At 42.8% G+C, this 107,073-nt stretch overlaps 6 protein-coding genes across 9 annotated transcripts; 3 read left to right on the top strand and 3 right to left on the bottom strand.

Annotated features, from left to right (window-relative positions):
* Positions 1-3,404: 3,404 nt before the first annotated feature.
* Positions 3,405-27,759, bottom strand: prkcha (protein kinase C, eta, a). Its single transcript, XM_030392327.1, has 14 exons — positions 27,368-27,759; positions 21,791-21,854; positions 20,056-20,209; positions 19,936-19,970; positions 19,763-19,845; positions 18,870-18,999; positions 18,649-18,782; positions 18,409-18,540; positions 16,580-16,753; positions 14,448-14,602; positions 10,197-10,335; positions 8,245-8,433; positions 4,338-4,484; positions 3,405-4,247 (listed from the first exon to the last, which is right to left on the bottom strand). Exons 1-14 carry the CDS (start codon positions 27,716-27,718, stop codon positions 4,098-4,100), a joined length of 2,037 nt encoding a protein of 678 aa, XP_030248187.1. The 5' UTR covers positions 27,719-27,759; the 3' UTR covers positions 3,405-4,097.
* Positions 27,760-34,921: 7,162 nt separating this feature from the next.
* Positions 34,922-48,800, bottom strand: slc38a6 (solute carrier family 38 member 6). The gene is made up of 16 exons (XM_030391403.1): positions 48,507-48,800; positions 46,289-46,419; positions 46,107-46,180; positions 44,173-44,225; positions 44,035-44,074; positions 41,958-42,036; positions 39,134-39,219; positions 38,992-39,050; positions 38,829-38,900; positions 38,354-38,410; positions 37,801-37,880; positions 37,585-37,685; positions 37,365-37,489; positions 36,371-36,515; positions 35,927-36,021; positions 34,922-35,779 (listed from the first exon to the last, which is right to left on the bottom strand). The coding sequence occupies exons 1-16, from the start codon at positions 48,597-48,599 to the stop codon at positions 35,696-35,698; spliced, it is 1,374 nt and encodes a 457-aa protein (XP_030247263.1). The 5' UTR covers positions 48,600-48,800; the 3' UTR covers positions 34,922-35,695.
* Positions 48,801-48,844: 44 nt separating this feature from the next.
* trmt5 (tRNA methyltransferase 5) lies at positions 48,845-52,467 on the top strand. 4 transcript variants are annotated; one of them, XM_030391399.1, is made up of 5 exons: positions 48,845-48,929; positions 49,075-49,667; positions 50,661-50,785; positions 50,960-51,599; positions 52,211-52,467. In XM_030391399.1, the coding sequence occupies exons 1-5, from the start codon at positions 48,922-48,924 to the stop codon at positions 52,270-52,272; spliced, it is 1,428 nt and encodes a 475-aa protein (XP_030247259.1). In that variant the 5' UTR covers positions 48,845-48,921; the 3' UTR covers positions 52,273-52,467. The 4 variants fall into 4 exon arrangements, with proteins under 4 accessions (XP_030247259.1, XP_030247262.1, XP_030247261.1 ...); XM_030391402.1 differs by having other exon boundaries at positions 48,857-48,929; positions 49,056-49,667; XM_030391401.1 differs by having other exon boundaries at positions 48,866-48,954; positions 49,056-49,667.
* Positions 52,468-52,555: 88 nt separating this feature from the next.
* On the bottom strand, positions 52,556-86,910 carry mnat1 (MNAT1 component of CDK activating kinase). Its single transcript, XM_030391404.1, has 8 exons — positions 86,695-86,910; positions 79,716-79,868; positions 79,256-79,329; positions 78,149-78,252; positions 77,876-78,016; positions 76,450-76,581; positions 65,300-65,421; positions 52,556-52,869 (listed from the first exon to the last, which is right to left on the bottom strand). Exons 1-8 carry the CDS (start codon positions 86,781-86,783, stop codon positions 52,755-52,757), a joined length of 930 nt encoding a protein of 309 aa, XP_030247264.1. The 5' UTR covers positions 86,784-86,910; the 3' UTR covers positions 52,556-52,754.
* Positions 86,911-88,240: 1,330 nt separating this feature from the next.
* six4a (SIX homeobox 4a) lies at positions 88,241-94,868 on the top strand. The gene is made up of 3 exons (XM_030391397.1): positions 88,241-89,134; positions 90,797-91,497; positions 92,582-94,868. Exons 1-3 carry the CDS (start codon positions 88,401-88,403, stop codon positions 93,181-93,183), a joined length of 2,037 nt encoding a protein of 678 aa, XP_030247257.1. The 5' UTR covers positions 88,241-88,400; the 3' UTR covers positions 93,184-94,868.
* Positions 94,869-100,977: 6,109 nt separating this feature from the next.
* Positions 100,978-103,313, top strand: LOC115597324 (homeobox protein six1b). The gene is made up of 2 exons (XM_030443154.1): positions 100,978-101,842; positions 102,688-103,313. The coding sequence occupies exons 1-2, from the start codon at positions 101,283-101,285 to the stop codon at positions 102,980-102,982; spliced, it is 855 nt and encodes a 284-aa protein (XP_030299014.1). The 5' UTR covers positions 100,978-101,282; the 3' UTR covers positions 102,983-103,313.
* Positions 103,314-107,073: the final 3,760 nt, after the last annotated feature.

Raw genomic sequence — 107,073 nt, 5'->3', positions numbered from 1 at the left:
GATTTGTGTTATGATGTTTTGCTACTAAAAGCCTTGTTTTGAAGTGTGCGAGTCTCTGGTTGTAGAAGTTTTTAGATCTTGTTGAGGTTAAAGTAGCAGCACCACAGTGTAAAATACAATGATGGAATGTAACTAAGTATATTCACTCGAGTACTGTACTTGAGTATTTTCATTTTCTGCTACTTTCTACCTCCACTGCTCTACATTTTAGAGGCAGATATTGTAATGTTTACTCACTACAGGTATTTGATTACTTCAGTGACTATTTTGCAGATTACGTGCTGCATCAGAGCCATTTTTTTCATTTTATAATGTTTGTACATGTTAAATATATTGCCAATCAGATAAGAAAAAGAAAATTTAAAGTAGAGTAAAGGTACTTTACATTTCAGCACTACTCCCGGGGTACATAAGGGCGCAGGGGACAACCAGTACTGCCCGTATACCTTGTGTGCAAATTAGTGTGGCAAAACCCAAACTTATTTTTAACAAAACTTTAGAACATGACACTCATGGATTAGATTAATGTCTGTTTTTGAGTGATTTCAGCTGGAATCCTTCTCGCACTAACTGGAATCCTCCTCACACTAAATGGCGTATAAGTTTTAATTATTTTTTCCTGGGTTGGTTTTCAGATTTCTGTCCAGTCTCCTCATGTTTGGCAGCCATTCGTGCGGCCTATGATTCAGCTCTTACTTTGGAAAAGAAAAATTAAAAGGAAAATTATTTCTCAGCGGCCCTTTACGGTCACAACAAAGCTCACTTTCCATCAGATGTACAATCCCTCATTCTCTCACGTAATGGTTGTTACATCTGGCCACGGCAACCAAGCAAAGGTTTGGTTCCCAGAACTGAAGCCTGGGTGGCACAACATGTCTGTGTAAGTGAAGGAGCTGAAGACTTAACTGATGAGAGGACAAATAATTACATGACCAGGCAGGTCTTGTGTTGTGCTGATAGACTGTGAATTTAATTCAGTGTGAGAGCTGAGAAATTATGCATTACAGGATTTTGTAATGTTTACTCTGTCGTAGATGCTGTTGACCTCTTTAGTCATTCTGATTGACTTTATGATTGTCTGGAAATGAGTTTAATGTGCTAGCCACACCCTTTTCTGTGTTTCGATTGCATGGTGCCACCTCAGACATTGTAATATTCCAAACCCTGCCAGTCACCTCTGTGGCCACAAACTGTGTGAGAATATTATTTGAATATGTATATAGTATGCAAAAATATGAACTTCTGCTGGCACTCTCTTGTGCCAACACCTGTTTCTTATTTCTCAGAAGTTCAATTCAAATGCCCTGAAGCAACTCGGCTGTGCGGTAATACTATTAACACAGCTTTGAAAGGGAATTGTTGAAATGTACGAGAAAGATTGCACTATTATTGTAATAAAGGCCTTCCTCTGATTGGAGTCTATGTCAAAAAGCATAAGCTCACTGATAAGCTCACAATAAGCTGATTGATGAATTTTCGTAGTCCATGAAATATTTCTTCACAGCACAGTTCCTCCTAAATAACTAAAGTAGATTAGGACTTATTTTAAAATGTATTAAAAAAATAATAAAAGACAACTGCATCTCTGGCTTCCAGAGTTTTGGATTATGCTGGACAAGCTGTATGGAGCCAAATTATATTGTGTTTGTTCCTCTTCAGTTGTTTTTAAAAGGTTTCTACATGAGTTTTTTAGGAGAATGCTGCAATACTGTTTTGCTGTGAAGCTCCAGAAATGTTAAGTGGACTACAGAACTTTTCCATCGGCATGATTTCCGATGGCGGTTTGTTTTTGTTATTTTGGATGAACTTTTCCTTTAATTCTTGCAGCCCATTCCTGGACAGAATAAGAGCCATGATCATCTGAGGGGACAACTACAGGCTGAGGTACTGAGCATGTATGTAAACTCACAGAACGTATTTCGTGTGAGAACAATTAGGATTCCCACAGAGCATTTCTTCTGTCATGTCCTTGTAGTGTCTTTTACATTATCTGTTGCTACGGGAAGGACGGCAGGGTCAAAACACTGATTCGATCAAGCAGCGCAGAGACATTGCTGGCAGCCATCAGTACCTCAAAGTAATGAAAGCGGAGACAAGGCTCCTAAATCTTTCCTCTCATTCAGACATCACCTGAGGAAAGTTGCCAAAGGGGGGGCCACATAAATCGAGAAACAAAAGGTCATTTAATCCAATGTCCCATTCTTTGTATAGGGCACATCGACCATCTTTGCCGGTATATCTTAAAGTAGATTAGTGGGCTGCTCGAGGTAATGTTTAAGGAGAATCCGTGACTTAACAGGATAAGCACATTGGAATAGCTTGCCAGCAGTTTTAGCTGACATCAGCTCATTTTTTTTTTGTAGCAGCACTGTTTCTCTGTTCAGTTTCATTTTATACACAGGCATATTTGTATCTGGGACCACCAATTTACAGCATTTAGCTGCACAATCCTCCACAGGATGGGGGGCTGAGGAGATAAACAGATGTGAGCCTTTAGACTTCCTCCCTCAAACTAACAGGAAGAGTCTATCTCCATTTTGTGGAGGACAGGGCTGTTGGTGTCTGTGCAGGTTTGGCATGGGGGCACATGGAGTTCCTCTTATTTGAGTCAATCCCCCCCCCCCTCCACCTTTGTTGTTGTTTTAACAGTTTCAATTCCTTGAACCAACAGCATGCACTGTACTCAGGCTGTATTCATGCTGTATTCATGCTTTTCAGAGTGTCTCAAAAGCTTGATTTCCTTCTCATGTCTTCCTGCTTCTATCAAAGGCGACAGTAATGACGCTGTGTGGTTTCCTGTTTATTCTCTACTGGTTTGCAATGACAAGAGGAAGTGCTGATGGCGGCCTAACATGTCGGTGAACAGCAGGGTTAAAGTAAAAGTTCTCTCTCTCTCTCTCTCTCTCTCTCTCTCTCTTTCTACCGCCTCCTTGTTTCCATTTTACATTCTCACAGTGAGCCTGGTTGAAGTGTTCAGCAGGGAGAATACTCAATAACTTATCGGATTTCCATGTTTGCAAATGCCCCCACATGAGTTCCCATTACCCAGGCAGTCTGCCCACAGACCAGGGAGGTTTCAAAGGCCCCGTGTCTGTTGAAAGAGAAGCAGTGTGTGTAAGAAGAGAGCAGCACCCTGAGTGATTACTATTACTCTCGACCGATGCCGCTTGATTTTGGAAAATGCCAAACACCACATTCATTATAAGTCTTCTGACAAGGACAACCGTGTGGTGAAATCTCCAAACTTTTACAGATTTCTTAGTCGACATGAATCACCACGGTGCTTTCATCTCCAATGAAATCTTGCATCATCCTGAACATGCCTGGCTGATCAAATTACACAGGGTTACTGTGATGGATGCCAAGTTTTTGCTACACATCACCTAAGATCTAAGCAAGACAAATCATCCTTTCAATGTTTAATGTGACATTCTTTTTAAAGTTAAGGACATACTGCTGTTTCTCAAGCCTCATTTAAGTTTTATCCCCGCATTTCAAAAGTGGAGGGATTCAGCTCTCATTTAGCCAGAGTGGGAGGGTCTGAGCGTATTTGTTTTTTTCAAGCAGGAACACATCATTGAGAAACTATTTCACCCGCTCACTCAGTCCTTCCAGGATCTTAACTGGCAGCTTGACTTTTCTGGGAATCTCTGGCAGGCTGGTTAAAACTGACTCTTGTGCCGGAGCAAAAATCAAACACAGACCATGTCCTTATACTCCAAAAAGTGCTTTTTTTTTTACATTTGAATGAACTGGGGAAAAAAAAACATCCATCTTCAGGACAGCAGTAAAAATGTACAGTAAAAATTCTGTCATTGTCAACACATCAACAAGTCATATACAACATTTCCAAACAGACACGTAAAAGAATGTGTCAAAATCAGGCCGCAAAAGTCATTTTTACGGAATCACAGGAGTGCTTGAGCGTTTATCTGCCCCACTTCTTGTCGAGCATGTGTTTGGTTGACTCCTCGGCACTTTGCACCTTCATGTCTCTGGGGAATGTGACAGCCTCATTCTGTGCGTACCACTGGGTACCATCTTAGACAGAACCATAGACACTGCGAAGAGTGACTGGTGGATCGATGAGGAGACTCTTAGCCTTCCAGTAGTTCAGGAGAGGTGAAGGAGAAGTTACAAAACTCCTCCTGGTTGATGGATGGGATCAGCGGGTCATCAATGGGCGTGAGGTTCGGCTCTTCCTGCGTGAAATCTGGGTCGAAGTTGTTGACGTCCTCTGGCGCTTTCTGGAGGGGGATAATGAAGAACTGTTGAGCATCTGTATCATCAATTCTTCACACACTATCGTGCCATCAATGTCATGTCACGTGACTTACGATCCTTGGCTTGAACGGTGGCTCAATTTCTCTACGATTCAGCTTCTCCCAGTCGATGCCGGTGAAGAAGGCGTGGCTGGTCACGGCGCTCTCTCCGCCCTCTGAGGCCACACAGCCCAACCGCCGGGCCGGGTTTTTGGTCAAGAACTGTAAAAGACAAACAATGGATGGATTTGTAGACATGTAATACCACATAATGAATCAGTTAAACTTCATTTATATAACCGCTTTCAAATAAATCTAAAATTCAAATCCAAATGCTTTACAAGGGACTGAAAAAAAACATGGGCGAGTGAGAAACCAAAAATTGATTTTGAGACAACAATAAAATATGGGTAGTTAAAAAAATTTATACTATGAATAAAAGATTGTACAAATAATAGAAATAACAATAATAATGCAATTGTAAAAAAAAAAAGGTAAATACTGGAACCATAAAATTATAAAACACCACATAAAAGCGAAAAAGATGGGTTTTTAGTTTATGTTTGAAAATATCAATATTTCCAGCTTCTCTCAGATCCGCCCAAAAGCTGTTCTGACAGTTTGGAGCGTATTGGCTGAAAGCAGCTTGTTTTCTGCTCTCACAGCTAGTAGAGAGGAGCCGATGTTTTGTTCTGCTTTGTGGAACAGCTAAAAGATAACAGCCGGAGCATCTGAGCGGCCCTCTCTGTGAGATGTAGTCTGGTGAATAGGCCATGTGGTGCCTTATAAACCAATAAAAGACTTTTAAAATCAATACGAAAACTGTAGGAATCATAAATGTAGTTGTAAAGCAGGCACAAAAGGCTTTTGAAGCAGTCTTTTTTTTTTTAATCCAGTGAAAGAAAGTTAAATTAAAGGTTGTACCACACATCAAGATGGAGTACGTGCTCTTTGAAAAGAAAGTTTTATTCGAACCACATGACTTTAAAACATATTAGGACTTCTTTGTTTAAATAGGTGGAATAATTGGGAATTGGCATCAGCTATCAGCCAAATTGTTTTGTTAAACATTGTGTAAGCTCAGAATTCCTCCCTCATAAATTATGGATACAATTGTAAGATAACACAAGATAGGATGATTTTTTTCTGACCTGCACAAAGTGGAGGAAATGTGGTGCATGTTTATAAACTAGATCAGACCAGATATTTTTTGGAGTAATGCCAGGACCACATCCAGTCAATCCCCGCCTCCAAACTCATAAAAGAACACACCCCAGATTGTGTCTAGCACCTCCCATGATGTTTCAGTCGGTAAGAGTTCAGCCAAGTTCAGTAAAAGTGCAACTGAGGTGTCTCCACTTCCTGCTTGCTGTTCACAATAAAACAATAGAGCAGTGGATCACCTGATGACCTCCAAGTGTGTCTCTGCCACAAAAGTAGTGGAAGGTGACAGAGGCCAGAGGGAGAGGCCCAAACTAAACAAACTTTAAATTGAAAAGCTTTGTTTTAAACTTGCCTCTGGGAGTAAACTGAAAAAAACAGATGTGTTTTGGACAGCTTTGTCTTGGCTGTGGAGTTTGTTCACACTTCAGGGCCAGCAGTGACATTCAGACCAGGCCTCAACAAAACTAACAAGCCTCAGTGTCCACCGTGACGGTGTCCAGATTTACCCGAGGACTTTCGAAAGATGAATATGTCTTACCATAAGAGCTCCGCACAAAATGAACAACCAGAGGCCTAAACAACACTCAAGTCCTCAGAAAAAGCAAAAGTATATTAGAAAGACAGACAAAGCACTAAAGGGGAGATGAACAAAAGCTCTGCTTTTGGTTTTGCATAGTTCAGTCATTTAACCTACATATCACACATGCCTCACGCACTGTTGAGCAATAGTCCTGAAAAACTTGCTGAAACTTGAATCCAGCTTGACGTCAGTATTGCTGTAAACATCAAGACAGGGCAAAACGTTTCATGCACTACAGTTTAATGCTTATGCAGTTTACTCGCAGGGATTTGCGGCTGCGTGCATGACTTTGATGACGTGATTTCTAACTAATGGGAGGAAGCTTATTAAAAAAAAACACACCAGTACACCAGTACGGTCCTTGAAGTGGAAATAACTGCGAGTTAGACAGACCGAAGGGGGTCAATCAGTTCATGAGCTTACAGAGCAGAAACCTTAGGAGAAACTATTCCACTGAAGTTGATGCCATCTTTCCATGGCTGCAACTAAGCTGTGCCCTCCTCAGCACCAGACCTGCCATGTCAGCATCAATGCTCCAAGAAGCCGCTCTCCACAACACCAGCAGAAAGATATAAAGCTATCAGAGAGAAATACAAACTTTGCTCTTTCCCTTTTTCTTATTTTTTTTATCAGTGCAATCATTATTTCTGCATGTATACGTCCAGTAAAACAATAGAAGGTGGCTGAGATTTATTTTATCTACAAGTTCTTTTCTGCCTCACTTTTGTTGAACTTTGGTGGTGGAAGAAATGTATGGAAAAGGGAAAGGGAAAATGTTGAAATGTTTAAAAAGGTGCATTACATATGAATTTGAGTTTAAATCATTCAAAAAATGAAGCAAAATAATTAACAGAATGTGAAAAAAATATAATTTTGAGGCTGTATCAAAAGACATCAACGTAGTGTGTTGTAGAGATGTCTACTAACTTACTTAGCATACTAACCAGCTAGCCCTTACCCATCCTTCTTTATAATACTCTGAGCTACCAGTCTGGACAGCTAGCATCATGGCTAACTGAGCTCACAAACTAGCCTTCATCTGTCCTTCATTAAAATAGATCATATAGATATTTTTTTAAATAAAGGGGAAGGAATACTACTGCTGAAACCTTTTGTTGATTCATTGCATCGATCAATTAAAGATTCACCTACATAACTATACCACATATTTGCTGGTTTACGCTTCTGCAAGGTTACGGTTTAATTGTTTACATCAATCTAAATTGAACATCTTTGGGTTTTGGAGTGTCTGTTGGGCAAAATTAGGAGGTCACCTAGGGCACTGAGAGACGTTATGTACATTTTCCTGATACTTTATTGATTAAATTATCAAATCGATTAATCGCAAATCGACAATAAAAAAAAAAGTAAGATTGTTTCGGCCCTAATGAAAAGCTTCATTTCATTATCACTATCAACCTGTCTGAGGAGTGTATATTTTCAAAATCCCAACTGACCCTCAGTTATAATTTTGTGATATGTAATTAATAATCATTCTTAACAAACCCAACACTGATCTCAACTCTATAGGTTAAACCTACACAGAACCCAGAACAACATGACCACAGAACACAGTGAACATGCTCACAACAACAAGGAGATCCTTGCAGCGGATCAACCTTCAGTATAAATAGTGCAGTCGCATTCAAATCCACTCACACTGACATGCCTCTTTACATAACATCTGACACAGACCACGAGGGGGGAGATTGGTCCAGTGCTTCCTCAAGCATGTTGGCATAATAACAAGGATAAGAGGAGGTGCGCAGGGTTCAGAGAGTGGAGGAACGGAGGGAGGAGTTGTCGTTGTATTTATAGCGCGTGTGCTATGGCTGGGCAGTAGACCATGCCTTAATATAGTTATGCAAGAGGCCAAACAGCTGGTTTGCAGAGCTCCAGAGGGTTGCCAGTCACTCTGCAGTCAGAAAGTGTCAGTCAGCCTGAAGGACAACAAATAACAAACCCTGATCATGGAAATCCAGAGCAAAGGGGTACTGCCTTTGGCCCGTTAATATATCACACTGCAGACGCATGGCATGCTGTCCAGGAATGCAGGGAATTGGTCTTATTGGATTTTCCCCCACACTGGTCACAGATCCAGGAAGAAATTGGTTTCCTCTATCACTGTTTAAATATTGATTCAGAGCCATTTCCTCCAATTGTTGAATGTGACAGAGAAAATCTTCTTTACAGTTGATGAATAATTTAATGTAAAAAACACAAAATTGATATACTCACAGCTTTGAGTATGTTCACAGCCTCTGTGCTGAGCCAAGACGCATAAACAATCTCTTCATTGAGGATGGACTCGAAGAGGTCATCTTCATTTTCGGCCTCAAAGGGGGCGTGTCCCGACAGCATCTCGTACAACAGCACCCCGAGAGCCCACCAATCAACAGAGGGCCCATACAGCATCTCCTGCAGGATCTGTGGAAACATGTCAAAGGCAGCATACCATTGAAAGAGCAGCACAGACAGCATTAGAGAGTAGCAACGGCAAACTGTGTTGGATTAGTGAAGCTACACTGAGGAGCAAGTGTTGAGGACAGCAAAGAAGTCTTTCATAGATCTAGACACACAGTCTTGGTCAGAGAGAAAAAAAACTCTTTCAAACATGAGGAAACATCTTAATCCCTCATTATGAAACCCCAGCACGCCTGTAAAGGGATGAGGGGATCAAGGCTTGACAAGTCAACAGCACCATTCAGAAGCTGACCTCACAGGTACGCTGCCTTCCAGTTAGTCAGGAGGGAGTTTGGAGTGACGGGCAGTGACCGCAGTGTGTGTTTTTAGTGAGGTGGTGTGATGGAAAGGGGATGGGACTGGAAACTGCATCATATGAACTCAGTAGACCTGGGCTGCTGGAAGCTAAATACGGATGAATTCATGCTTTTTCAGTAATATAAAAAACTTAAATATATAAAAACAGCACATTTAGTTTTTCCCACATTCCCCCAGCTACTCTCACAAAATACAACTTCCTAGGTCCCATTCTTTTCTCTATACACACACATTTCTCTCCTGTGAAATAATACATTTCCTTCCATGGTTGCACTGATGACACACAGCTTTATCTCACCCTAAAACCAAACAACCAGTCCAGTCCAGTCTAGTCAGTTTCACAGACTGCCTTGAGGACAGAAATTGTTGGACAACAGCTGAATAAAGGCAAATCTGAAGTTGTCCTATTTTGCCCCCCCTGACTCATCAAAGCGATTATTGATGAGTCATGGCAACCAGTCCACACATGTCAAACCCCATGGCAGAAACCTTGGTGTGATGTTTGATTCCGCCTTATGTTTAATAAGTAAATTCATGTAGCAGGAAAAGCTATTTTTCCCCAATGTCATACCATTGCCAAAAGCAGGCTGTTTCTCTTTTTCAAAGGTGATAATAAAGTCATCCTCACCTTTATATCCGGCCACCTGGACTGCTGCAATTCCCTTCACTAATTTACAGGAATTAGTTATACCCCTTTCAAGCTGGCCCAAAAACGCACAAACACCCGATTATATCCAAATAATCCTGCAGTAGTAACAGGTATTTATCGCCTAATTTACTCTCCTCTTCAGGTGTGATGCTATGACGTGTGTTGAAGCTAAAGCTGCGGGCTTGTTAATATCTTTAAATCCGTCTATGTCAGGGGTCAGAGCTCAGAGAAAAAGAAAATCTTTCAGTCATGAGGAAGCATCGTAATTCCTCTTTATGAAAACCTAGCACGCCTGTAAAGGGATGAGGGGATCAGGGTTGGACAAGTCAACAGCATCATTCAAAAGCTGACCTCACAGGCACGCTTGGCCTTCCATGGTTCAGTCGGTGCTGAAGTTAAAGATATTTAAAAAGGTAAGAACTGTTTCGGTGTGGTGTGAGCCTTATCAGCTGTCTGACTGGTACTGCGCATGTGCCAATCTCAACAGAGATCATAAAGAAGGTAGATGTCTCACTCCTTAACAACTTCTGTTATCCGCTCCAGAAAAAAAACAACAATGTGTCACATACAGATTATCATTGATTAAGACTTTTATCAACAAGTTTACTGTCATCTGGAAATAAATAATATAAATTTTACTTGACTTGTGAAAATATCTTCTTCACGGGTGTAGAGGATACAGGATCCAAATGTGTGTCATTATTAAAAGTCATGATTCTTAAACTGTATGGTTTTTTTTGCCACAAGTGGAGAAACTGACCTCTGGAGCAATGTAATCCGGGGTTCCACAGAAAGTTCCTGTGGCTCCGCCTTCAAATATGCCCTCTTTGCACATGCCAAAGTCTGCTAGCTTACAGTGACCGTCTTTGTCAAGAAGAACGTTGTCCAATTTCAGATCCCTGAAGGGAAGACAAACAGAGAAAGAAACGGAAAATGAGATAAATGAAAAAGAGTAAATGGCTGGAATTCAATCAGCCACCAAAACCAAATTGTAGCCAACAGTTCCTGCTAAAATGACAAGTTCAGTCTTCCGTCACGCCCTGTTGGTGTTGTTTCTCCTTAAAACTGACAGAGGTAGAAATTTGTGGGGAGAAAAAAAGCGAAAGGTCCTCTGAGGACAGACAACTTTCTGACCATTAAATGGCAGCCAGGAAAAGTCAGACACCAGACATTTCAGGCCACTTCAGTTGCCAAGAGGAAAAAAGTGCCCTGATGTCAATATTTATTTGGCTCCAAGGAGAACCAGAACTTGAGCTATTGTGTGTGTTGTGTAGCACATTCATACAGCACAGTGAATCGGATCTGAATAAGATGTACAGATAAGAACTATTTTTTTTTTCTATCAAGCTACAAGCTGAAAAGCATGCATTTTTGCTCATGGACAAGATGCTGATTGTCACAACTGAGCAGGAAAGAAATGTCAACGGTATCTTCTTCGGCTGAGCTGTAATGTTAGCTACCCTCTCGTCCATGAGTAGATGCAGACATTCATCTGCATGGAGATGTGGCTGCCGGCTGTAGTTCAATAGACACAAAATAGTTCTGACATTAAACTGCTCACAACAAGGTCTGTGGATTATCTCGAGTAACCGGTCGTGTGCCATCCAGTTCAATGTATTCGAATGGCAGACATCTTTTCAGCAGATACCTCCAAAAATTGGCGACTTGACACCAGAACAATTTAGATGGATAAACTGCACGACAGGCATGGGGAAAACACTGCGATTTTGGGCTGAACTGTCCCTCTAATAAGATAAAATAAAATGCCTCATCCATACAGCAAAGCAACTGATTTTTCTCTCAAGAAATAAAATAGAAAAAGGATGTTCAGCGATTTCCTCCAACAGGATGACAAATACAGGAACACAGAAATTTTGATAGTGAATGAGGAAGACCGACTGCTGGTAAGGCAACACTGGTTTGGTTGGATTTATCTTGTTTGCTCTTTTCTACCATAAGCTGACTGTGCAACAGTGACTCAGACGCCCATGGTGACTGTCGCTCGAAGCCGAGCAAGCAGGCCAAAAGACACGCATAGAGACCACTGAGCCGTACAGTACACAGTTTAGTGCATGTAAGGGCTTAGTGAACAGTTAAAAGGAGGCCTCTATACATTTTGGTATCACTGTGTCCAGTCAGAAATGAATTCCTATCCCTGGCCTTTTTACTACCGTGCTCTCATCAATGAGCTACACAGGACCAACCATCGCTATGCAAATAACCAACTGCAACCGGTGCCCCTGTGCTCCCTCATCCACCCACATCACCATGCTGGAAAAAAGAGTCTGACTTAGTCTCTGAATCGCTTCCTATGGGAAGTGGGTCAGTCGGGCAGAGAGGTCTCCGTAGTGACAGCGAACGCACCTGGAACTATGACAACATCTAGATACTGAACTTTATCACACTGTTAATACAAGTAGTTGGCTCAGAGACAGGGTTTTAGTAACATGAAAATTTCCAAAGAAGAGAAGAGGAAGTGCTGACAAACACTATGACGCACTGACTACATTTTTTTTTTCTCTTTGTGGTTAGTGTCAGCGCACATCTGGACAAACGGCCTTCTGACATTCAAAGAAACAAAGAGACTCAAGTTTATAAAATAATGACCAAAGGTTATAAAAGACTATCAAAGCACTCAAATTATGCTATTACATTTTGAAAATAGATTCTTATTTAATATTTTGATCCCTCCTAAAATGGTTTGTTCTGTAATGAGGGCAGAAATTAGACAATAATCTCTATAAGCCTCTCAAAGGAAGTGTTGATTGCACCCTGCAGACTTGTTTAATTGACTCTCCACATTAAAATTGTGAAAGTCAGCGATTATTTCTTCAAGCTGTTTGAAATGAAGTCATCAAATGTCAGTAGAGCTGCAATGATCAGTTGATTAATTAAATTAAATTAAATCAAACTAATCAAAAGAAAATTACAATAAATTAATTGTGTCAGTAAATTTTCATGCAGAAATGTGTGCAGTTTGTCTTTGTCATCTCTGACAGTAAATGAACAGTCTTTGGTTTTTGGACTGTTGGCTGGAAAAAAGCAGCAAGACGTCAATTGGGATTCTGGAAATTTTGATGAGCCTTTTTCAAAAACATTTTTTGACATATTTATAGACTCAATGATTAAATGCCCAGTGTGTGGAATTTAGGGGAAACTAAACGTTGTTGTGTTTTTGATACCTTAGAATGAGCCTTTCATACCTATAGAGGGAGTGGGTCCTCTTCCATGAAGTCAGTCATGTTAGACTGCCATGGATCAACAGAACAGACAAACTAAACTCTAGAGAGGGCCTTTCCCATCTTTAGCAGCCACCATACGGAAGGGTACAAGGTGGGGTATTCAGTTGGTTGCAATCTGCAGCCTCACCAATAGATGCCCCTAAATCCTACACACCGGACCTTTCATCTATCATTTGAAAGTAACCAGCAGATTTGACGTTAATGGAAACATCATTAGGTGCAGCCCTGAATGTAAATACCTTTATCACAAAACTAGATGTACTGTACTTGAAGTCATAAAAAACTGCAGCATCAAAACCAAACATCTTTAAACTTCAGGAAACATGATGGCATAAACCGAGATGCTGGAAAGCACGACTTTGCCTAAGGCTAATAGGGCCACACAGAGATAACTAGTCAAGTCACAAGGAGACACACATATTACACAACACATCTATTGAGGCTATAATCTTATTTTTGAGGAGGCAGCACGAGCTCTGCTCTTATAACACTGGCCTGATGTGCGAGCTGCAATTAGACTTGCTATTCTAGTGTTAGCATGCAAACTGCATGTGGCCTCTTAAGCTAGCAGTCATGCTATGTGGTGCAGGCTGACGAGGAACACACAGACCACTAAATATAACTTCAGGATTTAGTTCACATGATGCCCCCCTCCTTATCATAATGTACTGGCAGGGAGACACTGTTCTTCCTGCAGGTAGCCAACAGCATCCTAAAATGGCCTTAAAGATTAGACCTACATATTTCATGCTGGAAAAGAAGCATTGATGTGGTTACAGTATACAATTGTTATTATTAAAAGTTAGTTCACACAAGATGAAAATTGTACCCATGCTGTTGTAGCATGCACTCTATGGTAATCTGCTATTGCACTGTGCTCACTATGATATGTTTTGACATGAGCGATCAAAATACAAATATAGCTAAAAATGAGCCTCAAAATGAACATTTGTATGCACAGCGCAGGTGTTTGGCTGCAACACACTGTGCTACAAAGGTTTCTTGGGATCTTCTTGTAGAATTTAATTCGCATTGGATGAAACATCTTAAATATTATGCCAGAAAAGTTAGACGATCTGCACAAGACAGATTAGGGAAATTTAGTGCCAAGGGGTAATGGATCCAAAAATGATGGATACTAAAATATCCATAATGCAACTTCATAGTGTCCTTTTAGTCAGACTGTCCTAGTTTGTCATGCCACACATTTGGAGGTCAAAAATTGCAATAAATCTGCAGTCCGCACGCCCAAACCAATATAACCTGGACTATATCATGTGGGGTTTATTTGTTATACAAAGAAAATATTATACATTTATTTCGGCCATGTCTTATAAACTGAGATTAATGATGCGTGTGGAGTGGTGTTTTCATTCAACAAGCAATCCATCATGACATTCATCCATCACAACATATTTTTCTTAAAACAGTTCAACCATTTGGGTGATATAGTTCCATATTACCCTGTACAGATCATGATGTCTCAATAACACAATATCTAGTTAAGATGGAGACTGTTACTAGTCTATTACTTAATATTTTAAATTGTCAGAATTGGTTACCATTGGGGAGTAGGTGTTTTGTCAGTGTGTTTGTTCTTAGAACTCTCCTGAAATTGTTTTATAGGATTGTTCTGTTTTTATCCATCATAATGGTGGATTTATTATTCTTTTAGCCTATGCACTTTTATATAATGCTTTGAAGACATTTATGTGCAAAAGTATGTTCTCCTCTAATTGCAGGTTGCCTTGTTAATTGTGTTTCCTGACCTGTAAAGGATGCCTTTGCCATGCAGGAACATGAGCGCGGAGGTGATCTCTGCTGTGTAGAAACGTGCCCTCGGCTCTTCGAATTTTCTTGACTTCTGGATGTGGAACATGAGATCGCCACCGTTCACAAACTCCATCACAAAGAACAGACGGTCCTGCAGAAGGAAGCGAGGAGATGACATTTACACATGTGCACAGAAACCACACCAGCCCTCACAGCGACCACCCCGCGCGCATTATTAAACAGTCCAAGAACCCATGACTATGAAGATTGCTCCAAGGATGAACATGTCTGCTTCTCATAAATTTCACATGTCTGCTTGATGGATTCCTGTGCAAATAACCGCAGTTGAATGTCAGTGGGGCAAAAAAAATACTGATCAAACCCATAAATCTTTCTTTCTCATCATAGGCTATGGCTGATATGTGAAGAAGAAAATGAAGGCCTGGAGGGAGAAAAAACACTGGAGGAGAATGTGAAGTAGAGATCTGCCCATCTTCCTGAAGGGATAAGTACATTCTGCCACAGCTGACTCTGTTTAACTGCTCTGTGGTTTGGAGTGCTCTGATATTTACCCTGAGATTACAGGTATGATGGCCAATAATAATGTGCTCGGAGCAGCAAGGACTCTGTGTGTGGTCTAAGCTGTGGGAATCTTTAAATCCACACTCAAACAGTGTCATGGTCCTGCATTTCTATTGATTTCTATTGAGTTATACATCTTAAAATGCTAGTCATGTTGCTATATAAGCTCCAAGGTGCCATTACCATTTTCATCTCAAGATGTTCACTGTGGTGAATTTGGTCCTTCTTAACATGAAAGTAATCACAAATGTCATTTCCCAGAGGAGTCCTTTTAAATTCCATGCCAATGAACAGTTTTCTGTTCTCCAAAGTTAAGCTCTCCTAATTATTCTGAAAGAGTCTCTCCAAACCACCGTAAAATTGATGAGCAAGATGTCTGGTGATGCAAGATTAGATTTAATTTGAATGTTTAAAGACAAGCAGCTGATGATAAATTGCTGTGTTGAAGGACAATTTATCTACACCACATCATTTAGCTAAAAGAAAAAATGTGTGCCCACTCCACCGCACCACAGGCGCATCACTTTCCACCCTACTCATCCCCTCTTCCTCTCTTTATACTCACATTTTTCAAAAATCACACTGGACTGAAGCTCAAATGGATGCAAAATTACATTAAAAATAGTCAACATGTCATAACTCAAACACTTGCAATAGAATTATGATAATATTTGGACAATTTCTTAAAAATGTGTCCAGGTGCATTCACAAGATAAATAACAAGTCATTTACAGAAACTACCTACTCAGGAAAAGGGCGACAAGACACATATAAAAGTGAGGAGGAACTGTGGTGGAACAGAGCGGTTTGGTGTGGGTTTGAATGGTCAGGGGGAGAAGTGTCATTTAGTTAATTTTTCACATCGCGCTGCTCTATTTTGACCCGAGGTGAAGTAGGGCAACAGAGGTTCAAACAACAAAAGCAGATTAGAAGTGTCCTGTCTATGCCAGGAGCCCTGCCAGACAAGTTCCCCCTTCCGCCCTCTCAAACACAAGATGTGGAAACTGCTGCCACCTGCTGATTCATGTACGCATTACAATGCTGTGTCTTGACTGTGTCTAGACTGTGTAACCAAGACATCTAACTGTACCATTTTTGTGATAAATACAAAAAGGTAAAGGACATTTATCATTTTGTGTAATAACAGGAGACTATATCAATACAATGGCAATTTTGGAACCACTAGAACAAAGTTTTCCACAGAAATAATACTCCTTTGTCAGTTTTGTTAAGGCTGCCCCTACTCTATCTGCTCTTATTTTTAATTTTTTTGCAGTTGTAATACCTCTATTACCTTTGTGCATCATACTGTGGATCATTAGTGTACATCAACAGCAGTGGACTTCTACGAAAGCCCGCTCTACCACCTGAGCTAATGGCTGGCCCTGTTTATGCCACAACTTGATCTGGAAATTTTCCTCAGTAAGGCATGGGAGAAGGTTGTTTTTATAAAACTGTGCCTCATTACCTCTGGCACAGATTACACCCACAATAAAAGCATACTGAACTATGACACAATGGCATGCGGGCGTATATCTGTACTGACCGGCGTCTGGAAGCAGCAATGCAGCTGTGTCAGATAAGGGTGACAGCGGGCGAGCGACAGCACCCTCTTCTCTGTCATGGTGCACTCCACGTCATCGTCCTGCAGAATGATGTCCTTTTTCAGTACCTTGACCGCGAAAACCCGATCATTGCTGTTTAGTTTCGCCAGCATCACCTAAAGATATAGCAAGCAGAGAATATGATAGATGAGAATTCACAGGTGTAACACTGTGATTGTGATAACAATCAGATCAGAATTGATAGGTCTATTTATTTAAGCAAATCATTTTGTTATTAGAAAAGCTCTATCATATGTTTCATGTTACAAAATAATTTCAAAATACAAACTCCAATTCCAATGAAGTTGGGGCATTGTTTAAAATGTAAATATAAGCAGAATACAATGATTTGCAAATCCTTTTCAATTTGCATTTAATTGAATACACTACAAAGACAAGATATTTAATGTTCAATGTTGGTTTTTTTGCAAATTTTCACTCATTTTGAATCTGATGCCTGCAACACGTTCCAAAAGAGCAGGGACAGGGGCATGTTTACCACTGTGTTACATCACCTTTCCTTTTAACAACACTCAATAAGCATTTGGGAACTGAGGACACTAATTGTTGAAGTGTTGTAGGTGGAATTCTTTCCCATTCTTGCTTGATATACGACTTAAGTTGCTCAACAGTCGTATTTTACACTTCATAATGCGCCACACAGTTTCAATAGAAGAACAGGTCTGGACTGCAGGCAGGCCAGTCTAGTACCCACACTCTTTTACTACAGAGCCACGCTGTTGTAACACGTGCTGAATGTGGCTTGGCATTGTCTTGCTGACATAAGCAGGGACGTCCCTGAAAAAGACGTTGCTTGGATGTTGCTCCGAAACCTGTATGTTCCAGCATTTATGGTGCCTTCACAGATGAGCAAGTTACCCATGCCACGGGCACTAACACACCCCCATAACATCACAGATGCTGGCTTTTGCGCCAGAACAATCTGGATGGTCCTTTTCCTCTTTGGACCGGAAGACACGACTTCCATGATTTCCAAAAACAATTTGAAATGTAGACTCGTCAGACCACAGAACACCTTTCCACTTTACATCAGTCCATCTCAGATGAGCTTGGGCCCAAAGAAGCCGGCAACATTTCTGGATGTTGTTAATAAAGGGCTTTCGCTTTGTATTGTAGAGTTTTAACTTGCACTTGTAGATGTTGGTTTTCGGCCTTGCTGCTTACATGCAGAGATTTCTCCAGATTTTCTGAATCTTTTGATGTTATTATGGACTGTAGATGATGAAATCCTTAAATTTCTTGCAATGTACATTGATAAACATTCTTAAACTGTTAGACTATTTGCTCACGCAGTTGTTCACTAAGTGGTGAACCTCGCCCCATCCTTGCTTCTGAACAACTGAGCCTTTCGGGGATGTTCCTTTTATACCCAATCATGGCACTCACCGGTCTCCAATTATCCTGTTCACCTGTGGAATGTTCCATACAGGTGTTTTTTAACTATTCCTCAACTTTCCCAGTCTTTTGTTGCCCCTGTCCCAACTATTTTGGATGCAGGCATCTAATTAAAAATGAGTGAATATCTGCACAAAATCATATTAACGCTTTACACAACATCCCAACTTCATTGGAATTGGGGTTTGTAGTTTATATTTAATAAATTTTAATATTTCAGAATTACACTCCTCTTAAATGACGTCCTCTAATACAAAAAAAATATTCCCACATTCTGCAGTCTTCCTCATTTTTCACCCTGTTCATCATTTCATTACACAGAGAATTTCTCCTTTCCCTCTCTCATCATTCCCACCTTGCCAAAGCTGCCCTTGCCAAGGACCTGAAGGAACGTGAAGTCCGAGATGCCGAGCCGAGGGCTCTGCTGCTGACCTTCTGTATCCTCCCTCCTTTCAGATGGCGCTCTAATCTGACTTGCATTTCTGGCCTATCAGAGCACACAAAAAATGAAGAAAAAAACACCACTTAGATCAGCTTGATTTAAGGCCACACCTAAGTAAAATTAGAACTTGTTCTGGAAACTCAGCCTTTGTACCAATGAGTTGCGTTTAGAGACTTCTCCAGCCTGCAGGCCCATCTCTGCAAGCTTATTGGCCAGTTCCACGCTGTTGACCCCACAGTTGGGAGCAACATTGCCTCTGCAGCGGATGTGAACATTCATTTTACAGACTGAAGAGAGAAACAACACAGACAGGAAGACAAATTAGGACCTCTGAGATGATGATTTTGAGCGACAACTGTTGACACGGGTCTTACTTTTACAGTGTAGCCCCTGCTTGACTATCCCCCACAGCAGGGAGCCACAGTGGTCACAGAAGGTAGGCGACTTGTAGTTGTGGATGTTGAACTTGTGAGGGATGTTGATGCTGAAGCCTTGGGTTACAGGCTGCGGAGAAAATACATACAGTAAACAAACCACTGCGTGGTGAAATGGTGTGTTCAACCATGCATGGACCAATTCTAAAACAACCCTGAATTGTCACATGGTGTGTGCTGTGAGAAAAGTTTAGTTCCTGGTTTTTGTCACAGTGGGACCTGGTCTCAGTTTATTGCTGCATTTGCTTCTCTCTAAATTTCCCCAAGGAAGAGAAACTTGTAATGCTCAGCAAAGTGTAATAAATAAGGCCAAAAATGGCACGTTTCAATGCTAAAACAAGCACATATGTATTTATGGGAACATGAAAATGCTGCAAGCATGTGTGGAAAAACAGATCATAGTACAGTGTTCTGGCTCAGTGACCAGAACTCAAAAACAGGAACATGTACAGCCCGCTGATCACTGCAGGTGTGTGTGTGTGTGTGTGTGTGTGTGTGTGTGTGTGTGTGTGTGTGTGTGTGTGTGTGTGTGTGTGCGTGCGTGGGAGGGGACTGTCACACATGTCTGCTATCTATCTGCACATCCTGTATAACTTCAAGAAAAATAATGCTAGAATGTAGATCAATAAATAGAAATGAAAATGAGGTGCCCTGCAAACTGCCGGGTAAAACTAGCACTATCACAAGTCTACAGCGACTATGCACAGACATTTGATAGCGAAGCACCCAGGGCATGTAACACTGATCACTTTCTTATTGATCTGATGGTTTGTTGAGACAGAGAAACCTGATGGTATTGTTGTCTAACAGAGATTGTTGTCGCGTGGTCTTACTTGTTCTTTTGTTGACTTCTTCATACGCGGACACACAGTGACGACGTGCTGGTGGCATCGTTTGTGAACCACACAGGTACAGACTGAGAAAACAAACAGTCAATGTCAAATTTGTGTCCCTATGTTTAAGGAAATGTGTGAAATGGCAGAAAGAGAAAACAAAGTCTCCTCACCTTGGCACTGGTAACCCTGTTTTCCAAAAACACCCCTATAAACAGATAGAGACAGAATCAGATACAGTTTACAGACCACACAGATACATGTGGGCAGGAGTGATCCCACATCTCTCTCACCAGATGAACTCTTTGCAGTGAAAACAGAAGGTGGGTTGACGGAGGAAAGTGGACATGAACTTGTGCCCGTTGACCTGGTGGATTCTCCGCTTGACAGCCCCCTGCCGCTTCCTCGTAAACTGCTTATAGGTCTTCTCTTTCACAATGGCGTCATCTGACAGAAAGAAATCAGAGATAAAAGTTTATGTTCAAATATCAGGAGTGGAACAAGAGCTGCAGAAATAAGTTAATTCTCAGACCCAATAGCATACGAACTTTGGTTTGCAAAGTGATCCCTGTTATCATACCATGGGACTTTAAAGCAGCTATAAGTAATATTCCTATATTAGAAATGGGTCACATCACCACCCGTATGTGAAAAGGGTCACTTGCAATGACAAATCCAGAAAGAATCATCTCTCAGCTCATTGGTTTTATAGCAGCATCATTTTGGTTTTGTGACTCACAACTTTACTGTTTTGGTTCACTCTTTCTCTCAGTGTTCTGGTATTTTGGCAGCTGTTTTTAGCTCAAAGGCACCCAATAAAAACCCGCTCTACATCACCTGCCCAGCACCAATCAGTAGACAGACAAGTCAGAGACTAACTGTTGAATAGAGTGGAAAATTACGCAGCGCTAGAGCCAGATATTGGCTAGGGGTGTTGGTACTGACCTCCAAATAAATGCTACCAATTTTTCCATATTCACTGAATATGAGAATAATAAGATTTTGGCTAAGAAGTTTGGCTTGTCGATTTGAAAGGTGATAATGTGTCAGTGCTCAGAAGTTCACTGCTTGCTAAACATTTTCAGGTTTTAATATTGTGAATCAAGAAAAATAATCAGTGTTGTTGTGTAAATTAGAAACTGATGGTTTTCTAAACCAAGTATGAGTAAACAATGAAAAATAACAATGTCCCATAACTCAAGTCACATGTAACTAACTGCCATCAGATTAACGTATCATTTGATAAATTATTTTACATACCTAATCAAACTGTGTTACCATTATCAGATGAATATTATCAATTCATTTATAAAATAATTTTAGCTTTGTGCGTATTTGTGAGGTTTGGGTTTGCTCTATGTGCTCTAGGTCTAGGTGTAACGAGTTACATGTGAGGTGAAAACCACACATGCATTATGGAAACCTGTGCGCTGAGCCCCCACCATCCCCCTGCAAACAACACGAATGCGTGTTTGTGGTAGAAGTGTGAAAAGGGGGCTTTACATTAGAACTTAGGTCACATAAGATCTTATGCAGAAGTACTCAGTGAAAGTTCACTCGACTAATGCATCAGTTTATAGGGTCGCACCACATATTTTCCCCAACCAGAAAGATGTCAGTTCAGTTTTCTTCAAATGTTTTCATGAAAATAAAGCTTGAACTTAACAGAAGGCAACTAGCCACCAGCTGACAGGACTTCTGCTTCTAAAGAGCTCATCAGAAGACCTCATTTTTCTCTCATCGTAATCAAAATGCTCCGTCTCGCTGGTTACGACACCATGTACATGTACTATACAGACGTCCCCGACAATGACGTGCTCTGACGTCTTAAGAAAGCAAACGAGCATACATGGAACATACCAGACTGCTTAGGTCACACAGAAACATGTGTGCACACCTGTTCTCAGAGCCTCTTATTACATGGCTCCACATGGATTAGTGTTCCTTATCATTTAAAAAGTTTTTTCAGATTAAGAGAAAAAAGACAGGGACAAACTCAGCCGTAGCAGCAATCTTTCGCAGCCTTACCATCAGTGAAGGATCCAGTGAGGGCAACATGGATGTAAACCTTGCCCTCTGGTTCCAAGTCCATCTGTAGACAAACAAAACGCAATATTATATATCTGCATACTTACAACAGCTAAGTAGACAGATATTAAGACTCACCAGATTACAAAAGTATCAAATAAACATATTTAGCCCAAACTAATATATATTAAACAACATGGAATTCAGGAGAATGGCACATTTGATGCTTTTGAAACTATACTTTAAATGTAGGAAGAGTTGTTAGTGCCTCAGTTAAAATAACTGGGTTAATAAAAAGGCATGTGAGAAAAAGGTATCTGACATTTTAGCCCCTGTCCTTCTGCTCTGGTATAGGTACTTAACCGCATATTTTGGGCATTCCTCAGTGTGTATGTAACACTGGAGGAATTTGAACTATGTGACGGAAGGACAACACATCAGGTCTGGCAGGTTGGGCTTGTTGCAGAGGCTGCTGTGATGCTCAGCTGTTAGTGATGACTAACTAAATGTCCAATCACATACGGGAGACGTACAGAAGCACAGCAGACAGAGCAAGACACTTCCTGCAGCACCCACTGAATGGAAACTTAGGTCACTCTATGCTGAAATAAAGATCTATTTATGTTTTACACACACGCCAGCTGGAAAATACTGACTGCCCACAAAACAGTGACACATTTGGTGTCAACTCTGACCACTCAGTTGGTACATTTAGTGCGAAGATTTCATTTCAAGAAGGGGTTCATTTCGCTTCAGCTAAAACATCTGCACTTTTGTTTTCGGTCACCTGCTCATATCCTGTGTCTATCTACAGTCTAGACAGCAGGTTTGACTTGTCCACCGTGAAGACTTCCTCAGTGCGTTTGTTATCTTTGAAACACGTTTTACTTTGGTCAAGCTTTACAGAAGAGCTGAAAGGAGACAGGCCTTAAAACAATATTTATATGTACATATGCAGGTAGAAAGAATTACTGCAGATCTTTGTGTGACTTTCCTTCTGCTGAAGCTCAGCAAAGAAAGACAGTCAGAAAACAGAGAGGATAATTCTTTGCTAAAAAGACTGTAATCTCGCTGATAATCACAAGAAGCGCTGGGCAGTATAAAGAGATTATATCGCTGACGTGATATCGGACAATATATATGGTGTGGTGGTCTGGTATTGTTGTATTGTGATATGACATAATTGTTGCCATTTCCTTGTTTTAAAGGGCTGTATTTCAGGAAAGTGATTTCGTTTTTTTGAACTAAGCAACCTGTTCTACTTGTTCTAATACTTGGCTTCACCCACTTGTCAACCACTTGTCATTGCTTTTCTGAAGTGTTATTGAATAGAAGCAGAACAAGAAGCGACTTTTGGAGACGATATCTTTTAATGACCCTGACAGTGACCAATATACGCTCTTTTTTTGCAATGACGCCTTGGTTAAGTTTTAGTTTTGGCCCCCCGAGGGGAAAAGTTTGGGTGTCTTTAGAATCAGTTTCATCACAGAAAGGGGCTGTGTTTTTTTTTTCCTCCACCATTTACATTTCTACTTACTATGTAAAGACAAAGGAGAAACAATTACACAACCAACTTCATAGTGCATACAGGCATGTGAGCATTATTGTAGGGCAGACTTGAAAAAAATGGGAAACTACAGAACAGATCTCACCTAAAATAGATGTGGGTGATGGCGGCATGATCGTCAAGTTTAAAAGCAGAACGTTTTAATGCTGTATCACAGAGATAGGAGGAAGTTTGTCTTTTTTTTTAGACATAGGCGATGGGGCCCGTTTCACTCTAGCACGCTGTACACTTGACTGGAAAATGTCGAGGGGCCATATTTAACCCACTTTCAGTTTCAGTGCCCCTAGGCAGTCTTGATGGCTTCAAGGCTGAGAAACAAGTCAAACGCCCCAGATGCATGAGCAGTGATTACTGGAATCTTATTGTGCAATTAAAAAACTCAAATAAACGAGTAATAAGTCAAAGATGTCATTGCGTTGTGCCATGTGATGTTAACAAGTGGGAGGCAGAGGAAACTGGCCTTTTGTCTAAATGTGCTGTCTGAGGCAGATAAAGTCAGTCCTGATGAATACTTGAGTTGAGTCACTAAGAAATTCTGCGAAAGTTGAGCTTGAACCTTCAGCTTTTTGTCAGCTGTAAGAGCATCAAACTGGACAGCGTGCACAAGAGTCAAGCGAACGCATTGAAAAAGGGTAAGTGAGAGGAAGTGGAGCACCTGGACAAGAGCCAACAGAGTGAGCATGTTAACAGTGAGCCCTCAAGCACCGATCCGATGGTGGGAACGCTGTGATCAACAGCAGTGTGGGCGTGTGGAGGCTTGTGTCTCGGCGTGAATGTGTGAAACAAACCAGCCCAGCATTTCTTCAACGCAACAAAGCACAAAAAGAAACCATGCACTGATCTGGCGGATAACAACTTCAAGCATGTACCTCGAAGTGAGAAAGGCAACTTATTACTTCTTCTAAATCTGCCGGCAGGGCTCCACTTTCGTACCCACTTCCCCCAACGTGTGGGGTCTTGGTGAAGGTGTGGGCACTCATCCTGCTCAATACTAACTTTTCACACACACAGACACATATATATATATATATATATAAATATTTAAATCTTAATTTCAGTCAGTGCTGGTTTGAGGTAACTTTTGCTATCGTTTCTAATTAAGTGTATTTCTTTAAGATGTATTTGCGCTATTCAGGCATGCGACAACATTTTATTCAAACTCACTTTATCCTTGCATTTAGTAAGGAAACAATTTTTTTTATTGTATCACAGATAGGACGCACTTCTTTTTAAAAAGAAATACAATCAAAGAATATATGAATAAATCTTTTGATAATTGATTATTCAATCATTTTGCAAGCAAACTGGCTGCTGGTTCCAGCTTCTTAAATGTAAGAATTTGCTGCTTTTCTTTGTCATTTATGACAGGAAGTGAAGAATCTTTGGGCTTTGGAATGTTTGGTGGACAAAAGAAGCAATTTGCAGACGTCGCTTTGGGCTCTGGAAAATAGCAAATAGCCTTTTCGAAAAAAATGTGATGTTGTTTAAGTCTGAACAAAAAATTGTTACTCTTGTTGCAGGCCTAAATGCTTAACTTCTCAAACACCATCCCACCTACATCTAAACGAATGTGAGGCATTTGTCTTCAATGTAAAATGCCGTACAAGTTTGTCTTATCTGTTTTACGTTCTGTTACTGCTACTGTAGTATCTTTGTTGTGTGCTTTGTGGTGACGTGATGCTCAGACCACCAAATTTACTGACTTGTTAAACACAAAATCTGATTTAGAAAACATCCTTCCATTGTTTAAATAAAGCGTTCTGCAGCAGGATCCCGCCGCTGCTGAACCACTGGATGATTTAATCAACACAAGGTCAACACGTTGACACAGAAAAATGTGCTTTACTGACAAAAGTCTGTCTGTGGAAGAGAGACGGCTCTGTTGTGGTACGTAGTCGATACCGCCTCAGACGGCTCCAGGCCCGGACAGGTTCAGGTTACATTCATCGACACCTGCAGAGGCTTACAGTCCAAGAAGGATGAAAGTTAGTCAGAGGAGGGAAACTCCGGTTAGAAGGGGCAGTTTTCTGTTTGTGTCTGGCAAACACTAAGACGAATGTGATACTAAACATGAGACATTGGATCTGAGCTTTGACGACGTCCATTTTCTCCCTGTACTGTAGCCTGTACTGTAGCGTGCGCCAGACACTCAGCACCCTTACACCTCAGTCAACTGCGTATGGTTAACTTCTCACCCATGACAACTTGACGAAGTGTCGGGGGTTTAATCAACACACATTTGTTTGCACAGGCAGGTCAAACGCTTTGCAAGATCAAGAAATTAGAGAGCGTTTGTGCACACTGCAAGCAGAGTTAACACCTCACCACAGCAGCGGTATCTGTGGTTTTAGACAACATTTGAGCTGATGATCATAGCAAATCTTCTGGGTCGATCAGCGCAAGACGTTAAACGGCTCAGGTCAAGCACTTTGCTGTCCACGCAAAGACATGGACAAGTGAATATGTGAGGAGCTGGTTGGAAAAACAGGCAGTCACTCACGACACGTGTAGCGACCAATCGCCCCAAGCTATATTGCACAGTTTGTTTTTCCTTGCTCTCAAATCCTGAGCAGCATGTGTCAAATTCATAAACAATATACGATATTTCATAGGAATGCTCTTTATGCTGACATTTCCTGACGCATTTGTTTTCTAGGTAATCTTTTCTACTGTAATGTTCTAGAAGTAAATGGGGAAGTACTATTAGCCTACTAATGGATGAACTTTGAGTCAATAGATCCCTGTACCTGATAATAACCAAAATGAAAAATTTCATAAAAATTACATCACCTACATCACAATGAAAATACACAAGCAAAGTCTTGGCAACTCATAGATGGCTCTAATCTTCAGGACTGGATTACCATCAAGGAAAAGCCACTGATGAAGCCACTGTTTAGGGCCCCTCGATCCACAAGGGCCTCAAAAACCCCAAGGTACAATTCCATATCATGTGTAGATTGTGTTGTTGCAAATTTACCCCAATGAAATACGATATCAACAAAGATGACCCCGTCTTTCCCCTCCTTTATAGATGTTGATCTCGTGTGTATGAATGGGACAGATTCATCGAAAAAGTTTTTTTTTTTTTAATTCTACTAAACATAACTTAAATGACTTGCAGAATACCTGCTCTAGCATATAAGTAATGGTTGGTGTCTCTGGCGCTGGTAAGGATGGGCAGATTACTAATCAGTGCATCAACCGATATGGCTGATATCGACCTCTCACAGACGTATCTCAATGTTGTCTGAAATGCATTGATACAAAAGGCTTTTTTTAATACATTATAATGCAGAGAAAGATGCTTGGGGTGATTTATAATTACTAAAATTCCAATGAGATTCACTGTTTCAGTGCAGTGATGTCATTTCAGATAACAAAGTATGCTTTTAAACTGTAAAATATCCCACCTCTGTTACATTACATCCTTGTGAGAAGTGTTTGATAAAATTATTTGAGGGATAATTGCAAAAAAAGGTGTGCAGATCAGCCGATATGTCAGGATTTATGACTGCAACTCAACTCAATGACTCGGGATCAAGATCAGAAATATGCATTTTGTTTTTATGTTATCTGTGTGTTGTTTTGAGTATTTAAAATGAGCAGTCACCTCATTAGGTCAACTATTTCTCAACATGAACACACAGCGATGAATCAGAGATGGCCTGAAACACATGCTTGGAGGAGGTCTGGTTTGATGTCTTGTGTTTTAATGCACTACATTCAGATCATGAGTCATGGCTCACTGCTTTCCAGTGAAGTGTGAATACACTGGCTGCTTTTAAGCATGTATGGGAACTATCAGCATTAATAACTGTAGTACTGCAATTACTCAACACTGGATCGAAACCAAATGTTGTGGTATCACCCACCCCTTCTCTCTGGGTCTGTCCCAGGACACCCCAATAGGTTAATCCGCCCATGTAGTTGAGGGGGGGAATGACGATTGGACATGGATACATATTTGTTTTCCAGTTTATGCTTCTTCTTCTTGTTTTTTTACTCACCCATCCCTCGAACGTCTCTCCTGTGTTGGAGGTTTTGATGAGGTCTTCAAACTGCATGATGCAGTTGGCCACAAAGTCATCATATCCGATTGGAGTGTCGTGGAAAACTGCCATCTCGATCTGCTTCCCGTTGCTCACGTTCAGGCAGAACTCCTCATTGTACGTCGGCGCGTTGGTTTTCTGCTTGGTGTGAGTTTGTCCAATCTTGTAGTCGTCCACCTTCACCACGATGTACGGGTCCAGAGCCGGCGGGGCTTTGTTGAAGATGACAGAGTGGCGGAGGGAGAAGGTGGTCGGCTTCAGGTCCACCGCCTCGCCGATCCGGAGCTTCAGGTAACCGTTAAACTTCATTTTTTAAAAACCTTTTTTTTCCACCAAGGTAGAGGCGTAAAAAAAAAAAAAAAAAAAAAAAAAGCAAGAAGCGACAAAAAAATAAAACAGAACGTGTTAAAAAAGCATTCGCACTCACTTCACATCAGCACTGACCATCAACAGTGCTGCAATGAACTCACAGTGACAATAACAAACAGTCATCCTGACTGAAGTTCTGGCTGCACACCTTCCGCCTCACCGCTCACTGTCAGTGTCGGAGTGAAGCTGCTTCAACAACTTTCAGTAAGTACGAAGCCACAACACACACACACGCCGAGGAGGAGGAACAAGTTCCGCATAGCTCGTCACGAACTGTACATTCACACACAAACACACACGAACATACAGCACGTACCCCTTCAACCTGTCACTGAAGGTTTGGTGTGTCACATGGTGGAATTTGTAGTTCTCGTTTCAGGAAGAGGCGCCTGGTACTATAACAACCGTGATGCATCAGTCTGTTCACTTCACTGACGGTGTTGCGAAGGCTCACCTGTTCTGAGCAGGGTAATGTCTCCCTCTAGTGGACATTATACTGAACACCATGGCGTGACCACGACGGGGTTTTCTCTTTCTTTTCTTTGAATGTGACCTAAAACTTTAACAACAATGTTCTACAGCGAAGAAAGAAAGAAAGAAAGAAAGAAAGAAAGAAAGAAAGAAAGAACCGAGATGAACCAAGTTGCTCATGGTGGGTTTAAAGTGTTGTTATTTTTTTTAATAATATGATACATAATATAATATAATATAATATAATATAATGTTGTGGTGTTTCTCACCTCTAAATAATTTATTAGAATTAATTTTCAACAGAATATCTTATAAGATTGCATCATTACCAAAGTGAAGGCGGAGGAGTTTTCACAACCTGGCAACCCAAAAAGCTTATTGGTGGGCTGCGAAGCCCTGATAAATGTTTTATTTACCACTGATTAAAGCTTTGAAATTACAGCCCTTTATTATGGGTGCCTTTTTAGAGAGTGGTACCAGATTTTCCCAAAACAGCTCAGAAATGCCTGTTTGTTTACTATCGTGCACATTCATCTCTCTGTCATCACCCCAGTGGTGTAACAGGAAATCAAATATCTGTCAGTGCAAGCTGTGCTAAAGCGCTAAATCTAAATGAATACGCCAGCGATCTAGTTTCCTTCCATAATGGTGGGTGACTTAAAAAAGACAGACGTAAGAATAAATGGTTCAGGGTTTTTATTATTCTTTATTGAAAAAGTGAACAATTTACAGAGCATTTAGGTAAACAGAACAGTAGGGCATACAAAACAAACGTAAGCGAAAATAAAGCTACATAAAGGAAATGAAATAAGGATAGTACAAATAGATATGAATAAAACGTCAAATAAAGTGAAGTGATGCAAAGAAACAACCTTTTATGCTTAGATTTGCGCAGACATGGTGATTCAAATTAATCAATTAGTCATCAGAAAACCATTGTTTAAGTCATTTATCAAGCAAAAATGCTTAACATTAGTTAGTTCCAGCCTCTCAGATGTCAGGATTTCTGAGTTTTTGGGGTTGTAAAGTCAAAACTATTATCTTGTTTGGTTCTGGGGTCTTGTGAGGGGCATTTTCCATGTTTTTCCAACACTTAATAGACCAATTAAAAAACAATATAGAAAAAGAAAATTCCACTTGCTAATAAAAAGTGAATCCTGAAGTGAAAGCAAACATTTGAAGTTAATGCCCCTCTTTCTTTTCTTCTCCTTTCTTTTTTCTTCTTTAAATGCCATTCTCTCTCTCTCGCTCTCTCTCTTGCTCTCTCGCACACTCTCTCTCCCGGTGAGGGTGCTGTGCCTGCTCCATCCATAAATGCCACGATCAAAGTCTCCACTTTATTGGTGTTAGACTTGACCTCTCACCCCACTCTGCCGAATGTCAGCGCTCCACATCTCTCTGCTCCAGCTGTTATAAATAAAGAGCCGGGGTCCCCTCATCTTACACATCCCTGGGATACAGACTGTCTTGTAAACAACATCTCAGACATGACCTTACCGAGCAGAGAAGGTCGTAATGATGAGGCACGCAGATAGCGGAGAAACTCACAGATATCAGCAGCAACCGCTTGAGGTACTTTTAAATTTATGTTGCGGAGACAATCGGATTGACCAAAAAAGAGTAAGCATGCTTGAATTTGTAACACTATAGAGTCAAAGTATTTTAATGTTGTTTTTGTGATGAGGGGTCACACGCTGTGAGGAGTTAGTGCGCTTAATGAAAGTATTAAGAGATATTTTATTAAAATTGTCCAGCAGAGGGCAGAATAAGACTGCTACAGTAATATTTTTTCTCCTCACCTCCCCCCTCCTCTTCCTCGGATTGACTCTCTCTTATGAAGAAGCAGCTTTAAAAATCTGTGTGTTTTACTTCCTCTTAGCCCGGAGCCGGAGTTGGCATCTTTACGGTCCGAGATGATTTGTTTTGTTTCTTTGTTCTACCTGGGTCCGCCTCTCTTTTTCTCCCTCGGTCCGTCAAACTCTGTGGCTCTTTGCCCTGCATCCCATCCTCCTCATTCCAGCCTATAACTTTCTCCCTGTAAGTGGCTGTCAGGGCAAAATCCTGAATTATGCACCCATGGGAGAAGTGTGCAACTTCACATGACTTTGAGACACCTAACTGAGAACACAGACTTGTGGGCCCTGTGTGTACATGTACACACACAGACACGTGCACACACACACATTAATTACTTCTGATGTATCTCCTCAATGTGCCAACATTTTATTGCACAAAAGGCCGGCTACCAAAAGCCTCCCATATTTCAGAGCAGACTGATTCTCTGTATCGACTTAATTTCAGCCACCTGTAGAGTTTCCACATTCACTTCACAGTCTGCGCTCCAATTTATGTCCGTGTAACCCAGGACAGCTCAATCCTCTGGCTCCATGCCCAGGTACACCCTATAGCTGCAGCTAATGAACCATAGCATTAGTGGCAAACAGGGCAGCAGGGGGAAGGAGCGTATGGCCGGGTTATGGCGAAGCTCGTTCCCAACTCTTTTGACCCCAGTGAGGGAAATCCTGCGGGGCCAGTATACACCCCCAACACGCCTCCACAGAGCTCAACCCCCATCCTACAGTCACAACCTCTCCTCAGGTATAGAGACCTACACATAGTCAACACACACTCATACGTGCATACATACACACACATCCCCAGGGCTCTCCTGTGTGGAAGCAGGGGCACTCCATAAATCACACCTGTAAAAGCTGATTTGGTACTAAATGTGCTTTATTCACAAGTGGTGTTTACTGCCAGTGCTCCACCACAGGAAAACATGACTTACGATGGCATTATGCAGCAGAATTCTACCAGCAGTGGTCATGTTTCGAATCAACTGATCATTCAAATTCTCCTTGCTGTCATTTTTAGCCTATAGTGGGAAATGAGGGGCGAGAGAGAGAGAGAGAGAGAGAGGACAGGGGGCACTGTGATTACATTGTTGAAGGATATGTTCATCCAAAAATTTTAGTTCAGTTTTCAGTCATCTTCTAACCCCCACGTAGAAGGAAAGTCAGGTGAAGTTTGTAGATGGGGACTTGTTTTAAATGTAATCCTAATCTCCAGAAACCCTGAGAATTCAAATAGATTAGAATTAGAATTAGAATTAGAATAGAAGACCCTATTTTTACCCCTTTTTCAGCCTGAGGGGCCGTGTACACGACAGTGAACTTTTTTGTGTGGTTTTGGCTGTACACCAGACACACTGTATAAGTAAGTTCCCAGGTACTTTATTTGTTTAGGAAGTACTATGAAACTTCACCTGACTTTCCACCCACGTGTATAACAGCTGAATTCTTGTCTATTTTTTAATTATCCTTATCCTTTAATGTCATAAATCTTTAAGTCACAACCACAACAAGTTGGTTAAAACTCAATAAAGAGGATGTGTTTGTTGTAAGGCAGGGCCGAAAAGACGACATAAATAAAGAGGGGTGTTTTGAAAAGTGGTGGAATGTAACTGTGAGAGTGGTCGGAGCTGTGTTGGACAGCGGAGCACAGCATAGAGGGTGGTGGTGGGGGGCTCTGTCACAGCTCCTCCAGGGTAATTGGCTCCAGATGTGCGGCAGCGTGGCCCCTGCGCCAGCAAGGCGTCAGGGCCGCATTAAGAGCTCAGCCCAGGGCTGATGGGATCGCACAGACAAGCTCACCCCTGCTCCCCACCCCAAAAATACAGACTGAACCTCATACTGCGCTGCTGACCACTGGTCCTCCACGAGTAGCCCTCCCACCTCTCAACCCTGCACATCATCTGCCAAAACAACAGAGCACTGCAATAAAACATTGTCAACCAAAGAGTTATTACACTTTTGAACTTGATTTCTGCACTGACAATATAAAATCTCTCCACGGATTATTATGTCTTGGTGACTGTGGTGACAGCAATTTTGGAGTCAAGTCTATTTTATGTCATTGTGTTTCTGCTTTTGTATTGGCCCTGAGTGCCCAGCAGTTCTTCCTCTGACAGGCTGTGTAAGGAGTGTATCTTTGGTAAAAGACAGCTTTGTGCGGCCTGTGGTCCTCTTAACATCCACAATAGAAGGACATCACCTGTCTATACACGTGTAGCATGGAGCATCAGACACATTGGATAAACAGCAGAAGCAGATCTCAATGTTAAAATACATGATGTCTCACATCAAGACCACTGAGGATGGTTATATGAGATAAAGCTCCTTCCTTCCTGTTACAAACAATGACCTTATGCTTCGCTATCTGATAGTTCCCTAACAGGAAGTAGGCCTTTAATCTATGGTTTCACTAAAAGCATGAAAGAAATTTGAGTGTAAAAAGAGTAAATTTGACTTTGGCCAGAACATCTGCTGTCTCAAAAGAGTCCTCAGAGCCAGGAATGTTCTCCCTGTGACATAAAGAGCATGTTTTCTGATAGAGCGTGGAAATTGATTCAAAGCAGAAAAGCAGCGGGGAGTGATGGAGGGAACGGAGGGACTGGAAGGACAGAGGGAAAAATTAGGTGGAGAGCACTTCATCAGTGATGACACTTGCGTATCGATGGCCCTTGCTGAGTTGCAGTCCGCCACCATGACTAAAAAGCAAAACCACTCATCATGCCAACCAGCATTAAACGGCTTATGTGAAAAGACCCTTGAAGCACCTTTCAGCCAGGAATGCCTGTTGAACAAGATTATGCGGGTAAACAGAAAGCAGATGTGCGTGTTCTCAGTTCTGCAGCACTTTCTGACGTCCACTACCTGCGAAGGCACGCTGATAATGTTGTGGAAACGCAAACATGAAGAGGAAGTAGAAATACCGCGTTGGCTCTGCTTTCTGCCAGTAGTGAATTGGAGAGGGATGAAATGACCTCACCGCAAAGTCGAACTGAACACTTTAGACTGCTGGGGGCTTTCTGCAGATGATCTACTCAACGTCTGTTTGTTTTCAAGTTTTCAAGTAAGCCTAAGCAAAACTAGTAAAAAGATCCATAACGCGTTTGTAATACTATGGCTGTTTATTTTCAGCCTTTATGAATATATAGATTTTATATATGTTTAATTGACTTGGTTGATTTTAATTTTGTTAAGTTGTAAATCTTGGCCACTGCAGTAGTACCTATAGGGTTCATGTACCCCTAGTTGGCAATCACAGATCTAATCCATGAGGGCTGCTTTATCAAACAATAAGATGTCCAGCTGTGTCAAAGGTCAAGGGTAGCAACACTGAGATTAGACCCAGCTGTTATCCAAAAAAACCCTAATCTTTAACAACAAAAAATAATTTTCAAAGAACACAGCCGACACCTCTTGAAATAATACGAGAGCAGAGGTTGCCAACAGGGGATTAATTTCAGCCCACCATCGTTCCTCCGCCTCATTCCATCCTTTAACCCTGGGAGATGGTGTTGTCATACTGCTGGACATGGGCCCAGGGTGTGAGTGAGTTTAACTAAACAAAAACACTCCCACCCCGGGCTGAGGATACATACCCCAGTCAGACCTCTATAAAAACAGCTCTGCTCTGTGTTAACGTGTGTGTTTCCAACACACGATAAAACTGGGGGAAAATTGGAGCATCTGGTTATCTCTTGCTAGTTAGGCTTTCATAAACCAGGACAGGAATGTCAATGAAATGAGGAGGGACTGGGGCTGCTGTGAGCGCAGTCTGACACTAGGTGGTAATCTTGTGTTGAAAATGGTTTCAGTTCACATAGGAACCCATGTTTAGGAGTCAGGTCGTTTAAATTCCTCGAAGAGCTTGTGTTTAAACAAATATGGTGACAGGCGGCTGATGATGGTCAGTGGAAGTGCTAAACAACTAAGTCACACTGACCCTTCTGAGTAACTGCAGTACATTCACTCAAGAAGTACTTTTCATTTCATGTGTGACGTGATCCCGCAGTCACCCTCGCAAGTGTAAGGCCTTGCTCGTGCTGATGAAAATCTTTTTTCATCTTTTGTAACTCGGGCACACGTGTTCGTGGACAATGTCATGTTTTTAATTTTCATTCACGTCAATAATAGTCTTGTTTGTTGGCTTCCCTATCCCGGAAGTAACAACAACCAACCGAATTAAACTCACCGTTACCTTGAATAAACGTGTAGATTTCTCTGGGTTTGAATATCGTTGGAAACTCTGGGAATAATGTAAGTACACAACTCAACAAAGGTCTAGATGTTTTTTACGATGTCTTGATGTATGAATCTTACATATCATATCTTTAAGTTAATTATTTGAGTACTTCCTCCACCACTGCCTTCTAGATATACAGTTTCTCCAGTGTTGTGTGGTAGTAGTAGTTGTGGTGCACTTTCATTATGGGAGTTTCTGTCAGAGTGGAGGATGGAGGTCAGGGATATTTCCTGCACTGGGGAACCTCCCTTGAGGGGGCGTGAAGAGCGGGCAGCCACTGCTCTCTGCAGGGACGACAGGGCTGGTCTGCCTAATTCCTTCGATTAAAAGCAGCAGTCGGGTGCCTGTAGGTTCCAGAGGCAGCATGAAGACAATCTAAACAGCATCATGATTAGAAACGTACCGAGCATGTGGCTTTCATTAGCTACAGGCTGAACTCACAGCACAACACTGAGGAGCAGGTCTCAGTGTCAATACTGGGCCTGCCAATCAAACATACAGCCATGAATGTGACATGTTGGACTGATGGGCTTTCCACAACACTGATAAAGACATGTGAGTGGTTAAATGAGCAAACTGAAATGTCAGTACATAAACAATTTCCCTTTTATTAAATGCCAGTCATATGAAGAATAAAATGATATTATTTTACATTATAACCACATGGAGTACATAGAAATTAAAGGGTCCAAACAAAAAATAATCAGTTTAAAAATATGGACCCAGCTGTATTTGTCACATTCATTAAAGCTAAAGAATACAAGTAGCAGCAGAAACGCCTGAGGTTTGGACTGTGGTAAATCAATACATAAATTAAACAATAAAAATAAGCCTAAAAAAAAAACAACGAAGTGTGCCAAAACGTCCCAAAAAAGCCATAAACAAAATCTGAGAAAGCAGTAGACGTGACACATCTACGGTTCAGACATGGTCCATGGCATTTTCAAATGCAGATTTACATAAGGTGCATAATCATCCACAGAGGAAAATACAAAAGCTTGTAAAAGTAAACATTAAAAAAAAATAAAGTACATAAAATAAACTTAGAGGAAAAGGTGCCTCGCCTATCTTTTCTTCCAGGCAGATTAAAAAAATAAATAATCACAGGAATGACGGTGTTTAAAAGAAATGTGAACATAAAAAAGTACTTTAGACCACATGTTTGATCTATATTTGTAGCTGAGAAAGAACAGGAAAGAAAAGCACAAGCTGAGTGTTTAGAACAACTTTACCATATATAATCTGCCTGAGGTGATGCTGATTAGCATCCGTCTGATACAGTATTCAGCTTCTTTGGCACGCTTTTCCCTTTCTTTGCTGTTGTGCTTGATTTGAAAGAGGGGAACGTGGAGAGGGTTAGGAGCTCTGTACCCATTCGATGATAATGAGAGAGAGGCTGCTGAGTCCCATAATTATACCAAACACCGTCAGGAATATAGCCTAGAGACACAGAGCATAAACAACACAGTTAGCATCATTATTAGGAAAAAATCTAATAAAATACATGTAAGCACTGTTGTAGTAAAGTGGGCTCAAAATGTTTTTGTTGCTTGGATTTAACAGTGTTTCATATATTTGTGTATTTACCCCCATGGAGTCAAAGGATTTCAGAGGTTCACTGCTGATCTTGAGGTAGAAAATCCCAGGGAAAACAAACAAGAGGGAGCTGGATGTTGTGGATCCTGCGACAGAGACAAAAAAAAAATCACTTGAATTGCACAGACAACAAATTGCATGCCTGATAATAGCAGCTTCATAAACTGTTTTCGGCAGGACTGCATCATTATTTATGTATAAGCAGATGCTGTGATTCTAGCCCCCACGATCAATAATTGTGGATTATTGACATCTTGGCTGCTTTTATGTCTGCTGTTGTTGAAAATGGATCATTATATTCAGAGGTCAACGTTAAGCAGAACTGAGTACATAAAATGAAAAATAGGATAATCAGATAATTAACAAAGGCAATAACATTTAACGAGACAAAAAGCTTTTTTTTCCCCAGCGTCTCAAAAAAAAAAAAACACATACCGATGACTCCAAAGACATTGCTGATATCCGGCACAAAGATGGCCATCATCAGCACCACACCCAGGATTGTTAGAGTTACAATGATGTGGATCAGCCAGGAGAAGGGCCGTCCTTCACGCAGCAGCAACATCGCAGACTTACGGGCCTGCAGCACAGAAGATGTACCTTGTTAATGACTCTGAGCTGATGTCTCAAAAGAGAAAGATGAAACTTGAGTGCTGGTGTTTGGACTTGAAGGAAGAACATATCATTTCAACAGTAGCAGTACTGAAAGAGGTTTGTTTTTTTTGTTGCTCAGAGGAACTGAGCAGATGAACTGACATGCATTTAAAGCGCCTGTTAGCAAGCAAGTTGATTTATGAGTCCCATTCTCAATTCCTCAAATACTGATGCTTTGGGTTTCCTCATTTCATCAAGTGTCAGCTGATGTTTTAGAATGTCGGTCGATGGGACCTACAATCCCTTGGGGTCAGTATTACTATTTTACTAACAGGAGCATTAATATGAAATCCAGGATTATAAAGAAAAGTAATCACCCTCTATTGAAATTAAAATTACAAATGTTATAAAGCCTCTAGATTGGCATTATGGCAGCCACAATCTTGTTTTCTTAAAGCCAGAAGTGACCATATTTGGACGAAAGGGTGCACCTGTGGAGGATATCTTCATCGGATCTGACTGAAAACCAGAGGAGACGCACACCTGTGCTTTATCAATTATTTAAAGAAGACGACGACTTCAAACTAGCGTTGGAGACCAGACACTCATCAAGAGTGTTTACTGAGGTAATAAATCAAGGGAGAAGTAGGGTAATTTTCTCATAAGCTTACATACAATCAGACTTCTTTTTGAAACCAGAGGAGTTCCCCCCCCCTGCTGGCCTTTAGAAATGATGCAAGTTTAAAGTACTTTACTTTTCAATCCCAGAAAGCTCCATTTGCTATTTACACTGTCCCTAATGGTTAAAATAAAATCCTTAGGTCCTTCTACTCACAGGGAACTGAATGAGCGGTACAGTCAGCAACACCGACACCAGGATAGCCAGTCGAACCGTCATCACCATGATGTCCCGAGGCAAGTACGTGTCGTAACCAAGCAGCAGCTCAGAGTCCACATGAGCTATGAGCAGGAGACACAGATTTAGGATGCAGTCATAATAGACAGAACACGGTTTGGAGACGCAGTTTGAGTAAAATGTGTGACTGCAGGCTTACCATAAAAAGTGAGGTAACCAAAAAGCGCAGATATGACGTAAAGCAGGAAGCTGAGGCCAATACTGACATTCGTAACGTTCTGCATCCTTTTCTTACTAGGTCTGAAAAATACAAAGACACATTTCACGGAGAGTAATGTTTATATAGCTGATAAACAAAAGATTCAATGACTTAAATTTCCCAGTTAAAGTAAAGCTGAGAGGCTGCAAGACTCACCGGTCCAGTTCACAGTAGATCGGCAGGATAGCCGTGTGGCACAGAAAGGAGAAGGCCATGGTGGGGATGGCGAAGGCACTCTGCAACACACATCAGTCAGAGCGCAGCTGTCATTAACAAATTATCAGCTTACACGGTTACACAGGAGTGAAAGGGCAGGTGGGTCAAGGTATGGTTTGTGTAGCAATAATTTCCATCTGGACTGCAGATTGGGACGATGCAAAGTTCAGGCGTGAATAGACATTATTAAATTCTCTATAAGAGAATCTACACACAAAACGTTGTCAAGCTGTGTTAGAACAACTGGACCAAACATGTGCTACGTGTAATTCCGCATGCCACATGTGCATATGGCCTTTAAGTGTGACATACATGTGAGTGGCAGCCGCACAGGGCACTCAAGTTCCTTACGAACACAGCCAAACCTTCATAGGTACAGAGTGTGACTTGTCACCAGAGTCACACACTACTTTCAACAGCTTCTCACTTGCCACCTCACACATTTTGCACGTACAGCACAGAGGAGAAAAAGGCTGGTTTCATATACACGTACCTTCCTGGAGATGACAAAGAGTTTGGCTGTACATTCTGAGTCAGAGGAATTTGATATCTGGAGAAACAAGGAGGGAAAAGAGAGGTGTGTTATTCCTGAGGGATGGCTTCTGCAGTGCTGCTGAAAACTGGACAAACAAAAAAGCTGGATTTCATTGGCTGGCTTTAGAGCTGAACGGAAAAACAGCCATCTAAGTAAACCATGCCAGGTCTGAAGCTATACTACAGTTTGTTTAATTCCAAAAGGCCAGAGGTCACTTCCAGACTGATGCAAGGTCATCTGAACTTCCTTCCCCTCAGGACTGGCACCAGTCATCAGCTCCCTGCAGCCTTCTCTGGTCCTCATCAGCCAGAGCCGCCACAATCAGTCAACCCTTATGGGTTTCCCTCATAATCCTGCAGCCATGACCACCTGGTTAGACTACCTACGCCAGACTCATGGTATCTTATGTATAGAAGGAAATTGGGGTTGTTACCTGAACGGCAGTGGAAAATGTTGTCACATTGAGAGGCAGTGGGCAGGGGATCGACCACTTCTTGACCACAACCTGGAGAGGAGAAACAAAAAATGTCAACAACAGAAAATATAAATAAAAAAAACGAAGAAATTTTTTTTTGAAGGGGTATAGGAAAACTCACCACAACTACAAAGTACACCACGAAGAGAGAGGCAATACTACTGGTGTAGCCCAGGAAGCCTGTAAAGGGTCAGAGACAGGTGAAAGACACCTCAAAGCAGTCAGGGCAGCCAATCAAGATGCAACTTGAATCACGTACTTACCAATTTTAGGCAACATGGACAGAGGTAGAACAACACCAACTGTGACTATGATCAGGAGCAACCTGCCATCTTCATACCAGGCATTTCTGCAAAAAGAAGCAGAGATGAATTATTATAAGACCAAAGATGAATCAAGACACATATCCTGTTACGGTCTCCCTGTCAAATATGGCTGAGATGAATCTTCAGTGCCTTAAAAGTGAGCCGGCTCTAGAAATTTGTCTCCATTTCGTGCTCAAATACGGAGCGACAGATTCATCATGTGGTACAAATTAAGGGCTTTAGCTCTTGCAAACCATAACAATTATGTAATTCACATGCAAACGTTGTGTCGCTCTGTCATTTGAGACCACATTTCATTTGCCGGATTTTTGGAGAGGGGGAATAATATTTTCCTTTGCTGAGGGACAGCCTTGGCGGTTTATTCGGGATTGGGGAGCTACAGCCGGAGGAGGACTTGGAGGTGGAGGAGGGGCGGTGTTCGAGGTGACACATGTGGAAGGCATGTCGGCTCCGCTGGGGTCGGGTGGGAAGGGTGCTGCCCAGCGCTGCTGCATGTTGGACTGCAGCGTGGGGTCATGAGGGACTGGCTCCACCGCTCTTTATGGGGCTCCCACAGTCAGCAGCACCTGCTCTGACCACATCAACACCCACTGACCCCTTTTTGGCAGTTTCACAGCTGTGGCGTTACCATAGGCGCTGATGGATTTGTCTCTGCGTCTACACCGTTTCTGCCCTGTAACTGAATGTCAGGGAGACCTCTGCTCTGACCCCCCAACTCTCTCATGTCCAATCACTTCTACTCTAACCTATGTTTAGCTTAAGCACTCGACCGCAGCTTAGCTAACCCTCTTCTCTACTTTTACAGAGCATTATGCAGAGGCGGGGATGAAAAAAAAAAAAAAAAAAAATCTCCACCCCCACTAGGCTCTGACTTGAGGCTTACTGTAAAGGCGCAGGATACGTAGACAACCCATGAAATGTGGAACATTTCACGCTATAACAAGACTCAGGACAGATCTCAGTTAAGGTTGGAGTTTGAGTGCCAATGAGTCAATCTCCTCATAGTGTCGAAGATCAGCATAAATCTAGCCGATCCACAGCTGTCCACGTCTTTGGCCTCGTTACTGAACTGAAACACGACGAGGGAAACTTAAACAGGACATACAGTCCATTAACACAGACAGAGACCAAAAGATTGAGCACGACTGTGTTTTCGCTCTGCTGTATTATGATAAATGAGCCAGAAAAAAGAAAAGCGTTTTGATATAAAACAAGTCGTTTATTCAGGCTTTGATGGAATTGAGTATGTGTCTGTTAACATCCCAAAGCCATTCATTAACAGAAATGTTTTGTTTCCCTCGGCAGTGAGCTGTAATTAGAATGGCAAAACTGATATCCCCTTGTATCAGTCTGATTCCGGGGGAACATGTGCGAGAGATTTGGGGGGTGAAAGGAGAGCACTAATACAAAGCAGCTGTGTGTGGAAGATTCAGATGTTGACGGATTGGGCTGAGAGCAGCTACAACTCTCGCTTTAAACCAGTGTGGCCAATAATAAAGTGATAGAAGTTACATTCTTGGCTTGGGACTTCTCTGTGCAGGCTCGTCCACGTAGGCCTGTGAAAGACGCAGGCAGCCGATGACGGGTGACGAATGGCTCTCCATCATGAATACATTTCCTCTGGGCATGCTTCTGGCCATGCAACACAGAGCATGAGTTCCCCTCCAATCGCTCACAGACAAAGTATTAGTAGTGCACTGTGGTTTGGTGAGAGGTCTTCTTTCCAGTGCATTATTCACAAGTTTCTCATTGCACTACAGTTTGAGCAACTTTGTGGTGCATAAGTGTCAAATTTGACTTATTTGAGGGCTAAAGGTATAATCTACAGAATCATGGGAAAAGGGGTGACTCATTTGTTATCTTAGGTCAGCTAATCTAAAAGAATGGCTCGGTTTTACCCACAGCTGTGACGGATTTTGAACCAAATGTCCTTATTGGCGAGAGAAGGAGCTCACAGTGCTGTTAGGGATGCATTGATTTATCGGCCAAACGTCGGCCTTACCTGATGTGGCAGCTGGATACACAAGAACATGGGATCTCGCAAATCCATCTTGCCGGGCTTCAAGCTATGCGCTTGGGGCCGAGCATACAGTGGTAAAAAAAAAAAACAATCGGCGTCCTAGGAGGAACTATTGGCAGATACAGCCATAGGTGTAACCATAGGTTTAAATCACAGAGGGGGCAGGAGGGATGTGACTCCTCCATCCTAGGAAAAATATGGTTTGTCCCCTCCAATATATCACAGTAAACACAACTATGTAATTTCGATGATATCAGCTTCCAGTTAGCTTCTGATCACTAGCGGGCCACAGTAACATAACTAGTGTCTGCAGTAAATGTAGCAATGTAGTTTCCCTTAGCAGAGCTACAGCACTACTCTTGGTGTCCTCGTCAGGAATAGTTCTTTTCATGCAGATGTCCCCTTGGCGGGACATATGTTTTGCTGTTCTCTTAACCGGTTACAATAGGAGTTTGATTTACCGACTGGCTCCACTGTTATTAGCCCTCGTTATTATCTGAAAATGCCTGCCCTTTTCCACGCACTTTGTAGCAGTGCCATATTGTTTTGTGAAACAAACCATCTGGCAGTTACTGTTAACCTATCTGCATATAAGATGACATTTATCAATAGCGTTGACCAATGTTTACATGATGTGTCACATCAATTTTGCACTGCATCTGCTGCATCAGCCAAATTGGTATTTCAAACAACAGTATGAATCGGCCCTGGGGTGCATCCCTGAAACCTGTGAATACCCACCCTGTGCTGTCTGCGTTCAAGAAGCTGTTGATGGCTGCAGGAAGCTCTGACTTCAAAATGAACAAGTAGGATGCCATAGCTGAGGGAAAAAGAGAAGAGGAGATCAGAAAATGTGTGTTTTATAAATTACGTAAACAAAAAAAAGCACACAATCACACCAAATGACCAAATCACACACACACACACAACAGATGACTGCATGTTGCCAGAAGCAATGCTTAACCGCTGTGTGAGGAGTGTGTACAATTTCCAGCGCAAGGAAATGGAAGGCAGGGCGGGGGGGAAGGGGGGGGGGGGGGGGGGGGGGGTACCGTGGCTCTGAGTTAATGCAGATGGGTGGGGCAGGCAGCTCAAGGGGGATCACTAGCAAAGCCTTCGGTGCAGAGGAGCAGACATTATGCAGATCTACCAACTGCTGGAGACCAGGAGTAGCAGCCGGGATGAAGAAGTGAGAGGGGGGAGGAATGCTAACAATAATGATCTCTGACGCTAATCCAGGTATTTCTCCCCCTGCTCCACCTCATGAGGAAACAGGATATTATCAGCCTACGACGGGCTCCAACATCCTTTCACGGACAGCCAATCAGAGAGGGGATCGGGGTCACTTCCGAAGGGTCACGTCGGCACACAAAAACACCAGGAAGAAAATGGGAAAGGGGAGATGGAGATTGCACCAGGTGGAGAAGACGCTGGGACTGGGATGCAGTGTGTGGTCAGTCATAAAGGGAGGGAATGTTAAGGGATTTAAAATTGTGAAGTGAGGCAGAGCCAGAGTTAGCTGGGACCTTATTGCCCTGGGGGAAGCGCTTGCACTCGCCGTTAAATAAGCCTAGACCATAATCCCTCAGATCCTGTCTTTGTTTATAAAAGAAAATTCCTCCAATAACGCTCCAGCCCACACAGACGCAAGGACACTCACTCTGTGAAAATCTAATGCCATTTATAAGCACTAAAATCTGTCAATAAGAGGTCGCTTTAGTGCTTTAGCCAAAATGTTTCCCTGCAAAAGTCCATCCAACAATTTAAATGAACCATAAAAACGTTCAATCCAGCAAACCCATACCGACACACTGACAGGGATCACACAACAGGCATGACGCAATGGTTCAGTTTCATGCAATTGGTTACTGAAGGCACGACAAACACTTTCATGGGAATTCCTGCTGGGATAATACTTACATCTCTACACAAAAAAAGCCCTTGAGTGAAGAAAAGGGATTGTTATTGCCCAAGTGGTAGGAAAACACATTCTAATAATAAGCATGCATGTAAAAATTTATACTTGATGTAAACCTTCTGCGTGTGGTCGGCGAACAGTGGGAGAGTGTGCTCAACATAAGACAGAGCCACTTTCATTTCATTAAGAGAGAGGGGAGAGGCAGGCTGTGAGAGCCCTGGGCTGGTCAGTAATTAAGGTCAATTGGCCCATCAGGCTTTGGCAGTACAGATGAATGTTTACCCAGAGTGAGGCTAATTGCACTCTTATAAAAGGGGCCCGGGGTGTAGACAGATGCAGGCTGGAGTGCTGGCTCTCACACTCTCGCACATACTGCCCCATGCTGGGAAAACCACAAACATACCAGAGGGCACGGCAATAATCCACTCAGCTGTGCCACTAATGACTGCAGAGGAGCGATCACCTCAGCTCTCCACTGTCTGAGGGACGGATGGAAATGGTAGTAAGAGAGAGAGAAGAGTGGAGGAAGTAAAGGGAGGGGGTCCCATTAGGTTACTCAACACTGGGTGGGTTTACCATCAGTGATCAATTAGATGAGAAGTCAGGTTTCAGGCTCAGGGGAGGGGGGGGGGCCGAGAGGACAGCGGCTACATGGTCAAAGGTTATCAGGGAATCTAGATAATAGCCTTACAGGAGGCAGGGAGTAAACCTAAGCACAGGGGCCTCTGATCACCAGTAGGAGGCACTGCCTGCCTCTAAAATAAACTGGCCAGAGTCTGACCCTGCAGCACTCTGCAACCCCTTCACCACTCTGCTTCTAAGAAAGCCACAAAATCAGTTTATGTCCAACATGTCAAAAATAATGTATGGAACTGTGCAGTTAAACAGGAGCTGACTTACCACCGATATTTTGGATGATAATAACAATTCCAACCAGGACCTAAAGAGAATTTTGAAAAGGTGGTCAGTGTGTATACATCTCCTGGTCATGTTGAAGATATAATGAAGTGTATTCCTTTTTTGGCACACACAACTTACTTTTCCTGGTTTTTGCAAGGCTTTCCCCCCAAGGTCTTCATATGAATTGATACCTGTGAGAGTGGAAGAAGCACTTAGATCTTGTACTAAAGCAAAAAGTAGCAACACCACAGTGCAGAAACACTCTGTTACACGTAAAGGTCTTGCAGTCAAAACTTTATTGAAGTAAAAGTACAGAAGCATTAGCCTCGAAACATTCTACAAATACCAAAAGTAAAATAATCATGTAAATTCTTTAATCTTGTTGGATTATAATTACCATAATTATCCTTTCAGTCATACAACCAGACTACAGAGCAGAACTCATCCTCAACACTCGGCTGTGTATAGTTTATCTTTCTGACTGGATTTGTATTTGTTAAATTGGTCTGTATAGTTTATTTTGCTTATCACAATTGCATTAATAACTAATTCATAAATCTTCAATTAATGTGTTCATCACTTTCATGTTGCATCTCATAAACATGGAGCTAATGTTAAATACTTCATGTACTGCACGGGTATCTAGTTAATTTCACATTCTACGCATATTTTCTATAATCTACTTGTATCAGATATTTTGACAGTGAAATCTGTAAACTTGTGATTTTGCTGTTCTGTTCTGTACATGCGACATCTACAGCATGTCTGTCCATCCTAGGAGAGGGACACCTCCCCTGTTGCTCTTGCAGAGGTGTTTTACATTACGAGAGTTTTTTTATCTGGGGAGTTCTCACACAACTCAAGGGGTCTAAGGAAAGAGGGTGTTGTTCACTATACAGAAAGTAAAGCCCAGGAAGGCAATGCAATTGTGATTTTGGCTATATAAATTCAAATAAAACTGACCTGACTTAAAGTATTAGCTTTATTTATCACATTACATCATAATTTATTTGTTATTAATATTTTGTATTATTAACTAGAATTTGCAAACCTGTTAAAACTGTTGTTTGTATCAATTAAATGTAGTGAAGCAGTATTTAGTGTAAAAACTACAATCCTCTGAACTGTAGTGGAGTAGGAGTACAAAGTAGCATAAAATGGAGATACTCAAGTAATGCACAGCTACCTCACAGTAGTGCTTAAATACTGTACATGAGTACATGTACTGTATTATAATGTAATTAGTTACATTTACAATACACCAACTTCTTAAAATAGTGCTCTACTTGTTTAGCATTGCACACCTGTAACATTTCTGGATTCAAGATGGATGAAAATTTAAGCAGCAGTACCAAAACATTTTTTTTTTTTTTACATGCACTCTTCTTTCTTATAAAAACTTGACACCTAAATTACCCACAATGCAACTCAACTGCAGACAGCTTGGTCAGAGATGTGGGTGTGTTATGCTCAGCTATTTTAACCTCATTCTGTTAGCCTCAACCAAAGATGAGAAACAGGATATGGAGGTCCACTAAACTCACTTCTTACTCCACACCCCAGATGTATTTGTTTTGTTGTTTTTATTTCCAAGCTTGTAGCCGTCAGCCCAAAGCCATGCTGACTCAAGTCACATCAGGCTTTGGACCCATAAAAGGCTTCACAGACATAAGCACTGGTACTCCTTAAGACAAATATACGAGTTCCCTTTCAAAGATGATCAGAAATCTGGATAGGTTGTCCCCAAACTCAGGAAACTTCCAGCTTTATCAGGGTGCTAATTGATAGATAACAACCCACTATAATCTCTTTTTTATCTTATCTGACCCCCTTTTAAATACCATTTAAACATCACCCGATTCAATCACAACTAGGAAGTAAATAAAGAAAAAAAAAACAAGGAGACAAAGTAGCTTTTAGATAACATATCAGCTCGCTTCCCTGAACAATGACCTAATCATGCTTCAAGTTGGGGGTGGGGGGGGGGGGGGGGGGTAAAAAATCTGGATGGATAAACTCACAGGGATGTGCTTATCTATAGTTAGACTGCGGACCCGTTGTTAATCTCTCACCTGTTTGGTCACATAGCTTCAGGAGGAGATGTATGGAGTACGCTGCCAAGCTGGACACTGCTGTCAACAGGACACTGGAGAGGAAAGGTAAACATAGTAGAAGTTAGTGTACATTTAGTTGTTTTTTATGTCTGATTTATCAAACAGGTCTGTAGTAGAAGACGTAATGAGATCATTCTTACCAAAAACCAATTATTCCAGTACTAGCCATAGCGTAAGCTAGACCCAGTATACCACTGCCCATGATTGCATTCATCAGGTTAAACACAGAGGAGACGAAGGAGGCTCCTTTGGCCCTGCTCTGTATTGATCCCTGTGCACACACACAAACACACACACAGCAGAGATAACATGAGATAAAGATGTAAACAATGTGTGTGTGTATGGACAAAGGAGCTGAAGAAATCTGATTATTTTTGTAAGAGCTTTAAGAAAATTGCTCCTGACAGTATGAAGAACAACTGGCCGGCCCTGATGATGGATGTCATAAGACAACACTGCAGTGGCATGTAGAATCAGGGAATGGGAATGGGAATGTATTGGGTGGGATTTGAGCTGCTGGCTGTGGGACAGCTGCCTGAGCTCAGGATAAGGGGAGCTGCCCAAACTGCTTGACCTCTCTAATAGGGGATATCCTGGAGAGAACGAGTGGCAACTCTGGTGTCAGTGTCACAACAAGCTCGGATTGACCTGCGGGCCTGCTGAATCTGATTCACCCTGGGTTACAGTACTGAAAAAGACAGGAAGTAAACTACTGTATAACACCAGGTGTAAATAAAGACGGGCTGAGATGTAAAATCGTCATGCAGTGATTTAAATTAAACTGGAGAATTTAACTTTTAAAGTAAATATGCACTGGCAAAATGATACCCGTACAGATGTATTTATTACTAGTTTATCTGTTCAGAGTCACAGTGATGCATATCCCAGCATGCATTACTGCTTATCTCACCTGGTTCCTTTTCTGCTTTTACGGCTTGAATTTGATCCAGTTTAGTGATAGGATTCATTTTAAATAACGTGTTGACAGACGTGTGAGGATTCATTAATTGTCTTTACACGACAATGGTTCTTTAATTATGTGCTCGGCTTATGCCAATGTCACCACTTCCTTTGAGTTCTGGCCACAGGAAACAATAAATGAATGACACTGATTGATAAATCTAATCATGAACTGGCATAAATGGCACCCCATTACACTATCAGATGTCAGATTACTACTTGGATCTGCATTTTCCTTCTTCTGCACTTGTTAATGTTAAAAGATTAAAGACAAAATCCAGCCAAAATGTGCACATGTGGTTCATATACTTACAAATTCCTTATATTGACTTTTTATCTGCATCATTTACTCGTTTGTTCAACATAATTAAGACCAACTTCATGTGTGCGTCTCTTACAGTCAAATGGTGAAGCTACTCTGCAGATAATGAATAGTAGATCAACTGACAGTGCCTATGAAGACTTTACTGGAATATAAAGACATTTTCAATGACTTATAGATAGACTTCAAGACAGATAGATGGAAAAAAAAACTTTGAAACACAAACTCTATGAGCTAACAGAATAAACCACTACTGAAGGTATGAAATCCAAAAAACCAAAATCAGAATTGATGAAGATGACACAATCGATACATGTTTTGATTGGGCTGATGACACCAGGGTAATTTTCTCTGTATCTGTGTTAAGAATTCAGACATTTTAACATTCTTATGCAGAGTTGTCTTTCTAAAAAAATCTGAAAACAGGCTCATACGTTACATTTAAAGGTTAGCTCTGATGATCTTTAGACTCAAAAAAGAAAAAAAAAAACATTCCCCCCTGCCAGGAATGTGGTGAAGGAGGCTTGCTGTTGTTTTTCTTGAGAGAACAATGTGTACTCCTATATTATTGTGGATATTTGTATATCATGCTGTATATGTTGCTATGAGAGATCTTGACCCAGTTGGGACATCCTTGCACAATAAAGGCGAAATAGAAAAAAAAATACCAATAAAAACAAATAAGTACAAATAAAATGAAGGAATGTTGAGTGTAGAGCTTTCTACAGAGCCACAGAACATATTACATAACAGCTTTTTTATGGGCGGAGTGGTAATAATTATGAAGAACAAACTGGGTATCTAAAAACCAGTGGACTTAAGTTTAATTTGCACAAGAAACAGATATAAATACAGACCCCTCAGTGGAGAAAATTGATTCAAATACAATTATTTCCTTTTTTTTAGAGTGGACTTTCTCTGTAAGTGCTGACAGAGGCAGAAGTAGAGAGGAAACTCAACATTTTCTCGGGACAAGCACGTGATGTCTGTCATTATTAACTGCTGAAGCTCACATATTTAGACTGAAGCGGTGTTTCTTAGCTGTGAAAGACACTCTGCAATTATCAACTACTTACATTTCCTAATAAAGGTGTATTTTCGTTTCCCTCGGTGTCCCCGGCTCCGCATTCAGTATACAACTCTCGGTTTGCATGTCCATTGACACTCATTTTTCTTCTCTCGGAAAATTCCGGACACTAACTAAATTAAATAAACTTCCACCGCTTCAGACTTTTCACTCCGGTTCTCGTCACGACGCACAGCTGCAGAGTTATGATACCATCTTGTCCAAAATCACTTTTAAACTCTCCTCTGATCAACTTATCAGCTGCCGATTGTTGTTGTTGGTCACCCAGGTCATGTGACTTTATTTCCGGTCGCGTCAGAAGGGAGACTACCCAATCAGAGATCGAATCTCTGCTCGGCTGACCAATCACCAGTCGGCTCTGGTCGCCTACCGATGACGTAATCAAGCATGCAGACGAACGAAGGATGTTGAGGTGAGCTCTGAATGTGATTTTTCCCGTAAGTAATCGCTAAAATACCAATCAATTTAGTCTTAAAATGACCCGTTTTTGCTTATTTGCCAGTTGCGAAGTGTTTTTGACGTTTGTGCTTCATTACAGCTGCGGTTTGTTGTTTCAGGCTCCTCTCCAGAGTCTTGACGCCTCTACAAACTCAAGGAAAAGCTGTCGCTGTGTACCGGAGCCTCTGCTCTGCCGCAACACTGCCAGTCTCAGCGTGTTCTGGCTCTGCTGTGAAGTTCATAATGGAGCCTAAACTGTACCGACCACCTCCAGAGGTTCGGGGTATGACCTCTCTGGACAAAGAGGCCTTCACACAGACCATTACAGTACCAGCTCTACGGGTGCCCACTGGGGTCTTGAACAAGGTGGTCAAGAGCCTGAAAAAGTCGGCCATTCAGCGCCCAGGGATTCCCCGAGTGGTACAAGACAAAGAGGAGAGTAGTGACTTTCGTTTGGTGCTGTTGGACCCCCACAAAGTGTCCTCAACAACCTCCTTCAGCGAGGCTGAAGCCGAGGCTCTGAGGTCATTCAGTGTCTCTGAGGAGCTGCAGCACTATGAGCTGCAGCTCACCTACCACAACCTGAAGACTGAGGAGGTGCTGGAGGCTGTGCTCCCTCAGGGTCAGGACGTGACCTCGTCGTTCAGCCGAGTGGGACACATCGCACACATGAACCTGAGGGACCACCAGCTCCCATACAAGAACCTCATAGGTGAGAGGCCGATAATGCAACAGAGGGATTGCAGTACAAAGTCACACACATAATTGTTGTGTCTCTCCATCAATCTATGAGGTGTTTTGATTCTTCAATTCTTCACCTGTCCATATATAGATCTGATTCAGATGTGTTTGCTAGAATTGACTGCAAAGCTCTCAAAGTTGTGTCTTTGAAAAATACATCTCATAGTTAATGTTTAACATGTTACGTTTCATTCAAAGCCGAAGACAGTTTGCACACCTCTGTGCCCCAATGTTACTTTGATGGGCAGGTTTTGATCTTCTGATTAAAAGCCATGAGATTCATTAGGTTGTGTTGAATAGCTGCAGTGATTAGTTGATTAATTGATTAGTCGATTGACAATTAATTATGATAATTGATTGTCCTTGTTCTTAAACGTGATGATTTGCTGCTTTTCTTTGTTATCTATGAAGAGATAAAGCAGAGTCTTTGTGTTTTTAACTGTTGGTTGGCAAAAAATAAATCATTTGAAGACATCATTATGAGCTCTGGTAAATTGTGAGGGGCATTTTTTATTTTTTTTTTTACAAGCAATTACTTACCCAAAATAATGGGCAGATAATTAGATAATGGAAATAGTAGTAAGGTGCAGCTCTGGTGTTTAAGGATTACAGTGTCCCAGGTCTTTCCTTAACAAATCATCTAAATTGTGACCTACGGTCATGTGATTGAATCAAGGGTAAAACACGTTTGATCAATGCCTTCCAGTCTGGTTTTAGGCTAAAAACAGCTTCTTCAGAAAACCTCATGATGACCAATTGCACATAAATTACACAATAATGTACAAGCTGCAGCTTTATGACATTATTTTATTATAACTTTCTGTATAAAGAGATGTTACACTGCAGTCTAAGTATTTTTTTATTCTTAATTCTTATAAAGGTGTACATTTTCTGGATCATGGTTCAACCAAGAAAGGACTTCAGTCATATTTAATAAAAAATGTTGTGGCTGCTTCCATCATAGGTCAAGTCATCATGGACAAAAACCCTGGTGTTACCTGTGTGGTCAATAAGACAAACATGATTGACTCGACCTACCGCAACTTCAAGATGGAGGTGCTGGCTGGAGAGGAGAACATGGTCGCAAAAGTAAATCACAAATGCTGTTATTTTCTGTTACGTATACACACATAGCATTATAAAATGTATTAATCATAAAACATCACAGGATTGTGCAACAAAAGTTATAGCCTGTATATGTAACTCACATTTAATCAGATAGTTAACTGATGGTTGATATAATTTCCTTCATCTGTGCTGCAGGTGAAAGAAAATGGGGTGAACTACGAGTTTGATTTCTCTCGTGTGTACTGGAACCCTCGGCTGAGCACAGAGCACCAGCGTGTGGTGCAGCTCATCAAACCTGGTGAGACTGTGTTTGATGTGTTTGCTGGCGTCGGACCCTTCGCCGTCCCAGCCGCTCGCTCAGGCGCCAAGGTTTTGGCCAACGATCTCAACCCAGAGTCCTACAGATGGCTGCAGCACAATTGCAAACTGAACAAAGTGGAAAAGAAAGTCAGGAGTTTTAACCTAGACGGGCGAGCATTCATCCAGGGACCGGTGAAGCAGGAGCTGCCTGCGCTGCTGAAGGGAACTGCTGGCGTTCATGTAGTGATGAACCTGCCTGCTTTGGCACTGGAGTTCCTGGACGCATTCAGGGGCCTGTTGCATCAGGAGCCTCCTTGTGATGAGAACCTACCCATAGTGCACTGCTACTGCTTCTCTAAAGATGACAACCCTGAGACCGATGTGGTGAAGAGGGCTTCTGACAGCATTGGATTCCCTCTGGAGAGCCAATGTTCGGTGCATTTTGTGCGAAATGTAGCACCAAACAAGGATATGATGTGTGTGAGATTCAAAGTCCCTAAAGAAGTCCTCTTCAGCAAGGATCATGACCAGACTGGTAAGAAGAATTACAAAAAATTTTAGGATAGTTACTAAGGAACCTGGTAGGAAGTCATTAGAGGTCATTTATCTGACAGGTAATTGGGGTTGCTCAATTCTTAGTTCCTGTTTCTTTCCTGACTGTTGAATTTTTTAGTATTCTGTCTTCCTACTACTGACATGATTAGATAAATTAATCAATAGACAAAAATTTGGCAACTATTTTGATAATGTTTTACGCAAAAATGCCAAACATTTTGTTTCCAGCTTCTCAAATTTCAGTTTATTTTCATACATGATGAAAAATTCGAAGATATCTTGTTTTGAGATGTAAGAAAAAACAAGTAATTCAAATATTTCATCTTCCACTCTGGGAGACTGCGATGGGAGTCTTGCATTGTTCTGACATTCCAATATATTGATTTACTACTCAATAATCAGCGGACAGTTAGATAAAGAAAATAATCTTGTTGCAGTCCTGACTTCAAGTATTCACACCATCACTATTGCTGTAAGTGCTGTGTGTGAATGTTTTAATGTACCACCAGATGGGTCAAAGACTATTTTCCAAAGTAATGGACTATAAAGTCGTCCACGATTCGATTCTAATCAGATTATGTTTTTCCACAGAGCCTTCAGAAGAACCAGCTCCAAAGAGACAGAAGTGTGAAGAAGCTACAGATTCGACATAGTCATCATATCGTTTCATCACTATAAGAAATGCAAGGAAACATTTGAGTTGAGAAAATATTTTTAGTTGATTTTCTTTTTTTTTTTTTATGAACTGCATTTTACTTATGCTTTTATCACAGATGTTGTTGCATCTTAATGTAAGAAATCCTTACCCAGCTTTGTCAATAAATGACTTCCTTTTGTTCAAATCAGAATACATTAGAGCTATTATTATAGGAGATTGACATCACACATTCTAAGTTGCTTTACTTCTAAATCGTCTATAAAATGATGGATAGTTTCTCAGTTTTTAATTCAATTTATTTAAATATAAAATGAACACAAAAGATTAAAAAAAGACACATTCATCTTGACCAAAAAACAGTCAGAAAAGTGTTTACCACCACAGCTTCTGCCCTTTCAGTGGTGGTTTTTACAGTCCTTTCAGTCACATTTCTACCCAGTGGCTGTTGTGCAGTTTTATCCATGGATGTGTTCAGCATTAGAGAAGGAACAGCCCACTGAGAGCGTCTTGAACTGCTCGATGACATGCCAAAGCTGAGGTGTATCCTCCAGCTGTGTCCTGAGGCATGGCAGCCCGCACGTGGTTCAGATACCTGAGAACACACAGAGAGAGCCCTGGTCAGTAACAGCAGTGAGGTGTTTTTGTAAATAATGTGACTGACTGGCGGCCCTGAGAGCTGGTTTCAAAAGTAGTTCCTGTGAGTGTAACTTGAGTGTAAGTTTATTCTTCATTAAATCCACACTCTGAGTTATTTTTTCTGGCTCTCCGCGACCCTTTGGCCCTTTGATGAGATCAGCGAAGACAGACATACCCATACGCTAACACTGGAGCACCTTGTGCCTAAAAGCCTCTCCAACACGGCTCTATTAAAGTATTATGGGTGTCTTTTATTTTTTAAGTGCTTACAGATGTATCCTGCCAAAGCTCCTTTTCAGGTTCTTAAGCAAAGCCAAAAGTCAGTGTTTATTTTCACATTCACGCACAGACAGAAAAACAGTCGAGCTGTTAATGTAGTCTCCACATCTTGTCCCCACAGTCGAAGATGCCCATCTACTCATGATGTGTGCGTATAGGGGGGGGTTAAACTGTGTCCCCACCCACTTTAATCCTTTCCTCCATCAAAAAGTGGTCATTGGGTGAGAAACCCCGCAACACATGTTCTGTACTGCTTTCCGACTACAAAGCTAAAAAAGCAAAGTCCCGCAGCAACTGAGACAACACGTAGCCTTGCCTGTCAATACTGTCGTCCCCCTACACCCCTCCCCAAAAAAGAAAAATCATAGTCCTGGCTAAAGCCCTCACACGAGTCTGGCTTTGTGGCCCCCTGTTCCTGTGAGCCGGGGAAACTTCAAAGTGAGACGGAAATCAAGAGCACAGACAGCCTTCTGTGATTTCTGTGCCCATTCAAGCTGCTTTACAGAGTAACCCAACACCTGTGGGGAGAGCTGAGGTGTGTGTGTGAATGAGAGATGAACAGCAAGAAAAGAAGGTGTTGGTGAGACTGCACGCTGAATAGATCAGATGTTGCGCTGGTGTTTTATGATTCTGCAAAGGTGCTTTTGTCCACCAGCAATAAAACCCTTTGCTGAAAATAAAACATGAAACACGTTTGCTAGCATGAATGCGACCCAGTGAAACACTCGGGAATATCACAGAAGATGACCTTGTCTTGTCTTACAATGCAGAGTGAAAGTGAGAAGAAGAGCAGCGAGAGATGTCAATCAGGTCCGGCACACAAAGACCACTCATCACCCACTAGAGAAACAACACGCAAGTTCAAAACAGGAGGCCCAGTGATTAATAATAACTTCATTAGGCCCAAGCTGCTGTAGCCTGTCCTTCAGAGCACTTGAGGGAGGTCTTCTCATATGGCTTCCTGCATCAGATGAGTGCTATCTATTGATTATATTGTACTGGGCCTTTTTAATGGTGAAAAAAGTGGGCTATTTACAGCCTGGCTAAGTCTGCTCTTCCTGCTAATCTAATCCCCAAGCTACTCATGTGGTCATTCCTTCCAAGAAAGCTGAGAGCTCTGTGTAACTTTATACCTGCCTGCCCCTAAGGAGAGAGAGAGAGAGAGAGCAAAAAGAGAACATGAAGGGAGAGGGAGGAAGAGGGTGAGTGGTGTGGGGGTGGGAAGTGAAATCACCTTTGGGTATCATCACAAACCCTCTTCTCTTAAACCAACCCTGTCTGCCCTCTGCTCACCCCTAACACCCGAGGTTAGTTCAGTTCTGCTCCATTAACTCAGCGGCTGTATCCGCATCTTCCTGTGCCTCCTACATGTACATACACATGACCGGCCATTGATGTTCGTGAAGCTGAAAGATAAACTCTGCGCTCATGACTGTACTTGACGATACTGAAGCATTAAGAGTGGACTGAAGACACCCAAGACGTGCAACAACATGAAATGCATAAAAAAAAAAAAAAAAAGTGCTGCACACTCGCCTACAAAAACAGGCGGGCCCTATACACTGCCTTCAATCATAAAACCAGATACAACACACACACTACCCTCTGAGACAGACGCTGCAAACGCCTCTGACGCTACTGTTTCACTGCGTCCTCCCCCCCCCCCCCCCTCTCCCTTTCTCTCTGAGGACTGGACTGCCTTTTGTTCGCAGGGCCCTGAAACCCAAGCCGTTTCGGCCGGTAACATCTTTCACTCTCCGGGCCCCACTGGAGCATTAGCTGCAACTCGATCTGGGTCTTTTCAAAGCCCCGTATTATTGGGTAAATATGGGTCACTTTGGACTGGCCCATTATGTCGCTTTGGGGTGGGGGGGTGGGGGGTTGAGTGGGAAAAGACGAGCGCATGTGATGAGGACAATTGAGTGACACGCTATGACACAGTATGATAGCGTGCATGTCAGACTGCGACTACCACAAGGGAATATGACGGGATTTCCATTAGTAAACACAGTCAAAGGAGTGATATAATATGCACTGCTGAAAAGAGTACCATCATACATGAGTAAACGTAAAGATATCGTGCAAAAATATTACTTGGTAAAAGTGAAAGTCATTCATTCAAATAGTACTTAAGTAGCAAAAGTAATTTTCTAGCAATAAATGTACTCCAGTATCAGTACCAGTTGAAGTATATTATACATATATTTACATGTTGTGTGTTGGGCATGAGTCTGCAATTTGGCTTCATATTCTCAGCTCCATTTATCAGCTAGAATTTCACCTATATAGATAAATGGCCGATGATATAAATGTCCTAAATGCACGGTAATTTATCGGCCTGATATTTATCCTGCATCTCTAGTACGAATTGCTTTAATATACATTTGGAATCACAGGCAGCCTCTTTTGGAATATCTTCGTATTCTCAAATGCTTAATGGAGGTTTAAAGTGCCTGCATTATTTTTCAACCTCTGTGCATACCATCTGCTATTCCCCATTTCTTTCAAAAAGCCATGTGGAGTTGGATCAAAACAGTTCACAGCTAACAGCATTTTTCCACTTGGGTCTGGAACTCTGAATACCTGGGCAATGTCTCCTGTTAATGCTAATAACGGTCAGACTTTTTCCTGACGAGACCCTGAAAGTATTCCCCCGCTCCGGCTGCCTGGAAAACACTGCATGGCCCCATCTCTAATTCAAAGTGAAAAGATAAGTGGCGAAATGTTCCGGCGGGTTCTGCGTGATTTCCAGCTGAGAATGTGCGGCTCCACTTTGTGTTTGGATCAAGAGATGCTGCTGCTGTGGAGAGGAGGGTGTTTGGGTTCTTCTGGGGAAATAGCAGCGAGTTTGGGGACTCCGGAGGGAAACTAGCAGATATCAGACAGAGTTGGAGGCTGTGTTGGGCCTCTTGTCTAGACTCCATGTGTTGGCTGGAATTGGATTAAGAAGAGCTGTAGAAGCCCAGGCTTGATGGAAAAGAAAAAGAGGCCTGTATTACTACAATGGCTATTTCAGCACTTAATCAACATACAAACCACAGAGCAGAAGCACGGGACAATGGGGGAATCTGAATCAGTCTTGAACAACGCTCACTGCAGAGTTAACCATATGTGGTTTGGCAGCTTTTATACATGAAAACTTGACATTCCTGTTTACCATACAGCAAGTTCAAAGAAGCTACACTGACTCCTTCAATGGAACAGAAAACATGAGGCAGTATCTGAATCAATGAGGTTTTTCCGAGAGAATCCATAAAGTCTGGCTGCTCCTACATTTTTCCTTCAAAGCGCTGACCTGAGGCCTGGCCTCAGCTTGGCACCTGTCCGCTTTCACAGCACCCTCACTGATCCAGGGTCAGCTTTTGTTTTTACATCCCCAAGGATGAGAGGCTTTTTAGATTCAGCTTGTCATCAGCATGATTCATGATCCAAACAGGGTACTATGACTTTAAGGCATTTGGGGAGATAAACTCTGTATTCACTGAGATTAACACTGGAGGGAAAAATGACATCTAGAAAGATCGATCAATAAAACCTAGACTACCTGAGACCACTCCAAGGACAGAAGCCTCATTAGCTATGTTTATTAAAGCGAAGGGGCTTAGACTGGCGCGTTGAGTGCACCAAGAGGGCAGCTGACAAGCACAGGGCAGGCTATATCTGAACAGAGGCTGCCCCATATTTCTGAAAGGCCAGTCATGAGGCTGCTGGATGGTAGTGTGAATGTCCGGAAGTCTTCCTTTAGCGCTCTGCTCCGGCAGCGGTTGAGGATTTCTGGCTTGGAAACGATGGGGGCTGCAGGAGGGGTGGTGCAGAGCCACACACCTGCCAGATGATTTGTCATTATAGAAGGGTCAGCACTCAGCTGTCACCCCCTAATCACCCATCCTACCCCTCAAGTCAACCCCCCTTCAACCCCCAAACTCCACTCCAGCCCTCCAAAAACACCCCCTGCATTCCTGAGGCATCTCCGGTTTCACTCACAACACTGCTACCCCATCTGCCCCTCCTTCCTACACTCTACCCTGAGAGAAAATGTACCCCTGTGAGAGACACAGCACACTGAGCACATTGTGTGGATGTGCGATGTGTGCTTATGCCCCCTATGTGTGTGTCCACACAATTCACGTGTGTGAATACGTGTTTATCTAAGGGCAGCGCTGTTTGTATCGATACATACGGCGGACCGATGGAGCCGAATTTTACCAGCAGAGAACGTGTGAACTGGTCCGGGCTACAGTCCAGAAACAAAACCCCCGCAGACAAGCCAAACACAGAGGGCTCTCACAGGTATACTATATCTGTCAACAGCGGTCTTTCATCGCCGTGGGTCAGAGGTCACACTCTTTTCCATTGAAAGCAGCTTCCTCTGGGACGTGCGAGTGTGTGAGACAGATCTTCAGCCATTAGCTGGCCCACTGTCCACCAGATTATCTCAAGTTGTACTCTGTGAGTGTGTCTGAGGGGGGCTCAGTGTGGTTACATCATAGCCTCACGAGCCTACAGACCCCTTATCCATTATCGTGTGTCTTATCATCACCACCGACAGGCTCTCCATCCCAAAAGAGAGGAGGAGACGGGAGGTGGGTATCGCTAACACTTAGTTAAAGGGAGAACATGTTTAGAGTGTTAACAGAAGCTTTGGGTGACACTTGACATTAACGCTTATAGAAATACATTCTGACGTGGAGTGACTCAAGAAGGCAGCTCGTTGGTATCAGTGATAATGACTAAGAGGTACACTTGTTTTGTGTCTATGAAAGACAGCATTGTGGAGGTGCCTACGATAAAGAGGTATTGTGCTAGTTGCACCCAAATTCACTTCCTGGTCCAAGTGTCACCTGTCACTACATATCCAGGGCTCTCTCGTGTCTTGGCCCTGCACCTCCTCTGTCTAACCTGTTGGGGGCAGTAGAGGCTGACTGACTGGCTGGAGCCACTGGCTTCACACCTAGCCACAGCAGCCGTGGGGCTTGGAGCGGCATCACACACACTGCTAGCCACTTGATACAGAGAGCATCTTTCTTTCGTCTCCTGAGCTGCTACTTGATAACTCTGCCCCCTGGAGAGCTTGGAGGAAGGAGGGGAGGGGGGGGGCAAACCAGACTGGAGAGGGAGGATAATGGCATGACATCAGTGTCATCGTTAACCAAATGGGGCCGTAAACAATGGGAGGACATATGCTGTTCAGTGAATGGCTGCTAGCACGAGGCACACCCAAAGGAGCCTTGACAGTTAGGTGTAACATTCTGGGAATAGAGCACCGATGTAGAGAGAAAGAATAGAGTTTTCCCGGGAGGGTCAGGGGGGTTTGCCTCCACAGGTATCAGTTACCGAAGCACCTCAAGCACTGAGGAGAGTCAAAGAGGATTTCAATTAGGGAGAAAGATGGGAAAGGAGCACAACAAAAAGGCAGGGAAAGGAACAGCAGGGGGAGGGTCAAAAATTCATACATCATAGTGGAGAAGTACCTCCTACCATGAGGTGTGCGTGGCAAGTCCCCACAGCCAAGCCCCACATGACGGGAGTTTGTTTTCTTTCTCCAGCTCTTAAGAGGGGAAAATGAGCTAGCTAATCCCCCTGTACATTGTCGGGCCCTTTGCCCCAGGGGTGAAGAGCAGGTGAGAGGTGCTGAGTTAAGCGCTGTTGGTGTTTGTATGAAAAACATACACAAAATGAGTGTACACATACTTGTGAGCACAATCACACTTAAAATCAAAGCATGCAGCTCTACATGTCTGCTTTGCAAACCTCTAAACAGATCAGTGTGTGTTGAAATAGTCAGGAGACATCACCTCAGCCACTGCTGGGTGTCAACCGCGTCGCCTCTAGTCTGTGACACAAATAAACCTGGAGGCGAAAGACACACTGTTATCCTCGGAGTTCCCTGCCTGCTGGTGTCTCCTTCACTGGCAACGGCCTGGTTTGGCCTGGCCTCGGTTTATCTCGGGAGGAGACTGCTGGTCTGTCTGGCACAGGGCCCACGCAGGGGGAAACAATAACACTAAAAGCGGACCTCTTTCAGATGACTAGAATACACACAAGACAAATGTTTCTCCCGCTCTGTCATTCTGTAATGCTCCCTTCTGTTTCCGCTCGCTCTTTGGGTCAGAAATGACTCACCCACAAGTAAAAAGCCTCCACTCGACTACAGCTCGTGCTTATTTTGACTCATACTTCAAGAGAAGATCAATATTTGCACAGATCTATGGGAGGGAAAACAATAGTGATCTGGCCTCCACCAGCTCTGTCTGTTAATGGTCTGTTTACTGAGACAGACGGGATAATGGCCTGGGTGGAGGCTGGCGGAGAATCACATGGTGGCCACACTCCACTCTGTTTCTGATCTAGTTAGTAACAAGAAGAGTAAGCTCCTACAGTACAAGGAGCTGAGTACCGAAGCAAGGTGGAGGCTATATCCTGTGAATAAAGATGGTGCATCCAGTTGACACAGGCAGGTTTGCAAGTCAAATACCTGGACTGGAACCTCCACACTTTAATAATGCCTGCACTCTCTTTTGGCTATGCAAATTTTAAATCTGTGAGCCCCACAGCCGCAGTGAAGCTTTTAGATCCAAGCTATGGAAACACTTAAATGGTCAGAGAAGCACTGCGCTCAACTCTATAGTTACTGGCTATGCTGGATCTAGTAACACAGGACACTGGCACGTGCATTGAGAGTGAAGTGTGGAAGAATGCAGGATATCAGATATCTTAGAAACCAGGTTCAACTTTAGGTTTTGGTTATGGTGGCAACCCCAAAGTATTTGAGGGAAAGCCTTTCTGTTACACAAGAGCCAAATAAACCATTTTCCCTCAAATGGTACTATTTGGCAACGTCACGGAGTATTTTAATTAGCTGAATGAGAGACAAATATGTGCCTTGAGACATTATCTAATAGTAGTAAAAGTAGATCAAAGACTACTGCTCTTGAGGGAGTTCATCCGAGGTCATGCTAACCGGCGCCTCAGTCTCCAGCTCATAACTTCAAGCATCAAAGCTGTGGTGGTGGTGTGTGTGAGAGAGTGCGTGACTATTTGAGGCCAAGAATACGAGACCCGTCTCTCCACGGTGCCATCACTCTGCTCCTGTCAGTCTCAGCGCTCTGACGTCCCGGTGCTGCACCTCATGTCCCCCGTGGTCAGTGACCTCTGATCCCCCACCCCCCCGGCCCTTCCAGGCCCGTCAGGCCCATCAGATGGATCTGCGCCCTGCAGGGATCACACAGCCTGGGATAACTGGAAAAGCTATTCATGGCCGTTTTGCTAGAGATTCCCCTGGAGCGGCTGTTCTCTGCATATTGAGTGAAAAAGAAGAATATCACGGCTGACTTGCACTTTCATCACAGAGCGAGAAGGGAAAGCAGGGGAAGGAAAGAATGATTTGTATGCAATTTAAACCTCATATACTCTAATTTAGTGATGGCAGAAATGGCTTCAAGAGTACTCTATGGACCATGTTTAGTGGTCCTGCTAACTCCTGGAGCCAAATCCAGGGTCAGTGGTAGTGCTCTTGGCCAGCCAGGCCAGGGCTGGAAAGATGGAGAGCTCAGACCTGGAGTCAGGCCAACCAGGCGGGGAGAGGCTAGCAAAGCTGGCTGCCAGGAACTGAGGGTGCTGTGATGGCACCACTGACTATTCTAGATATCTCCCTCCCACCAAAGCACTTAACATGCAGTATAAGCCAACACACAAACAAACAAACAGATACACACTCCATTCATATAAACACGCAGACGCCAAGGGATGCTCGCAAAGCTGAAGAACACCGGCAGGAGGAGAGCATCACTCAAAGACCCATTAACCCCTGGCTCCAAACCAGAACAGTGAGCAGGCGTCCTTTAAGTACAAGTAGCTAGTATGATTGTGTGTGTGTGTGATTTAGTGATTTATGTATTACTTCTGTGAGACTGTGTACATACATATGTCCATAAAAACAGTAACTTTACATAAATACTTTGGGGCGGTATCCAGGGAATGAAAACAAGTGGGTGTGCTTTGTGTTTTGAAGGTCACAGTTAACTACTCATCGCTATTTAACCCTTTAGGTAGTTACTAGTTGTCTGTTTGGTGAGAGAAAGTGCTCTGAGGTTTACTTCCTCCTGCAGAGAAGTGCATCCCCAGGAGACGAGCTCCAGACTAAACACTCTGCACATTCAGCTGCTCCCCTTCACCCCGCCGACAAAAGACGATGCTTGACAAGCGCTCCCAGCAGAAAACCTCACTTTTTCCACCAATTATAGAAAGCAATGCAGAGCGGGGGAGGAGGCAAAACTTCATAATATTATACACACTGGCATTTGGCGCAGTGCATTGAGCAACCCCTGTCAGAGAGAGATGGGCTAATTTCGGGGCGACCGGTGCCAACACAAACAACTGTTCTGGCTAGCTTTCATTGTCAGCACTTGAGGTTTTAGTCGAATTTTTCGACGCTCCGCAGCCAATTTCTCTTTCCCCTATTTTTCCCCCCGTATGATTTGTCCTTGTCCAACATCCCAGTCAGTCTTTCATCGCCTACGCAGCCAGAGCTTAAAAAGCATTCTTGTAGAAAACAAATTCAAACCCAGATGCTCATCTTAACACAAAAACAAAAACAAAAATGGAACATATATTTGTCTTTTAGGTCTTCAGCGTGTTCTTAAACACAGACCCGTTTTACTTTAATGCATGACTTCTTCATTGGTGCTGTAAGTTTATATGTATGCAAGTGCTTCCATTCAGGTTATGTCCATCAGCAGGCGCAGGGATGGCGTCAGGAGGCGAGAGTTAAAACAGCTACCGCTTCGGTCTCTCTGCGCTGAGATTCATATCGCAGCCATGTCAACGTAAACATCATATGTTTCTGTTTGTGCCTCCAAAGCAGTATTTACTTCTGCTTTGATTTTGATTATTACATGCTTTTACTGTTCAACATAAAAGCAAGGAGCCATGGCAGGACATTTGGAGCACAGCCTGTAATGTTACATTTATAGTCAAACTCGTAATTCTAACGGCTCACGCATGGTTCTGGGTATGTGCCAGTCAACGGGATGGACAGCTCTATACTGCTACTATAGAAACTTCACACAGTTGGGGTCTTATCCTCTGTGGCAAATCATACGCACCTATGCACATCAGGGGAGGAGCATTCAGTTATGTATGTGTGTGTGTGAAGGGGACGATAGATGTTGAGGTGGAAGCTGAATGGGCACTTTTGGAGGCCCCTGTTGCCTGAACATGCAGCCTTTACGCTGCTCCAGTATTGAGGCAGCTGTCTTTAATATAAGCGCTCAGCTCAGCCCATATTTATTCAGGTACAGCTGACAGAGAGGCAGAGACAGTGAAAGAGGCGTGGCCCTTCTTTTTCCTGGCAGCCGTGCAGCACTCCTGCGGTTTTTTGGGGGGCAAAGGGACAAGGCGAAAAAGACAGAGACAGAGGGAGAAGGAGAGCGGCAAACAAGGAAAAGACTGAGTTGAAATAAAAAGCACGGCTCCAGTCAGTCCTGTGTTGACTGGACATCCTGTGCATGAGTCCAGCCCTAGAGGCCCCCGGGGGCCACCAGGGAGGGGGTGTGTGAGCTCAACTCTCCAGTCTCACTTGATGGCTGTGTCCAAGACAAATCACCAATGGTGCTGCTGTCACCGTGGGCCTTGACCAAGACAAACAGCCCTGTTTTAAAATAAGTACCTGCCCCCTCGCAGCCCCTTTCACCTCATCCACACTCAGGCACATCCATATCTCCTCACACGTTCAGCCATATTCCCTTCACAGGTCATAGACCCACGGCTGTAGTCCAGTGTCTACACCTGGGGACTCACTTTTCACCCTCTCAATGCTGTCTGCATTCTCTCCCCATTGCACACACACTTGTGAATATTTACCACATCACACACGTTCCATTGTGGCCAAAATGCTAGGACTGCAATAACGAGGGTGAGTGTGAGTGTGTATGACACAAAATGTGCAGCAGGTTTAAGGGACACCGTCTGTATGCATGTGTATGTGTATCTGAGCCTGCATGCATGCACAAAACCTCAAACTTAAGCTGAATCACAAACTGCCAACTGCGCAGAAGTGTCAGCACTATTCCTTGCTTTTACTTAACAACACGTTGCATCTTGGGAGTTGTGGTTTGTCTGAGGGGGCCTGTCTGTGTCGCTGCCTGCAGCCTGCACCAGTGGGACTGGTGTTCCTCACTGAACTGAACCTCATTTATCTCTGTGGCAGAGCCCTTCCTCTCCAGCATAGGTCCTCCTGGACCCCTGAACTGCTGACACCGGGCCCCCCCTCTCCCCTCCTCTTCCTCCCTCCTCTGAGCTCCAGCATGCGGCAAAAATTGTGAGATGTGTTTCATCTGCATATTGATCAGCCTGGCCAAAAGTAGGACCTCAGCACTTCACTGAATACATAATGTAAATAAGTACCAGTTATTCTGCTTAAACTCTCACACAAACCCTTTAAGGAGGACGTTTCACCTTAAGTAGGTGATTTTCCAGGTAATTAGGGAAAAGTGACTGTGCAACATAACTCAATAGCAACTTTTGTCTGAAGAATAAAGAAAGAATAAACTAAAAATCCCTTGTCCTAAACATGCTGACATTATGTCCAAACACATCTCAGCCAAATGAAGGTTATTGTGAGGTTGAGGCAGTGCTGAAAGTCAATGAGCTCGCCCAAAAAGAATATGACCCCGTTTTGCTCCTGTCACCCAATAAAAGCGGGCCGTTCTCAGTGTGTGGGCAGGCTTTAGTGCCAGCCAGTTGCAGTGCAGATGGCTGGGCGCTGGGCTGTCTGATGGATCGCTTACATTCGGCGAGGACTGGACCAATGGCGTCGTGGATTGATTGGCCCAAAGGGGCCGTCGGGGAAAGCACTTCCTGTGTGTGTTAATGGACGCTCCTGCAGAGGCACTGTGGCTGCTTGTGGCAGGGTGATGGTTGTTACTCTCTCTCCCTCTCTCTCTCTCCCAGCCTTCCTCCTCCTCATTTGCTTTCTCTCTCTCAGTTAATCAGAGGAGAGTCAAGTGAGACGAGCCAGGCTTCCCAAGCAGACAGACTTTCCAGCAGTTTTCTAACCCTACATCAAAACCTTTACAAAACACCACTTTAGCTTTGTGTAGAATTACAAAACTCCACGATTAAAGGTAATCACACTTTCCACTTTATTTAACCCGTCCCAATGTATCCTATACTTTCCCAGAAAGGAACTCTAAATAGATTGGAAGGTCCTTGGAAAGACTTTTAGATTTGGTATTCGGTTGGTATATTTTTAAATTAATAAATCCTGATGAACTAATATTAGTAGTGAAAGAAGTTTTTAGATCCCTTCCTATTAATACCACACTTAAAAAAACACTCCACTACAAGTAAAAGTCCTGTAATCAAAAACGTACTTAAGTGAAACTGTGTTGATGTAATCAGCTAAATGTACTTTAACTTTCAACAGTAAGCTGACACATAATGCAGTGTTTTACTGTTATCTGATGTTTAAGGTTTAATATTACGGCTTCATTAATGTGTATATTGCACTTTACTTTTGTAGATGTTTATGGTCAAGCTTTTTTTAACTACTTATTATACTGTTGGGTAGTTGTATCCACAGGGATGCATTTATAAGGTAGCATTGCTGTCCTGTGAGAACCACAAAAATCTAAAAAGAAATCTTTTCATGAACAGCCCGTTAGATATCTGCCTCTGAGATATAGTAAAGTGTAAAGTTGTAAAAAACTGGAAGTACCTCAAAAACTTGTACTTAAGTAGAGAACTTGAGAGAATACTTCCTTTTGTTCTATTACGGACTACTATTCTAAATCATTTCGTTGGAGGTTGGCTGAAATTTTACCTGACAGCAGTTCTTTCAGTAAAATTTCAATGGAAATCAACAGCTGCTTATTTACTTTGTATGACATAATATTCTCAGCAGTCTCAGAACTTGTCTGTTTTCTCTTGAACCTACTCGGCACCACACTATGCAGTTCTTTCCAAAGAAGAAATTATGGACCCATCATTGTTTATTTTTTCTGTCACTTAACCTGACAAATAATCTCTAAGTGAAATTAAAACTCAGTGTATAGACCCATCCCTGGCTAGAGCGAACATGTGAACATGGGTGTGTAATAATTTTGTACCCGAGTCGGCCCAGCTGCTCCAGTTCAGGCACTTGAGGTCCAAACGTTTCAACTGGAAGAGGTTTGTAGTGGTACAGAACTTCCTCTATCTTGGGCACAGCTTGGAGAGACACCGTCTGACGCTAAGAACAAAAAGAAGACAGAGAAAGACGACATTCAATACAGGACAATAATCTCCATTGTTTTAGTTTAGTATGAACAAGAAAAAGGTTGGCTGAGGCACAACCAAGATGACACAAACGGAAAAAACTATTTGGAAATAGCTTAATGTCAATCAAAGTGCGCCTTTAACAACCACCAGTTCTTGACCAACTGGTTTGGAAAAGGGAATTTTGTCTGAAGGCATTTTCATTTTTCCACACACACTGCTGCTCTGATCTAGAAACCTAACTAGGACAATGACTGAGCATGTTTTTTAATGTTCAACAACACTTTGTTGGCAACTCAACAACTATGACTGATGGAAGTCTGATTAAGAAGAAATTCACATCATGCTGGAGAACTGTGGTTGGGTTAAAGAGGAAATATGATTCCTGAAGTGTACATAGAACATTCTTATCTGCCAGGGCCTCAACTTACAATTACTGTCATTGCTGGGAAGTCTGTAGGGTATTTTTGTAACTGATTGATTAATTAATTAGGAAATATTCACTCTCAAGAAAATGAAAACAAAGACTCAAACTGATTCAAAATATTCGGCAATACATTTAAAAGTTGAAAATTAAATAGACTGAATCATCCTAGCTCTAATAGCTGCTATCAGTGCTATTATAAGTGTGTAAAAAAAGTGCTTTGTTATTGTTATTTGCAACTTCTTCCCATGGATTCACCTAAAAACATCATCGATCCAGTGTGGGTGAATCTGAATGTAAATGAAATTAGGCAAATCCTCAGGATCGTTAACTTACAAATGTTACACTGCAGAACCTCCAACAATCATAAAATCTGCACTGTCAAACTGCCAACTGTAGTCTGATTTATAAAAAAAAGTCTTGTTAGACACATAATACTCCAAGTTGAGATCTCAGTCTGGCTACGCTGTCTCCTAATGGTCTTGACCGTGGTGATCGAGTGAGAAACCTGATACCTCTTAAGGACACTGTAGAATTATTCGATTTGGGGCTCTGCCATCAAAGGGGAATTTCCACAGAGCGTCACACCACAGTGTTTTCTCCAGCATTAGAAAAGTAATGCGACTCAGAAGACGAGCCAGAGTCACGAAATAAACCTGGAATTAAAAAGATGATGTCTAAACAAACAGACTATTTTAGAGAGGAGCTGAGAATCTTAGAGACAAGAAAAGATAAAAAGATAAGGGAGAGAGCAAAGAAAAGAGAAGTGGGGGGAGTATAAACAACAGAACACAGAGGGGAGCTGATGAAAACCAAACTAAACGAGTAACATGTGCCCCGCGGCCTCAGACTGCCCGCCCTCACACAGGCTTTGGCCCATGCAAGCGGGCCTACAGGGAAAGAACGCAGCCAACACTGAGCTGGAAGTTACAAAAGAACCAAGTGATGCACACTGAGACAGCAATAGATGCAGAGTTCCTTTGCCAAACATAACATAGTGGTAATTGGCCTGACTGGGCCAGCATGTAGGACAGTTCGAAGACAAAACAATAACCACCCACACTAGGAAAACTCATATTACTCTCTCACAATGTTGTATTAATTAATATTTGGGATTTATTTTGTGATGGACATTTCATTTTCTTCAAAGTGCCTCCACAACTTCAACTTGAGCGTGCCAACTTCTTCATGACATAAATTTGTCTCTTCAGAGATTTAACGCGGTTAATGCAGAATGACTTACTGTTTAAAATCTCTAGTTGCATCAGTACATTGTAGGCAATGTATCAAAGACTTATATGTCAAAATTGACACCTGAATTCACTGTACTGGCACAAAAAACAAGTTCCTGATTGAGTATTTGATCCATAAACGTATTTTTCAGAAGATGTAATACATAATATGTTTGTTTGTTTGTTTTGTTTATTTTGATAGGGACAGAGCACGTTAACATCAGTCATCAGCGTAATAATAAAATAAGTAAAAAGGCTCGATTTTAGCAAAAATTCTAATTTACATTCCCAGGTAACAAAAACTGTTCCATTACAACAATATACAGACACAAATACACATAGGTATAGGACAATATGAAAATTTCACATCACGATTATCCAACATAATTGTGATTCACGATAGTACCCCAATTATCCTCAAAATATTCTTAAAAAACTTTAAAAAAAAAAACCTAAAATGGCACCAAAATATACTGGAATCATTTTAACCTTACGCTTTGTCACAGAACAAATTACATCACAGATAGAGTACACTCTCTCTTAAGTGAAAAGAAATTGAATAATCTTAATTAAGCAATCATAAACATAAGGTTTTCCTGCACTAATAAGGGAAAAGTAAATGTCGGTTAGATCGTCGCCCTGTCGTTCTTTAGTTTGGAATCAGTAGTATTTACACGCATCCGATTTAACAGTTTTTTGTGGGTTAAACAATGTCAAGCCATCGGGACAGGCTAACAGAACTGAAAATAATATGGGACTGTACATATAGCAAGCTGGACGGCTTTATCAAGTCAAGTTATCTTGATTCAAGATTATCCCGATGATAGAATTCAGCTTATTCTGAGTGTTTTTATCGCGATCCATGATAAAGACTTTTATTGTCCTATCCCTATACACAAAATCCAAGTAAAAAAGAGTGATCACTGTACTGCTTTGCCTTACGCCATGAGTTTAAGATGAGTCCTGTGTCAACATCTATTAATATAGCAATTTAAAATGGCATATACTGTGATAAAGAGTTCATCCATATCATGCGCTTTCATTTCCCAAAATGACACATAACTACCTTAACAGAACAAGTCTGAACCTGCATTCAGCCATGGTTTACACATGCAGGTGGCCTTATATTGACAGCGAGTGTGAGAGGGTTTTTCCAGTGAAGAAATAGAGAGATGAGCTCAACTTACACAAGAAGTCTTTTTGCAAGACTTGTTTACCTGGTAAAATAGCATGCATTGTTCTTTTCTAAGATTCATTGATTTATTTGTATGTTATGAATCAAATAATATCAGTACCATCAAATTCTTGCTGTGACATTTATCTGTGCTTGGTCAGCTGCTGTATCCAAAATAATTAGAAAAGAAATTGTGAAACATATACATATATTTTTCGTTTAAAACACAAAACACTGGAAAAATGCTTCTCTGTGGTTCTCACTCCACCTTTAACCCCAAGGTGCCAGTGATCCCCTATCCTGTCCCGTCCACTCATCCAACACAGTGGAGCCCCACCACAGCCTAATGAAACCCAGACCAACCAACCCAAACCCAGTCACTCTCCCTCACTTTCACACTCCTTCAGTCGCTCCATCCATCTTCTTTCGGACTTTCAGCACTGTTTAACTCCCCTACTGCGCCAATCAAAGAGACGCAATGGGACGAAGGGGTGGAGGGAGAAGCAGAAGAAGAAGAAGTCTACAGCGGCAGAGAAGTGGAGAAAGAGAGCGGCAAATTGGGAGCTGCAGATAGCTAAAGGGCAGTAAATCTGATTTTTTTTTTTTTTTTAAGCGACAGACAGAACAGAGCCAACCCCCAGTCTGGAGAAATTTCTGTTGCATTCCTCTGCAAGGGCACCTTGAAAACTGGCAGAGACACATCATCACGAACAAACACAGCATAAGACATGCATACACAAGAACTACCTTTGCTCTCCTGAATACATTTCCAACAATATGTGTAAATTATTGATTTATTGTATTTTTAAACTGCTTTGATACAGGATAAGCTGTCCATCAAATGCAGAGCTGTGCCCTCTCAGGCCTGCTCTGCCCTCCACCTAATAATAATGCTGAAACGTTCAATCATGAACTCATCACGTCCTATTAAAAGCTTGTGTGAATTACAACATGTGAATGAATGTTGTTTTCCAAATCCTCCAGTGAAGGAAAGGACCAGAAGGGGAGAGAGTGGGACCTCTAGCCAGGCCCAGCAGAGCAGAAACGTCTTAGGGACCAGGGGCCATTGGAACAACACCACTGAAAGAGCCAACACAAACATCTGCTTTTAACATCAAGGAGGCCCCATCTTACTACCTACACAACATTATGTGCGCCCTCGTGACGCTTTCAAGTTTGTGTATAACTGGTATTAAAGACTCATATAATACCCCTGTGACACTAAAATGAAACTCTGGGGGCCATCAATCTTAATAAAACCGCAGGGGAGGATGATTTGAGGAAATCACCATCGCGCCAGAGGGAGTAGTCCTCCTTCTCCTGGTCTCATGATCCTCCTACCCTAGGTCCAGATTGTGATAGTGATCTACTACTACCAGCTTCAGTTTCTAGGAGAGGAACCATCCTTAAAGGTCAAGCAAAGCCAGCACTGGTGCCTGTCCTCATCTCGCGGTGGGGACAGGTGTGCTGGCTTGCAAAACTGTGAAGCACTCTATGCCTCCGGGAGGAGGACGAGGCCGAATTCAGCTCGTGATGTGCCGTCACGTTACACGTTACTTAACTCTGCTGTCCATATTAACAGAACCATCTGGGAAAGCAACAGGATTAACCCATCTGACAGAGTGATATGGCAGACATTTGGTGTGACTTTTATGTGACAGGGGTCTCATAAAAGTCACATTACTTTCAAGGTATGAGAGGTCTGCCCCCCAAGGCATAGCGCAGAGTGCACCCAAGTCCACATAAAAAACAAGAGACGGATGGGGTGTTTGTCAGAGGTGCTGCTAGACTTTGAAAGAAACGTATTAACAACTTTTATTTATTTTTTACTTAATTCTTAAAGCTTACTTTAATATAGAGTAATTGCTTAATAATTTACTTGGCCATTCTGCGATATCACCAATATTTTAATGATTTGTGCAGTCCTACTTTTATAGATGTTTTAACGCCACACTGTTTATTTTATTATACCAATGATCATCGAGTATTACTTCTATATTACTATAGAGTTGTCACAATACTGGAAATTTCTAACTTAGACACATTACCCTGAAAAAAACTGATATTCAATACCACAAGTAAAATTTGACACTAAATTGAGATATATTCACTTAGATTATTGTTAAAAGATTAGTATAACAAAGCTTTTGTACTGTGTGTAAAAAACAGCATCCAAGTTCATTTACTTACTTTCTGAAGGAGGCAGGGTTATGTAGGCACTCAGCTGTGCACATGTCTACTCACTGTCGAAAAGGAGAGCGATGAATCGCAGCTAGTACTGGTGTAACGATACCGCAGAAATTAGTATTGAAACTGTTTCAAATTTTCAGAAAAGATACGTATCGATATTTGATATTTTTTCAACACTATTTTACTATTACTTCTATGCTCTTGCCATTTGAATTTTGTTAAAGATAAAAAGTACTATTTGGTCATGGAAAAGGTGTTCACAATGCCAGTTTTGATCTAAAGCTCATCGTTCAATGGCTCCAATCATGGGTCACCACTAAGAATGCCAGCAGAAACACGTGCTGCACACACACACTGCACGATCATCGGCACTCTCCAGGCCCCCCATCTCTCCTGACTTTGCAGCTCAGCAGGACACATCAAGGTCGCTGAGAGACTAACCTCTCCATCAGCACCTTCCCACCACATTCACACACACGCACACACACACGCACACACACGCACACACACACACACACACACACACACACACACACACACACACACACACACACACACACACACACACACACACACACACACACACACACACAAAAACAGACGTATTTGCTTGACTCCCAAAAGGTTTGGGGAGCCAACACTAGCTGAAGCAGAGATCCAAAGGCAGTGAGGCCCTTGTCACTAATGTATAAAAGTGACAATGGGAACAATGGAAAGGTAAACAGTGGCAGGGATTGTATAGGGGATGCAATTAATACGGCTAGCTAGGGGCCAGCCTAGTGCCAGCCCATCCTGAGGCCTCACTTCCACCTTCTGCCCTGGCACTGCCAGCGCTTCTGTATGGATAAAGAGCTTTGGGCTGCCCACTGGCGCACTGAGCAGCAAGTAGCAAGTGTAAAAGCTGCTGCCCACTCAGTGCCTCCCCTCGCCTTACAAGTTTAAATATAACTGCCTGACCAGTGGCAGCTGCCCCAGCGTAAAGCCCCTAAAGCTGACAACTCCTTTTTTTCCGCGGGACTGGGCTGGCCTGCCCGTGGGCAAGGGTTGCTGAGGCCAACCTAAACAGGGCCAAGCCAGCGGCAGGGGCAGAGGTGTGGATGCCCACATGTGCTGGTGCCAATCAGGGCTTGCGGGTTCTCTTTACCCCTTGAGCTGCCCCCTGCCCCCTAAGCCCCTGCCCACAGCTATCAAACTAAATGCCAGCAATCCCAAAAAAGTAAAAAGGGAAAGTGCAAAGGGTTACACCCTATACCCATAAAATCCACCATCAATGATTTACACGTCAAAATGTATGAACAGCAAGACTTTTACCTATATGACGACACAAATATCTGCCAGAAGGGTGCGAATAAAGGAAATGAAAATAATACTGAAGATAGTGAAAGAGTGAGTGGGTGTTGGGGGAGTACACAGTGACAGCCTCCAAGGCAGAACAGGTTAGGCCAGTCTGCCAGAGCAAAGGAAAGCAGAGCTGAACCTGTGCTGACGATTACGTCTACCGAGCAGAGGTCATCGTAGAGGACAACTTAACCGAGTAAATCAGGCCTGAGCAAACAAGTTCACAGCATGAGTGTGTGTGTGTGTGTGTGTGCGTGCGTGCGCGTGTGCGTGTGCACTTGTGTCGGTGTTTTCTGTGGTAGTCGGATCCCAGCGCCTAAGTGTAGAATGGAATCAAGCCAGAGAGAACCCGGGGTTATTTCTGCCAGCTACACATCTATGTTTAGGGATAAACTTTACACCCACATTTGTCTGTGTGAGTTGCACTTTGTTTATCTGTGCCTCCTGCTTTCATTAGGTGCCCATGCCGGCCTCGTCAGGTATGTCAGCTGCTACTGCCGCCTGTGAGGAGTGGATCTGGCCCCAGCATTGCTGGAACCTTGGACCTTTCATTTAAGATGGCGCTGAAAGCTGCTCCAAGGTGGAGAGATTCCCCATCGGTCAACCACTTTCAGGAATGGGACACTGTGGCAGCTGAGGACAATCCCCAACCTCACACAAACGCTTATAATACCTTAACACAAACAAACACAGCAACTACGCTTAAATATCAAAACTAATAACACACAATTAGTCATGCGATGCTTAAATCAAATATAATTTACATACAAATTACCAACTCAGGTCCATGTTTTCCTCTGAGCAGGTGCCAAGCCTGATGGCACTGAAGTTGGTCTTATGTGTCAGACAACAACAAGCAACCTGTTTAAACAGTGAATAGTGGCCTCCCTCCCACACAGAGAGACTCTTTTGATATCAGCGGACGTCTATTTTAGAAAGACACTTTATTCTTCAAAGGATGTTTACTCAGACTGGGTATGGGGAGTGTGCATTTGCGTGTATGTGTGTGTGCACGCATCCGCACACGAGTATGTGTGTCTGGGTTCAATAGAATGCCTACAAAGTAAGGGATTAGTGAGTGATCCCAGACCATTCCTCAGGCAAGACCAGGCCCATCCCACCTCACATCACACCTGGACCGACACTACTTTCCCTCAGGATCGGCTAAATTTCCTCAAGCATCCATTCGACAACAAGTTAACACACAACTGCAATAGCCGGGATCAGGGTTGGAGTCCCCTTCACCTACTCCTGGAAGATCACCCGGGCAAAAGAGTAGTGCCAGAATGGCTGAGATGTTCCCTTGCATGTTCCCAGTAAACAACATGACACAGCTAGAGGCGACATTAGATCACTCTTTAAATAAAGATGGCAGTCATTGGGAAGCTGATGAAGAATTGGCATCCTCACATTCCACGGATATGTCATTCCACCATTGACGGCTCACCTTGGCCCAGGGTGAAGCAGCTGGCTGAAGTGCTGGTGGGGCAGGTGGTGGTGGGAGTGGGTGGGGGTTGTTAGGGAAACTGTGAATTTCTGCCTGTGACCGGTGAACTTGTACATCACCAAAAACATCCAGATGAGAAAACAAAAGGGTCATGAATCAGCCTCCTGCCCATTCATCACTGTCACACATGGTTTCTCCTTTGTGCGCATGCTTCACAACAAAGTATCCACAATGAGGCCTCTATTGACGCATATTATGAGTGATATTCAGTTATTTGTTAAGTGGAAACTGTGATCAAAACTGTTATCACAATTTCCAAAACAACAAAAGTGGCATTGCCAAATTGCTTGTTTTTCCTGACCATCAGTAAAAAACAAAACAAAAAAGATCCGTCCACAATGAACAAAAAATAGAGAAAAAAATAGTGAGTGTTTGTCATGGAAGTCTAAAGAGGAGCATTACTTCTGGCTGTGCTAATAAATTGCACTTAAAGGGAGCAACAGTGTGCTGACTTTTATCATGCTTTTCATGTTTGGCCAAGTAGGGGGAGGTCAACCTCAAGTGAGCCTGGGGCAAAGCTGTTGCTAACTTATGGCTAACCTTATTCACTTTAGTCAGTGGGTTGCAGACAAGACAAGGCTTCGCTTGGGTCTTGAGGATCTGCAGTATTTATTTGCGACAAATAACCTAAACTATGGACCCTCTGCAGTGCTAACTCACCTCTATAACATTATCATAAACCTCTTACTCTTACAACATGTTAGATAATTTAAGTACACAACATAAAATGTAAAACAAGAGTTAAGTCATTTTCAGACATTTTAATGCTGAAATGGTATATGTTTAATCTTTAATGAGTTTATATTTAAGCACTTATTAATACTGTTATCGTCAGGAAAACCACAAATCAGCTTCAATGCAGATACAAACCTATCGTGAAAATGTGGCCCAGTTTTAGAAATGTGTTTTTACATTTGCCTCCCCTAATTTCTTCTGAAGAAAAACTGAAACCCTGCTTGGAACAAGGGACCACAACCTAGCAGATAAATGAATTCCAGCAATCTGCAGGAATCCACCGCTCTGTGCTGAAACCCCACCAAGTCAAACAGGAGTCATTCTTATGGACTCTGAGGTGAAGGGAAATCCAAACCCACACATTCCCCCGACTCAAGTCTCTCAGTCCAAAACACAGCAGATGCATGGCGAGAGCTCTGCTCCACCAACAGGAGCTCAGGGACGGGAGGATGAAGAGAAATGGGAAGAAAGAAGCGAGGAAAAACAGCCATAGAAGAAGCCAAGAGCAACATAATCATGCTGTTTCTCTCTCCATCAGCAAGTTTAACTTCATGCTGTATATCAAGGGGGTGAGAGTCAGAGCACCACATCCTACATTTGGATCAATTCAATGCTTTTCCACTGGTTGTGGATGAGAACGTTGTCTGTTCGGGGTTTAATGAGTAAATGAATGTTTTTGTAAAGTCTCTGATTGTCACTGCGTCAGATAATTTAACCAAGAGCTTTCAAAGAACTACGCCAGTGGAAAACACATTAAAATTGGCAGGATAGGCAAATAAAGATGGGAAGAGAGAGAGTTTGTTTGTACCCGAGTACGTCAAAACTCCACCTTGAGCCTAGGTGAGCACTAAGCAGATATCTCTCCCACGCACCACTGAACTGTGGGAAGACAACCATGTCTCATGAGGGTTGTTGGGTAGGGGGCGGGGGTGATGACACAGCCTATCTCATCTCAGTAAAATGAAAATAAACTACTGAAAACCTGAACGACAGCCAAATGGAAGGTCTCTCCAGACACGGTGAGCACAAAGCTGCTAGCTCAGAGCGGCCAGAGCCCTGAGCCCACATGCTCCCTCTGTGGGTCCCACCATTTGCCCAGAGGAATGTGATGACATGACCGAAGGAGTGAGGGCCTGTTCCCACAATGAAGAGGCACCACACACAGAGGAACATCCTCCCTTTGAAGGTTTTGACTGTTATCATCACTCTATCGTCAACAAACATGCCACATGAAGTTTAAATTAGCACTGAACTAAAATCACACCAAGGCCATGACTGTACAGACCCACCTGTCCACCAGTGGATAGAGGTATACAACCCTGTGACCTTAACCTGCATGGGCTCATTGTAAATCTAGTAGCCATTTGTTATTTATGGTACATACAGCTTCTTTAAGCTCTCTTCTTACACTGTGCTCACCCTGCTTTCACCTGAAGCAGGATAGCCCAGTCTGACAGAGGGGCCTCATTCAAATGCATGAGGGGGCTACATTTTTTGTACATGACCTGTTAATGCAGTGAGGGTTTCAATGCATAGCCAAACTTTTGAACATAACTGGTAGATAAATATAATATATTAACTCTACTTAGAATGTTTATTTCAAGATTGTCACAGCGAACAATTTTAATAAATGCTGCCCTCATAACTTTCCCCAGTTCTTAAATTCTAACTAATATGTTCATTCAGGGTTGTTTTCAGTCTGAAAGGCCACTAAAAAAACAAAAGCAGCTGTATCCTCTGTTCACACATACAGACTCAAGAGATGCGCCAGATAGCATTTATTGTGAAATCAAACCTCAAAAAACACCCGGCACCAAGTTTTTGCATCACAGTTTGTGTGTGCACAAAACTGCATAATGCCTTGTCATCCACTGGATAGTTGATACCGTGGCTAGAACTGGTTTTCCGACTTGTTGTACCTGAATATGGTCAACTCAACTTCCCACTTCCAAGCGAGATGTAATGCCCAATAGTTGCCCAGTGGCGCAACTTTAAGAGGCTGAGAGAGCCTTCAACTTCGACTTCATTCAAATTTCCTCTGACGAACAGAATCAACAATCAGTCATGGTTGCTTTGAATCCCTCAAAAACTGGAAGCACAGTTGTCTTAACAAGTACTTTAAACAAAAAGGGGGAAAAGTTGATTGTAGCAGCCAACGACTTCCCCATTCACTCACCTTCAACGACCTATTGGGACTTGATTAAGAAAAATCGTGCACGGAAACACATCACTTGGGAAATGCACTACTTCAATGTGTGCTTGTATAGTGGCAGAGGGAGAAAATAGCTGTCCTGTTGGAGCCGAGTACTGACTTGAAGGCTAAAACACACTCACGAGAGGAAGAGAGCCTGTCACTTTAAATCCGTAGGTAAGAGCTAATTTGCCTAAAGCGTTGCACTCACCATATGGATTCCAGTCGAAAACAGATTTGTAGGTTTGACCACTTTGTGCTGATGCTCTATCTCGCTCTCCAGCTGAGCAGCACGGACCTTGTGTTGGGCGAGCAAGATGGTGGCAGGAAGTTGAGACTGCTCCTGGAGAAACAATTGGAGATTTTGGGATTTATGAGAATATCAACGTTAGGTGTGTGTGAAACATGCAACAAAGTGCTTCATCAGGGATGCTTCTGCTTAGCAAAAACTGCTGACACCTGTACATATTGAGAACTTGTCCCTATGTGAGTGTTGTATGTTGAAAAATGATGAGAACACAGGCAGTCAGCCCCCCCCCCCCCCGCACAGATATCCCTGTCTAACTGGATAACCATCAGCATAGGGTTATTTTAGGCTAGCTGCCACATTATTGATGCAAGCCATATTCACAAAACTGTGGCACTGCAGGGGACGCTGCTTCAAGTGCAATGCGCCGCCTTCACCTCCATTAAATGCAAGGTCGGACGTTTCAATTTCTACAGTGGAGTGTTGCCAAGCACAGAGGTCTAAAAACACAAGCTTGGACACGTTGCGCACTGGAGAGGGAGGACATTTTTGATGGGGTGGACAGCAATGGGCAGACTAGAGGTGTCTTAGCATTAAACAATAAACCAAAAGAGATTTAATGGCTTCCAACACTCATAAGTCCCGGTCTGACTGTGAAAATAAACCACTTTCACTTATGTGAGTTGAAGGATAGGCACTTGTGTGAATTTATTTGCTTTATTTGGATGAGATCTTAACATGCTTCTCATTTCACAATGAACCCCGAGGAAAAAATTTAATAAACTCAGGAAAATAACAAAATTTCCCTGCAGATGAATAATGTGAATTCAATGTCTCTAATCGATAAGAACAATAATCAAGAGGAGCATAACAAATTCCCAGTGATATATTTAATTGACTAGTTAACAACTGCTTGAACAAACAGCAACAATGAATCTAAATGTATGTGTTGGTGTATGAGGGCGTGCATGTGTGAGAGCAGGGTTGTACAGATGTCCGAGCTCAGGACAGTTCCCTGAGGGGGGTGAGAGCTCATCTCATCTGCCTACAGTCAACAGGCCCTGTGCCTTAAACAAACAAACACAAGCTTAGCCTGCTATCTGTGATGGTCCTTCAGCAGCCTGCTCTGCAGGAACAATCACTTCCAAAGCCCACAGCTCAACACAATGGAGCCAAGAGGCTTTGGAATCACAGAATGAGAACAATGCAGCCTGCAGCACAATGACTAGTAATAAGCTCTTAATGATCTCACAGCCATGAACCCTCAGGCTGAGGGTGTGTGTGTGTGTGTGTGTGTGTGTGTGTGTATCTGACATGAAACGTCAGTCATAACGTGACTGCTCTTGAGATATGTGGATACAAACACACAAGCAACAAGTGTGAAACTCACCAGTTCATCCAGCAGAGCCTGCTTGTTCTTCCTCTTGGCCTGTAGCTGCCTCTTCTCCTCCTGCAGCACCTCCAGTCTCCGCTGCTCATTGCCCTGCTGCTCGAGCAACAGCAGCTCCTCCAGCTCCTCCTGCTCTCGTGTCTGAGGAGCGGGAAAACAGAGAAAAGGGATGTTGCAAGTACTCACTTCACAACTTTCAGTACAGTGTAGTACCAATGTATCACTGTTAATAAAAGCATTCTGCATGTGTGGGAAAATACATTTGGCACGTACAAGTTTCGCCTTGTTCTTCTGGATGATATCTCTGTTTTCCCTCTGGTACTGCTCCATCCTCAGCTTGGTGTTTTCCACATCAATGTTGTTTGTAAGGTTATACACTACACAGAGAGGACACGACCCAGGGGTAAGGGACCAGTTAACTCCATCAGAAGTGCTTGTCACATATTTGGAAAATTTCAGGAACATTTCCAACATCAGAATGGGGGTTTAAGTCCTAACATTTCTGTAACTTTCCAAAACAGACGATCAAACATTCACACTCACTTTAGCCAGACCAGCTGTTTTGAGATGAGATAAGAGCGAGCAACTGAAATTCTCCATAAGCTCTCTTTCTTGTTCCTTTATTATTCTGTCATTTTTGACAAGTGCAACACTATGTATTTCTTCCAGGAGAGACTGTTCAAAATATGGGTCCAATCTTCTCTCTATGAGTAGTATGCCCACGGCCCTTAAAACCTCTTCAACCCTGGAGACCTTTTTGTGGGTCCATCATAAATTATAGTCAGGGTCCAGAGTTCCAGAGATAACCAATATGTCCAGCTTAAAGACTAGATGAAATAGGCCTTAAAAAAGAGAAAGCTAAAAAAAACACTGATGCAAATCTATGATGTAGACCACAGGAGCTGTTTAGCCTTCTGTCAGTGGCTTAAAAGCCATCAGTGTATTTCAGGAATTAGATACTTGACATTCACATTGGTGTCTGTCCTTCCTGGCCTCACCCTCCCTGTCCCATTTGTCCAATACAATTTACATCGGGGTGACATCACACACTTTTCTAAGCTTTTCTAAGCTCTGGGAACGTTTCGTGAATTCTACAATTTTGTGGTTTTAAATTATTATTTCAAAGAGTGACAGAAGTACTAAAAAACGAAAAATGCTTTTTGGGTTGCAGCATATCCAGCTCTCTTAAAGGTCCATCGTGGGTCATCACTCAGACATGTTAGCACCGGCAGAGCTACTCCCTGATCCATACCCCGGGCTGGCACTAATGCCTGTAAAACATTACCCTGTGCAGCCAGAGTCAAGGAGAAATCATTACACTTCTAAGCATCCCTTTTGCCCTCTGCTTTCAGCCTGAAGCCTCCAAGCTGGTGCTCCTACCTATGTCCTCCACTTGCTCCAGATAGTCATTATAGTCTCTGAGGCTGGAGAAGTCAACATCCCTCTTGTTGTAGCTGCAAAGAAAGAACAGAATGGCTGAAACAAATAGTAAAACCTGATGAAAGCAAATATGCACTGACATTAATAGCCTCCATTAAATCAACCGTTTTATAATACCATGTCTGCATGCTGCCTAATAGACACACATTAGATGTCAATTAAGGGGCTATTAAAGAACAGATGAGAGGGAGAGAGGGAAGGCAGGGAGGGGCTGAGAAGTAAAAACCTGGCAGGGAAAGAGCCTTCCCGTTTGAGCCCCCCTGGGGAGACTCATTGTCTACAAAACAAACAGTGTAATGAGAAAGACAAAGGTGGCTTAAGAAGTGGGAGGAGGCACGAGATGACACATAAACACGCAGAGCCGCACCCCTCCCGCTCCAGGTTCATCCCCCTCACTCACATCTTCAGGACCTTCTTGCGAATCTCCACCTCCTTATCTACGGTCGGGTCTTCGAAGAGCTGCACTCGGAAGTTGCTCTTCCTCAGGGGCGTGTCGCACTGCACGCAGTTACCTGAGCCACGCACGAACAGCATCTCCACACAGTTCTCGCATCTGCATGGGAAAGACGGCGACAAAGCAGAACATGCCTTTAAGCTGAGGTGGATGTTTCCAGAGGTGACCCAAGCTTAAGAGTCAGTGGGTGTCATGTGTGGGTGTATGTGGCTGCCGCAAACACAATTTTCCTTACAGAAAAGCAAATTTGTGTTTCTTCTATGTCTGTAGGTTACCATGAGGCGCAGTGGGTGATAATGGGGCACATGAATATTTCCTCTAAGTGCTCAAAGATGGCTGGAATTATGATTGGAATGTCGATTAGGCTGCCTGCAACGCTCAGACAAGAGGAAATTAGTCTGACACCCCATCAGTGGAGTGTCTGTCTGCACTGGAAAAACATTTGCTTTATTGTTATTTCAACAAACCTCAGTCATTCTGCTACGCTGCATAATATGATAAATCCAGCTCAGTAATTCACTGTGTAGTCTATCATTATAATAATGGACTAGGTCTTACGTTATTTGGGAAAAGCAAAGAAATACAGACGGCAATTGTAGTGTTAGGCTATGTGTATTCCTTACTTCAAATAGCATTTTAAAATGAGCTGTAAATTGTGCTTGAGGCTGTAATTTATTTTATCTATGTAAAGACATTACATATGCAATCCCCAAATTTCTCCCTTTTCTGCCAAAAAAGTTGACATTATCATTCCTGACATGGTGCTTAGATGAAAGGAAGTTGCATTATGGACAAGTTTAAGCCACATTTTAAAATACCATGGAAATGTAGGCAATTATTGATCAAAGTATCAACTGTAAATCTGTTTAATGGTTATGATTACTTTCCAAGACAAAATATGTAGCAGTACAGCACAGTCATGATGACTTTTTCAGATGGTTCCTCATATAAAGCGCCCATGAATCACAATTATGTTCAGTAAAGAGCGCAACTCTTGAACCCGCCACCAATCCTGAAACACGCATCAGAGGATGCTGGAGAATTTTCAGGTAAAGTCCAGGTTCAAACATGAAGGTTTACTTCATGCACCATAGCGACGTGACTCCAATTGCAACTGGCAGACCGACCCGAGGGCACAACCCTGAGCTTAGCCATCAATCACACCTTCATGTAGGTAGGCGTTTACCCATCAGTCACACTCAATGGAGGAGTAGACGCTAAAGACAATGGGAATGTTCCTAAATCTCCCCTGATGGGTTAGAGGGCCTGGATAAACGTTTGCACAGTACACTCTTTTAATTAAGTCTCAGTGGAGCTTTATTTCCACAGGAATTCACCTTCCTGCTTGTGAATCACCTTCACAAAAATGAACAACATCTGGTTTCCAATCTGCTTTTGACAGATTTTATAATAAAATATAGCAAGTTGATGAGAAAAAGCCAGATTTTTCACCATACGTCATTGATGGTATGGTTGAGTCATTTCTTTCCAATGTCAAAGCCTGGGCTTCAGACAGTGGTGTGTAGTCAAAAGCTCTCCGGGGGATGGAGCCTATTAGAACAATCATGGCCGAGTCATCATGCAAGACATTTTGCTTCATCAGCAGGATTGAAAACAAAAAAGCAGTTAAAAGGATAAAGTGCAGAGCCATGGAGTTTGGCTGTTTACACCTAGCATCGCAGATATGGGTCAAACAAGACCAACCAGCCAAGTATGACGCCAAGCTTTCACAGTCACACAACAAACAGTTATGAAGCCCTGCCGAGGACTATCTTACAAGCATGCCGGGTAAGCTTGGCTTAGAAGAAGCCTCAACATAAAAATGAAAGAGAAACATCTGCGTTGTCCAGTTGGTGTTTCAGACCATGAGGAGCCCCTGCTCAAGTACACCCGGGAAGGGGCAGATGTTCACTGCGGCCCCGGGCTACAGGAGATGTATAGGCCTGGCCATATGGAGGTAGATGGAGGGATTCAGCTTGTTTCCACAGGCCCACAAAGAGCCCATTCATCAACACGGGGCGAGGAGTGGGGCGTAGCTTGCCCCCTGCCCCATAAATGGACCACACAACAGAACTCTCAAAGGGGAAATCCTGTGTAACTCAAGAGCAAAGAGGTGAACATCTAATAGGAAGGGAGGAGACTTTGAGTCAATCTGCTGTCTTCCTTCTGAAATGTACCTTCTCGTCAGTGACAGCTTTGGGATTGTCTGCCTGTTGCAATGGGTATTTAAAAGGGGACTCAGAAATCTCTTGCCAAAGCGATCTTGCTTGGCATACTGACTAGACATTTAAGTGCGTCAGCAGACCACTAGCAGCTTGCCATCTCTGTGTCCCTGGGCCGTTGTCGCTGACTGAGTACTCCTGACTCCTCCCTCTCTCACCTGTCCTGCTCAGAGCTCCAGGCTCCTATCTTTCCCATCTGCAGCTGTCAGCAGGTCAAAGACGGGGGTGGTAAGAGGAGGGTAAACAGGGTCCTGGCTCAGCAAAGAGGCTTCCACGACAACGCCAACCCCCACCGACCCTTAGTGACATTGTCTGCATCTTTGCCCCCTCAAACAAGAAAGAACAGAATGGAGATACAGACAGCCAGGAGCTGGATTTACTCGTTTCTGCCACAAAGCTCATGATCTTCACAGAGCAATAACTTGAGTCCAGACAGAGCGGAGCTGGCTTTGTGTCAAATTTAAACCATCTATGACGCTCTGTCCTGCCTCGTGACCTACAGTACCTGCAGCGGCACGGTCAAAAAATGCTGAGGCCCAGGAGTGTGATTGCTTACACAGGAAGCTAGTATAGGCTTGAGTGATCTTAAAAACATAAAGCTTGGATTTGGTGTACTTTGTAAAGAAACAAAAAGGGCAGCGTCACGGGTTCCAAAGTTTTCAGATAATAATTTCAATGTTCCTGTGGAGAAATACTGTACAGTCAGAATCACAAGCTAGTCTGATGTTAGGCTCTGTATTAGCAGCAAAGGCAACTAAATTTTTAAGCTCACACTTTTCAGTTCTCCTGACCCATGAAACTTGTAGTTGTCCAGCATCTACAGAGAAAATCAACTGAATTTTTACTTGTGGAACCCAACATGCCTCTTGACTACCAGGTATAGGAAACTAGCTTCTACTTAATGAGGTGTGTCTATCCGGTCAGCCTCGATATAGAGAGTGGCCCCTCTGATCCCCATCGTATGTCTAAGCTACTATCATTTGTCGCTGCCTGTGCCTAGTGTCAAATGCCAAAGGACATGGACCCGGTGTCATTGTGCAAAGGTAATAAATAACACACATCCAATGCCCCCGGTGACAGGGATACAAAATGTGCTGTGGTGGTGTTTAAATTTAGATGCATGCTAGAGGTGGAGAAGCTCAATACTGTATTGCATTGCCACGTCAGCCGAGACTGGAATGGCCACTCAACCAGGCCCAGGTACAGAGAGGCTTACAGTAATTTACATGAATGAGCCAGTGAGGAGAGTCCAACCAGGGCTACAACTAATGATATCCATTGCCCTTTTCCGGAGCCACAGGTGACATTTTCAAATCAATTTTTTTGTCCAACACAGTCCAAGACTCAAAGGTTTTTTTTCAGTCGTTCGCAGAGAAAGCTCCTGATGTGCTTGATGATGTTCAACTGAGAGGGTCACTTCCCAGATATTTAGAGGTTGTTATGTCAAACTCTGCTAAACTGAATCAAATGGTAGCGGAAAATGGAAATACTCAAATAAAGTAAAAGTAGCACAAAACTGTACTTAAATAGTAAGAACATAGTGTTTAGTTGCATTCTATTACTAGCTAATTCCACATTTTGGCAGTAAGATCTTTATTTTCATTGCAAATTTGTATAGGTTTTGTTATTATTAATCCATATTGGCCCAGAAAAAAAAACATATCAGTTGATACTTATTGCAGAGCCTAAGAAACCAAGAATTGTATTTAGTGTGTGGAATGATGTTTCTATATAATCATTTCTGGGTAGTTAGTTGTGGCTTTAAGTATACGTAGACATCCTGTGTCTGCATTTACAGTTTTTCCTTTCTAATTTCATATTTTTCTTTCTTTCTCATTCATTTTTCTGCACAGAGTTCCTGCTTTCACAAAATGAAAAATCAGTAACTGTGAAATTGAAACACGTTGCTCAAGCTACAGTGCTAGTCTCCGAAACCATTAACTCGTGAGGAAGGCTAGCTGCAAACAAAAGAAAAAAAGCCAAATGACGTCAGTGATGAAAATACTAATACAGTTTGAGAGTACAGCAGTTTCCAAGTGCTGCATTAATTCACCATGGCATCGGCTCTGAGGAACAAATTCAAGGTGACCTGGACTAGGACATCTCTCCAAATTGCTTCATTGCAGAATCATTTTAATTTTCTGTGTGTAGCCCTGCATCCAGACAGAGGGGGTGAGTTATGAGCCTGCTGACCTGATGACAAAGCACGACCACTTCCTGATGGCACGGTCAATAAACAGACAGGGTCGAAAAAAAGATGGTCTCATCAGGCTACCGCCGTCACTGCGTGATGCTCTTCACTTGAATGGCCGGGTTGTTAAACAGATGACAAGGTTAAATATTGGAATATGCACCGCAAACATGTTTTCACAGAGTACCAACATGAGGAAGAGGCACAATCAAAGCTGTAGCGTAACAATAAATAGAAATATTGTAAACTAGTTCTAGAAAATTTGCTTTGTCAATTGCTTTGGTAGTTGTGTCGATCAAAATAAAATGAGTCTACTAATGGTGACTACTTGTTGAGGTTTTTTGTGTTTTCATGGTTTAATTAGATAGAACTGCTTAAGAGCGACAAGAAATGGGATGACAGAGAGGGGGATGACACGCAGCAAAGGGCCACGGGTCAGATTTAAACCCTGGGCGGCTGCAGCAAGGACACAGCCTCTGTTCATGAGGGGAATGCTCTACGTACCAGGGCGTCCAATCAAAGTCATTCTTTAACTAAAAATACTACATATTTTCTGGTTACAGTCTAGTAAAAACAAGACGAAAACAAATAATTAATAATATCTTAGGCTCTGGTTACTTGTGATGGGCATTTTTAATGTATTTTTTCTGTTTCATGCAAAGTTAAGAATCCTGCCAGGTTTAAAAGTAAACCATCCACAGGGGGCTTTATCAAGTAAGCAAAGCAGGCTCAAGTTTAGGCTCACTCTTGAGATGTTTAAGTTCACGTACAAAGGTTTGGACAGCCATGTTTAGGTGCACCTTCCATACCGGGGGTTAGGTCAGGGTATGGTCATGGGTAGATTTGTGTCTCCACTTTTTACCTACAGAATTTCAGTTTCTAAAAAAAACAGTTTCTTGGATTCACTAGTTTTGGAAAAAAACATCCATTATGGGCGCGCAGATGGTTGAGTGGTTACAGCGCATGCCATAAACGCAGCCGACCCCGGTACGATTCCGGCCAGAGGTCCTTTGCTGCATGTCACATCCCCCTCTCTCTTCTGTATTTCCTATCTGTCTACTGCTTAATAAAGGTGTCTATGCCAGAAAAAATCTTAAAAAAAAAAAAAAAGACATCCATTAGTTATGGCTGCACAATTCATTAAAATATCATCAAAATTGCAATATGATCAAGCGCAAAATCTTAACTAGAAAAAAAAGCTACAATCTTTTGATAAAGTAAGAACGTGTATTAAAAAGAGGTACTGTTGTGCTGCAGGGAGGCTCTTGCCATCAAATCTTGTTCTACAGATGTTGACGACTCCAAGAGATGTCAGAGAATCATGATTTTAAAAGTTTTTTTCAAGGGAAACGAAAATTGTGATACAAATATCATCATTTCCACTAATCCTGAATCATATGACAAACAAAATATCTGTAATAACAACAGGGGCGGTTCTGGGGGGGGGGGGGCAAACAGGGGCCAGTGCCCTCGTAACTCTGAGTCTGGACCCCCCTGTGGCCCCCCCGACAGGGAGTCTGCATCAATAATACAATGACAGATTTCTTGCAATGATTTTGTTTTGAAGGGAAAGGCAGAAATAAAGTGTCTCAGCAGTTTAATACCCAATAAAAATTGCTGAAATTGTAAACACTGTTTTGTCTGAATGAGGGATTTATCCTTTTTTACGGGTTGTATGTGCCCCCTAACAAAAAAGCTGGCCCCAACCTGGCCCCCCTATTAAAACTGGTCTAGAACCACCACTGAATAACAATATGATTTTTTTTCTACATCATCGTGCAGCACTAATAGTAGTTGTAGGTTAGATTGTATTTGTTCCTTTAAGTTTGCCCTTTTTAACACTGTAAGTGGTTGAACTTCAGCACATACTGCATACACACAAAACGTTTATACCCCTCATCATCTATCACTCTCCTGAACTTTTGGGTGTTTTCCATAAAATGTCCTATATCAAAAAAGTGACCACTCTTAACAAAGCTCTTACACCAGCGTTTGTCAGAGGGATACGAATAGGCAGTGCAGGTCAGGTGAAAACATGTTTATTAACGATGTCCTGCAGGTGGACCGCTGTCATTCAGCACTATCGAGGCTGTGATGGAGCATGAAACCTTCATATAAACTGTGTCAACTCGTCCCTTTATGCTTTATTTATTCATTCCAGGAGGTAGCCAGCCGTATTAATACTACATTAGCAGTAAGGCGACAATAAGTCAAATTATTTGCTTTATATTTGTGATGAAATCACAGAGCACAGCTGATGGCTAAAAGCCCGAGAAGCTTGATATTGTTGCCTACGTCTTTTGTTTGTTTACGTGCAGCTAGTAAGATTTAGGAGAAGACGGACAGCCTAACACAGCTGGGAAGTGTTTTAAAACACGACGCGAGAGCCACATGTGTTTGTTTCTGTGTCGGTGCGTGTCTATTTTTCACAGTTTGAAGCAGAAACACCGTGGTGCTCGTGGATGTGTGCTCCTCTCTGGACTCTCTCCAGCAGGCAGGTGTGAGTACTCACAGCGTGTGGCCGCAGACGTTCACCATCAGCTTCAGCGACGGGTTCCTGTATTTGGTCGTTTTGCATCTCGGACAGCCCTGGTCGTCCATTTTTTTTTGTCTGCGCAACACAAAATGCAAAGCCTGAGAGGAATGTCAACAACTAGCAGCTCTCCTGTCACTTTTTCAGGCGGCGAACCGCTGCGTCACACAGAATGCGGTCCGACGAGAAACGCCACTAATAAGAGCAGTTCCTACTTAATGATAACCCTCCGACAGCAGCGGTGGTGGCACTGTGGTGCAGGCGCACCCAGGGGTCCTTGAGGAGTCTCGGGGGGTCTGGGGTAGAAAAAAAAAGCTGAGTAGTTTATTTTCACTGATCCATACAAAGGCTGTATTTAGAGAGGGGCTGTATAGAATGGTTGTTTTGATTATAGGTTCCACTGTCTCCTCTCTGCAGTACCTCTATAGATACCCTCATGTATTCCATGATCTAATGTGAGCCTGAACTGAAACATATTTAAAAGCAAAAACCTCCACAGATGTTGTTCCCCAGGGCTTCTGACATCATATATTTTCTGGCTGGATGTGGAAATAACTCACCAGGGATGATGTATATATAATGTGGTTTATTATCTTAAAACACTCTTAAAGTGTATTATAGTGATACAACACTAATACTAGCTGCAGGGCAGGTTGGTCTTCATTTAAATCCAGAGGTCATAGCTCTGGAAATATATATTCTATTACAGCCCAAAAGCCAAAAAGTCTAGTCTATGTGTCATATTGATTTATTGAGTATGTATAAATGTCGGACTGATCAGACAGAAAGGTGGTCCGCTGAGTCTGAGTCCAGTGGCACATTAAACTGGAAATCATTTCAAAAATGACCAATTGCTCAGTTTTTTCAAGTTAAGTTTTGAAGGTATTAAAATCTTTTTTATTTTAAATTATATTCATGGACGACAGTTAAGTTGATTTTGGAGCCCAAGAAACGTGAAAGGTGCAAAATAAAAGAAGAGTTTTACATTCTGGAGGACATGAATGTCACAGCACACATAATTTATGAAGTAAAGTAAATCACATATTCTCTGTTTATGGATGTGACACTGCTAAATTGGATAATGAGGTGTTTGTTGTGGCTTAATTCAATGGGAATGGGACTTGTGACAGAGAAACTCAGCACACTTGAATATATCCGACAAATCCAGTCTTATTCTCAACTTGATCTAAATTTGAAATAGTAAAAAAAAAAAAAAATCATTTCAGATGAGACATTACTCCTTTTTGATCTCCAAACATCCATATGAGAATAAAACTGCTTTTAAGTGTTCACATAAAGCTAAGTCAGCTCCTGACAATACGGACAACAAGGATATCCCGTTCCCACGGATCCCAGAAGCACTCACCTTGCACAGGTGAGCTACGGGAATATACTGGAGGTTATATGAGTGACAGCTGGAAACCAAACATTCGTGTCTGAAATCCCGCTCGCTCCTCCCTGTTGGGGCCCTCGGCGGCCAATAGCGTGGCTCTCCTGCAGATAGACCCCAGTGTGTCTCCTTCCAGCTCCAGTCCCCGCAGAGTAAAAGTCACGTTGGAAGGAAAAGGGGAGAGAGATATCTACTTACAGCTGCTGTCAGATATCCGATCGCATTCGCATGGCGAGGAGGTAACCTGATCGAGCTGGGAGGAGTGACTTTACCAGGGAAGGCTTGAACAAAAAAAATGTCTTCTTCTTCTGCCGGAGAAGTCACAACAGCAAATGACATCAAGAGGGAAAATGTGAAGGAGGTGGATACGCGGGAGTGCATCAAGCTTGTGGCGCTGGACGCGGCGGAGTTGTCCATGGAGCGCACGACTCCCAACACCGACGCGGTGCGCACGGAGCTGCTGGTGAGCGCCGCTTCCTCTCTGGCTTTCTCCCCGGAGCAAGTGGCTTGTGTCTGCGAGGCTTTGCAGCAGGGAGGCAATGTGGACCGGCTGGCCAGGTTCCTGTGGTCCCTGCCACAGAGTGACCTGCTCCGCGGCAACGAAAGCATCCTGAAAGCCCAAGCCCTCGTCGCTTTCCACCAGGCGAGGTACCAGGAGCTGTACAGTATTTTGGAGAACCACAGCTTCAGTCCGTCCAACCACACCTTTCTGCAAGATCTGTGGTACAAGGCCCGGTACACCGAGGCGGAGAAGGCGCGGGGGAGACCCCTGGGCGCCGTGGACAAGTACAGGATCCGGAGAAAGTACCCTCTCCCCAGGACTATCTGGGACGGCGAGGAGACTGTGTATTGTTTCAAGGAGAGGTCCCGGAACGCGCTGAAGGATCTGTATAACCAGAATCGGTACCCGTCTCCTGCCGAGAAAAGAAATCTCGCCAAGATCACAGGACTCTCCTTGACCCAGGTCAGCAACTGGTTCAAAAACAGGAGACAGAGAGACAGAAATCCGTCCGAGGCACAATCAAAAAGGTGAGGCAAGAAAAAGAACAAGGCACAGACTATTTCAATCAAAGAAGTCGTGTTAATTAAATTGTGAGAATATCTCTGTGCGTAAAAGGCGCGTTAAGATAGACCCGGGCTAATTTTAACAAAGTATTTGGAAGCTTATAACAAGGAAGGGCGCCTGTAGTTTATAACACTCAGTGACTGACAATACTCAGTGTTTTTCATAAACTCCCGTCGGACTCACTTGGCAATATAAATCATCAACTGTAGGTGATTAAGAAACAAAATAAAGTACGCGTAAAAGGGTTTGGAGCACGCTTTTAATGTTTTGAAATATGAAGCTGTTGCCATTCAGATCCGGTTTCAAGTGCGTTGGTGCTAAGGGGCATGGAAACCATAAGCAACAAAATAACATAGTAGCTAACCCCACACACACGCACACAGTAGTTTGACTGTCAGACGCGAAGAGCTGGTGACTTTAATGGAACAATTAACAAGGTGACTTGAAAAGTTACTTTAATTTCTTCTTATCTGCTTGTGGTGCACGGACACACACACACACACACGAGCGCGCGCACGTGCCCCCTAGGCCAGCACATAAATCATTTTCATTATCACTTTTTTTTCCTTCCCACTCAGACCAAAAAGGACCTCAGAGCCTCCATCGGGTCGTGCGTTTCATTTCATAATCCTGCACAAACAGACAGAAGTGAAGCTTCTTTCATGTTTCTCTCTCTGTGAACAAAGCTGACGCACACCTGGTGGAGGTGACCCCTCTCTCTCTCTCTCTCTCTCTCTCTCTCTCTCTCACACACACACACACACACACGCATACACGTGTTACTATAGACTGCCTTGAAGTCGCAACTGAAATTATTCAGAAAACAACTTTTAAAAGTTGAAGATATTTTGATATTTCGAACAAATAGTCTCATATTTTGTATCAGCACGTATCTTTGTCTATATTCTTTCCTGGAAGTGGGAGGTAAGACGTTTTCAGTGTACGTGTGTGTGTGTGTGTGTGTGCTTGGGAGGCTGCAGCTGTTTGAATCAATCTTTAAAAAAAAAAAAAAAGAAAGAGCAGCTTATAAATAAACAGCACGAGCCATATCGTTTTAAAGACTTAATGAAAAGAAAAACTAAAAAAGAAGACAAAAGGGAGTTTGAATTCCGACAGCATGTTAAATTGTGGATAAGAAATTCAAACAAATACCCTCACCCATTTGTTTTGTTACGCCACCAGTGCTGGCACTTTGTCACGCTAGAATTTATTGCGGCAAATGGTTGCACGGTTGTTGACGTTGGTCGGTTGTTGTCAGCGCAGCTCTCCATGAGGTAAGAGAGGGCTGCACAGTCACAAACACAGCCTGCTCTTCAAAGCAGCGTAATAACACAGCAGCAAATGTGACTGTCTGCTCTGTCTTCAATACAGGAGAGATGTGGGCAGAAAGGGAAAAAAACCAAAAAACATTTGTATTTGTTTATTGAATTCATATTGTAAAGGTACCTTTTTTTTGCCCAAACAAAATCACACAAAAATGGGGGAAAAATACTTACATACTTATATTTATATTTTGTTTCATTTCTCATTCGCAATGTGGCTTGAAATCACCTTACACAATAATTAACTACAAAATATGCATTTTTTATGTTTCATTAGTCATTTATTCTGTCTTTTTCCCACAGTGAATCTGATGGAAACCACAGCACAGAAGATGAGTCCAGCAAAGGCCAGGAGGAGTTGTCCCCTCGGCCTCTCTCTAACTCCTCAGATGGGGTGATCACCCATGGGGCCCTTCCCATTCAGACAGGGTCTATGGACAGTGGGGTGGTCATCCAGCAGATCGGGGACATCAAGCTGCCCCCTGGATCCAGCAGTGGCGGTCTCTACAATGGCAGCCTTGTGACCAGTAACACCTCCTCCACTGTGTTTCACAACGGTGGCTCGTCTTACCTCCACACACCTGGAAACATCCTCTTCAACGGGCTCAATCTGGGCATCCAGCCCCTGGCCTTCAATCCTCTGAGGTCGTCTGGAGGGGTGCTGCTTGGAGGGTCAGGAGTGGACATGCAGATGCAGACAGGTCACGAGAAAGGACTGGGCAGTTCTGCTGAGGACTCGGCCCTGCAGTACGCCTCCTACGCAGGCTGTGTGAACGGATCGGAGGTGAAGCTGGAGGGGGTTCACACCATGGCCGCCCAGAACGGGGGCTCCTCCGTGCTCACGTTCAGCTCCCCGTCAGGTGCGCTGCAGCTGGGAGGCTACAGCCTGGTCCAGGTACCGAGTGGAGTCCCCGACAGTGATGGCAGCTCATTACTCAACAGCGATGTGGGTCTTCCTCCACTGCAGCTCTCATCTGCCTCATCTTCCTCAGCAATCACACAAGGTTGGTTCAGGTCATTTAAACTAATCTGATCAAGGCTTGGCCAATACTGTATAGAAATGGAGATTTGGAGGTAATCATTGCTCATTTCGCCCCTTTCTAAAGGCAAAATTAGTAAAAACAAAGTGTAGACCTAATCAACAATAATCCCTCTTAATCACCCAATACAAGTGTGTGGGGCTGTTGGCGTCTCTGAGCGTCCACTTCTGGGCAGAGGGCGTGTGTTCCAAATCCTGCTGATTTTGCCTTTAAGCAGTCAAGTCGATCCATTAAAGTTTTTCTATGGAGCTGCAATGAAGAGCAGGGACAGACTTAATTAAGATATATCAGTGTATTAGAATAACAATTCTCCAGACTTATTCTACTCCACTATTATAACAAACTATAAATGTTTTATTCTCAAATGTATCTCTCAAGCTGTGGTGCCCTTTGCCCTCTGAATGTTCCAGTGCAGTGCTACGTGTCCGTGGTTTGTCAACAGGTCTCTACTACGTCATCCCAATATATCTGAGCCGCTTCATTCTTGGCTTGTCTGTATTTGGGACGTAGCCCAAATGGCTGATACTACACATAACACGGAGCAGAGGAAACAGGGAAGGGCCACACACACATGCACACACACACATAGAAGAGGTGGTCCTTTGAAAACCCTAGAGATGAATAAAAACAAGTTCTGAAGTCACCATCACTCATCATCATTGCGCTCTTGATGTGCAGAGCAGGGAGGAGGGGAAATATGTTTCAGACAATCAGAGGCCATGAAACGCACTAACAGGGAACCAGCCACTGCAGCAGTTAGTTTGACATGAAGCAGAGAATCTACACCGGGATGAATAATAAGGAAAAACAGAAAATTGCAGCTTGCTGTTGAGTCCTGGCAGACTTTTACATTCGCTCTCTGGGGCACCAAAGGGTTGAACTTAAAAAGCACAGAGTGTGTGAGACACACAACAGCAGCTTTCGGCCAAGCCCTGCTGAACATGAAACATATAATAGTGTAAGGAATGAGAAGGGGAGGAGTGGGATCTCCTCAGACTAGTAGAGGTGTAGATATTGTATTGACTGATCCATTTCTGTGCCACCACAGGTACCATGCCTCTGAACAATGTAGCAGTGACTTCCTCCAGTGACGAGTCCTTCCAGCAGCATGACAAGCTGACCATGACGTCCCTGCACCACAGCACAGTCCTTTACAACATGAGCAACGCTGGCCAGCCGTCCATCAAGAAGGAGCCTCTGGAGGGAGGTGTCTACTCCTCGTACCACCACGGGCTCCACCTGGACCACAGTGGCCAGCTCAGCTACACCACCCCCAACTCAGAAGAGGTCCCATCCAGCCAAGGTCCCGCATCAACCACCGACGTCTCCGCCGTCAGCTCGTCCAGCCCCGAGCCAGAGGTCTACACCACCCTCACAGTCAGCACGCCCCTGATGGCGCAAACGGACCCCAGCAGCCACCACCTCCAGCCCACAGAGTATCTCAGGGGCCACGAGGTGGCCCGGGGGCCCTCGCACCTGATGGGCTCCAGCATGAACAACAACTACATGAACCTTTCAGAGAACAAGGTGGGCTCAGGGGGTGTGAGCGAGATGGTGCGGGCAATGTGTGGCGAGATGGAGGCCGTGGAGGGGAAGGAGCTAGCCAAACTACAGACAGTGCAGATGGAGGAGGACATGGCTGACCTTTAACCTCAAACCTCCCTCCTTGCAGAAGCACTCATGTCCGCCCCAAAGCAGTGATATGGTGAATCTTTTTACTTTAGTGTGCGCGTGTGTGTGTGTGGTTTTTTTTTACCATTCATTTCCTTTTAAATGTTAAATTATTTGTAGTTCATTTGACTTTTACAATGCACTCTAGTCAGAGAGGAGCCCTGTGGGTGGGCATTATCAGTTTGTCTTTAAACTAAATAAAAGTCTATGACATGTTTTAAAAGCCCCGTTCGTTAGAAGGAACGTTACGACTGTTACAGGCTCACAGAAGAAGTCGCTGTGTGAGTCGGAGCCGTGTTTAAATGTGCATTTTTATAGACAACACCTGCTACTTCCTGTTGAGCGGATTTGATCCGTGGGAGCAGGTGCTGGAATGCCTCGAGTCATGTGACCAGGATGTTCCTCCAAAACTAAATGCGTCATCTGGGTCAAACCAAAAAGGTCATTCAGTAGGGGGAAGAGGGAGAGAGCCTCTATGAAAATGGTCGGTTAAAGAGCGACAGCTTACACACATACGGAGAGTAGGTCGTTTAACACACAAAGCTGCTGTTTTAGGAAAAAGTGTCCTTCAGTAATCACTTTAAATTCTCTGAATGCCTCTCAAGTCACTGCAAAACCCTGCTTTTGTGCTTTATATCACACCAAATGGAGTGGAGTGTGGAAAACGGGACTAGAGTCAAGATGAATGTGCCTTCCTGCTACTTAAAATACACAATGGCATCGATCTGTTCTGGCATTTGCACTACCATAACGACATTACAATGTTTGAAACAGCCTTCATGTTGGGGGGTTTGTCATGTGTGACACACCTCAACAAATGCAGACTATTTCAGTGATGACTCAAGTTTCAAGCCTCATCATCAACCTGTGAGACCGAGACATGAATGATGACCAAGAGGTCACGCTGTCGGCCTCACATGTTGTCCATCATATGTTGTTTATAATGCTGCAACCCATTGTATGTTAACTAGATGTGATGATGCTTTACTATATCCTGTTTCATTATGATGTGTCTCCAGATGTCAGTAATCATGAATGATATTTTTCTATAAAGGGATTGTCATAATTTCTCTTTTGCATGGCCTCATAATGTTTTGGACACTAGTGCCTTTTACCTTTGTTTTGTGAATAACACTGAAAGTGAAGCCCGGTCGTAGCTTTCGCCTCGGTGTGCAGGCAGTGACATTGCAGTTTCAGAGATTTACCACCGCTGCCGTCACCGGCACATTTGCTGGGTGTCAGTGGAGGGAAAAGACAAGAGAATGTGGAGCCCATTTGTCAAGTGTGTCCAGTGCGTTTCACAACAGGAGCCTAATTCCTCGCTGTCATACATGACTTTAATAGCACATTTCAGCCTCACAGTCAACTCTCACCACGCTCATCTATCAGTGCTTCACACGTCTTGATACGAGTGGACTCTTTACTTTTGTCAGGATTCATGACACAATCCCATCAATTTGAATGGACACTTCATTGAAAGTATTCTCAGTGCTTTAATGTCATATACCAAAAATGAGTCGTGGGCAAATAGCAGAACTGACGGTCATTTGTTTTTTGTTTTTGTATCTTAGTTTGAATTATATGTTTGTTATCTGAAATTATGTGAATGTATTTTTCTAAATCTCCATACTGCAATAAAAGTTTATATTTATAAAAACATAAAACGGACATTTTAAAAATTCTTCCTATCTTCGAGAAGATAAAATCAAGACACGTTCCCTGTTAGAGGCGCAACATGTGTGTGTAATGAATGTGAGTGTGTGCCAGACAAAAAGCATATGTCTTCCCAACATTTAAGAGTCCTATGTAGCCAAACTGTGAGGGTGAAAGTGGCATGCAGTAATCCAGCGAACCTGGTGCTGCGCTCTGCAAACCTGCAGTGATCGTTTGCACATGCCTGGCAACCTGGAGTTCATTAGCCCTCCTTTTCTCATCTCAGCCCCTGTAATTCAAATAAACAGCAATGAGATTTCCAGAGGTAAAGCTCCTTTTGGGTGGGGGGTCTGCAGCTCCCCACAGCTAAGTACAATCCAACGGCCTTTTCCCCCTGAGCGAAGGCCGAGTAACCCCCCCTCCCAGTGTGCCCTTACTTCTTCAACATGTGGAAGAATGAATCTGAGGCGCTGTCACTCACAGACACTGAGAGCCTGAACTCCTCTCACGGCTTGTGGGGATTCTCCTCAAATTCATGAATTTCCACCCAAGACTTGTTCGCTCAGCGGGCATCCGACCAAACCAGCGAGGCAGAGATAAGATGGAGACAAAGTTTGACAAATGGACGAACAGCGGGGGATTTGATTTTATTCACAGCGTGTCTGTGGTGGATTATAGGAGTTGTCCTCTCAGCGGATCCTGGCTCGAGGAGTTATATATGATCTAACTGATGACCTAAATAAACAGAGGCTGTTTGTCTGTGCTCACTGTTGAGGCACCGAGAGAGAGAGGAGAAAAAAAAATGGGAGAGACTATAGCGGGAAAGGGAGGGAGAGGCAGGCAGCGGGATAAAGTTACCTGTGCACAGGTGACCTCGTCGCCATGGGCAGTGGATTAGCTGATTGTTAGGTATCAGGTAACTCCTCCTGTAATATTGAAGAGGGTGAAAACAGCTTTGTTGGAGCCCAGAACAATATCCCATTCGCGGCAGGAGCCCTTGGTCCATGGGTCTCACGGGGAGGGGGCCAGAGAAAACTCCAAATTCCACCTTTGTATTGTGCCTATAAATTAGACAGGAAAGGAGCACAATTGTCCCCTCACAGAAGACTCGTGGTACATTTCACATTGGGACTGGGGACAGTTTTGCTGTTGAATTTTACCATCTTACTGCCTCCTTTCAGTGTGAAAATCAGGACACCCTTATATCTAAATAGTAGTGGATGATTTTGTCTACAATTTAAAACACGCAAGGTAAAACTTGCAGTGATAAAAAAAAAAAAAAAGAAAAGTGAAAGAAAGAAGAGGGAACTCCCCCAGAACTCTGGCCTTATTAAAAACACTGACCTCTGATCTTTCAGATGGTTTCAAAGCTGACATTTAATGCGGCGCAGCAGACTGCAAGCCATATGTAACATGACCTGGGGAGCACGGTACTCCACAGCTCCACGTCCCACTAATGAGAGGGCAGGGGTCAGCGGGTACCAGCCTGCTTGCACAGACCCACCACTACTGGCCAAGGCATGCTGGAGAGGAGCTCTCCCTCCTGGCAGAAACCAAATCCACTACTGGCTCGTCCACGCTTGTGGAAAGTAGGGAGTGTTTATGAACTAAGAAAGGGAAATAAATGTCCTCGACACTTGTAGACTCTTCTCTTACCTCCACTTAAAATAATTGAGTTGTTGCTTGGCAGAGTGGAAGGTATGTGTCCACTCCATCATCCAGTGTGGGAAAGCAAAGATGGCACGATTCACCGGTTTGTTCTGCAAGGATTGAAAATCATAAGGAGAGGTTTAAGAGTGTGTATGTGTGTATGAGAGAGGGACACACACACACACACACACACACACACACACACACACACACACACACTCACATACACACACACACACACATACAGAGGCAGCAGCTGGGAGGTAGCATCACTGTCCACCACAGTGGTCAAATGGTGTTTCCCCAAAGAGAAAAGCAGCACTTTGTAACAAGAGCAGAGCAGATCATGGACACACACACACACACACACACACACACACACACACACACACACACACACACACACACACCTGCTGTTGCTCAAATGCTCCAAAACTGCATCATTTGCTCGAACACACACATCCTCTCAGTCACATTTATGATCGCATTGTCATGGCGCCCCCTCCCTGCCGGAGAGGCAGCAAAGACATCCATAAAAAAAAATCCCTCCTCCTTTTGTTTATGTTTGTTCTCACTGTATGGTTTGTTTACTTAGTTGAAAAACAATAACAACAACAACAAAAAGATTTTCCCTAACCCCCAGACCAAAAAAACAAATCTACATCTCTGTGCCCGGGGCATGTTTACCGAGGAGGGGACTGTAAAAAAAAAAAAAAAAAAAAAAAAAGAGAGAAAGAAAAGCCGAGGGCCGTAATTGCATATTTGTGGAGGTGGTCCTCCGAGGAAATGCGTAATGATCTGATGGGGGGGGGGGGCTATAACCCCGGTGCACTTGTACCAGGTCTAATTTTCCAACATGACAGGAAACTCTGTTAAGCTGATAATTGCGGCTCCAATTTCATTTAACTCACTCATGTCAACAGTTGTGTTTTGTTTTGAGAGAAGGAGCTGCACTTTTTTTTTAACCCCCCCTCTCTCCCACCTCACCGAATACATCGCTTTACCTCTTAATTAAAGGGACATTTAGGACATTTCTAATTAACCGGAAAACTATGGGCCGGTGACAAACTACTGATTGGATTAATTGAATTTGTGAATAAAAGCTGGAAATGAGTAGCTTTTTTTTATATCAATGTGCGAGTCGTACGTTTATTAAATACAAACAAACAAAAATTTTAATTCAAATGAGTCGTTTTTGTTTTTGTTTGTATTGATGTTTTTAAATAAATTCTTCTATTTAGGCTATCTATTTAGTTTTTTTTGAGTGGGTTCCACTGAATGTCACCCAAAAAACGCAAACATTTGGCACCCAATGTGACATTTTTCCCTTAATTTAAACAGTATCGGCTTTGTTCCAGTCGGTGCAGCTGAAATAGCACTTTGGATTTAAATGGGAGTGAAAACCATCTGTTCAGTGAGCCAGCACTCGTTTCAGTTTCTCTCCACATTTTCTTTTCTTTTTTTTTTTTAAATGAACCCTCCGATAGGAAACACGGGCTTTTTGATGATGACATTTTTATTAGGTGCTTTGAGTTGAGCCTCTTTCTCTCTCTCGTTGTCTCCCACAGGACCGGGTCGCCGCGCACGGTTGTATTTCACGGTGTGACGAATTTCTCCAGGAGCTGGATCCCGGCTGCTGCCGCTTCCATCACTAATTAATGCGTCGTTTTCACCCCAAAAACAATATATTTCAGCAAACAAGCGCCACACACACGCACACACACACACACACACACACGCGTTCATCCAAGGCCCACTTCGCATTAATGAGAAATGGCAAAAAGTTTATTTTCTCGCGGTGAAAACACTCTGACTCATTTGACTTTTTTTTCCGGAATGACTAAAACTTGGAACATCCCTGACATCTAGCAGCCCGGAGCTTCCAGCAGGAGAGGCGAAGGGCTGACCTTACTGCGGTGGTTTTTGAGAGATAGAAAGAGGAGAGTTAAAAGCCTGTGGGATCTGTGCGTATAGGGCCCTCTTTTTTTTTTTTTTTTTTTTTTTTGGAAAGGAGTAACGAGTGATAGCCTACGTAAGTATTGCATTACTTGTGAGGAGCCCGGCACTGGCCGTGGCAGAGGTGGAGGCGGAGGGAGGGGGAGAGAGAGAGGGAGGGAGAGAGAGAGAGAGAGAGTCCACATCTTGAAATAATCTCGCCCCCCGGGCTGCTCGCTCGGGTTAAAGGAGGAGGCGGTGGCGCAATGTGGTAGAGATATTAGAGAAACCCGAGAGCCGCTCATCAGACAGCTCATTTACTGAAGCACTGAGGTTTCACACACAGAGTGCAGCTATAGACCCCGAGCTAAAGTGGCCTGAGAGCCTGAGTGTCCAGTAAAGACACGGCTCGACGTTTACATCAGGAGGGATGCGCTAATTGAATCACGTTTAAGGAATATGGCGCGGGCGCGTTCGTCGAGACAGGGCAATTGAGTTGTTTTCCAAAGCGACTTTCACATTTATAAAATAACGCGTCGCTGCAGGATCTGAGGTGGCGTTCTGATTCGTGATTAAGTATAAAACACGTCTGCGTAAATTGTTCCTCGGCTAAAGAGGCATCCGAATCAAAATGCGGTGACAAAGAGTTGGAATTAAACTCTAAGAGCTGGCAGGTAACTGTGACCTCAGGTGTGTCTCAGCCAATAATCTGATACTTCCTGAAGCCGAACTTTAATTTCAGCACCGAGGGATACAAGCCAGCCATTCAGGAGGATATTAGCCGTTTGGGTCCAGACTTACATCCGATAAAATGGGTAAAACAACATATTTCAAGGCTGAAATAACCGCCTGGCCTGATTAAACCTGATGATCCCTCAGTCATCCTGCCTGAATTGTATTTCATTCAGTAGAGAAATACTCATATACCCTTAAAGCAAAGGATTTTTGTTAAAATTTTATTTTGAAAAAAACATCTCAAACGTATTAATCTTGCAGGTTAAATTTCACATCATTCCAAGAAGCTTTCACAACGGATCTGTTTTTTCAGGTGTCCGTCGCCACAAAAAACAAAACAGAAAAAAACTTCAAGGCTTTTTTTTTTTTTTTTTTTTTATCTTTCTAGTTAAATCCTTCAGGTCATCCTCTCTCTTTATAGTGAATTTGTTTAGGTTGAATATTATTTTCCGGGGGTCAAAATCTTTGTGCTCTAACATATTGAGAGGGAGTTTAGTTTCAGACTCTCGGTGCAGATAAAGAAATGCGATCCAGCCTATATGGCTCTCAAACCAACAACTGCACCACCAAGAAGCAGTGTCGCAGAGAACTCATTTACTAATGGATTGGTTTAGTGTTTCAGCCCACAGAAAACACTGGAGCCAGTGCGGTGCCCGTCTAATCCTTGAAATATACATGGAGGCTGCAGGGCCAGAAAGGATCTCTTGAAAAACACGTGATGATGCAGCAAAAAAAAAAAAAAAGACAAAAACCCCTGTTATTTCTGTCCAGACAGTATTAGATTAATTGTCAGTCTTCAATGTGAGGAAATCATCAGAACGTGACATCAAGCATACACACAAATAGGCCTGAAAACACTTTATTTTGCCAGTGTATACCCGGTGAGGGAGGCGTGAATGCTCCTGGATGTGTGCGATCTGTTCTTTCCAATCCTGGAGATTTTTTGTCAAATTGACTGGTAGCAGCTTAAAGACCATGTGGCATTTCATATCCCCCCCCCCCCCCCCCCCCCCCCCCAGCTCCCTTTCTCTGACACACACATATACACGCTTAAGTGGCTGATTTCCTACTGGTGGTCTATGTCCCATAACACGTTTGGCAGGTACTCCAGGTCTCTCTCATATAAAAGACGTGCGTAATGGCGCGCATGGACCCAGCTATCATAGGAGCTTATTAAATTATATCACCTCGTAAAGTAAACGCCTTCAGTAATTAATAGAGCAGGAAAGGTGGGGGATACAACAAAATGTCCAATCTGTATGTAATTAAGGCGGTGGGCGTTCACCGCGATCAGCTGTGATGATAAATGAACCTGCAGTTGGTGAAAAAAGATGAAAATAAGTACAAATGTATGAAGATTTTAAGTTTCATTCGGTGTTTGTTTTCTGTTTTTTGTTTATTTTCAACAGTACTGGCTGTGAATAACGTGGCGTTGTTTTAGGGTGTGTCAGAAAAGATGTTTCAGCCTAAAAAAGTGGATATACTTTGCTCCACAAATAAAAAGCGTTGTGTTTTTGTGGCTTTACCCTCTACTGAGTGTGATAACAGATAACCTTTATGGAGATGCAGCGTGCGGTTTGCCCCCGCCACGTGGGAAAGCCTATAAGTCACCACCAGTGCAGAAGATGTATATTCAGAACATGTTAATAAGGCTTTTTAAGAGGTCTGTAATAATTGATTAGTGTTTAGGTGCTGCTCTGCTCCCTCGGCCGCTGGAGCGGGAGAGAGGGACTGTGGGGGCGGGAGGTGGGAGCGCTCCTATTTCAGCCCCTGACGCACTGCCTCTGGGGAGGAAACGGAGCTGCAAACTCAGTCCTGCTCTGCTGTACACGGTGCAGGGCAGAGGGAGAGCCAATCACCGAAACGCACAGGCTCCCTTTAAGCCTGACATATCTCCAACAGGAACAAATTGTCCCAACAATCAACATCCCAATCTGCTGCGCGCATCAGGGGCTGGAGCGGAGTGGAGAGCCTGTAGGCCCAAGCTGCGCGGACGGATCGCACCGGATTGCATCGCGACAAGACACTGACATAATCACAGAATATCAACGACAGCTTTCGTTTTGGATACCGACGTTTTGGACGGAGGAGCGAGCACGGACATCATGTCTATATTGCCGTCCTTCGGGTTTACGCAGGAGCAAGTGGCGTGCGTTTGCGAGGTGTTGCAGCAGGGAGGAAACCTAGAGCGGCTCGGCCGCTTCCTGTGGTCTCTACCCGCGTGTGATCACCTCCACAAGAACGAAAGCGTCCTCAAAGCCAAGGCGGTGGTGGCCTTTCACCGGGGGAACTTCCGAGAGCTCTACAAGATTCTGGAAAGCCATCAGTTTTCTCCACACAACCACCCGAAGCTGCAGCAGCTCTGGCTGAAGGCGCACTACGTGGAGGCGGAGAAGCTGCGCGGCCGGCCGCTCGGAGCCGTGGGGAAGTACCGGGTGCGGAGGAAATTCCCGCTGCCCCGCACGATATGGGACGGCGAGGAGACCAGCTACTGCTTTAAGGAGAAGTCCCGGGGCGTCCTGAGAGAGTGGTACACACACAACCCCTACCCGTCCCCGCGGGAAAAGAGAGAGCTGGCCGAGGCCACAGGACTGACCACCACGCAGGTCAGCAACTGGTTCAAAAACAGACGGCAGAGGGACAGAGCCGCAGAGGCGAAGGAGAGGTACGTCTCACCGACACAGCCCCGTGCTGCTTGTCACTTATAACGAAAAACATCTCTCCTTTTTTCTGCATGTTTCAAGAACAGATTAAGGTTTGGATTTAGAAGAAATAACACGAAATGTGGCTGCAAGCAACGAGAGTAAACGAGAGTGCAGATAACACAGGAGTTGTGAGGACACAATGCAGGAAAAGTAGAAAAATAAATAGGATCGTGTGGTTTACCTGACTCGTTTTGTTTGGAATAGCAGTTTGTTTTTATTTCTTTATTTTGGTTATGTTGAGTCCACCGTATGAGCCACGAACTGATAGTAAACAGAAGAGTGCTGTTGACAAATGATGGTTGACTCGTTCAACGTGTCTAACCTGAATTATGATGTAAACTACATCAAACATCCGCTTCAGGAATGAGAACAATGTGATATTTAATAATGATGGAAAAAAAAAATACTCAGAGCGAGAAAGTCACATTTTTTTAAAACACTTTTTTGGAGAAGTGTCTCCTTTTTTGAGACGCGTGTTAAAGGTTGAACTGGGTTACGTGGACTGGAGTAACACTCACAACACATTGTTTAATGGACTCTGTTTAATGGACTCATAAGGTTATCAAATGTCATCTGTCATAAAGAGAAATAAAACATTGTACACGTAAAAAAATAAAAAAAAATAAAACAAATGTAGAGAAAATAATTAGTTTTTCTCCGAGGCCCAGGCTTGATATATATTTCTGGTGTTACTGCATAAAATAATGATGGCTGCTCCAAAACGTCCCCACACATATTTAAAGCCAATCTTCCAAAACTGTGCGTGTTTGCGCTCATTTCTCCTCTTTGTCTTGTCATTTTCCAGAGAGAACAGTGAAAACAACAACGCAGGCGGCAACAAACAGAACCAGCTGTCCCCGCTGGACGGAGGAAAGTCTCTCATGTCCAGCTCGGAGGACGAGTTTTCTCCACCCCAGAGCCCCGACCAGAACTCAGCGCTTTTGCTTCAGGGCAACATGAACCACCCGGGAGCCTCCGCGTACTCCATGTCCGGCCTGGGGCCCCCACAGCCGGTGCACAGCATGCACGGACACCCGCACCAACTGCAGGACTCCTTGTTGGGACCTCTAACCTCCAGTCTTGTGGATTTAGGCTCTTAAAAGAGGCTGCCAGATTTTATTCTATTTTACAAAAAAACGAAAGGCAGAAAAAAGAAGACTGATAAGTACATGTATGAAATAACACTATAGTAGCCTACCTTATAATATAGACTGACTTGTCTGTCGTTAAATTTGGTTAGAAACAAAATTCCTTTATGCGCTTAACCTGTATATCCCCCCCACCCACCCCCACCCCCCGTGACGAGAGGTGTTTTTCTTCACCTCCTGCACATGGAAACACACAAACAGGACGTGTCTGAAACTCTTAACTCTCAACGAAACACTTAACTGGACTGCCCATTTGCTTAATTTATGATATTTTGTTGAGATAAAAAAAAAAAAGAAGAAGAATTATAGCAACCTCCTGCGATGGAAACTAAGAGGTAACGTTTTGATTAGAGCCATGGTAATTAGTTTCCAATAAAACAAAAGTAATACATTTGTCTCTGTGTTATTTGTGTATTTAGAGAGGATCAAAAATAGAAATTAATGCGTGGATTCTGGCCCTGTGCAAACAAACCAACCGGGACTGTAATTTACCATTAATTAATCTTGAGTTATTTTTTCTATATATTTTTTTTTTTTCTGTTGACCTATTTAGTGGTGTTCTTCGTGTCGCTTAGAATGGATTTATTCTCAAAAACACATGCACGAAATGCCAAGCAAGCAATTTAAAAATCCGCACTGGTGGGATATCAAAAAATATCATGAGTCACTTTGCGGTAGAGGTTAAAGCCGGCTCGACTGGTTCTCTGTGTTTTCTTAAAAACAATAATCATGGTAATCCAAGACAAAATTCAAACACAGAGTCGTGATGGCAAATTTAATCATACAAATGTGAGTCAACATCAGCAGCTGTCCGTCTGTCTGCCTGTCAGGAGGCTGTTGTGTACACACACGGAGCAGCTTCGCTCCTGTCTTTTCCATAATGCATGTTGGGCTGAAGGAGAAAGGAGCCTTTTTCTTCCGTCATTTTCTTTCTTTCTTTCTTTTTTTTTTTTTTTCCTTTTTCAGCCAGACTGCTGCGGATCATTGGCTTTTTGTTGCCGTGTTTTCTTTGCTCTCTCCGAGAGTTTGTTCTGTCGGTTCCGGGCCATGGGAAAAAGAGCCACCACTCAACCCTCAACCCTCACTAGCCCTGGATATACTGACCAAAATATTTATATATATATTTGCCATATATCCCATATGAGAAAAAAACAAACAAGTTTAAAGTTCACTTCCTGATTAAAATCAAAATAGATGGCCCTTTAAAAAAAACACAAAACAGATTAAATGCTTGAAGTATATAATATAATATAATTGGCACTCCAACATTTATAGACATCATCATACAATTCAAGAAGTAAATTCAGCTTTGATATAATAATAATAATAACAATAACAATAATAATAATAATAATAATAATAATAATAATAATAATAATAATAATAATAATCATAAACAGTAGATTTAAAATGGTGGTCTGAGGACTCTGGTGCGGACAGCTCTCTCTCTCTGGTCCCCCACCCCCTACCCCTCTCTTTGGGCTCATGTCAGGGTAAATTGTTTTGAGCAGAGAGCACAGAGGATTTCCTGAGCATAATCTGAAACAGTCGCTGCTAGCGTTGCTGCCTGATTGCGAAGATTGCAGGGGCTGCAGGGCTGCAGCGCCCGGGCTTCAGTGGAGGGACCTTGAGGTATTCTGCATCCCAGAGGCCTCCCTGTCTCTCTCTCTCTCTCTCTCCTTCTATCTGAGCCCCTCAGGTCTACTAAAAACACCAGGGCTGTGCTCCTCATCCATCACACACAGACCTCCATATGGTTGGTTTGAGTGATGTGTCTGCCTGGCTGTCCTCAGCAGACCTTCCATCTGCACGGTTTTGGTCATTGCTTCTTTTTTCTTTTTATTTCTTTTATGAAATTATAAATCTCAAATGCAAGAGTCAGTGGTGGAAGAAGTATTCAGATTGGTTACTCAAGCAAACGAAGCATTGTCACATTTTAAAAAGTCCAATACAGTCTGGTATTACTAACAAAATGTACTTAAAGTATTAGGAGTAAAAGTAGTCTATGAAGAAAAGCCCCTGTCAGTCTGTTATTATTATGTTACTGGATCATTACTAGATGCAGATGTGAAGTTTTATTTGAGCTACTTTATGTGCTGCTCTGTCATTTCTTCTACAGTACAACAATGCATCATTATATATATCAAATTATGACGTGTATTATTTGTAAAACAAACAAACAAACAAACAAAAACAAACCCATAATCTAATAAGTGTCAGATAAATGTAGTGGAGTAAAATGTGCTATTCCCCCGAAAAATAGCAGAAGTGAAAAGTGTAGAGGTGAAAAGGGGCATTAAAATGAAAATACAACTTAGTACAAATACTGTACCTCGAAATTGTACTAACAGCCTTAATTATCTCCCAGTGACATTAAATATTTATGACTCAATAAGAAAAACTTAAAAGTTAAAGGGGCACTGTGTAGTTTTAGAGAACCAATTTAGTATCAGAATTCTAATATATATTATTCTAATGAGGTAATAATACAAACTCATTTTTAAGGTCTCTATAAACACTCTTTGAAGCTAGAAAGGTGGCAGGGTCCGCCAAATGTAAACAAAGTATAACAGCATGAAATTGTGTTGTCCTTTAAGGCTAGTTTGTTTATTCAGTTTGTTTACTTAGTCATGAAAACAAAGAGAGCGCGTTTATTCAGTTTGTTAAGGCATTCAAAAAATATCCGTCAGTGAAGATCTTCTGGTTTAAAATGTACTTGTAGTTCTAAAGCTGCTGAAAAAAAAAACTGTTGGATATTATTATTATTAAACTGGTGATCCCTCAAAAACTCAGATACTGTCCTTCATCAGGACTGAGTGGGTGGAGTTTGAGCAGTTGTGACTGACAGCAGCCTGCAAAACTGAGCAAACAACCCCTACAACTTTCGATTCTAGTTTTGATGTTGTTAAATCCCCATCGGTGCCATGAAATACGTGACATCGCCTTCTTTCCACTTGAGCCCCTGCAAACCAGCAGGAAGAGCAGAGACAAAAACTACAGATACCGCTCTAACTGAAGCCGAAAACTGTGTTTATATATGACCTCATCACTCAGTGAGGAGCTGGTGGAGAAAATGTGTATTCAGGACCTTCAAGCTTGGTACTTAAGTAAACATACTACTGAACATCACACCACTGGTGAGTAGAGCTGCAACAATTAGACAACCCACAGAAATTAATTGCAAACTATTTTGATAATTATTAAATCGTTTTTCAAGCAAAATGTCAAACATTTGTTGGTACAAGCTTCTTAAATGTAAGAATTTGCTGCTTTTTTTGTAACTTGCAACAGTGCCTGCGGACCAGTACCTTTGGGTTTCTGGATGGTTGGGAGGGGACCAAAAAAAAGCAAACTGAAGACATCACTTTTCGGAAATTGTGATCAATTAATTTAGATTTTACAGACTACGTGTTTTTTTTTTTTTTTAATTGAACGTGAAAATAATCTTCAGATTAATCATTAATGGCACTAATACAGTACCTGGTTACAGCCCTACTGGTGAATTTACATTCTGCAGTTTAACTTCAAGCAGAAAATATGAGTTTATCTTCAAAATGGCAACAAAAATGTCACAGGTGTGTTCATTCAAAGAGATTTCTGAGAAAAACAACAAAACACTGTAGATAAAGAATGAAATTTATTTACACTAAGAAGAGGGTCTGTTCTAATAGTGGAGCATTTTGTGTTTAGCCCAAGACAGTATCAGTAGCATCTTAATTTTAAATTGTTTATTACAAAAGCCTACAGCTGAAAGCGTCCTGCCCAAATGTCACATTCAGCAGAGGTCAGCAGAGAGCAGAGGTCCCGCAGATCAGATAGAATTCTGCCCACAGCACGTGTCCTTCACTGTTGGCACACAGTGTAGCTAAATATTCACAAATTAACAAACAGGTGATCACAAAGCCACCAAAGTGACTCCTCATACCTGTTAATCTAATGACAACATGTCCGGCAGGGTACAGACACAGCGAGGATTAAACAGGCTCTGTGCCACATGACAGAGGGAGGCTATCGAAGTCACCTTCAGGATGTGCAAGAGACTA

This window comes from Sparus aurata, chromosome 16 (assembly GCF_900880675.1).
Source record: "Sparus aurata chromosome 16, fSpaAur1.1, whole genome shotgun sequence".
Taxonomy (NCBI): Eukaryota; Metazoa; Chordata; class Actinopteri; order Spariformes; family Sparidae; genus Sparus; species Sparus aurata.
This window is presented reverse-complemented; position numbering and strand designations above follow the sequence as displayed.

What these genes read in the sequence shown, in the direction of transcription:
- prkcha (XM_030392327.1), bottom strand. Translation starts at nt 27,718, where the DNA reads ATGAAGTTTAACGGTTACCTGAAGCTCCGGATCGGCGAGGCGGTGGAC. An exon ending in AGAAGTCAACAAAAGAACAA is followed by an intron (nt 19,000 to 19,762) that starts GTAAGACCACGC and finishes TTTTCTCCGCAG; the next exon opens with CCTGTAACCCAAGGCTTCAG. An exon ending in GCAGGGGCTACACTGTAAAA is followed by an intron (nt 18,783 to 18,869) that starts GTAAGACCCGTG and finishes TTCTCTCTTCAG; the next exon opens with TCTGTAAAATGAATGTTCAC.
- slc38a6 (XM_030391403.1), bottom strand. Translation starts at nt 48,599, where the DNA reads ATGAGTGTCAATGGACATGCAAACCGAGAGTTGTATACTGAATGCGGA. An exon ending in ATACACCTTTATTAGGAAAT is followed by an intron (nt 46,420 to 48,506) that starts GTAAGTAGTTGA and finishes GTGTGTGCACAG; the next exon opens with GGATCAATACAGAGCAGGGC. An exon ending in CAATGTCTTTGGAGTCATCG is followed by an intron (nt 36,022 to 36,370) that starts GTATGTGTTTTT and finishes TCTCTGTCGCAG; the next exon opens with GATCCACAACATCCAGCTCC.
- trmt5 (XM_030391399.1), top strand. An exon ending in AGGAGAACATGGTCGCAAAA is followed by an intron (nt 50,786 to 50,959) that starts GTAAATCACAAA and finishes TCTGTGCTGCAG; the next exon opens with GTGAAAGAAAATGGGGTGAA. An exon ending in CAAGGATCATGACCAGACTG is followed by an intron (nt 51,600 to 52,210) that starts GTAAGAAGAATT and finishes GTTTTTCCACAG; the next exon opens with AGCCTTCAGAAGAACCAGCT.
- mnat1 (XM_030391404.1), bottom strand. Translation starts at nt 86,783, where the DNA reads ATGGACGACCAGGGCTGTCCGAGATGCAAAACGACCAAATACAGGAAC. An exon ending in AACGTCTGCGGCCACACGCT is followed by an intron (nt 79,869 to 86,694) that starts GTGAGTACTCAC and finishes TTTCCCATGCAG; the next exon opens with ATGCGAGAACTGTGTGGAGA. An exon ending in GAGCAGCTGGGCCGACTCGG is followed by an intron (nt 52,870 to 65,299) that starts GTACAAAATTAT and finishes GTGTGTTCTCAG; the next exon opens with GTATCTGAACCACGTGCGGG.
- six4a (XM_030391397.1), top strand. Translation starts at nt 88,401, where the DNA reads ATGTCTTCTTCTTCTGCCGGAGAAGTCACAACAGCAAATGACATCAAG. An exon ending in TCCGAGGCACAATCAAAAAG is followed by an intron (nt 89,135 to 90,796) that starts GTGAGGCAAGAA and finishes TTTTTCCCACAG; the next exon opens with TGAATCTGATGGAAACCACA. An exon ending in TTCCTCAGCAATCACACAAG is followed by an intron (nt 91,498 to 92,581) that starts GTTGGTTCAGGT and finishes GTGCCACCACAG; the next exon opens with GTACCATGCCTCTGAACAAT.
- LOC115597324 (XM_030443154.1), top strand. Translation starts at nt 101,283, where the DNA reads ATGTCTATATTGCCGTCCTTCGGGTTTACGCAGGAGCAAGTGGCGTGC. An exon ending in GCCGCAGAGGCGAAGGAGAG is followed by an intron (nt 101,843 to 102,687) that starts GTACGTCTCACC and finishes GTCATTTTCCAG; the next exon opens with AGAGAACAGTGAAAACAACA.